Source organism: Vulpes vulpes, chromosome X (assembly GCF_048418805.1).
Source record: "Vulpes vulpes isolate BD-2025 chromosome X, VulVul3, whole genome shotgun sequence".
In the NCBI taxonomy this organism is placed as follows: domain Eukaryota; kingdom Metazoa; phylum Chordata; class Mammalia; order Carnivora; family Canidae; genus Vulpes; species Vulpes vulpes.
Genome location: NC_132796.1, coordinates 103,754,434 through 103,898,612, shown reverse-complemented (window position 1 = coordinate 103,898,612; position 144,179 = coordinate 103,754,434). Strand labels below are relative to the sequence as shown.

The 144,179-nt window shown below is 44.1% G+C and overlaps 2 protein-coding genes and 1 pseudogene across 64 annotated transcripts; 1 reads left to right on the top strand and 2 right to left on the bottom strand.

Annotated features, from left to right (window-relative positions):
* Window positions 1-24,252: 24,252 nt before the first annotated feature.
* On the bottom strand, window positions 24,253-24,545 carry LOC112911345 (large ribosomal subunit protein eL37 pseudogene; annotated as a pseudogene).
* Window positions 24,546-31,373: 6,828 nt separating this feature from the next.
* On the top strand, window positions 31,374-62,990 carry MAP7D3 (MAP7 domain containing 3). Of its 50 annotated transcripts, none has more exons than XM_072744295.1 (19): window positions 31,374-31,521; window positions 35,528-35,626; window positions 35,722-35,805; window positions 37,944-38,107; window positions 42,296-42,410; window positions 42,827-42,850; window positions 46,088-46,183; window positions 47,673-47,798; window positions 50,315-51,153; window positions 51,689-51,816; window positions 52,083-52,288; window positions 52,878-53,007; window positions 55,057-55,192; window positions 56,197-56,301; window positions 57,143-57,196; window positions 58,460-58,562; window positions 59,648-59,846; window positions 60,747-60,792; window positions 61,587-62,990. In XM_072744295.1, exons 1-19 carry the CDS (start codon window positions 31,467-31,469, stop codon window positions 61,734-61,736), a joined length of 2,859 nt encoding a protein of 952 aa, XP_072600396.1. In that variant the 5' UTR covers window positions 31,374-31,466; the 3' UTR covers window positions 61,737-62,990. The 50 variants fall into 50 exon arrangements, with proteins under 50 accessions (XP_072600396.1, XP_025843625.2, XP_072600418.1 ...); XM_025987840.2 differs by having other exon boundaries at window positions 31,377-31,521; window positions 42,746-42,850; XM_072744298.1 differs by having other exon boundaries at window positions 31,392-31,521; window positions 46,088-46,180; window positions 52,086-52,288.
* A 4,017-nt stretch (window positions 62,991-67,007) lies between these two features.
* Window positions 67,008-130,565, bottom strand: FHL1 (four and a half LIM domains 1). 14 transcript variants are annotated; one of them, XM_072743949.1, is made up of 8 exons: window positions 130,403-130,552; window positions 106,849-106,919; window positions 71,685-71,866; window positions 71,135-71,309; window positions 70,350-70,519; window positions 69,711-69,897; window positions 68,916-69,115; window positions 67,008-68,559 (listed from the first exon to the last, which is right to left on the bottom strand). In XM_072743949.1, the coding sequence occupies exons 3-8, from the start codon at window positions 71,838-71,840 to the stop codon at window positions 68,476-68,478; spliced, it is 972 nt and encodes a 323-aa protein (XP_072600050.1). In that variant the 5' UTR covers window positions 71,841-71,866; window positions 106,849-106,919; window positions 130,403-130,552; the 3' UTR covers window positions 67,008-68,475. The 14 variants fall into 14 exon arrangements, with proteins under 14 accessions (XP_072600050.1, XP_072600051.1, XP_072600052.1 ...); XM_072743950.1 differs by lacking the exon at window positions 130,403-130,552 and adding an exon at window positions 130,274-130,375; XM_072743951.1 differs by lacking the exon at window positions 130,403-130,552 and adding an exon at window positions 129,815-129,866.
* Window positions 130,566-144,179: the final 13,614 nt, after the last annotated feature.

Genomic DNA, 144,179 nt, shown 5'->3' with positions numbered 1-144,179 from the left:
CCTTAATAACAGTGCTAGTAAATTAGTTTCCCTGTCACTGGAGAGATAAGTTAGAATGCCCCAGATCGGAAAAAAAATGAAATCAACATTTTATTTTGGCACATTAGGGCCTGTTATGTGTTGAATTGTGCCCCCAAAATTCATATGTTGAAGTCCTAACCCCCAGGACCTCAGAATGTGATCTTATTTGGAGATAGGGTCTTGGCAGATATAATTAGCTAGGTTAAAATGAGGTCATCAGGGTGGGCCCTAATCCAATATGACTAGTGTCTTTACAAAAAGGAGAGACTTGGACACAGAAACAGGCACACATGAGATGCCTGGGTGGCTCAGTGGTTGAGTGTCTGCCTTCCGATCAGGGCATGATCTTGGAGTCCTGGGATCAAGTCCCATATCGGGCTCCCTGGGGAGCCTGCTTTTCCCTCTGCTTATGTCTCTGTCTCTGTGTCTTTCATGAAAGAAAGAAAGAAAGAAAGAAAGAAAGAAAGAAAGAAAGAAAGACACAGAAAGGGAAATTGATGTGAGAAAACATAGGGAAAGGCAGCCATTTCTAAGTCAGGGAGAGAGGCCTGAAACAGACCCTTCCCTCAGGAAAAACCAACCTGGGGTACCTGGCCAGCCCAGTCAGTAGAGCACATAACTCTTGATCTCAAGGTTGTGAGTTCAAGCCCCATGTCGGGCATACAGCTTACTAAAATTAATCAATCAATCAATAAAAAAGAAGAAGAAACGAACCCTTCCTTCATCTTGATTTCAGGCTTCTTGCTTGCAGAGCTGTAAGACAAGCAATTTCTGTTATGTAAGCCACCCAGTAAGTGGTATTTTAGTACAGCAGCCCTAGAACACTAATACAGGGCTATTCTCTCTGACAGGACAAGCTTTAACCCACCCTGAAAACGAACAATAACCAGACATATTTATAGCCTATTGAGGAGACATTTGTATAAACTCTATTTGGAGGTGTTCAAAGGGCCCTCCAGGCTTTGGTCTCCATCCATGACCCACTTTATAGTTTACCCAGGATGGTGTTGTTAGCTGATAGACCACGTTTTGGAAACATTTTGACAATAACTCTAAAATTACTCCCACCAACAGTAATGTAATATCATGGCCAATTTATCTCCGCTGTTGTGGATAATATCATGAAGAATTCTTGCTAAAATCCATTTTAAAGGATTTGGCACTACCAAGTAGCCTCACTGACAGTGCCAAATACTCTCTTCATGCAATGAGCCTTCAAGTATTTCCCAGGTATCTTTTTCTCCAAATTAAAGGCTTATTTCTGACAGTTAACAACAGTTAATGACAATCCGTTTCTGACAGTTAACAACAATCTCAGAAGAATCTATTTATTCCTCCAAAGTCCTCTCCTTTCTGAGTGATCACAGGAGCAATCATCTGGGCCAAAGCTACTTGTTTTCTTAGGAGACTCTGGGTCCTTACATTTTGAATTGCGCTCCCCTTTTGTATTATAGCTATTTCCTTAAGTTAACAGCATCTAAAAGTTGTTGACTTGGTCCGTTTTTACAGGTGTTACTGTCCAGGTCAGCAAGCTTCTTTGTTTGAAAGCTTTTTGAAGTCAGATTAACCAAAACCATTCATTGTCAATATAAATATCCCTTATCTCTTGGCCTTTGGTCAGTCTAGGCAAAGACAACCAATTAAGCCATCTGAACTGATTTAGGAGAAGCCAGATGAGGGACTCCATCCCTGGATCCCAGGATCACGCTCTGAGACAGACAGACGCTCAACTGCTGAGCCGCCCAGGCGTCCCTGTCTCTCTCTCTTAAAAAACAAAAACCCAAAACCAGTGCTCACTACTTTTTAGCTTGTTACCTACATCCCATAAGGTGTTGCTTTCTCCTTCGGACACCACTGCCCATTGCTGCAACACTATAAACCCAGCCTCCTTCTTTTGCTTGAGAAAAGATACCCCAAAACGACTTGTCTCTGTTAAAACAACTATCCATACACTGCACAGACCTTCTAGAGTCTCCCTTGAGTAATGCTGATTTAACTGTGCTTGTTAATTGTTCATACATGAACAGCAAAAACCTGAAATGGACAAATAGGATGTGCTATCACAGACTTAAATTTACTCTTAAAATATAAACTTATCACAAAAATTAAATCAGCACTTGATCTCAAGATCCTGAGATCATGGGATCCCTGGGTGGCTCAGCGGTTTGGCGCCTGCCTTTGGCCCAGGGCGCGATCCTGGAGACCCGGGATCGAATCCCACGTCGGGCTCCCGGTGCATGGAGCCTGCTTCTCCCTCTGCCTGTGTCTCTGCCTCTCTCTCTCTCTCTCTCTCTCTCTCTCTCTGTGTGTGTGACTATCATAAATAAATAAAAAAATTTAAAAAAAGAAAACTACTATTAATTCTTTAAAAAAAAAAAAAAGATCCTGAGATCATGACCCGAGCCAAAATCAACAGTCAGTCGCTTAACCAACTGAGCCACCCAGGCACCCCCAAGTGAGCGTTGTTGTTGTTGTTGTTGTTGTTGTTGTTTAGTTCAAGAGGGTTTTTAAAAATATTTTATTTAAATTCAATTTGCCAACATATAGTATAATATCCAGTGCTCATCCCATCAAGTGTCCTCCTTAGTGACCATCACCCAGGGGGTTTTTTATTTTTATTTTTTTAATATTTTATTTATTCATGAGAGACACAGAGACAGACGCAGAGACAGAGGCAGAGGGAGAAGCAGGCTTTCCACAGTGGGGGGTCGATGTGGGACTTGATCCCAAGATCCCGGGATCTTGACCCAAGCCAAAGGCAGATGCTCAACCGCTGAGCCACCCAGGCGCCCCACCCAGAGGATTTTTTAATACAAAAGCATGAAGAACCATTAGGTTTAATTAGACCTTACCTAGCTGAAGTTTTTACATGTTTAGCTACTGCTCTTACAGCTCTGAAACAAGGGCAATGTGGCTGGGATACTGGATGTGACAAAAGACTCAAATAAGCAATAGGCCTCTGACGAGTGTCATGGAGCTGGTAAGGCAGCAGCCCTCGCACCTGTTCATGCTCTTTATGAACAAAAAGAGAAGCAGGATTGTGAATCCAGAATTCTGAACAGTATTGTGGGAAGGTTATTTTATCAGTCTTTGTGCTTATACATGATTATGTTTCTTCTACCTTGAAAAGTATTCAGTCATTGAAATATATTCGTACATAACCTAGTCCTGGTTCACCTATGTCATAGTGCAGGCCAGGTCATTGTGGGTTGGTTAGCACATAATAGTGCTACCTGGGCATGGCCTGGGTATAAATACAGGCTCAGTCCCTGGGATAGCCCAGACACTGGAGAAGAGCTTAGATGAAGACATCAGAAACCCACCTTCGTGGTAGCGAGGCTCATATCCAGAGAGCTACCAACATCCATCCACCCTCCAGGTTAGTGGTCACATCAGAAAAGCAAGGCAAAGGGAGGTGTGGGGGGTGAGGTACATAGAACAAGTAGCACAGTGGTCACCAAGCTAGGGCTTAGAGGGGGGAAGTCTCTGAAAGAGACTATTTCTTTACTATTCATTTATTAATTTATTCTTGGAAGGTAAGTAGCACTAGTATAGGTGGAGATGAAATCACAAACATTTCAGGCCGAGGATAAGCACTGATACCTACACACCCAGAGCACAGATGGTGGGAAGGAGCCTGGGTGGGGGGCTGGAGGGGACTGAGCAAGCCACATGGGGCCCTGAAAGCCTGCTAAGGAGCGGCTTCCAAAGGCTCTGAAGTATGAAAAACTGAGATATGCCTTAGAAAGCACGTTGGATCCATAAGGTAAGTGATGTGCCTCAATGACTGCATGTAAAACCCTAGGTATGAGAACAGGCAGGGGCAAGGGTCTTTCACAAGGGGTATCTGGTTACTGTGATATAAGGAGTCTGTGACACCACAGAATAGCAGCAGGGAGACTAGGTGGGGATACCAACGCAGGAAAGATTTCAGGGACCTCTTAGCTGATAGTGGCCCTATTTATTTGTACTTCTACCCCAAGAGAAGCCATTCAGAAGGAGAGATGAAGTCCCTGACATTACTATTCATGTGTCAGCACAAGGTGCTCTCCTGTGCGGCTGAGGGACTCATGGCAGAAAGGAGCCATTATGTGTCCATTGTGAGGTGCTGATGACCTAACAAATGAAGGACTCCCATAGGTGGAAGCTAGCCAATGGCTGCCTCCTACTTAATCACATACTCTGTATTAGCAACCAGTGTGCTTGACTCTCACCTCAACACCCATATCACAGGGTAGGACTGGCAAGAGGGATAGGGATGGCCCTAGAAAGTAGTGTTCCCCTGATAACATTTCTACCTCACACTCTGAATTCTGCTCTAGGAGAAGCAACTCAGGGTGGCATAAGTCATCCCTGATGTCACTACTAACAGGTCAGCACCAGGTGCTCTCTGAGTGGCTGAGGGACCCACAGAGGAGGAGGGGAGAAGTCATGATGCCTCCATTGTGAGGCGCTGATGACCTAACAAACAAATGAAGGACTCCTATTGGTGGAAGCAGCCAGTGGCTGCCTCCTACTTAAGGCTTCTGTATCAGCAGCAGATAGGTTTGATTCCAATCACAACATCTCACATGATAATCAGGGCTTCAGGAGGAATGGGAGTGGCCTTGGAAGGCAGTAGTCCCCCATGACACATCCCCTTCCACTCACTAGGCTCATTTAGTAAAGTTCTTGGGATGATAGTATTGGATGATAGTCATCTCTGATATCACTATTCACATGTCAGCACAAAGTGCTCTCTGAGTGGCTGAGGGACCCACAGGGGAGGGGGAGAGGAGCCATGACACCTCATTATGAGGCGTTGATGACCTAACAAATGAAGGACTCCCATAGGTGGAAGCTGGCCAGTGGCTGCCTCCTACTTAATCACATACTCTGTATTAGCAACCAGTGTGCTTGACTCCTACCTCAGCACCCATATCACAGGGTAGGACTGGCAAGAGGGATAGGGATGGCCCTAGAAGATAGTGCTCCCCCATTAACATTTCTACCTCACACACTGAATCCTGCTCTAGGAGAAAAAATGAAGGGTAGCATTAGCCACTTGGGAGGGGCAGTGGTGGGAGAACCATGATGCCTCCATTGTGAGGTATTGATGGCCTTGAAAACGAAGGTTTCTCATTGGTGAAAGCTGGCTCAATAGCTGCATCCTACTTAATCAAGACTTCCATATCAGCAGACAATGGGCTCGATTTTAATTGTAGCGCTCCTTAACAATAGGTTATTAGGAGTACTAGGGGTGGCCTTCAAAGGTAGTAGTTCCCCGTGACATAGCCACTTCTATGCACCAGATCTCATGCTAGGAAAAGGACTTGAGAGGGTAGCAGAAGTCATCCTTGATGTGACTATTCACATGTCAATACAAGGTGCTCTCTGATTGGCTAAAGGACTCATGTAGGGAAGAAAGATGCCTGTATTATGAGGTGTTGTCAGCCTCTCAAACTAAGATATCCCATTGGTGGAAGCTGGCCCAATGGCTACCTCCTACTTAATCATGTCCTCAGTACTGATTGATCCCCACTTCAGTACCCATATCACAAGGTAGGGCCATTCGGGTAAATAGGGATGGCCCTAGAAGTTAATGCCTCCCCACCCCATAACACATCCATCTTCACACTAAAACTAGTTATATGGGAATGAGTAGAAGGTATCTTAAGTCATTCCTGACATCACTACTCATATGTCAGCACAAGGTGCTCTCTGAGTGGCTGAGGGGACCCCCTGGTTGGGAGGAGGAGTCATGATGCCTCCATTGTGAGGTGTTGATGGCCCCTCAAACTAAGGTCACCCATAGGTGGAAGCCAGCCCAATGGCTACCCTTCTACTTAATCACTAACACTGTATCAGTAGCCAATGTGCTCATTTACCGCCCAAGCATTCCAAATCATAGGGTCAAGCCATTAGGAGGAATAGGGGTGGCCTTGGAAGGTAGTAGGCCCCATGACATATTCACTTCCACCCACTAGACCTCATCTTAGGAGAAAGTCCTGAGAAGGTAGCATTAGTCATCCCTGATATCACTATTCATATGTCAGCAAGAAGGTACTCTCTGAGTGGTTAAGGGACCCACTGTGGGGTGAAGCTATGATGCCTCCATTGTGAGGTGTTGATGGTCCTACAAATGAGGCTTCCCATTGGTGGATGCTGCCCAATGGTGGCTGCCTCCTGAATCAAATGCTCCTGTATCAGCAGCCAATGTGTTTGTTTACCACCCCAGCACCTCAAATCATAAGATCTGGCCATTTAGACAAGTAGGGGTGACCTTGGAAGGTAGTGCTTCTCCCATAACACCTCCACCTCTACACAGCACAATCCACCCTGGGGAAGGAATTCAGAGGGTTCCAGAAGTCATCCTGACATTACTATTCATATGTTTGACCAAGGTTCTCTCTAATTGGTTGAAGGGGGCGAAGAGCCATGATGCCTCCATTGTGAGATGTTGACTGGCCTCTGAAGCTATGCATTCCCATTGGTGGAAGCTGGGCCAATAGCTATCCTCCTTCGTAATAATGTTCTCTCTCTACCAACCACAGTTTGTGTTAGATCTAAAGGTGAAAAGGTCTCTCCCCCATTACCACTCTCCTGAGTATACAAAAAGCATAAGTGGGTTTTAATGAAGGGATTATTATGTCTTGAGGCATTAAGTGATAAATGTCATTGAGAGTTTGTGGAATAGGAAAGACAGTATCACACAAAATGGGAAAGTAATTTTTAAACCTTTCTGCATAATTATATGTAAATGTATATAATATATGATCTATATAATTTATATATTATATAAACATATAATGTAAAAACATTGCCAGTCAGGAAAGGTATGGGCCTTTTCCTGACCCCATTTAAATTTGTTGAAAGGGATTTTAATTTCCTTTTGGGATATATATATGAACTGGGTCGTGGTTGCTATGGAGACCTCAAAGCTCATCCTAACTTCTCCGTGGTTATGTCTGAAATTATGTCTTTGGGGAGATTCAAATTATGAGAATGAGGACTGTGGGTGTCTGCCTCTCAAGATGCCACTTGTTATCAGCTCCCCTCATCTACTAAACTAGAAAGACTCCTAGATTCCCAATCTTAATAGATGATTACATTTCATAGTAGATCTTTTATCCTGTCAACCATCCTGAATAACATACCAAATTAATTTAGGGGCATAAATGGATGTGCTTTTTAGGAGAGTTTGGCTCTATTTTCAGCTGTGAATTATGCATTAGTAAGAATTATTTGGACAGCATTCATCATCATTTCCTAAGTTAATGAAATTCCATTACACTTCAGTACATTTTCATTTCACCCAGTGGTAAATTAATTCTCTCTCCCTCTTTTTGTCTCTGTCTCTTGCTCCTCTTTTGCATCATTTACAGTAGTTACAGAGTGGGAACATGGAGAGGCTTCCTAAGTAGAATAAGTTAAATAAAGGCCAGGAAAGACAGATGTTACTGACTCCCTCCATAATGATGATGTGCTCTATAACTCAATGCCAAGATGAGCAAGCCTGCTTGTTTTCACAGCTGTCACTGCTGTTCCACTGCTGGAGAATTCAGAGCAGGGTCTGGGTTCAGGGACACAGCTAGGCTACAACCTAGAAGTCTGACATATAGCTCATCTCCTTAACACACAGCTCCTACATGTGAGCTGCCCACAGCAGTGCATGCCACCCTGTCACATCCCTGAGTAAATTGCTTGACCTGGGGGAGCTCTTTGGGCCAAGGAGAGGACCAATAGTATTGCCAGGTCTAGCTTTGCCCCATGCAGGAGAAGCAAGCCTGGAGCTCTCCTAGGTGCTGGACATTTCCCTTTAATTGCTATTGGTCTCATTCTTTCTGGTCCCACCAGCTTCCAGCCTAGTCGTGGCTCAGGCCAAATCCTCTTCTTACAGGTCCCCTGCCCAGTCGGCAATAAATCTGTTCCATCTGGCTCTCTAGCAACTGATCAAACTGTACCCTGGAAGCTACTTTGACCCCCCACTCACTGAAGGCTCTGCATGTTTCTACACTCTTCTTCTGGCTAATGGTGCAGTGGTTAAAAGGGAGTTCTGGCTCCGAACTCAGAAAGACCAGGGTTAGAGTGCCTTGGACCTCCATGGGAATACTGCCAAACTCTGTATCAACATGAGTCTTAGTTTCCACAGCACAAAATGGAGATACCTCTCTTACAGACTCATTATGAGTAAGATATGAGATAATGTATGGGAAAGTATGGAGCATGGGGCTTGGAACTTGGTAAATGGTAGTTATTATGATTATTACTAGCTCATTCTAATAATGCTCAATGACTGCTTTCTGATTTCCTGCACCTTTTCCCTTGTATTTGCTGTTGTGCACAGCCTCCTGCCCATCCCCCATGAGGCTTCGAAGGGTAACAGTAGGAGCTAAAGCAGGCCCAGCCCCACTCATACCAACAACCCCCAGCTTCCCAGTCTAGGCCAGCTTCCTTCCCCATTCTTCCCCTCTCATAAGTATACCCAGCCATCTTTGTTTACATCAACTATTTGGAGGTTGGCATTCTGCCTACAGAAGGTGAGGGAATGGTAGGGCCTCTCCTAACTGTTCCATTCAGCCCAGCACTGAGCCCCATCAGGCACTGTGCTAGGCAAAGAAATATTTATTGAGTGCCTTTGATCAGCAAAGTTCAACATGGTCCCCGATTTCACAGGACAGTCTACTAGGGGAGGAAGATATTAATAAAATAGACATGTTAATGATTTAACAACTCAAAACTAAGATAGGTGCTTTGTAGAAGGAATTTTACTATAAATTTAAAACAGCTCATGAAGCTTCAGGTCAGCTTTAGGGCTTCTCATTTGAACGGGGCCCTATAAGTGTTGGGAGATGCCAGGAGTCAGAGTGTTCTAGATAATAGATATGAAAGTCACCCCCAAGATGCTGCAGGACTTGGGGCAAAAAGGCAAGTCATTTCCAGAGTGTTTGGTGATTTAATTACGCAAGTAATTGGCTCCATTAGGCAGATGTATGTTTTGTCTAAAAAAAGGAATGGAACCTTTGAATCATTTATAGAGGGAAAGGGCTCCAAATTCCTAAATATTAAAACCATACAAAAACAAGTCTGTTTCCATGGGTGAAAAAATCCTCAATCAATCAATTCTGTCAGAACAATTAGAAATGATCACAGTCAGATGGATTGTTTTCTGGTCAATGGTATTTGGCCAAACTAACCGGAATGAAATCAACCAGCTGGCAACCCTATTGATTGCACAATCATTGGTCATTTTCTAGTCTAAAAAAATGACCTCCACATGAGCAATTCAGGCACGTAATGACAACACACTCTTGCTTCTCTACAGTAGTCATCACTTTAGACTGACTCTTCAGCTTGATTTAGTTGCCCTGTGTAACACAATGTATATTTATTCAGATTATTTGGCCTTCCTTATTTCAACTAACTGCAGACAGGTCCCCTCCAGAGGTAAAAGGCAGAGAGCATAAGTGTATTTACCTACATTAACCAAATTGGCAGGTAGTCCAGCAAACAGAACCATGGCAACATCTGTCTAGAAAGCTGCCCGGAGCTCTCAAGCCAGGAGGGTGATTTGAGTCCGGTGGAGATAAGAGCATAACCTTGACTGTAATTCATCGTTGTCAGGGAAATGGCAGAACTGAGGAGGTGCCCTAGTCTTGCTGAAAGCAGAAGCCATTAATGCAGGGAAGTAATTAGTATTGATTGAGAAAGGTACAGTAAATCCTGGGGCCACGTGCATCCCCTTATCAGGAAATGGTTTCCAAGGGTCACCAATCCTAGGAAGCTTAGGTTGCTGGGACTCATTTGCAACACAGTAAATCTGTAGGTAAACCTGAGGGCTAAAAGGCTGCAGGAGGCAGTCAGAGGTAGAACTGAATTCAACCAGACACCCAGAAGCTCTGCAAAGGGAGCAGAGCACCCTCCCTCCTTTTGTCCCTCCCTCCCACCCACCCCCAATTCTACAAACTTCTCCCTATTAAAAGCAATCTATAGAAGTGATCAGTTTCTTTTTAATTTATTCTTATTTTTAAAAAATATTTAATTTATCTATTCATGAGAGACACACAGAGGGAGGCAGAGGGAGAAAGAAGCAGGCTCCCTGTGAGGAGCCCAATGCTGGACTTGATCCCAGGACCCTGGAATCAGGCCCTGAGCCAAAGGCAGACTCAACAACTGAGCCACCTAGGCATCCCAATTTCTCTTTTTAAGATTTTATTGGGCAGCCCCGGTGGCTCAGCGGTTTGGCGCCGCCTGCAACCTGTGGTGTGATCCTGGGGACCCGGGATCGAGTCCCACATCGGGCTCCCTGCATGGAGCCTGCTTCTCCCTCTGCCTGTGTCTCTGCCTCTTTCTCTCTCTGTCTATGAATAAATAAATAAAATCTTTTAAAAAAATAAAAAGATTTTATTTACTTAACAGAGAGAGAGAGCACCAGAGAACATAAGAAGGGAACAGCAGAGGCAGAGGGAGAAGCAGGCTCCCCGCTGAGTAGAGAGCTCCATGCTGGGCTCCATCCCAGGATCCTGGGATCATGACCCAAGAGGAAGGCAGATGTTCAACCCACTGAGACACCCAGACACCACCCCAAGAAGTGATCAATTCCTGGGGCTCCTGGGTAGCTCAGTCAGTTGAGTGTTTGCCTTCTGGGGTCATGATCTCAAGGTCCTGGGATCAGCCCCATATCAGGCTCCCTGCTGAGCAGGGTTCTCCCTCTCCCTCTGCCTCCTCCCCGCTGCTCATGATCTGTCTCTGTCTCTCTCTCAAATGAACAAATAAAATATTTTTAAAAAACTAAAAAGAGGGATCCCTGGGTGGCGCAGCGGTTTGGCGCCTGCCTTTGGCCCAGGGCGCGATCCTGGAGACCCGGGATCGAATCCCACGTCGGGCTCCCGGTGCATGGAGCCTGCTTCTTCCTCTGCCTGTGTCTCTGCCTCTCTCTCTCTGTGACTATCATAAATAAATAAAAATAAATCTAAAAAAAAAAAAAAAACTAAAAAGAAGTGACCAATTTCTTAAAATTGAAAGGAGACCTGTATTGTCTCAATGGTGGAAATTAGGTTTCCAGAGGAGTGCTTGACTGGCTCAGTTGGTAGAGCATGCAACTCTTGATCACAGGGTGGTGAATTCAAGCCCCACGTTGGGCATAGAGCTTACTTAAAAAAATAAAATAAAATAAAATAAAATAAAATAAAGTAAATTTTTAAAAATCTTAAAAAAAAGCTTTCCAGGGGCATCCGGCTGGCTCAGTCAGTGGAGCACGCAAGTCTTGATCTCAGGGTTGTGGCCCCTTGTTGGATGTAGATTACTTAAAAATAAAATCTTTTAAAAAATTAGTTTTCCAGAAGTATGCAATTCTAATAGAGAGAATGTCAAATAAACTTCCCGTCTTTGGGCCGAGACCAGGAACTTAAGTGTTTCTCCAGAGTTCTTCATTTTACTCTGGAATGATCCAGTCACTACATAACACGTGGCCACTACTCTTTTTAGCTACTGCCCCAGTCAGGACCTGCTTATAATACTTTATTTTAGCCCTCAACAGGAAAAGGTCCATTCTAGACAGGAGACGAAATTAGTACACGTTTTCATCTTGTTCTCCTTGAAGATTTCTCCTCTCACGAGCAATATTCCAGGGGTCCAAATAATCTGCATCCTTGTGAGCATTTTGATAGTATCAGTTTTGTTTTTGCTTTGTTTCTATTTTAGTCAACCTGATCCGGTATGCAGTGGTATCTCACTGTGGCTTTAATTTGCATTTCCTTCATGACTAATGAGGTCGAGCATCTTTTCATATGCATGTTTGCCAGCATTATGCTTGGCACATAATAATTGCTCCCTGCCAAGATTTCAGGTGGTTTCTACCCTCTTCCTTCCAAATGCACGATTTTAACAGAGGCCACTAAGAGACCAGATTTTAGCTCCCCACTGGGGGTTTTAAGTAGCTGTCACAAGGCGGTAGGAGGAAGGCTTGGGGGGAGCTAGAGAGATAAAGGGGTGTCTTCTCACACACCACGTAAGTAAGCACAGCCTCCTGGTAGTAAGAATTGTCCTAATTCTAAAAATTCTTTTCCATACTAAAAATTCTTTTCAATTCTAGCTTCTCTGCATTAAACACACACACACACACACACACACACACACACACACACACACACATGCAGTCTTCTCTTTTTAATTAAACAGTTGTTTCCGTGAATTGTACCCTACAGGTAGACGGCTGGATTGGAAGGTGGCTGTAAACAGCCACTGAAGAGCTGCCCATGCTGTGGCTGGCTGCATTATTACAGCTATGATTCATATAAAATAAGATGAGAACATTTACTCTCTTTACAGCTTCCCCTTTACACTCAGAAAGTTCCTCATTTCTTTTGCTGTTTAACAAGAAGAAAGCCACTTGATTCTTGAAGCCTGGAACCTGATTACATTTTGACTCAATATTTATTGAGCATCTAAAACATGCTAAAACTAGGCTAGAAAACCGGGGGGGGGGTGATTTAATGAAATGTGAGATAATCTCAACCCCAGGAAAACAATTTGTGGTCAATATACCTTGGGCTTATTTCAGGAAACCGCTGAAAATTCTGCTTATAGTCCAGACTTGGTGCATGGGGCCTAGGCATGAGACGCATGGCCTCTTTAAAAAAAAAAAAAAAAAAAAAAAAAAGGTCTTTTTTGATGACCCTCCCAACGCAAAGTTTCCTTTAGTCTCCGACTCACTTCCTCTTTTTAACAGCATTCTCAGCTTGTGTTCAACTGTTTCCTGTTCACATTTTCCAAATGCCCTTATTATTCCCCGCCTTAAAAAAAACTATACAGAGACAGCGTAAAATGTTCTATAAGCCTTAGCACGTATTCTTAGCTTAAGGAACCAAAAAGAGTCAAAAGTGTGGGGAGGGGTGGGGCGAGGGTAAAATTACTATTGTGCCTATTCTGTTCAAATTACAGAGATGTATATGTATTAGAGAGATGGATGATAGGTAGATGTTATTGTTTAAGGAAGCTCTTCGCCTAATTGATAATTTAATGGGAGGAGGACGGGATTGTATCTTCCAACAAACACTGGAAGGAAGTCCATCCTTTTCAGCGAATAATTCTGCGCATGCTTGTTTATTACCAAAGATAATTTTATGTGAGCGAGGAAGGTTTGAATCACTTAACTACACGGTCAATTCTTAATTATCCACGTTAAGAGAGAGAAGCAATTGCTCTGATAAACTGAAACAACAGATAATCAAAAATTCTTTCCCTTAGTCACCTGTCCTCCTACAGTCTGTCTCCCCCTTCACCCGCACCCAGCAAACATTTGTTGTAAATTAGGGAAAATGTTTTCCCGAGGTAATCTCTCCCCCTACAGGCAACTAGCCAGCAAACCAGTGGATCAGTTCCCCAAGGAGAGGCTGGATCACCAGAATGTCCCTGCCCTGGTCTCCGGTGGGGTTTGCAGGGGGTTGGGATGGGCTGGTGAGGACAGACTCCTTTCTACGAGTTGGAAATGTGCGTGTCCACTAGCCAGAGTGCACACGCGCACCTCCTGCTGCCACTCCCTAGAGCTGGCAGGGAGGAGGGTGGTACAGGGTAGTAATCAGGGGCTGAGGAAGTCAGGGGGAGCTGTGGGGCTCTGGGTACACTGCTCTCTGAGCCTCAGCTTACTCAGTTGTATAATCATTGTTACCTCATTGGACTGCTGTCAGATGGAAATGAGACAATGCAAAGCCCCTGACTCAGTGGATGCCCTTGCTGATGTCAGGCATTTTAGCCTTAATGTTTAAGATTGTTGATTGTACAAGGAAGTAGTACAAGAGTAAGTGGATCCCCTCAACTAGATGCAAGTGATTTATTGTCATCTTTCTAAAAACTTTTGATTGTTTAAAATACATTCTAGCAGATGCAGGTTACCCTGTAATAGCCAATGCTTTCATTCTCACTTCTAAGAACTCTTTTCCGCAGGCATAGGGGAAAGCTACACCTGGTGCCTTGGGAGCCCTGGGGTGGGAATGTCTCTCAGGAAATGGAGATTCCAGGCTGGGAGCCTCAGGGAGTCCCAGGGAGCACTTCCTTTAACATCGAACATCCTGTGGGGCTTAAAGCTGCTATAAGGGAGGGTTCCTGGGGTTTCTGGTCTGACCATCCTCTCTTCCCCACCGGAAATACTCAGGCTTTCTTTAAATATGTAAATATCATTGATTACATCTCCAAACCTTGCTCCAGGCCTGGGAGCTATTCTTTTGGGAAAGTGATTTTGCAAATAATTTAATCTCATCCCTTCTGGGCGGATTTTATCAGACCACCTTTCGGAATTCTGGGAATATGCTATTGTCACCACTGCCTACCTTAACTACCTCTGTGACCTCAGTCGAAACCCTTGTCCTCTGTACTATGACATAGGTTGCCATAGAAATTCTCAGAGGATGGGTCCTACCTGCTCAGACTTAGGGTTCTAGGATTATAGTGGGAGTGTGGGTGTGGGAAAGGACATAGGATAGGTACACTTGAAGGAGGCCAGAGATGGGTCATGAGTACTTAATAATATGGCCCAGAGAAGCTCCTCTCCTACCTAATTTTATTTGTTTTTAAAGCTAATTTTTTTTTGAGAGAGAGAGAGAGAGAAGGAGCAGAGGGAGAAGGAGGAGAAAATCTTAAGCAGGCTCCAAGCCTGTGAATGGGGCTCGATCTCAGGACCCCAAGATCATGACCTAAGCCCAAATCAAGACTCAGTGGCTTAACGGACTGAGCCACCCAGGAGCCCCTCTCCTAACCTCATTTTATTTTATTTTATTAAAGATTTTATTTATTTATTCATGATAGACATAGGGGGAGAAAGAGGCAGAGACACAGCAAAGGGAGAAGCAGGCTCCATGCAGGGAGCCTGATGTGAGACTCGATCCGGGGACTCCAGGATCGCGCCCTGGGCCAAAGGCAGGCGCTCAACCGCTGAGCCACCCAGGGATCCCCCTAACCTCATTTTATTTAAAAAAAAATTCTTTTTGGGGATCCCTGGGTGGCGCAGCGGTTTGGCGCCTGCCTTTGGCCCAGGGCGCGATCCTGGAGACCCGGGATCGAATCCCACATCGGGCTCCCGGTGCATGGAGCCTGCTTCTCCCTCTGCCTGTGTCTCTGCCTCTCTCTCTCTCTCTGTGACTATCATAAATAAATAAAGATTAAAAAAAATGTTTAAAAAAAATTCTTTTTAAAGATCAGGACGCTTGGGTGGCTCAGCGGTTGAGCGTCTGCCTTTGGCTCAGGACGTGATCTCGGGATCCAGGACCGAGTCCCACATCGGGCTCCTTGCATGGAGCCTGCTTCTCCCTCTGCCTAGGTCTCTGCCTCTATTTATTCATGAGAGACACAGAAAGAGAGCGAGAGCAAGAGAGAGGCTTCCCCCTGGGAGCCTGACGAAGGGACTCTATGCTGGATCTCGTGAGCCAAAGGCAGATGCTCAACCGCTGAGCTACCCAGTAATCCTCCCAACCTCATTTTATTTTATTTTTTTAAAGATGTTATTTGTTTATTCATGAGACACACACACACACAGAGGAATAGACAGAGGCAAAGGGAGAAGCAGGCTCCATGCAGGGAGCCTGAGGTGGGACTCCATCCGGCATCTCCAGGATCACACCCTGGGCTGAAGGAGGCTCTAAACCGCTGAGCCACCTGGGCTGCCCTAACCTCAAAGATATTGGCTTCCAGAAACATAGTAAGGTTTAACATATCTGTGAAATCCCATAAAGTAGCCAGTCAGTTGAATGATTTCTGCCAGTTTTTCCCTAGGCCAATACAGGACCAGACCTGGCCCAGAGGCCATGCTCCTTTTCTTCACTAGGTGGCAGCAACACTTAGCTTTGCCAAATAGGAAAAGGGTCTATTGTCACTTGCATGAAGATCTCTATCATTTAATGTTTGATTTGGGAACATCGCCATACTTTCTGTTTCTATTTCTATTTTTATTTTGGCACAGGTTTCGGAGGGAGGAAAGCCATAAAAGAACCAAAGCAATAACTGGACAGGACCCTTTAACTTGTAGAGGTAGAAAGGGCTCTGGCCAAGGTCATACCTGTAAGGTGAAGTGGCAGAGTGAGAACTAGAACTCCAGCCTCTTAACTCCATTCCAATCTCTTCCAGTTTCTTTCTTTGGGGAAATAAATATGCCCCGTGGTTTCATTTAGCAATGGTGAACCCTGAGGCAGATTAGTTAACCTCTGAGCCTGGAGTTCCTCATCTGTAATAAGGCCTTTAAGAATAGTATCGACTTCCTAGGATTGTACAAGAATTAGACACCAGGGGCGCCTGGCCAGCTCAGTCAGTGAAGCATGTGACTCTTGATCTCGGGGTCTTGAGTTGAAGCCACGTGTTAGGTGTAGTGATGACTTAAGGAAATTAAAAAAAAAAAAAAGAATTCGAGACCATGCATGTAAGGGACAGAGGCACATCACACTCTTGGAGACATGTCACAGGCAGATGTATCATACCCAGGTATCCCTGAAGACATTCTGTTCCCAAATTTCCCCCATGACAGAGTCTGCTACACAGGACAGTGCATACATTGCTGACAAAAGCAGTAAAGCCATCCTCAGGAAATTAGGAATGGGAGAGGATGTTCAAGGCCTCTTCCAAAGTCTCCTGACAGTCTCTGATTCAGTATGAAGATGAACTGTGTCTAACTCTCGATTTCTCCTCTTAGGAAAAGAAGTGGGACTGTGACTTCTTCCATTCTCACCCCCTAACTTTGTCATTTGCCCACTACAATAAGACCAGCTTGCTCGGAAGATGAGTCTCTGAGTACCACCTCCTGTTTAGCTCATCCTTTTGAAACATGCAAAACACCATAAGGAACAAGAACTTCAATTCAGGTGAGTTTCATCTTGCAATGTACAGGTCCCTCACGGAGAAGCACTGCCTTTGCAGATAGCATAGTGTAAATATGATCGGGGATCCACTCCACAGAAACTGCTCTCAGGATAGAAACCACCACCAAGTCTCTCCAGAAAGCCTAGGGCGGGGCTAGGTGATCCTGTTAGAGTCCTATAGAGTCACCTCAGCTAAAATCAATCCAAGTGATAATGCCTGACATTGATAAAGTACCTACCCAACTTTATACAATGTTTTGTCTCCTCTTTACAAAGCACTTGGGGATTTTGGTCTCATTTGCTCCTTGAAACAACATTGAAGTCAGTGTGGCAGATGAGTCACCAGATCATAAACGAGAGAGAGAGAGAGAGAGAGAGAGAGAGAGAGAGAGAGCTTGAGAGGCAGGACAAGGTCAAGCACAAAGGCCTTTGAGTCAAGCAGATCTTGAGTTCATATCACAACTCTGGCAGTTCCTAGCTGTGTGACTCTGGGCAAGTTAAATATCTTTCTAAGCTCCCGTTTCCTCATCCATAGAATGGGGATGTTAACAGTGTTCACTCCAAGGGTAGTTTTGAGTATTTAAAGAAATGCTGCATGGAGGGCAAAGGGCCTTGACACTCGAAAATGTAACTTACTGGGCAGCCCGGGTGGCTCAGTGGTTTAGTGCCGCCTTCAGCCCAGGGAGTGATCCTGGAGACCGGAGACCGGAGATCGGAGATCGAGTCCCACTTCAGGCTCCCTGCATGGAGCCTGCTTCTCCCTCTGCCTGTGTCTCTGCCTCTCTCTCTCTCTCTCTCTGTGACTATCATAAATAAATAAAAATTTAAGAAAACTTAAAAAAATCTTTAAAAAAAAAAAAGAAAATGTAACATTAAATCAGTGACAATTTGTAAGTGACAGAAGTCAGAATAGGCATCCCAAGCCCAGTGGGCCAAATGTTCAAATTTAAGCCCACAGATACATAGATCCACAGTTGGATTTTTTCTTTCTGAAATGGCAGACTTTTCTTTAAAACCCAAATCCTCTTTTTGTTTGTGATGCAAATTCACAAGTGAATCCCCAGCATTTGATTGGGTGAAGCTCTTGGGATAGCCGTGCTCCCTGTGAGGCTTTTGTTAGATTTTAATATAAAAAACTGTTCATCCTGTTCTGTATTAGCATGGTCACTTTTGCTCCAAGACACTGAGCAGGCGGAGGAAGTCAGAAAAAGGCCAAGAGAGCACTATCACTGCCAAGGGTACAGGGGTGGGGTGAGCGGGGTGGGGGTGGGGGGCGGGAAAGGAAATTTCCGGCAAGAATCCCCAAGTTCCTTTTCTATGCCTAGACAGAACAGTTAAACCACTTTTTTTTTTTTTTGCAATAATATATCTTCCCATCGCTGGTGGCACACAAACACAGTCAACTGGTGGTATTTCTCTAAAGAGCAATCTGGTTTGAGAGCTTTTTCTAGGTCTCATTCCATTTTTGAGAACATATTCTAAGGAAACAACCCCAAAAGGGGCACGGGGGTGGGAGGGCGGGAAGCTATGTAAGATTGCTCTAAGCCCCACTATTTATAAGGATGAAAACCTGAAAACAACCCAAATGTTCAATAATGGTAAAGTGTCTAAAAAAAGTAGAGTCTACCGACCAGATGGAATGTTTTTTAGGCATTAAAATGGTAAGTATGCAGGCTGTGTTAAATGAAAAAAGATCACAATGTGGTATAGACATAAACATTACAACTATGTAAACCTAAAATATATGTGGATGTGAATATAAAAGAAAGAAAATGTGTGACGGCTAGAACATATTCATTCAGTTTTGTGTAGCTATGGTGCACTCCACTTTACAGACATCATCTCATTTAATCTTCACGGCAACTAATCATCTTACTAATTTCCACACACAACAAGGCCCCCCTGCCAGGATTGGATTGTGTATAACAGAATTTTGAAGATGGGACATTTAAACACATGACTCTGCCATTTACTAGCCCTGTGACCTTGGACAAGTCACACCCTCTAAATTGTTTCCTTTGTAAAATAAAGAGGAAGCTGACTAAGCTCTCAAAATGGGGAGTGCCTTTGAGCTATCAAATAAGTCATCATTTGAGTTTTTTTGTCTCTGGTGCTTCTGAGAATCCCAGCTCAGAAAAGCTCATCCCCAGGTGTGTTCCTTAACTTGTTTCAAAAATGCCACCGGAAAAAAAATATAACTGCCTTTCCTACTTTACAACAACATACGATTCCAAATATCATATTCCTGCCATTAATATTTCCATGAATTTTGGAGACCTGACTGAAAGGGCTTCCTTTATCCCACGCCTGGAGAATTGGCAGAGATGGCAGGGAGTGGGGAATGTGCTCAGAAAGAATTTGGAGTTGTGCACAGATAGTGTAAGTGAACAATGTTGAAATTCTGTGCTTGTGACAACCCCAAGGTCAAAGGGAAACTTGAACCTTCTTTGGTTTCATTTTGCGTTAAAACAATCTTGTCGTGGAGGAGACACTATGTCCCCCATGTACAAGCTGTCTTTCCAGGATGGATTGAGGGCTGTGTGACCTGGGTTAACCCTAAGAGACCCAAGGTTCTTCAAGGCACATGTCCTTCCCTCTTTGTCTTTCTCCTAAAAGAACTGTTCTCTTCTTGCAAGATCTACTAAGGGCGTGTCCATTGGTAAGAAATGAGGGGAGTGCCAGTATCCTAGGGGTGCAATCTATGTGTTTGGGCTCTATCTGTTCTGTCCTTGTGCCTTCTCCCACGAGGAGATGTGCCTGTGGGTGGGTGGACAGGGTTTCTGACTGCAAGTCACCTCAAGGGAATAGACCGTACCCTGTCCCCTACAGCAGAAGAAAGCAGAGAAGAAAGGAGGGTGAGGAGCAGTGATGCAAAGGGTAGTGACACTGTGAAGCTTTAGTGTTCTGGTTTATTGTAAGATTTCAATGAATCAATGATTCAATGAATCATACCCATGTTTGTTTCCCCCAAACAAACCTCTCTGTTAGAGAGTTATACACAATCATTATTCTTTGCGTGAAAACTCCATCTCTGCTCTCTGACTGCAAACCCATCTTCAGGCATTTGAGCTCCAAAAATGCTTCTTCTCTTGGTCTCCTGTCTTTATTATCCTATCACATTGTGACACATGTCCATCCAGCCCTCAGTCCAGAGCAGCAGACAGGGGCCAACTCATTGGGCCCAAATGAAAACTCGGTAGGGAAAGGTGTGGGAGGTGAATAGGCAGGATTAGAAAGTGTAGAATTGTCTTTTCCTTTTTTTTTTTTTTAGATTTTATTTATTCATGAGAGACACAGAGAGACAGAGAGGCAGAGATACAGGCAGAGGGAGAAGCAGGCCCCATGCAGGAAGCCCGATGCAGGACTCCAGGATCATGCCCTGGACTGAAGGCAGGCACTAAACCATTGAGCCACCCAGGGATCCTGAATTGTCTTTTCCAATCTGAGCTGTGTGCTGTATTTATCATTATCAATAGTATTAGACATTTGAGGGGGTAATTCCACTGGCCTTGTAGCCTAATTGTCAAGAATAAGTGAGACAATGTGAAAAACGCACATAACTCAGTGCCTGGCATGTGATACGTGCCTCCAAGATGTTAGCTGTTATTACTACTAATTATTTTATATTGAGCCCATACTGAGAACTGTACCTGATCCACTTTATCAACAGAATACTTGTAGGCAACTGTTCTTATCCTCATTTTACAGATGCAGAAACTTAGAGTCAGGTTAAATAGTCTTTTGGTGGCCGAACCAGGGACCCAGGCCACCGCACTGTAATGGGTAAAGGGCATGTTTGGGTAGTTGACAGGTTAGCCCATCTGTCACTCGCCTTAGCCAGTCACTAAATTTCGAAAGCTTATATAATGACAGCATTTCTCCCAGAACCAATTTTCTTCAAATGTCATTTCCTCCTTCTATAAACAGACTGAACACATTCCTGACTCACATTTGAACAAATTCATTTCACATTTTAAATTTTCTTTCCCCTGCAGTCAGCCCTATAGCAATTCCACAGGCCCAGGGCCAAATTCCAGCTCGTAGTGGGGGATGTATGAATACCATAGGCTAGGAAAATAGCATGAGACCAAGTGACAGTGGTCCCCAAAGTGCCATCTTACCCAGCTATTCCCCAGCAGGCCGTGGATTAAGATATAAATGAAACATATGGAGATGGGAAAAAGCATATGTCAAGCCTGCTGTGGCTCATGTTCCTGTCAAGCACACGTACTGGGTCATTTTTAATCATGAAAACACCACCAAGCAGGCTTCCCAAATATTTCTACAGAACTAAAATTGAAATCAGTGCTTTATATCTCACACCTTCCTTCTGAAGTCAGGCTCAGCTACAGTATCCCAGTGTACACACATCCAGAAGGAACCAGAATTTGGCATACACCCTCCTCCTCCCATAAAAAGAACTAGTTACCTGGGTATGTTTCAGGCATAATAAATATCATCAACGACAACACAAACCCTCCACAGAACAGTGTGTCAAGTTCTGAGGGTCACATATGTAAGAGTTTACCATCCGATAAATGGCAACCATTTATACAGCCCAGTTCTAAGAGTTACTTCTCAGGCTATGCTGATGTTTGCCCATCTCCCGTTCCCACGCCCACTGCAGATTCAAATAGCAATTCGATTTTGCTACTCTTTTTGCCCTTGGCAGAGACTGCCAGGCACTGTTTTTAGCAGCCCTCTCTCACACTCTGCCTCCTCCTACCTCTGGAAAGCTCCAGAACTCTGGAATCAGATTAGCCTGAATCTGAATTGTGCCTCTGTGAGGTGTAGGGGAAGAGTAAAGAGGTGCTCATGAGCCAAGGTGTGTGGTTTTGCTGTGGCAGAAAAGAGTTCCCAGGAGGAAGTAATGAGGATTGAGTCCAGAGCAGCAGACAGGGGCTAACTCATTGGACCCTTCACAAAAATCACGCTTGTTCAACATCCTTTACATGCGCCTCTGCCAACACTGCTGTATCTCAATGTGTTTCCCTCCCGTGTCCTTTTCCCGTTTCATTGGGAGGATATGGAGCAAATTCCAGCTGGATTACATAATGGTTCCCAGCACTGGATCAGCAATTCTCACTTTTTTTCCTTCCAAAAGATTATCTGGACAGCCTTTTACGTGTGTGCAGGGGAAAAGAGCAGTAGCTAGGATTCCAGCTATGGGAGCTAGAGTTGAAGTGAAGGTCTAAACTTTGTGGCCTTGCTGGTCATCCCTAGCTCTCATGTTTCGTGGCTGTCTCGACAATAGTATCTAGAAACTACAGAAAAGCAAAGGCAAGGGTATGTGTCTTTCATGAAAGCAGAGAACTGTGGTCTATTTAGCTTCTGGCCTCAAGGATAACCTGCACATTTTCTCTTCACCCCATCCACCCTCCAAAAACACTCCTCAGAGGCCTGGAGAGGCTGACTATTGAGTGAATCTGACCCTGAGAAGTTTTGCTCTGTGTTTCTGAGTCCTTCACCCCAGCAGCACACATGGATGAGAACCCATTGGTGAAACTTTCCTGGGATCTTGGCTGCCCAAGTGTGCATTCCGCTAGACCGATGTGGCCTAAGGAGTGTGCACACAAGGTTCCCTTGTACTCTGGGGCCCTTTTTTCTCCCCCTAAAAGTACACATTCTCTAAATAGATCTGCGAGCTGGCCCTGAAGGAACAATGGGGTTTACAGTGCAGGCTTTCCACTATAACTGTATTGGCCTGTTGACAGTTGAATTTGGCAAAGAGAATTTTTTTAAGATTTTTTTTAATGTTTAAGTAATTTCTATACCGAATGCGGGGCTCAAACCCATGAAGAGTTTGTATGCTCTACCGACTGAGCCAGCCAGCACACACACCCCCACCCCCCGCCAAGGGAAATTCTCAAGAAGAGCCAGAATAAAGATGGCATTTTTTTTAGAGAGGTAGAGAGAGAGAGAGGGCAGAGGCAGAGGGGGAGGGAGAAGGAGAGGGAGAGAGAATCTTAAGCAGGATCCACGTGCAGTGCAGAGCCCAACAGGAGGCTTGATCTCACAACCCTGAGTCTCAAAGTCTTAAAGACCTAAGAGATTTTAGAACAGTATTGTAGTCCTAAATACAGCTTGATGATTAATGAAGTGCAGTATATAAATATGGGTGAGATTCCTTCCATCTGCATAGCTTTCAAATGTCTAGATCAAACCCAAAGCAACAAGCCATTCCCTCTGCTGCAAAGGTATGAGTTTAGCACACAATGAATTAGGGGCTGAGTATAGTGGGTAAAGGGACAAGATCCACCCTAAATCTAACCAAAGTTCCCTGGGAAACGTCTCTCTCTGTCTGTCTGTCTCTCTTCAGGAGAGGAGTGTTGTGTTTTTTTTTTTGTTGTTGTTGTTGTTTTTTTTGCATTTCACTTCCTGTGTGTGATCTGGATGTGTCTCCCCTTGGTCTTCCAACTAGCTCCTTTTAAAATGTAGGTGCATATGTGTGTACACTGTGCTGTGTAGTGGAGGGAAAGAGAAGGGAAACTGAGTATGTTGTGTGTTGTATCAGACTGTGGCACAGGAAACTGTGGTACAAAATGCCCTCTGGCATCCCTGCCATATCTCCTAGTGTGTGATGCCTCTCCCTCCACTGTGATGCCATTCCCTGTGTGATGCTTCCAGGCGTTGCCATGACAATACCTTGGCTTTCAGTGCACCGTAGGGCAAAGCTATCTGCCTGCCCTTATTAAAAAAAAATATTAAGTATCACAAACTAGGAGATACTAGGTCTGTATTGGAATTTTTCATACTTATCATCATCAAAGCGAAAGAACATTAAGTACTCAGGTGTACTTGACATCACACTAAACGTTATTTGGTATATTTCCCTAGAGGTACATGTTACACAACTAATAACACTTATAGTATCAGAAATTCTGGGAATGTGGCCCAGCAATCTGCGTTTTAACAAACTATCCTGACTCTTCTTTTCTTCTAATTTTCTCCCATCTGGATTTCACCATTTTTTAGCTCTATTAGAAATTCCAAAGTGTCTGTAAAGGGCATTCCTTGATATTTTATGCTTTTTGGCATCATCTGAAGCTTCCTTTATATTACAGGCCTGTATTTAGAATGAGAAGGCCCAGCCCATGTTTGCTCTACTTTATTTGAAGTTAAGGGAGGAGAAAAGGACATTTTATTGCCCTTTAATACTTTCTTTTTAAAAATTTTTTAAAACCAGAACGTTTATTTATTTTTTTTAAAGATTTTATTTATTTATTCATAGAGACACAGAGAGAGAGGGGGGCAGAGGCACAGGCAGAGGGAGAAGCAGGCTAGATGCAGGGAGCCGGACATGGGACTCGATCCATGGTCCCCAGGATCACACCCCGGGCTGCAGGCGGCGCTAAACCGCTGCACCACCGGGGCTGCCCCAGAACGTTTATTTTGACTAATTGTTGAAATCCTTAAGATGAACTGGATGCTGCAACAGCTGCCCTCTTGGTCTTAGGTGTCGTTCCTTCACAGAATCCATGCCTGAATCTGCAGTATACAATTTTGGTGCCTCATTCGACCAGTCCCAGTGGTATTTCATCTTTCAGCCTTGGCACTCCAGTTATACTTTCTCTTCCACTTGGCAGGGTAGCCACACTTGCCGCAGGTGGACTTTTGAAGGTGGTAGGCCTTAGAGCCACAGTGGCAGCACTATGTGTGAGTCTTATTGCGATGCATTCTGAAGGATGACATCCCCTTCGTCATCTTGTTTCCGTAGCAGATCCCCCCCAAAAGCGCCCTTTAATACTTTTTAATTTTTTTAATTATTTTTTCCTTTAATACTTTTTTTAAAAGATTTTATTTATTTATTGGAGACAGAGAGAGGCAGAGACACAGGCAGAGGGAGAGGCAGGCTCCATGCAGGGAGCCCGACTCAGGACTCACGCCCCGGGCTGAAGGCGGCGCCGAACCGCTGAGCCACCAGGGCTGCCCGCCCTTTAATACTTTTAAGTCTAGACTTTTTCAAGCCACCAGTGGCCATCCAAAATATTTTCATTTCTTCCTCCTTCAGTACTGTAGAGGCTTTTAGTACTCTCTCTCATTCATTCAACAAACATTCATTGCAAGATAGACTACAATAGATTGGCCACATTTCCTTTTACACATGCATTTTGAATCCAGTCCTGAGTACTCAGCATATGTTGACTCTGCTGAGCCTTTCTAGAAGAAAGCTGCTTAAGAGGAGTCCTATTGGGATCCCTGGGTGGTGCAGCGGTTTGGCGCCTGCCTTTGGCCCAGGGCGCGATCCTGGAGACCTGGGATCGAATCCCACGTCGGGCTCCCTGCATGGAGCCTGCTTCTCCCTCTGCCTGTGTCTCTGCCTCTCTCTCTCTCTCTCTGCCTATCATAAATTTAAAAAAAAAGAGGAGTCCTATTGATCTCCACTGCAAGACCTATATTAGACACCCATTTCCAATGGTTTCTTTTTTTTTTCTTTTTAAAATATTTTATTTATTCATGAGAGACACTCAGAGAGAGAGAGAGAGGCAGAGACATAGGCAGAGGGAGAAGCAGGCTCCCTACAAGGACTCGTAGGACTCAATTCCAGGACCCCGGGATCAGGCCCTGTGCCAAAGGCAGATGCTCAACCGCTGGGCAATGCAGGTGTCCCTCCAATGATTTCTTATTTAAGAGTCTGAGTAAAAAAAATTTTTTTAAATATTTTATTTATTTATTCATGAGAGACACAGAGAGAGAGAGAGATAGAGGCAGAGACACAGGCAGAGGGAGAAGCAGGCTTCGTGCAGGGAGCCTGACATGGGACTTGATCCTGGGTCTCCAGGATCACACCCTGGGCTGAAGACGGCCCTAAACCGTTGAGCCACCAGGGCTGCCCTGAGTCAAAATTTTTTAACAATTTATTTATTTTAGAGAGAAAGCACGTGTCAGGGAGGGACAGAGGGAGAGAGAGAGAGAAACTTAAGCAGGCTCTGTGCTAGAGCCCAATAGCCGACACAGGTGGGGCTTGATCTCATAACCCAGAGATCACAACCTGGGCTGAAACCAAGAGTCAGCCATTTAAGTGACTGTGTCCCCCAGGTGCCCTGGGAAAATTCTATTAAAGGCTTATGACAGCTACAGACACCTGGGTTGGGATATGTAGTTGTAGGAAGACTGCCAACTATAGAAAGTGCAACTTTGAAAAGGCTCAGTAGCCTGAGTATGAGGACTGGATCAATGAAAAACTGGAAGACAGACTAGGAATTAAGAGTGAACTAGAGATCATCATCTTCTAAACTGTGAGACACAGAGGAAGGATTACTAGATCTACATGGACTTGAGTGCTGGCTCCACCACATGCTAGTTGTGCTAACCATGGGCAGATTAGTGAACCCTCACTCTTCTTCATCTTATTTTTTTAAGACCTTATCATTCATTCATGAGAGACAGAGAGAGAGGCAGAGACATAGGCAGAGGGAAAAGCAGGTTCCACACAGGGAGCCCGACGCGGGACTTGATCCTGGGTCTCTAGGATCACGCCCTGGGCTGAAGGTGGTGCCAAACCGCTGAGCCACCCAGGCTGCCCTCTTCTTCATCTTAAAATGAGGATGAGAATAGAGGCTATCTCATAAAATTATGGTGAGAATTATGTGAAGTGATCCATGCAAAGCATTTAGCACAGTACCTGCCATTGGGTAGACACTGGACAAATGACAGCTCTCACTATCCACCCTAAGTATCCAAGACTCACCTACTATTCTGAGTAGAGGGCCACCACTGCCACCACAGCTTTCCCCTCTGAGGTTTGTCTGAATTTCCAGTTTGGAGGGGAAGTACCCTCCAAACCAGAGTGGTGGCCTCTTCTTCCTTTCCTCAGAAGCTCACTGCCCCCACCCTGGTGAAATCAGGCCATGACAATCAGCCCCCCAGACCACCCCAGGAAGGGCCAGGGACTCCCTCAAAAGGAGAAGGTACAAAGAGCAAGGTCATCCTGGTTCTCTAGGCAAAGAGAAAGGGGGAAGAGGGGTGGGGGTGGGGGGTCTGTGAAGGGTCAGAGCACAGGTGGGGGAGGGTGCTGCTGGGGTGGGAATTCTAGAGCTTGGAAAGCTTTGAGAAATGACCACTCTGAGGTAAGCCTGTTACTAAGGGGGGGGGGAGTGAAGATTTGGGAAAAGAAAGGAAAATGTGAGTAGATTTGGCAAGAGAGGAGTCCAGAATGAAACCTCACTACCCCCCACCCCCAACTGCATCACAGCCAAGCTGCAACAACAGATAGGGAGGTAAGAGTCAGAAATGAGAGGTGGAGGAACTAGATCCCTGTCTCCTCTGTGTGCCTGATAGGTCAATCTGACAGGTAATTCGTGGATGGAGAGGAAGAGCCATCTCATGGCTGTGAAGCTTAAAATGCACAGTTCAGTGCTGTGATGGTGACAGTTTCAAGGCAAATTTGTTAGACTTGGTAAGTCCACCGAGTGTTTATTACATGTGAATTCAACTTTTAAAAGCTTCATCATAAAAAAAAAAATAAAAAAAAAATAAATAAAAGCTTCATCATTTTGTAGGAAAAAATAGGACAGATCCTACACCTATTGTGACTGTGGTTTCTGAATGTTCTTCCTGCTTGTGTCAGGTTTAAGGGGGGAAAATAACCAAGTGAGGAAAAAAGTGAGCAGCATTGCAGTTCTTTTTTTCCTCACTGGGGAACATAGACTTTCCAAACACAGGAGAAGAGGAGCCGCCTGCCTTCTTTCCCAGCTGAGTCTGGGTTGGCTCCAGAAGAATAGACTATCTAGTTCCAATATTTTTCTGAGAAATATACAGTTTTGTGGGGCTCCTTAGAGAGCTGCTCTAGCCCCAAGGAAACCCCTAAGGGAGGCCCTGACCTCTAATAGTCACCAAGGAATCAATGGAGGCGGGGCTCCTTCCCTGTCTCTCTCCATCCTGCCAGACACAGAGTGGGTGGTCTGGAAGTTACAGTGACTCCACCTATGGAATGAATGAGAAAGAAGGGTTATCTGAAGATTAAAAGAGACTTATGCCATGTGTGGACCTTGCCTGGATTTTTATTCAAACATAGAAAAGGAGACAATTGGGAAAGTTGACCACTGATGAGATAGCTGATCATTTTATTTGCCTTGCACTGTGTTTTCCAAAGTTTTTAATGTTGCCATCATTTTTACAATAAGAAATTTTACATTAAAATCGAGATTTTCAGGGGCACCTGGGTGGCTCAGTCAGTTATGCGCTCTCTCACTCAAATAATAAATGAATCTAAAAAAATTAAAATAATATAAAATCCAGATTTCCAGCTTATTTTGAAAAATGGGAAGATGTGGCCCCCCACAGGCTGGGATGAAGGTGTGATTGCTCTCTTTTGGTCCTCAAGTTCAGAAATAAGTGCCAATTCTTCATGAAGGCTTCTTTGAACACCCTAACCAGAAGTGATTTTTCATCCCTCTGAGCTCTTGGAACACATTTGATTACTCACCCAGCTCCCAGAAAACACTGCCTATTAGTTTTTTTTCTGTAGACCTCTTACTTCCCCTCCTCCCTGCTCCTCCCCACCACACCTGGGTGGGATTGAGGCATTTAAAGGCTCTAAATGCTGAAAAGATCAAGGAGGGTGCTTCCCCATATGTATTTTCAAATCAAATTTTATTTTATTCAAAGTGATGGTATTTACAAGTCAGCTGAGACCATACTTTCTAAATTGAAAAAAATAATTCTCCAACTTCTTATTGTGAAAAATTTCAAACCCACAGAAGAGCTGAAAGAATGGTAAAACAAACATCTATATAACCATCTAGAGCCATGATTTTTAACATTTTGTGATATTTGCTCTGGTTTTTCCTCTGAACTGCTTGATAGTAAATTTCAGACACTAAAATGCTTTGCCCCTAAACTTTTCAGCATTTATTTCTTTAAGACAAAGGACATTTTCCACAGTATCATTCTCACGCCCAAGAAGTTTGACCTTGATACAGTATTATCTAATACATGGTTCATATTCTAATTTTCCCAGTTGCTCCAACAATGAATGCTCTTTAAAGCTATTTTTAAAGATCTAAAAAAAAAAACAAAAAAATAAAGATCTAGTATCTTTTTTAAATATATTTTTTAAAGATTTTATTTATTCACGAGAGATGCACAGAGAGAGAGGCAGAGAGACACAGGCAGAGGGAGAAGCAGGTTCCCTGCAGGGAGACCGATGTAGGACTTGATCCCCAGGTCTCCAGGATCACCACCTGAGCAGAAGGCAGATGCTCAACCACTGAGCCACTCAGGTACCCTAAAGATCTAGTTTCTAATCAAGGACTGTGCTTCACATTAGTCTCTTTAGCCTCCTCTGATCCAGAACACTTCTCTAATGTTTATTTTTATTTTTTTAAATTTTTAAAAAAGATTTTATTTATTTATTCATGAAAGACACACAGAGAGAAAGGCAGAGATGTAGGCAGAGGGAGAAGCAGGCTCCAGGGAGGGAGCCTGATGTGGGACTCGATCCTGAGACCACGGATCACACCCTGAGCCAGGGGCAGGTTCTCAACCGCTGAGCCACCCAGGTGTCCCTATTTTTTTATTTTTAGGATATTTATTATTTATTTATTCATTAGAGACAGAGAGAGAGAGAGAGAGAGAGAGAGAGAGAGAGATAGGTAGAGACACAGGCAGAGGGAGAATCAGGCTCCATGCAGGGAGCCCGAGGTGGGACTCAATCCTGAGATCCTGAAATCCTGATCCCGGGTCTCCAGGACCACGCCCTGGGCTGAAGGCGGCGCTAAACCGCTGAGCCACCCGGACTGCCCTGATGTTTACTTTTAATCTTTCATGATGTTAACATTTTGAAACATCTAGGCCAATTGTTGCATAGAGTGTGCCACAATCTGGATTTGTCTGAATTTTCCACGTTAGTAGATGGGTTCAACATCTCACAGTGGATTCAATATTTTGAACATTTTTGCAGGAGATATAAAAGTGATATTGCATTTTCCTACATTGTCCATTTGTGACGTTCCAGGTAAATTCATCAAAGCTGAATTTATGTGTATGTGCTTTGCTGGTGCCTAAATCACACATGTGTCATATTAACAATCGTGGCTACCATCTTGTGCATCATGCACAACATTGGTCTCTGTGTATATGCAGGCTTTGGGTACTTTATAATGCCGAACCTTTCCCAACCCACTCCTACCCCACCCCCACCCCCAGTATTTTTTCCCCCTCCATCCCCAGTATTAATCTATGACTTTACCAACACTTATTGTCCATTTTTAAAAATTGACTAAATCTGTATGTGTAACATGATATCTTGTGGGTTTTGTTTGCGTTTTCTTGACTGCTAAAGAGTTTGAGGATTTCTTCATATGTTTATTGATCATTTGTGATTTTTCTTCTGTGGGAGACCTGTTTATGCCTTTGGTTCATTTCTTGGAGATTGTCTTTTCCTTATGTATTTTTAGATCTTTATGCATTCTGGATGCTAATCATTTGTGAACTGTATCTACATAAATCTCCACTTTCATGAAACAATATCGCTTAAGGCTAAGCACCGGAGACTACTGGTCAGACATTTTGGGTTCAAATTCCAGTTCTGATAGTAACTATGTGACTGTGAATAATTTAACTTCTCTCTGCTTTAGTTTCCTTATCTGTGAGATGGGAGTGATAACGGTACCTACTTTGTCGGGTAGCAGGGGAATTAAATGAATGAATATAGATAGGTAATGCGAACAGTGCCTGGCCCATAGTAAGAGTCAATAAATGTTTGCTCTTACTAGATTCTTCCATTTTACAGCTCCCATGTAATTTTGAAATGCGGTGGGTTCATCAAAGTACACGTCCCACAAGTGGCCTCCTGTCCCATACCTATGGCCTCATCATAAACTGCTTTGCTACAACCATGTGCTACACCACACTAATAACAGGGGTGCCTCGAGCTTGTATAGGCAAGCACCCAGGAAGTGATTTCTGCCCCTCAAAGACGCATCAGGTGAATTGTTTTCCCTCGTGAATGGGAAAAAAACATTTTGCAATCTTGAAGGACCTCTCCTCCAAAACCTAAGAGATTAATGCCAGCAAGCCCTCCTTCGTTGTAAAGACCCACAAACACCCTAGAGATAATTCATGCAATTTTGAGACCTAATTGTGTCATGATTTATTTTGCAGCAATTTTTAAAGAAAGGGTGTGCTCTTAGATTGGGCCCCTAGCATGTCACAAGAGCCTCTCACCCCCTCAACCTGTCTCTGGGCCTCTTCCCTGTAATTTGGACCTGTCTGTAGTGTTGGAAAGAGTAGTAAACTCCCGATACAAGCGCACCCAGCAGGCGCTCAGTATAATGCTTGGTAAAGCAAGCAAGGAAGGAATCTTAACTGCATTGCTAGGTAGATTGGGATGAAAGGGAGAAAGGAGTGTTGGATGGCTCCCGCACGCGATGCGGGAAAGCACGGAATGCGGGGGAGGGTTCCTTTAGCCCCAGGAGGTCCCTGCCCTGCAGGTCCCGACGTGGTGCCTAGGGAGCAGCGCTGCAGAGTTTGCGGGACCGGGAGGGAGCGGCTTCTCTTCGGGCCCCGCCCCCCCCCCCCCCCCCCCCCGGCGCCGCCACCAAGGCTGGCGAGACGGTCACGCCGGAGCCTGCGCACTGGGTCCCCAGCGCCTCCAGAGGTTCTCCACTCGGCGGCTGGAAGATGGCGGAGCGCGCCGGCGGCAGCACATCCCTCAGGGGGCTGCGCGAACGGATGGGTGAGCGGCCCGGAGGCTCCCGGGGGAGCCCGGGCCCGTGCGGGAGGCGGGCTTCTCGCGGCCCCGGGGACTGTTGGGGCGGTGCAGAGGGTGCCAGAAAACTTTACTCCGGGGTGGCCTCGCGCCGTCCGGTCCACCCCTCACGCGACACGGAGTTCCCCTAAACGGGACAGGGAGCCGTTGTGGGACAGGCGGGGGGGCCGGCCGGCCAGCATCACCGACGGCAGAAGTCCCGCGGCCAACGGCCCAACGGCCCAACGGTCGCCGCTAGCGGCCGGGACCTCGGGGGCGGGGCGCGAGGGAACTAACGGGCGCGGGGGGTGGAGGGGCCTGGGACCCGGGACCCCGCAGATGGTCCTGAGCTCCGCCGGCGGTTAGGGGGCCGGTGGACGCCCGCGCGGCCACCGAAAGGACGCGCCCCGGTCCGGGATGTGCGGGCGCCCGCCCAGACCCCGCGCGCTGGGGCAGCCCTTCCAGGCGCAGAGCCGGGAGTTTTCCCTGTGCGCGCGGCGCTAGCGGTCACACCCTCTCCCACAGTCGCACTCGTTCCCTCTCCCGAGGACTTAATATCCCGCACCTTCCCAGTCGAGGTCCGGTGAGGACGGAGCCTCGGGGGCATGTTGCTTTGAAAGTTGGGAAGAAACTTGCTTCTCAGCTCCTCCTGATTTGCCTGCTGTGGCACATGACTTCGCCAAGATGTCACCTTCCGTGGGACAACTTGCAGACCCTAGGCTGCAATGAACGGAAAGCAGCACTTCAAAGTGCTTTTTTCCTAAACTGGTCCCACCGCCAAAATGCCGCCCCCCCCCCCATCGTTAATTTTATAGAATTTGGCAGCGCCTTGCTTGGCCCAGGAAACTGCTCCGCTAGCTTAGTGAAAAGGTATTTCTCGCTTGGTGTGAGGTTACGTGCTGTTCTCAAACTAGCTCCCTGTTAAGAACTTGAATAAAACGATTTTAATTGATTATATTGAAATCCTTAGAAATTTGCAGTTGTGAAGTTGACTGCGTTTGGGAGGCTTTCTGTTACTTCAGAATACTGCAACTCCCCAGTGTATCAGAAGCAAGTACACCTTGATCTTTACTTGGGAAGAGAACCCCTTCTGTTTCTAGCTTATTTTCCTTCACCTAGAAAGAATTTACAGTAAATTCTGATTGTTTTACTGCTTGTTGACACCTAAGGCTCCCTGCCACTGGTTTATTTCAGTCATTGAAATTAACCAGCATTCTGGACAATACCCCCCCCCCAAAAAAAGCATTTTTGGGTATTGAATGTTGTGAAGTGTTTTATAATCTTGTATGAGACAGTTGCTTGAATTCACAATATTTCGAACCAAAACCTTAGTCATGCAAAAAGGGCTTAACCTAGAACCCTGACTTCCTTGCTGCCCATTTCATATTAGGAATTGAAAACATCACATGTTATATGTTAGACTTTTCACACAGTACCAGCTTAACTAGATTTGCCCTCATGGTCCCAGCGTTTTCCTGAAGTGGGACAAGGAGTCATTGAAATGTTTTGCCAATTTGTGGCAAATTAAATGCCACTGTGACAGTTGCTTCTTTTTATTCTATTAATCTGGTCCATTTCATTTCCTGCTGGGAGCCTGGCTCCAAGAGTTAAAACATTGTCCTGAATAAATAACTTCTTTGGGTACATGAATTATGTACATTCATTGAATTGTTTTCTGTGCCTAGGACTGTGCTAAGGTTGTAGCACACTGAAGAAATACACTTCTTTTAACAAAACATGTGTTTTATATTTTAATTGTTTTAAAATAATATGCAAATATTTCAACCAGATGAGCATAAGAAACTTTGCCACTGGCTTATCACCTTTCTTGTTTTCCAAATTCACAAGTGATTTCTAAGTTGACGATAAATTACTTAGAATCCTTTCAACAAACACAGAAAAAGCTACTAAGATTGAGTCAGATCATAGAATTTTAGAGCTGGAGAAACCTTAAGTTTCTCAAGTCTGGCACCCAGAGTCCCAGGTATAAAATCCTGGGCAGCTTCTACAACTTGAATGTGTATTCCAATAGCTTAATATTTTTCCAAGTAGACATCTCTGAATGATAGGAAACTGTAATTTAAGACATGCTATCTTTGAGGAGTTTTTTTGTTTTAAGTTTATTTTTTGATGATCTCTGTATACACGGTGGGGCTCAAACACACCACCTGGACATTAAGAGTCCTGTGACTCTTTCCTTTTTTGAGATGGTGGTCCCTATGGAAGCAATTATGATGTCACTTTCAAGGTTACTCTGTTAAATGACTCCCAGATATCTTTCCTCAGTAGCAAGGAACATCTCAAAGTCAATGGATGACAAGGACAATGACAGTCACTCTGTTCCTTTGATTATTTTAATTGCCCATCTTCAGCTGTGTTATTATTTCCTGATATATAGAAAACAATTGTATGTGGTATCCCAGGGGCATATTTCCTGTGCTTTCACAAGGGTAGAGAATTTTCACTGTTAATCTCCAGATCCTTCCTGAAGATGCCCAGCATTGTGGGGCATTTTAGATACAACCATACATGGAATTCAAGGGCTCAGGAATATATGGTAATTGGTGTATGTATCATCCTGGCATTTGTTTTTCTTACTCTCCCTCTAATTGTGCTCCCCTAATCTTATATTTTATTTTACCCTTATTGAAGTTTATTTACCACTTTTGGACCTGTTTTACAAGGCATGTGTAAATTTATCTTTGTTTGCCTGATATTTTTCTACCTGGAATAATACTATGTCAATGGAAATTCCTTGGGTGCTTCTCCACCTTCACTGCATTAGAATAGAGCTTTTAGCAACTGGAAATGCCTGGGCCTCCACCCCAGAGACTGGGGGCGGGGAAAGGCAGGCAACTTAGGGTAACCCTAGTGTGCAGCCAGGATAGAAAAGCCCACGTCTACGTAATTTATAAATGTACTTAAAATTTTTTTAAAGACTTTATTTATTGAGAGAGAGTGTGAGCAGGAGAGAGCATGAGTGGGGGTGGGGGGAAGGGAGAGGGAGAAGCAGACTCCTTGCTGAGCAGGGAGCCCACCATGGCACTGGATCCCAGGCCCCTGAGATCATGACCTGATCTGAAGGCAGACGCTTAGCCAACTGAGCCACTCAGGCGTCCCATAAATGTACTTTTTTAAAAAAAAGATTTTATTTATTTATACATGAGAGACACAGAGAGAGGGGCAGAGACCTAGGTAGAGGGAGAAGCAGGCTCCCTGTGGGAAGCCTGATACAGGACTTGATCCAAGGACCCCAGGATCACGCCCTGGGCTGAAGGCAGATGCTTAACTGCTGAGCCATCCAGGCATCCCTAAATGTACTTTTTAATATCGGGGCTAATCTCTGAGGATCTCACTGTTGACCTGTCAATACTTCTGCTTCCAAATTCAGATCCATAAACACCAAGTCTTTTCTAAATTCTCAGTTTATGGCGAAACAGTTTTTCCAGTTCTATGCCAGCTCAGTTTTTCTAGTACTTGGTGTAATGTCTTGTCCGAGGCATTTTTTAAAAGGATTTTATGTATTCATGAGAGACATAGGGAGAGAGGCAGAGACATAGGCAGAGGAAGAGGCAGGCTCCTCGAGTGCAGTGCCATGTGGGACTCGATCCTGGGACCCCAGGATCATACCCCAAGCCAAAGGCAGAAGCTCAACCACTGAGCCACCCAGGCGTCCCTGTCCGAGGCATTTTTGAAAGCTATTAATCATTAGGTCCTACTCATCCACAAGCTCGTGCTATCGCTCCCACTAACAACTCTGTCCACAGATAGGTTGGCACATCCACAGTAAACAGCTTTAATTCCTTCTTAAAGTGTTGAACCTCATAAGTACTCAGTATGTCTTTTTATTGTTGACCCGGATTATGTCATGATTTTTGCCTTACAGATGCAAGATACTATCCTTTATCTTCAAGGAAAATTGCTTGTGCTTTACTTCCTCTGTGTTACCTGTTTGTAGTATCTGATCCCTTCCCTTTACTTCCTTGTATTCTAGTTGCTGCAGCTCATGCCCTTGCTGAAGAAAGACGGAATCAGAGTGGTCTCTGCTCTCTTCCATCACAGTCCTCAAATATAAGATCAACATTTAGACCAGGTGTAATTTCTAGAACACTTTTTGACTGATGTCAAAGTGCCACATCATGAAAATCTGATCTATTAATGTCTTATTATATTCTTTTTTGTTTTTAGTCATCGATGGATCCGTACTTAAAAATGATGTGAAGCAGAGATTGGCGAAGGAGCGCAGAGAAGAAAAGAAGAGACAACAAGAAGGTATATTTTAGACTTTAAATAAATCAGGATGAATGAATTTTCTGTCAAGGTTATGTATTTCCAAAGTGGTTTTACTTACTTTTCCTGATCTGTTTATATCATAGATTACATTTTTTTCTAGGAAGCATTATATTGGATTCATTAACTTTTAAAAAAGATTTTATTTATTTATTTATTTATTTATTTATTTATTTATTTATTTATTCATGAGAGAGAGAGAGAGAGTGAGAGAGGCAGAGGCACAGGCAGAGGGAGAAGAAGGCTCCAGGCAGGGAGCCTGACATGGAACTGGATCCCCGGTCCCCAGGATCACATCCTGAGCCCCGGCGCTAAACCTCTGAGCCACCGGGGCTGCCCCTGGATTCAGTAATTATACTAAGGCAGATAAAGAAGGCTTGTGAAAAATATTTGATTAAAATGTTTAATTTTTGAAGTAGTAGTTTCTGTTAGTTCTAATTTTCTGAAAACTGAGGTATGAAAACTTCAACATTTGTAGAAACAAGCAGAATGAGGGTTTCAATAAAAATGACTCTTAAAAGGAAAATGAAGTTGCTAATAATCATAACAGGCTTCTCCAGTGTAAGTTAGGATCTAAAAGAATAATCTTTTTACACCTCAAGAGAAGGATTTTTTCAACTACTGCATTTTTCTTTGGTCTTTGAAATTCCCTGACAAAACTTGTGCTCAGCCTTATTCAAATGGAGATCATTGGTCTTTGTTTCAGTGAGGAGCTGTTTCTTCTTGGAACTCTTCAGGAGAGTATTTTAGAACTGCATAGATGTTCTCCAGGCTTTAGTGAGGGGAAATTTGAAATAGGAAAACATCATGCTGTACTATAATGTGGTGTAAAACTGGCATGTTTAATGTGGTCTGTATAGATGAGACCTTAGAAAGAAGAAGGAAGAAAAGCATTCTGGCCATGTGTTTTCTATTTTTTTTTAAGATTTTATTTATTAGTTCATGAGAGAGAGACAGAGAGAGAGAGAGAGAGAGAGAGAGACAGAGAGAGAGAGACACATAGGCAGAGGGAGAAGCAGGCTCCATGCAGGGAGCCCGATGTGGGACTTGATACTGGGACTCCAGGATCAAGCCCTGAGCCAAAGGCAGACACTCAACCACTGAGCCACTCAGGCATCCCTGGGCATGTGTTTTCTTTTACATTTTTATTTTAATGTATGTAGTGTGTTAATCTGATGGGGTTTTACTTCAGCTCAAATCAGTGGAAATAGCACATGAAAGAAAATATTTTATTTATTTATTTATTTGACACAGAGAGAAAGCCCAAGCAGGGGGAGTGACAAGCAGAGCTGAGGGTGAAGCAGGCTCCCCATTGAGCAGAGAGCCCAACTCTGGGCTCTATCTCAGGACCCTGGGATCATGACCAGAGCCAAAGGCAGATGCTTAACCTACTGAGCCACCCAGGCACCCTGAAAATATATATTTTTTTTAATGATAGTAAAGGTTTTCTTTCTTTCTTTATTTATTCATGATAGACACACACACACACAATCAGAGAGAGAGGCAGAGACACAGGCAGAGGGAGAAGCAGGCTCCATGCCGGGAGCCTGATGCGGGACTCGATCCCAGGACTCCAGGATCGTGCCCTGGACCAAAGGCAGGCGCCAAACCGCTGAGCCACCCAGGGATCCCCAAAATATTTGTTTTTAATATGTAATTTTAGTTTGGACAGGATTATGAGGGTCATCTAGGCCATCTCCATTATCTGGGGTTAAATGAACACCCAGTGCAAATGATTCTTTAGTGACTTAGTGGCCATTCTCGTTCACTTATATAATTTTTTATAGGTTGGGACGCCTGGGTGGCTCAGCGGTTGAGCATCAGCCTTTTCAGCTCAGGGCATGATCCCGGGGTCCTGGAATCGAGTCTCATATCGGGCTCCTTGCATGGAGCCTGCTTCTCCCTCTGCCTATGTGTCTCTTTCTCTCTGTCTCTCTCTCTCTCTTTCTCTGTCTCTGTCTCATGAACTAATAAATAAAATCTTAAAAAAATACTTTTTTATAGGTTGTGTTATTTTTAAGAAAGAGGAGATATATTAACTTTCTCCTTTGTGAGTACTGTGGAAAACTTAAATATTTTCTTGGCTCTTATACCTTGAAAATGTATTTGAAATATTTCAGCCAACAAAGAAACCCAGATCCTTGAAAAGGAAAGAAAGTCCAGGATCCAATATGAGAGGCAAATGGAGGAGAAACAACGAAAGCTGAAAGAACAAAAAGAAAAGGATGAGCAACGGAGAATATCAGCTGAAGAAAAAAGGAAGCAAAAACTACAGGAGGAAAGGGTACGGTACATGTTTCATAGCCTGTTAATCAGATGCCACGCTGTGTTGCCTGGCACTGGAATACTTCTTAGTCCTTCACCACCTTTCCTGCCCACCCCCCCGTCCCCGCTGCCGCCGCCACCAAAGGACCCAGTCCCAGTTCTCTCTCCTTCCCTTCAGTGGTAGAGCCTCTTTGGCCCTGTCCTCTCGGATCTCTGAGTTTTGAACTGCTAGCTGAGATAAAAAGGAGCCTTGCAGGCCCAGGAAGAGAGCCCTTCTGCCGTCTGGGATGTGGCCCACAGGTGCCTGCAGCCCAGGGTTTGCTCTGAGCTCTATCCCAGTGGCCTTAGTGTTCACAAAGCCACCAATAGGCCCCCATCTTACTTCTCACAGCAGCTCCTCTGACTGCTTGAGTGCATGCTGGTCAGATGACAGCACTTGCTCTCCCTTCTGGCTTCCTCTGCCTTTCTCCTGTGTGTGCTCTTCCTCCCTGCTGTGCTGTGGCCCTGTCTCTCTCTTTACCTTCCTGGACTCTTTTGCTGTCTGATGCTGTCGGTATGAGTCACTGCCTTCTGTCCTCCTTCAATCAATTAATTGGTCTTTCGAGTGTCCATACTTGGGCATTTGGCTACCTGTCCTGTTCTGTCTGACTCCAACACCAGATTTTACTCCTGTAGGTCATTCTACTACTTCACATTGAGGATCCTTGACTCCTTGTGAATCTGCCATGCTCTCTGGGACACCATCCTCTTTCTTTTTTTTTTTTTTTTTAAGATTTTATCCATCTATTCATGAGAGACAGAGAGAGAGAGAGAGAGAGAGGCAGAGACATAGGCAGAGGGAGAAGCAGGCATCATACAGAGAGCCTGACGTGGGACTCGATCTAGGGTCTCCAGGATCACTCCCTGGGCTGCAGGCGCCGCTAAACTGCTGCGCCACTGGGGCTGCCCCACCATCCTCTTTCTTGCTGACATTTTTTTCTTTTTCTTTATTTCACTGATTCTCAAGTGTCCCTAACTCAGTCTTTGTCTCAGGTTCTCCATCTGACTGTGACCTTTTTCTGCCAGAAGTGCCTCACTTTTCATTCCTCATTGTCTTAGCTTTTCTCTCCGTCTTTGGGCTTTCTGCCTATTCTCTCCGTATGTGTGTTTTTATTTCTCCTGCTTTTCTACTGTTGCTCTTATTTTTTTAATGTATTTTTTATTTTTAAAGATTTTATTTGGCACAGAGAGAGCACAAGTAGGCAGAACAGCAGGGAGAGGGAGAAGCAGACTCTTCACTGATCTGGGAGCCCAACGCAGGACTTGATCTCAAGACCCTGAGATCATAACCTGAGTTGAGGCAGACCTTTAACCAACCAAGCCACCCAGGCACCTCTATTGCTCTTATTTTTTTTTTAAGATTCACTTATTATTTATTTGAGAGAGAAAGCACACGCAAGACAGTGAGTAGCACGAGTTGGGGGAAGGGCAGAGGGAGAGAATCTCCAAGCAGGCTCCCTGCCAAGTGCAGAGCCCACGACAGGGCTCAATCTCAGGATCCATGAGATTGGGACCTGAGCCAAAACCAAGAATCAGATACTTAACTTACTGAGCCACCCAGGCACCCTTAAATATTCTTATTGGTTCCATTTGTCCTCATGAGGCTTCTCTGGTGCTCTCTCTTCCTCCTTGTGCACACGATTGCTCTCACATGCCTCACCCTCAGCCCCTGCCCTGTGTGTGTATCTTCCTTATTCTAGGACTGTTTGCCTGCCATTTCTTCCCCACCCATGGTCCACTACATTTTTCCCCCTCTCTCTCTGCCTTTTTCTGTGGTTGTTTATGCTGTTTTTTTCATATTCCAGTATTTGATGAACTCCCATCCAGGATTTCTATCACCATCTTCCTTTGTGAAAGCTCCTTAATTGACTTCTGTGGTGAAGAGAATGAAGGCCAGACATAGAGTGATCTGAACTAAGAGACTGAAAGAAAGTAATGCAGAACACTGCAGAGTGGGGGAGGGTCCCTGGAGAGGAGAGACTCCCAAGGACTGAGAGAAAAAGACCATCTTAAAGAAAGGAGAACCTCAGAGAGAACCCAGAGAAAGCATAACAAAATGGCACTGCCGAGAGGCAGGGAGCCAGGGGTGCAGTGGGAGAAAAGAAGCAGGAGGACAAAGAGAAAAGGGGCAAAAGAGAACCAACCTCACAAAACTAGTGTGATGGGGTAGGGGTGAACCCTGACAGACTAGGAAGGGTCCATGGGACACTGTGAGCACCCTGCACATAGATAAACAGAATAATTCATTAGAGTAGGAGGTGGTACTGAAGAGGGCTGAGTGTAGACAGGAGACCTGTAGGAGCCACAGGTGCAAGGGGAGCCTGAGAGGACAGACGGCCAGTGCATTTGGAAGCAGGGGGATAGAATGCTTAGGAATCACAAATGTTTCAGCAACACAAGATGAATCACTGTTTTCAGTCTTGATTATACTTTCTGGGTTTTTAGTAATTTGAGCACCTTATTCAAATATTGCCATTAGATACATTTTAAGAATTGCAGTTGCTTTTCTCCTGAGAGGATATGGAGGACTCTCCATTTTCCTTGTATGTTTATCTTTTCTCTCAGAGAAATGGTGGGGGCATTGTAAGGATGATGTTGCTATGAAACGGTTGTTGTCAGGGAAGAGTAGAAAGCTTCCTGGCCCTGCAGTTGATTTGCTTACCTGAGTATAGTCCATGGTCTGTTACATCACAAGGACTTGAAATATCAGAAAGGAAAACTATGCCAGCCCCTCATTTCTGGCAGTGGGATTGTTTTGCCACAGTGTGGTATTTACAATTGAATAGCTATTATCCTGAGCCCTTGCGATTAAAGTTGAGGTCCAGGGGGATTAAAGTTGAGGTCCAGGGGTGTTTGGCTGGCTCAGTCAGAAGAGCATGCACTCTTGATCTTTTGAGTTGGAACCCCACATTGGGCAGAAATGACTTAAAAAAAGAAAACTTAAAGTTGAGGTCAAGACAAACACATCAATTATCTTTTTTTTTAACTTTATTACTAGAATTAAAGATGTTATAAATGAGTATTATAGATGATTCTGGCATAGATTTCACTTATATGTAAGTTGATTTTTTTTTGCCTCATTCTACAAAGAATTTAAGGTGTATTTAATTTTATTTTTTAAAGATTTTATTTACTTATTGGGGGGGCGGGGCAGAGAGAGAGAGAAAGAGAATCCCACACAGACTCTATGTGGAGTGCAGAGACCAGTGTTGGGTTCAGTCCCATGATCCTGAGATCATGACCTGAGCCAAAATCAAGAGTTGGACGCTTAACTGGCTGCACCATCCAGGCACCACTTAAGGTGTATTAAAAAAACAAAACAAAACAAAAAAAACCCACCACGGGCAGCCTGGGTGGCTCAGCGGTTTAGCGCTGCCTTCAGCCCAGGTCGTGATCCTAGAGACCCGGGATCGAGTCCCACATCAGGCTCCCTGAATGGAGCCTGCTTCTCCCTCTGCCTGTGTCTCTGCCTCTCTCTCTCTGTCTCTCTCTCTCTCTCTGTCTCTCATGAATGAATAAATAAAAATTTAAAAAAAATAAAAATAAAAAACCGAACCACAGGGGCTCCTAGGTGGCTTGGTCCATTAAGCATCTGCCTTTAGGTCAGGTCATGATCTCAGGGTCCTAGGATCGAGCCCCACTTTGGGCTCACTGCTCAGTGGGGAGTCTGCTTCTCCCTCTCAAATGAATAAATAAAAAAAAATTTAAACCCCACATATCGCATCCAGGAAATAAAATAAATGATTGAGGGGATAAATCACAGGGGAAAATTGATGACGGAAAATGCTAAAATATAAGTATGCTTAGCATACATTTTTAAAAAAAAGCACTACTTGGTTTTTGTTTAGTTGCTAGAAATGAGCAACAAATTTGGTTCTAAATTTCCTAATGATATAAGCAAAGAGGGAAGCACAGTCCATTCCTCATTTCATATTCATAAGATTAAAGCCTGTTATTGAAGAGAAGCATTGACATTGATTGATACCAGAGACATGGTCTTCAATTATTTGTTTGTTTGGTCTTCAGTTATTTTTAACTATTACCTGATGCCTCCCCAACATTTTGCATGATACAAAAATTTGATAATGGGGTGGTTTTCTAACCCACAGATTTAAATTATACTGACAAAATTAATATGTAAAAATTTGTTGGCATTTATTTTAAATAGGAGAGGTTCAAAGCTGTTCTCTATCGAACACTGGAACGGAGCAGCCGTGTCGATTGTCATCAAAAAAGATGGTCTTGGGAGGGCTCTACAGCCGTGAACCCTGAGACTAAAACTGGTAATTAATACAATTGTTAAACTTTAGGTTCATTTATGTTCATATTTTGTAATCTCTGTAAAAATGATTAATAATTAAGCTTTATACAGCTTTATCTAATGAATATTTCAAAAATAAATTAAGTCTGCCCGTTTACTGTGGAGGGTACCATAAATTTTCCTGTAGATGAATATAATTCTACCGTTTCATAAAACTTAAATTGATATAATTTGTGAGGAATGACAGGGAACATTGAGCATCTAATTAATGCGTGTACTCTGTCAAACTGCATCATGAACTCTTTATTTCAGTTAATGATGCTTTAGGAATACAGTAAATTCTGTATCTTTTCTCAGTTAATAAAGATTCCGTATCAACTGAAAAACTTGAGCAGAGGGCTTCTGGTTTACACAAACAAATGTCTTTGTCATCTGCAGGTCTTCAGAACTCTATCGCCAAGAGTAAGTAGTTATTTCATATATTCTACTGAATTTTAAACCAATGACATAAATTCTTTTTATATCTTTTCATAGTACTACTTACCCTTTAGATGGTGGAACATTTAGATTTATTTCAGAAGAGAACCACCTTGTTTTACAGCAGAGATGGTCATTACTATTTTGTATTTTCATCAGTATTAATCCTTTATTCATGATTTGCATATGAATCAGATGGATTTGCTGAGTTCAGGTGGCCCAAACTGAAACATACTTTAACCAAAAGACATTGCCGTTAAGTGGCTCAGTAATTTGTTACAAAAATAATTCATATTTCTACCTAACTGGTAAGTGAAATCCTTTCTCTAGAGAGTAGCTAGATTGGTCATTCGGATTTTATTAAGTTTCATGAATATCACCTCATTTAAGGAAAATGTTAGCATATATACAGCAGTGGACAGGTTGATCTGCTTCACATATGTCCTATTTGTTACTTATGACAACCTTGTAAAGGTGACAGGCAAATGTAATTACCTACCTGGCTTTATAGTTAAGACCCCAAGAAATTCAGTGCTTTTCACTCTATCATGCTTATTTATGGCTTATATTTTGGTCATTTGATAAGCAGGTCATGATGTTGAAATTGTACTTTTCTGTAATAAGCCTATGTTTTCCTTCAAAGAAAGTGGTCCCGTGTTCAATGAGCAAAGCATTGCTAACCTCCACTTTAGAACTCTTCATAGTGCTAATGTGGTGTTCTTTATTTATTTATTTATGATAGTCAGAGAGAGAGAGAGAGGGAGAGGCAGAGACACAGGCAGAGGGAGAAGCAGGCTCCATGCACCGGGAGCCCGACGTGGGACTCGATCCCGGGTCTCCACCAGGATCGCGCCCTGGGCCAAAGGCAGGCACTAAACCACTGCGCCACCCAGGGATCCCAATGTGGTGTTCTTTAAAAAGCAAATGACTACTATGACTACTTTATTTAAAAAAAAAATTTAAATTTATTTATTAATGAGGGACAGAGAGAGAGAGAGAGAGAGAGAGAGGAGAGAGAAAGGCAGGCTCCATGCAGGGAGCCCGACATGGGACTCGATCCCGGGTCTCCAGGGTCATACCCTGGGCTGAAGGCAGACGCTTAACCACTGAGCCACCGGGGCTGCCCTGCTATGACTACTTTAAATACGTCTTGCTTCTGGTGTTTGCCCTTTTAATTAGTGTTCCTTTTTAAAAAATCCTTCACCTACCTGTCAGTGATCATTTCTGACTTGTTGCACATGGTGCTTCTTTTTCACTGATGATTGAAATGGATTAGGCAACCATATCCATCAATCCAAAAAAATAAATAAATAAATCCTTTCCGGAGGCAAAAATGGATGTGATTTTGGCGAGAAGACATGGCAAACATATTCCACATCATTCCCACTTTTGTGCCTTATAAATTGAAAAAAGAAGGGCATAATTATGGTTTGAATTTAAAGATCTTTTTGTATTAGTAGGTACCTTGACCTATTTTTGAGCAATGCTATAAAATTGCAGTGCAGCAGAAGTTCTGGATCTCATTTAAAGTATAATTAATTGTAGCAGTAGTTAACTTAGTGGGAAAGATTTTCATTTTTATCTAAATATTACAGTTTTAAAATGTTGAAAGGGATTTTTGTTTTGTTCATACTTACATTAGTTGTACTTTTAGGAAGGACTCTGAGTTTCCATTGATGAGCTTGAGAGACTTTTTGTCAGTCTTGGGTTATCACTTTTTTTCTTTTAATGGTCTAACAAAAGTTGATCCACTTACCACCCTAACCCTTGATAGGCTTTCCCAGAACATTTATGTGTAGCCTGGGTTTTTTTGTAGATTAATGTGGGAAGGTTTTCTCTAGTGATTTACTTATATAATAAAATTAATTTATTCACTGATACAATCTTTTAGAAAAATTAAATAGCATTCATTACAATGTTATATTTATATACTTTGCTTTTATATATATAATTTTTCATTTTGATATATCTTAATTGTTTCACAAGCATTCACTCTGTTTCACTGTCTAATTGCTTTGAGGAGTTAGCAAATATTGCTTCTGCAGACATGTATGACATTTTTAGTATAATGAGAAAATACTAGTATGCTTTCCTTAATAAGCCTCTTGCTGTATTATTGAGACTTGTAAAGAGGAGGAACAGGTAATGAATTTCAGGATAATAATTGCACTGAAAGAGCAATTCCAAGTAACTTTTTAAATGATTTTTTTTACTAGTTTTTAATACAAGAAAGTATGTGTAGAAGATACTTTGTGAAATAACGTACTTAAAGGTATAGTATATTGCACACTCTGAAACACTGAATGTTTTAATTAATGATGTCAGGGAAAATAAAATCTGTATTGGCAGTGGCTTACCTTTGTAAAATCTCTTCAAATTGAAATGAAACCTGTTTGATCCAGAGAGATGAACATTTCATGCTTAAATGAAGTACATAATCTAATATCCTGTAATATTTTAAGTAGCTCTGTTTTAAAGCTTGGCTGATTCAAATTGCCTATTTTTCTTCTGCTCATTGCTGACTCATAATAACTGTTCACAATATCCTGTCATTTCTTGCAGTATGAAAATAAAGGATATGTGATTTAATCACATGATTGAATTGATTATACCTCTGCATCATGCTGTTCAATTACATTATCAATTCAGGCATTTTCAGATGATGCTATGTTGTCAATATGTACAGGTCCCCAATTTAATTTATAGGTTCCCAAAAGAGAAGTTATTCTTTAAACAGACACTCCTCAGTATCCTGAGCCAGAGAGTATTTCAAGTGAAATGGGAAAGTGTCTACACAAACCATATTTTTCATTAGGTTGCTAAAATTGTGACATCTGTGCCAAATGTTAATGATCATTTTTGTTTAAAAAAGTAACCATTATAACTAAAGTATACATTAGTTTAGTAATAGATGTCATGGATTGTGTCCAAAATTAAAGGTTATATATTCCCAGTTTGGGAATATTGATTTGTCAGGTAGTATTTGACATTTTCCTCCTAAGTTTTAACTTTTTTTTTTTCTTAATTTATTTTCCAAATAACTTAGAATAAACTAGTTTTAAGTTTGGGGATGTAGAATCTCTACGTGAGATTTGAAATTTAAATTTTTATAAGCAAGAGTAGAGAAGGTAAAAAATATTTGAAAAGAGAAGTGACTGACTCCTGAAATAATATATTTAAATAATTTCTAAAAAATGATATTCTTTTGCTGTCGATCTCCAGAAAAAACAGAAAAGAAGAGAAGCTCGTCTTTGACTAGAAGATCTGGCAAACTGCAGGCACCTGCGGAAACTGACCACGTAGAAGAAAAACCAGGTGGTTAGTTCTTTCTAAGTGCCAATCTTAAGTGGTAGTTTAAGAGATCTCTTGGAGCACCTGAGGGTTGGCGGGGCTCAGTTGGTTGAACTTCTGACTTCTGATTTTGGCTCAGGTCATGATCTCAGGGTCGGGAGATCGAGCCCTGCATAGGACTCAGCAAGGAGTCTGCTTGAGTTTCTCTTTCCCTGCACTGCCTCCCCTCCCCTGCACCATGCTGCATTCTCTGTCTCTTTCTCTCAAAAAACAAATCTGTATTAACATTTGGTCACTTGAGAAGTTGTTCCTAAAATTGGGAGCCAGAATATCCCTTCTTTAAAAATGTACTTTGATGCCATACTTATTTGACTGAAGCTAAGAGTGTGTCTTCAAATGAAATACGTAATTCTGCTGTCATCTGAGCAAGACATTTATAATGAAGCTGAGGGACTAGATCACAGAGTGTTGGTGTAGAGATTTTGTGCTGGAGGACTTAATTCTCTTCAAAGATTTCATCAGTTAGTGTTTAGAAGTTCTAAGTTATTGGTCATAATTTGAACTTCAGAGCTTTGCTATGTTGCTTCAGGGATTACCCACATCTAACCTTTGTGCATGTATTCACTGCTGATTATTATACACAGAATTTGATACTTACTACTGAGTAGTACTTCTTTATTTAAAGTAGTTTCTTTCTGGGGCACCTGAGTGGTGTTCTATTGGTTAAGCGCCTGCCTCCAGCTCAAGTAATGATCCCAAGGTGATCCATTGGGCTCCCTGCTCCTTAGGGAGTCTGCTTTTCCTTCTCCCTCTCCCCTTGCTTGTGCTGTCTCTTGCTATCTCACTCTCTCAAATAAGTAAATAAAATCTTAAAAAAATAGTTTCTAACAGCTTCCCCCTCACCCCAACTCATGTTTGTCTCAGTCAAACATGATTGTTGCTTTTTGTTTTATACCAAACCATTCACTTACAGAATACTCTCCAGTTCTTTGATTCAGGCTGAATCCTATTATTAACAAATGCCATTGTCATAGAGATCTTTATGAATATAAAAATGTTTGGAGCAAGTTATTTACAAGATGCACTTTTTTAACAAAAGAAATCAGTCAAGTTCCTTGGAGCTTTTGGTAATGAACTTGACCAGTATGACTGTCAGTGGCATATATCTGTAGAAATCCACGTCAAAGTTGCTTTGTCACATACAACTTCTTTCTCCATATGTGAGTTCCTCCATAGAGACTATACATTGGATAGTGTTCTGTTAAATATGTTATCTAGATTTCTTTATTGGAGTTATTGTGTATGCTGGGGCCTTTGACCCTTAATTCGGGTGATCTCTTCCATAGCAAGGCAATCTGATCCCGTGGCAGTGTTCACTCCCATTATATATATGTTCTCATTGCTTCTACTTTCAGGCTGGGAAAGTTCTCATTTGCAGCAGTTCACATTGCTCTTTCTTGCTTCACATTTATTTGTGAGACCTCAACTTGAATCCTTTTTGTTTGTTCTTATTTAGCTCGTCCCCCGTATACCAGTCTTCGGGAGAGTAATTTAATCACTCGCCTCCTCGTTCCTACAAAAGCATCAATAGCCAGGAGCAAAAGTGCTGCTTCTTTATCAGTCCCTGGGAAAGATACTCCAGGTAACAGGCATAGGGAAGAAAGCCTGAAAGTGTTAGTATTTGCACTTAAAAAGCAGGTTAGGGTGCCTGGGTGGCTCCATCGGTTGAGCATCTGCTCTCTGCCTTCGGCTCCGGTCATAATCCTCCAGGAATCCTGGGATCGGGCCCGTGTCAGGCTCTGCACTCAGGGAGCCTGCTTCTCTCTTCCTTTGCCCCTCTCCACTCATGCTTCTCACTGTCAAATAAGTAAATACATAAAATCTTTAAAAATATAAAAATAAATAAAAATTTAAAAAATAGATTATATCATTTAATTTGTTGCAGTAAGGCATAAAAATAATTTGCATCAGTATTCCAAATGACTGATTTTACCCATCCTTTTATGTTGTATATTTATTTTATGCCTTCTGTTGTGCTAGATTAGTTATTTGGGTAATAGTTAATTTTGTTAAATTTTTATTTTTATTTATTTATTTATTTATTTATTTTGTTAAATTTTTAAATGATTTTTTTAAAGGATTGTATTTATTTATTGAGAGAGAAAGCATGAGCAGGGGGAGGGGCAGAGGGAGAAGCAGACTCCCTACTGAACAGGGAGCCTGACATAGGGCTTGATGCCAGGACCCTGGAATGACTATGACGTAGACCCATGACTGTGACCTAAGCTGAAGGCAGACACTTAACCAGTTGAGCCACCCAGGGGCCCCTTAAATGATTTTTTAAAAAGATTTTTTAAAGTAATCTCTATACCCAACATATGGGGCTCAAACTTCTGACCGAGAGATCAAGAGTTGCATGCTCTACTGACTGAGCCAACCAGGCATCCCTAACTTTTTAAAAGTTATTTATTTATTCATTCATTATGAATGAATGAGAGGAAGAGAGAGCATGCAAGTTGGGGATTGGGAGAGAGGGATAAGCAGACTTCTCTCTGATCTCGAAGAGCCTGGTACTACGCAGCTCAATCTCATGACTCTGAGATCATGACTTGGGCTGAAATCAAGAGTTGGAGGCTCAACCAACTGAGCCACCCAGGTACCCTGCCTCTAAATTTTTAAAGATCTATGGGTTTCTTGGCCTGTGCTTCTGTACTGTAAAAAGTACTGGATGTTAAAAGTATCAGAAAATTTTTATAATATCAAAGGAGAAAGTTTCCTACTCCACCCTCCTTTTTTCCCTAAAATATGGAAGAATAACATTGAGCTGCTCTTCAACTTTTTATTGTTAGTAAAATAAAACCAATATTCAGGCTTATGTGGATTTTCTCACTTACAGGTCACACAGAGTATTAGACAAACCTGTGGGTAGTAAGAAGTCCTCAGTAGTGGAGTGTGCCTCAAATGCACAATTCTCTTCATTCTTCTTTTTTCCTCTACTTTTTTCTTTCCAAAATTTATCCCACCATCTTTATTTTTTCTTCTGTTAATGTTCATATGATTATTAAAAGAAATTTGTGCTATCAGAGCCTTTTTGGCAGTGCAGCCTTCTTTTAGTTTATATTCCTGACTTTGCTTTTCCCCCATTATATATGTATGTCAGATTATTTTATGCCAGTCTCTCCCCAGTCTACTGTGAGATATTTTTTGTATTAACTTTCATTCCTGTTTAATAATCTATTACTTCCATCAAAAATATAACATTTTATCTTAAATTTCTATAGCTATACTTAATATATTTTTTATAGTTCAAACTGTCAGTGTTAAATAATGTGACTGTTTAGGTACATACAGATGTGTAAATAAAATACTTTTTCCACCAAAAATGGGGGAACTAAAAAATATTCAAATTGTTTATTCATGAGTAGTCAGTCTTTGGTAATTTGTTTTGATTATTTGATGAGATCATGTAAAAATTTACTACCCAGATTTAAAGAGGAGATGACAAATTTACCAAGTCTTATGAAAGCTACCACCAAATACTTTTTTAAAAATAATTTTTTGACCTGCTTTTGTTTAAACTCAATATATACCATTTTCTGGGGCACCTGGGTGGCTCAGTTGGATAAGCATCTGACTTCGACTCAGGTCATGATCTCGGGGTCCAGGGAACAAGTCCTGCATTGGGGTCCCCACTCAGCAGGGAGTCTCCTTGTCCCTTTCCCTCTGCCCCACCCCTTGCGTGACTTGTAATGGTAACAATCTCTGGCCCTGGTGAAGTTGTTTTAGATTACTTTTAAAAAGTGTTGGATATCTTGTAATGTTTTATGAAAATCATTCAGAACTATAGTATGATTAAAAGAGAAATGGCTTATTATAAATATCAACTTTGGAAAAGCATCCTCTCTTCATCTGTAGTGGACTATTGCTTTCACAACACCTCTTTGATGGTGGCGCTTCTGAAGTACCAACTTTGCGATGTTTTTGTCCTGTATCTGTGATCCATTTCACTAAACACTTCAGTGTTGTGTGTAATCCCTGCAGTTTACTAATGAACGTAGTCTCTTTTCTCTTCCTGTTCTTATACTGTCATGTGGTGCGATACTGTCTTGTCAGGTTTCTAAGTGTGTGCAGTTTCATTCTGTTCTCATTCACCCACAGGCACCCGCAGTACTTTAGTCCAGAATATAAACGTGCCATTGTGTAGCCAGAGCAGTGACGAATTGAAGAGTAACGTAGTACTTCACAAGTCATCAGTAGTAGTGCCTTCCGAGGTAGTGCCTCCCCAGGAAAAAGAAGAAGCACTCTGTGAGGTGAGTGCAGAATCATCACCCAAGCCAAAAGTGGAAGCTGCCCCCAAGGCAAAGGCAGAAGTTGCCCCCCAGGCAAAGGCAGAAGTGGCCCCCAATGTGAATGTGGAAGGGGCTGCCACAGTGCGTGTGGAAGCAGCCCCTGAGGTGAATGTGAAAGCAGCTCCCGCTCCCAAGGTGAATATAGAAGCAACCTCCAAGGTGAACATGGAAGGGTCCCCTAAAGGGAGCATGGAAACATCATGTGAAGCAGAAGTGGAAGCACTCCCTGAGAGCATGGAAACATCACCTGAAGTGAGTGTGGACATGTCCCCCGAGGTGAGCGTGGACCCATCCCCCACGGTGAGCGTAGATCCGTCCCCTTCGGTGAGCGTGAACGTGTCCCCTGAGGTGAGCGTGGACCCGTCCCCCGAGGTGAGCGTGGATTCATCTCCCGAGGTGAGCATGGATGCATCCCCTGATGTAAGCATGGAAGCATCATCTGAGGCAAGTGTGGAGGCATCACCCAAGACTAGTGTGGGAGTGTCCCCCGAGGCCAGTGTGGAAGCGTCACCTGAGGCCAGTGTGGAAGCGTCACCTGAGGCTAGTGTGAAAGTACTCCCCAGAGAGAGTGCGGAAGCATCCCCCAAGGCATCCCCTGAGGTGAGCCCAGAAACATCTTCGAAGGTGAAAGTGAGAGACTCTGCAAAGGTTTGTTAGATGCCTTTTATTGAAAAATTTTCTGTTAAAATCTGCATGTTTACTTGTGTAAGTTATGATAGGTCAGGTTTCACAGCATAAGCAACGTGTTCATATTTATAGCATTCTGTAATAAAATTAGTAAAATAGGATAACTTCAACAATTTAAAATTCTGATATTCATTGTACCAGTTTCCCCTCGAAGATAGATTAATTTTTTAGTAGAAGGGAATAACTTTTACATGAACTGTTTCTAAAATGTGAAGAAAAGCTTTTTGAGAAATAATGCAAAACTTTTAATCAGGATTTAGAAATAGAATTTGAAGTGAAAGATTTTTTAAGATAATTATTTCTGTGATCTTGAATTTTGTAATCTGAATTGGTAGCCTAGAAGAACATATCTGTGTACCTAATTCTTATGCTTAAAAGGAAAATTGGGAGTTTAAGGAGCTATAATTGTATTATATTCAGGGTATTTTTGTCTTAAAAAAGTCAGCTGCAGTAAAGTAAATGCTAATTCTTAATCTGATCAAATTACTCTGTTCAGAAATCAGAAATGGACAAACACGCCTCAAATCCTACTGCCAAAAAGCGCTCATCATCACACATACCATGTTATAAATGGCCATCTTCTCCTGCAAGTGCATGGCGTCCACCTTCTCCTATCAGTGCAAAGTAAGTAGCTTATTTGCAGCTGTTCCTGATAAGTATTTTACCATGATAAATTCCACGAGTGTTTCATAAATGAAATAACATCAAACATAAATATAGAAAATGCATCATAACATAAAAAAGCCTTTAAAGATGGAATAACATATCATAAAATATTATCATAATATCAAGACAATATATTTTATGAAATGGCACATTATAAACTAATTAGCACATATATATTACAAAATCCTATCAGATTTCCCCCATTAATGGTTACTTTTTCCCAGCAGGCAATTGCAAAAGAATCGCCCCCCATCACCTTCACCCGTCATGTCAAAACTGTCACATTCTTCTCTTTCTTATAAAATAATTCCTGTTCAGCGTAGCCTATTTGCGCAAAATGCATTAGGTACTCTTGGTAAGAAAAGAGAAGGAATGCCTAAACCTTCTAACAGCTCTGAGGCTGTGAGCCACAAGCAGATGGTCTATGAAGGTAAGTTCTTTCACTAAGTTTATTTAGGCAACCCAGAAAATCTTAAGGTACTTTGGGAATAGTTGCCTTTATTTTATTCCCCAATTCTGAGAACTTTAGGGAGTGAGCCTTCTTTTGATAAAGAATTAAACCAATCATTGGCACACTATTTACTTTTTCTTGCCAGAGCTTCTTACCCTTACCCCCTTGTTTTGGAACATCCATTTTTGGAACTGATGTTAAAAGTAACTGGTTGGGGGATGCCTGGGTGTTTGTCTTCCTCTATATTTAGTGTGTCTTAATCTTTTTTCCCATAAGGAAAAATATCACATCTCTCAAAATGGCTAAACCAAGTAGGAGTACATTATTTTATTTTGGAGCAAGTAGTTGTTAAAAAGAGACAAACTGTTTCTTCTGTTACTGGGAGTGGGGTTCGGGGTTTGAACCAAATCTGTAATCACTTACTTATAGATTGCTTGTTATTTATAAATTTTAGACCATGTGCATATTGTTGGGGTTTTTAATATCATTGGTTGTCTTGTACCTCTTTATTGGACTTAAGGGTGTTAAGTTCCCTAAGCTAACTGTTTTACATGTTAATTTCAACTAGAGTCTGGTAATAAAAGCACACCAGGGACTATGAATGCTGAGGAGGCAACAAAAATTTTGGCAGAAAAACGACGCCTTGCTCGTGAACAAAGAGAGAAGGAAGAAAGGCAACAAAAGGAAATGGAGCAAAGGTTGGCACCAACCCACTCTTTCTATACTCTATCTTGGCTAGGGCCCAGATTTTGAAAGTCAAAAATGTACCTTCAGGTTAGATGTATTTCCAATACTCAAAGAGTAACTGACTTTTCCTTTAGTGTGAATCAGAAATGACTCATTGCCTTCGAAACAAATGTGGCAAGCATCTCCAGCAGAGAGGACACTGGTCTTTAGATAGCTGGTATAGCTGTCTTTGGTATCCATGCATCATGTGTTGTTAAGTTGTGCCATTAAGATTCATAAGGAGACCCCCTCCCCATAAGGTTCCCATATCTCAGCAGGAACACTTGAGTGATCATGGCAGACCATTTCTGTTGGCATTCACTAGGGTTAGCCCCTTTCTTCATTTTGTAACTTTGGAATTTGTAAACCTGGAAAGCGTACTTCCTCCTGTTTTGCTTGGGGTGCTTCCAGTGACCTTTGTGACATGTCATTCTCATCAGTCCTTGCTGGAAGGCTTGCCTGTGGGCAGCAAACCTCATGTACACTCATGTTCATTCTAATTCCATCTCAAGGTTTCTTGAAGCTAACCTGATTTAGGGCTCTGGAATATAAACCTCTGTCCACTGCCTGCACAGAATAACTACAGTCCTGAGTTTGTTTTTAAGTAGTAAGTGTTTGAAATGTAATCATATGCTTTTAGTACACTTTATATGGGTTTGGAAGAGAGGAGAAAGGGGATGTTGTGAATAGCAAAAATAACATGTTAACTTAAACATCAATGATTCATGTAAACAGCTAATTTAATATTTTATTTTCTTAAAGATTTTATCTACTTGAGAGAGAGAGACCACATCCCAGGATCATGCCCTGAGCCGAAGGCAGACTTAACACTTAACCAATGGAGCCACCCAGACACCCCTAACTTAACATTTTAAAAGCCCTGCATACTGGTTGACATGGCTTTCCTCTGGGCACCACCAGGCCTTCTTTTAAATGATTATGTGTGAGATTGGGTGTGAATGTATGTAAAAATAAGGCCTTTTGGAGGGTCCCATGTATTTAATACAGTTAAGGAGTGCTATTCTTTTCTGTTTCCTTTTAAGATACAGAGTAGCCCACTAACTGATAGAAATCTTTTTTACTCCCAAGAGCTAGTTTTCCCCACTTAAAAAGGGTAAAATTGGGGTACCTAGGTGGCTCGGTTGAGCATCTGACTCCTGGTTTCGGCTCGGGTCATGATCTCGGGTTTATGGGATTAGGCCCTGCATCAAGCCCTGCGTTGAGCCCTGCTTGAGGCTCTGCGCTCAGCAGGAATTTTGCTTCTTTCCCTTTCCCTCTGCCTCCAACTTGCACACATGTGCACACTCAGAATTTCTAAAATAAATAAAAGTGTGAAATTATGTAAATTCTGTGCAATAACATAGAAAATGCAGTGAATCTGTGTAAGTATAAGTTGTGTTCTATACAGAAGCAGTTTCACTATTTAAAAAACATGTACAAGGGTGCTTGGGTGGCACAGTCTTGCTTTCGGCTCAGGTCAGATCTCGGGTCCTGGGATTGAGCCTCGTGTTTTGCTTGGGATTTCCTCTTTCCTTCTGTCCCTCCCCCACCCAGCATATTCTCTCCCCCCCCCCCGCTCCTTCCCTCTCTCTCTCTCAAATAAGTACATATTTTAAATTTTTTATTTATTTTTTAAAAAAGATTCATTCATTCATTCATTTGAGATGCAGAGAGAGGCAGAGACAGGCAGAGGGAGGAGCAGGTTCCATGTAGAGAGACCAATGTGGGACTCAATCCCAGGACTCTGGGATCATGCCCTGAGCCAAAGGCAGACGCTCAACTGCTGAGCCACCCAGGTATCCCGTAAGTAAATCTTTTTTTTAAAAAAATGTATGTACAGTGAGTATGTGGCTGGCTCAATCAGAGGAGCATGCAACTCTTGATCTTGGGGTCAGGAGTTCGAGCCCCATGTTGGATGTAGAGATGACTTAAAAAAATGCATGTACTATATATATATAGCAAGCTGTATATGGTAGAGACTGAGACAAATACTAAGTTGTTTAAATGTGTTGTGTCATTAGCAAATTGAAGGACATGGCAGAGAAAGCAATTGAAGGCCAACAAGAGGAGTTCTTAAAACTGGAAGATGGGCAACAGCAGAAGGAAATAAAGAAAAAAGAATATCCAGATCCAGAAGACCGGAAAGTGCTGCTACAGGTTTGTTGGCTCTCTATCAGGGGCTGAGAAGCAGATTCTAAAATTCATTGGAAACCCAAGGCAAAAATCTGTCTCTCCAAGAAAGATGGTGAACAGATATGTAGCCTTCTCTGGCTGTGTTTTTCCATTATAGTCTAGCTGCTACCCAAAGCTACTACAAGTCATTCCCATCCACCCTTGGCAAAATCATAGAATATTTTCCAAGTGAAACAGAAAGAGAAAGCTGAGAATTATAGATTAGTAGTTTTTTATTTTGTCTACATAAACCAACATTGCAGCTTGGTTTCAGGAAATCCCATTGCTCACACAGATTAAATAAATGTCCTATGTGAGTTTTCCCAATCTTGCATTCTGTGGCAACGCTCACAGCTGCACTCCTTAAACTCCAACATAGACGATAAAAATTATGAATGCCTCGAAAAGTTTAAAGTCCTCCAGTTCCCCAGTAAGAATGTCTTATCCATGCAAATTCAAATCACCTGGTAAATAAATCTATAAACTGAGCTCAGACTACACTCAGTTTGAATTATTAACACTGCCTAGCCTACTTAATATTCGTTCCAGTTTTAGTATATCACTTAATCACTTATATGTTGTGTGAGTGGTTGTGTACGTTTGCATTCCTCAGGAAGCTACCTTTAAGGAACCTCCCCGTGCTTTTGAAAGGTGTAAGACTTTTGGCTCCTGTTGCTGTGTTGATGGATAGCTAAATAATCACTTACTTTGAAACTGTAGTGGCCTGATAACCAGTATAATGATAACCCTGAGGTCCTGGAGGGGACTGACGTTGCTTCTAAATCCTCAAGATGATAGCCTAGTTTTTGTGCATTTTTAGTTAATGCTTTGAAAACTGGTAATTCATGAATGTGGTGTGTATAGGTGCTGTCATTCAGGTTACATTCTTTTATGCTGGATAACATTTAACTATTTAACTTTTTCAACTATTGTTTTCAGTTATCACTCATATATTGAGAATAAATGGTATCTTTATGCAAATTTTCTAGAAAGGGGACGCCAAGATAAAAGCTCAGGAGGAGGCTGACAAACGCAAGAAGGAGCAGGAGAGAATTATGTTACAGAATTTGCAAGAGCGATTAGAAAGGAAGAAGGTACTCTTTCATTCTATTTTGGGGGTTTGGTTCTTTTCGAAAATAACATTGGGCACATGATATCAAAACATGTTCTTGAAAATCACAAGTAAGTGGCATGCTAGCCTCTGGTAGTTTTCCCACTGCAACTCTCTTCTTTATCTAAGGATCTCCCCCCTACTATGGAAGGGTCTCCCCTTATTGACCTTATCTATCATGGACCACTGGTGACCACTATAGTGACACCTCAATATCACAAACCTCTGAGAAAAAAGCTCCTTTGAAAGAATCCCTCCAGTCACAGGGAGGGGTTGGCAGAAGTTAGTTTCTTCCAAACTGGGCTGGAAACTGCTTAGTGGGAGGGAGTGGCAGGTTCAGGCTTCTCTCGAAGTCCGTGGTGTGGGCTGTTCATCAGATGGGACCTCACTTTGTGCAACTCATTGGGCTCCTCTGGCATCAGAGGAGGCCCCCATCCAGGCTACAAGGCCTCTCTTACACCAGGGAAGGAGATGTGCATAGGGGAGAAAAATTATTTCCCTCCCATGTGTGTACTCTTCCCAGCAACAGACTTCTGTCAGTGTCACATCATTGGGGTGCATTCTTTTCATTAATATTTGCTTCAGTCATGGTCTGTTCAGACTAAAACATTAGCTACTACCACTCAAGATGTTGTCCAGATGACTGATACTGGGGTTGGGAGGATGCGTGGCTGCTCACCCAAGGTCTCAAGGTGGTTAAATCTGTGGCTTGGGAGCAGTACTGATGCTGTCTGCTTGTGGAAAACAAGTAATCAACTTCTTCAGGATTGTGGGTTTGTTTTTAATCCGTTTTTGTGTTTGAATTTTTATTTTTCTTGAAATAGAGAATTGAGGAAATAATGAAGCGGACGAGGAAGACAGATTCAAATACATCAAAGGTACTCTGTGTGTCCCTGCCGGCAGTACATAAGAATTTCTGTAGCTTCACCTTCTTGATGAAGGTTACATCAAGATGAAGGTTACATCAAGATGAAGGTTACATCTTGATGATGTAACTTAAGCATCATTCTCCCTTGTCCCTGATTATGAAAAAAATGGAGCACGTTCTCTCATCTTTAATTAGCTATCCTGTTTTTTCTTGTGTGAGATGCTTGTTCGAGTCTGTGCCCAAAGCCTTTGGGTTGATACTTCTCTTTTCGCACTGACTTGTGGTTCTTCACTGTTCTGGATGATATTACTTTTCTTGCTCGTTTGTGCTGCATAGATCTTCTCCCAGTTCATAGCCTATCCTAACTTGGTCTGCTGCTGGATAGAAGTTCTTAATATGCACACTACTGAACTGTTTAGTAGTTTTTGATGATTAACGAACTTGAGTGCCTTTTCATCTGCTTTTTGGCCATTTGAGATCTACTTTTGTGAAGTGCCTTGTCAAGTTCTTTTGTCCATGTTTCTGTTTGGTGGTTGGCCTCCTTAGTGATGTGTAGGAGTTTTTTTTTACCTGCTCTGCTTGAGCCCTACAGATATGTAGGTATTGCTATAGTTTGCCTCTCTCATAAGGCCTTTTGTTGAACAGAAGTTCATTTTCATGAACTTCAAATTGAGCATTTTTTTTCTCCTTTATGGTAGCTGCTTTTGGGGTCTATTTCACAAGTATTTTCTACCCCAGCATCCTGTCTTTTGATGTGTCACGTGCCTCTAGAAGGCCTTTTCCCTCCAGATTCTGGACTCTTAACCCTTTGTGTTACCAAACTGGTATTTTGGCTCTTTCCAGTTCTCATGTGTGGTCATTAATATCATGAAAATTTAAAATAGAACTGTCATTTCTGGAAAGTGTGGAGAGACAAAGATCATTTAGCCCACTGGCCTGAGAAGTGGCCTCCCCTCGAGACAGCTGTGAATTTTTTTTAGCTGTTCATCAATTGGCCCTACTATGGCTTAGTTTGGACTCTCAGCAACAAAGGCCACATGCCAACCCAAAACCATTGCCATCTGCTCACTCAGATAAGTTTTTCATTCTTGAGTATCTCCCTAACTGAAAGACAACGAGAGCCACCTGTTAGAGGTTAGATTTTTTTTTAACCTTTAATTAAAGTGATGAAAAATAGCCATCAATCAGTCCAGCATGAACCTATTTTCTTTGAAATGACCAAGTCAGGCTGATGGAATATTAGATGCAATCATGACTCCTTTTATCATCCTAGGCTGCAGAAACATTTGTTGACAACACATACGAGGAGGACGAGGCAGATGATGAGGATGAGTCGGAAAGTGACGATGGTTCTTTTGATGACCCGCATCCATCAGGTTTGCTTGCCTTTTGAGTTCTATTAGTCACCATATAGGATCTGGACTGTCTGAGTTCATCTAGGGGCTCCTTTGCTTCTGAGCTGTGTGGCTTTGGGCAACTTACTGAACCTCTCTGTACTCAGTTTTCCTACCTGAAAAAGGGGAAGCTAATGTGGTCCTCTTAAGGTAGCACGAGATTGCCATGGGCTGATTCATGTCATGCTAAGAATAGTACCTGACGCATAAACAACTCTCAGTAAAGCCCACTACAGTGGCAAATATTATTCTTGTACAGGTTGTGACGTTAGGCTGTAGGTAGTAGCTCTTACCAGAATGTGAGGCTTACTAGCATTTCCTAGCTCCTAGCCTTATGCGGCTTTCATGAATGAATACACACAGGTAGAATACCACTTCCCACCTCACTGGGAGAAACACAACACCTCTTGTGATATGAGAGCCCTCTGAAATGGAAGGCTGAGTCCCTCATGAGAAGGAACCACTTTCTGGCAGCAGTACCAGGCACTGAGAAAACACTGTTGTCCATTCTTTATCCCACAAACGGATATGAACACGCAAGTCAGGCTCTCTGTAGGGATAGCAGAGATACAGAAAGGAGGAAACATAGCCTCAAGGGAGGCCTTGGGGAAACTGAGGAGCAAACAGTGATATTGCCACAAGCTGGTTGGCCCAAATGCAGTGAGAACAGAGCGGTAGGAGCAGGGCTAGGTGCAGGGTCTGCTTCAGGCACTGAGGAAAGGTGAAGGTAGGAGATAGCACTGGGATTGAGGCTAAAAGAAGAGGTGGGATTGGACAGGTGGGTAGTCAGGAGGAGGGGTAAGAAGCTTGCTGCCTGTTGCCCGCTGCCCTCTGGCCTACCACTTTTGCCAAAGAGGTCAGGTTCCTTAGAGATGGCCCCTTTGTGCTTTGAGACCAGAGCAGGCATGTGCACCGGGCAGCACCTTGCACCCCACAATCCCACTGCATGGCCCTCCCTGCCTTGAGGCGGCTGGCTGTGCCCTGGCCTACCACAATCACAGCCTTCACATTCTGTTGTCTCCGTTGTCAAAACTCCAGTTTTAATCTTCTTCCTTTTGTTTTCCAAGCCTTTATAAATGGCATGGATTCATCCACAAAACTCAAAACACATTTTAAAAACATGAAGAAGAACACTCCCAAGCTGGTGTTTTTAGATGCCACTTCTGGCCAAGTCCATAGAGAGACAAAAACATTTTTTAATGACGACATGAAAACCTTCAGACAAAAAAGTGCGAAAGACCCTTTGGCTCAGGCGAAGGGTACCAGGTGAGTTGCTCAGCGAGCTTATCAGAATAAACTTGGTGGGAGTCATACACAAGATTATTGACTGAGCTCTTAGTTTGGACCAAGCACTGGGTCAAGTACTTCCAGAAGTAAACCAATCCCCACAGCAGCCTTGCTAGGTAAGGGCTATCAACTTCACTTTTACAGACGAGGAAACTGAGGCACGGAGAGATTAAGGGCCTTATTTGCCCAACATCCCATTGTGAAAGGGCAGAGCCCACATTCAAACCAGGTACATCTGGCTCTAAGCTGTGCTTTTGTGCACAGTGGTTAGCATCTGCTCATAAAATCCGGAAAGGGGGGGACATTGAGTGACTGCTGCATACCAGGTGTTTTATGTTGCCTATTTATTTTAATTCTAATTGCAACTCTGACTTCAATACAGATGTCATTTTATATATAGTGAAACTGAGAGTCAGAAGTTAGGTTTGAAGAGTGAGTAGATTCTTAGGAAGGCTCCCTGGGAATTGCCTAAAAAGACACAAACCTACAAGGCCCACTGGAACACAATGGACTAAGAAGCACAGTGATGGGCTGAGCTGAGCACCGGAGCTAGGAAAGCCACATTCGTCCTCAGATGACTGTTCTGGTGGCATCCCATGTCAGCATGAAGTGGGGAACAGGGCTTCTGGAACCCTGCGTGCTTAGCTGCTCCCAGCCCTGCTTAGTGTTCGCTGAACCCCGGGACTTTGTAGGACACAATTTGGAAACTAGTGTGTTCTGTGATCTCCAGGGTCCCTTCCAGCCTTTCCATACTAGGATTCTGAAGGATAAGTTACTTCCAAGATCTCTCTTAGAAGTTAATTAAAGGATAAAGCTTTATTTGGGACAAAACTTTGGTCTGTGGATAGTCCGGATTCTAACACAAGCCTTTCTTTCCAGATCGTCCACCAAAAGAATGACCAGCCGTGCAGCAAAAACCAGAAAGGCAAGTGAAAACTGTAACACCGTGGGACCTTCCAAGAGTTTATATCCAGAGGCACAGGAGTGGATCTGTGACAAGATTATTGACATCAGAAATGAGGCAGAGCCCCTTATGTCCAGTATCCCTCCTGATAGTCGAAAATACCATCTGAAAGGTTCCATGACATTCCACCAGAGTCCCCAGTTGCCTTTAGACGACAAGAAAAACAAATCTGTTCCTGCTCCACCGGGTAAGGCCTCCTCCTATTTTCACCTTGCTTGAAAGGCAGTTGGCCACGAACCCTCCTGCTTCTGGCTCTTGCAGGGCCTTCTTGGCATCCTGTAACTTTGAGGCAAGTAGGGAGATGGTGGTGGGTCTAAAGGCTACCTTCATATCAAAGAGTCTTCCATTTAAGTTGGTTTTGAGAACAAATGACTTGATTCTAGTTTGACGCCCTGCATTTCCTACCAGATACACAAAGTCGGTTCTTGTCAGCCCCTCTGATCCATCAGCTGCTTTACGGCAGGCAGATAATTGTTTAGGGCACAGGATTCGTGATCCTTTTGGATTTAGTCTCTCCATCTGACTTTCCGAAGCCAAAAGGCCTTTGCTTTTCTTTCCTTTAGGAAGCTTTCTTCAAAATTGAGAGACAGCTTGGGCCTGTTTGATGGCTGGGGTTCTGGGTGCACCAGTGTGTCAGCTGCATTGGGTTGGGGAGGGGTTTTCAAAGGTCCCGGACCTACCACGAAGAGAGGCTGGTGCCCGGTGGCAGTGAGACCAGCATCTTCACTGTTCTTTTTCTTTTTCCCTCTGGTCAGATATGTAAACTTCGCACAGCCCAGAAAAGAATTCATCGTCTGCTGTGGATCTCCACTTCTCCCATCTCCCCTAGTCTTTCTGCCACTAATTTGAACCTGGCCAAGAAAATGATCATCAAAAAAAGGGAAAACATCAGACAGACACCTTAACATGTATCTCAGAAGATGTACTTACCATCTTGACTCTTGCCCACAGCAAGGATTCTGAGTAAAAAGTCATTTTTGTTTTCCTGTAAATACTTCCACTGTCTCGTTCTTGTTTTCCAGCCAGGGTGTGTGAGTACACATCAAGGGTGCCTTTATGAAGTGGTAACTCTTGAGCTTGTAAACCAAGGAGTAATTTCCTCTCTTAAAATAATGCTTATTCTGTTTAACAGCTATGTCACTCTAGCAATTCAAAGCTGACATTCAATCTCATAGAGGACACATGGGGTGTGCGAGGGACTCAGGATTGCTCACAAGAGCTTTGCTGGATTGTCTCTAATAAGCAAAGGAGAGGCTGCAAAATACCGTTAAGTTACATGTTAACCATTAGGTATGCATGTGTTCAACTGTGCCATCACCTGAGCGCACAAGCCCTGACACCCCCACATGCTAGGAGTGTTAGAATGTGTGATCTTGGGACAGTTGTAGCACCCTTCGTGCTCATCACCATCACCTTTTAAAGTGCACTTTGGGGTTTGTTTTCAAACATGCATAGTGTTTTGATTGTACCTAAAGCAGTACCTGGCTGTTGTCTGGCGGGGCACGTGCCATTTCCCCAGTTCACAGTGTGCCGTCTATTTATCCTTGTGCTTGCCAGCCCTGCCCTGCAGTGCACACTCGGCCTTGGCATGTGGAGCCGATTTGCTTGCCTTTCTCTAGCTGCTGGCTGCAAGTGAACACAGGAATAGTGCCATTCTTTGGGCCCCACGATAGAGAGGTGCGCACACTTGGATGCACATGTACACACGTGCACACGCATTTGCATACACACGTTTGTACGCACATACACACACACGGGATAGGTTTCCTGACGTCCGTCAAATTCTGCTTAATACACGCCCTTGACTAAAACTTGAATGCACAGCAGTTGTCCTACTGCTAATAGTTTTCTGGTGAATCATAAAGGAGTTTGAAGCAAGTCCATGTTCCTTTCTAGCCACCAGCCTTGGATTAGCAAAAGAAAGGCCTTCTTTCTGATTCCTTAGCTCTTTGCCATTCAAAGTACTGTACCATTGTTATAGATTAGAGCTTGGTGCCTTAGATTCGAAAACTATTTTTATACAGGAGCTCTTTCATATAGAAGGCAGAGACAATCATCGTAACAAATGAATTTCTGGTATTTGCGCCAATGTCACATGTTGGAACACTGTTAAACCTGCATTTATATGTGTGCTCTGTGAAATAAACTTTGCAGATAAAGCAAGTTTTCTTTTTCATTATAATAACAAAAAACAAGAAACAGATTGCTGGTGGTATAAAGGAGACCCTAATGGTTAACCAACCTTTGAACAATAGGCAAGTGACAGGTTCAATAGAAGGTAAGCAAATCCTCTGATGCCCCCCTTCAGCTACTTGGTGATGTGGGACATTAAGGTGTGAATTTTCAAATCCTGTGCCCGGTTTAGTGTATCTTACTCTTGCCACTGGTGGCTCTCGACTTTTCCTTGAGGCCAGTGGTTATAAGGTGTCTTTTCTGTTTACTGTGGTGAAATTCACCTAACATATTCCAGTTTGTTGGCATTCGGTCCATTCAGTGTTGTGCAACCACTACCTGTATCTGGCTCCAGAACCTTTTCATCACCCTCAAAACACCTGTACCTTTTTTTTTTTAACACCTGTACCTTTATGCAGTCATTCCCCAAACCTCTCCGCAGCTCTTTGAGGGGCCTCCCTTGTGCCTACCACAAACACTTGGCTTTCTCGAGCCTGAGTGTGCACACCACACAGGCTGTGATTGTGCTGTTACATGCACACTATCTTTGTGACCTCACCATTCTTGTGCCTGGCTAAAACAGATGTTCTGATCTGCCTGTAAATACATAGTCTCCAACCTTGAGGCCTGTTCTGCTAGGTTTTGTTTTGGGTCAGGCGAGGTCCCTGTTGATTCTGTCTTTGGGGTCTGGTGCTTCTGAGAATAGTGACAGCCGTCCCCACTTGGCATTCCATATCATTGGTCTGGCTGTTGCAGCTGTTGACCTGGGATGTTCTGTGGTGTGCACACAACCTACAGCACACTCACAACTCCCCTGCCCATAGCTCCGAGGTGGTGGATGCTGGCAGAGCCTCCTCGTCTCCGGAGCCAGTGCCCTTGAACCTGTTAAGGGTATGTGAGGCATGGATTGCCTTCAGTTTTCCTTCCTGTCTGGGTAGTCCCTTGGTGTCCCTGACCCTAAGGGACAGTTCTCTAGCTTCTGCTGGTGGGTTCTGCATAGGAGCACATTTCCTACACCTGTGTCCTCTTGTGCAGGCACAGAGCCTGTGAACAGCTCCAAACCTTGGCAACCACAGCAGTGCGGTGTGGGATACCATAAAGGATGCCAGACAGGGACTTAACAGTCCCAAGCCTTAGCTGAGGTGGCTGTGAGCTTGCTGTGAGCTTGCTGTGAGCTTGCTGTGTGACTTCATGTGCGTTTTTAAAAAAATGTTTTATTTATTCATGAGAGATACAGGCAGAGGGAGAAGCAGGCTCCAGGCAGGAAGCCCCATGTGGGACTCAATCCGGGGACTGAGCCAAAGGCAGATGCCCAACTGCTGAGCCACCTAGGCATTCCTCGTGTGCGTTTTTGTGTGACTTTGTGCTACAATTGGAGCCCCTTTTAGTCCTGAGGAATCATTCCTTGTGGTGAGAGCCAGAGGATCAGGAAATAAGACAGAGCAGCAGGAGCTGGTACCAAGAAGCCAAAGTCCGGAGGTAGGCTAACTGTCACATTTTGTCAGGGGTCAATTCCCTGTGGCCTGTTGGATGCCCCCGGGCCGTGCCGATGCGGTTTGTTGAAGCAGGCAGGGAGAGGCTACCTTGCTGTTGGTCTCCCTTCCCACCAATACAGTTCCAGGGTTTCTGGAGGGATGTGTGCAAGGGTTCCCCAAGTCTCATAATAAGTGTAGTTACATTTACACGTGCCATATGCCAGGGACTTTATTAGGCATTGTTTTATTTATTTTTTTTAAATAACCTTTTTATTTTTTTATTTTTAATTTTTAATTTATTTATTTATGATAGTCACAGAGAGAGAGAGAGAGAGAGAGAGAGAGGCAGAGACACAGGCAGAGGAAGAAGCAGGCTCCATGCACCGGGAGCCTGACGTGGGATTCGATCCCGGGTCTCCAGGATCGCGCCCTGGGCCAAAGGCAGGCGCTAAACCGCTGCGCCACCCAGGGATCCCTAGGCATTGTTTTAAACCCTGTGAGGGTGGGTATTTGTTTTTACCTAGGAGAACACAGATTTGTGGAGATTGGCAGTTGTTCAACATCATACAATTAGGAAGAAGCAGAGCTGATGCTCAAATTCAAGTCTGATTGTCAAGCCAACACCCCATCCTGCTTTGTGAGTGGTGTCTCGCAGCTTCCATACTAGGTTAACAGACCATCTTGGTGCTGGAAGTACAGATGAATCGATGGTGTTTTTACTGGGTGTCAGTAGTCCTGCTAAGCACTCATGTAATCTGCATGTGATTCTGGGAGGTAGGAATTCTCATTTTATAGGCAAAGAAACAAGCTCAGGTCAGGTAAACTTCCCTGTGGTCTCAGTGGCATAGCGAGTGGCAGAGCTGGGATTTGAACCCTGGCAGTCACTCCAGAATGCACACTGTTAACTACCAGTATGTTTTGGATAGTCCCATCCCCAATTACAAGGGAGAATGGGGTTATCTGATGAAAAGTTGCTAACTAGGAATCTCCCCTACTTCCTCACTTCAAACTACTAAGCAGAGACCTGATGGGTTCCTCATTGTGATGCATCAGACACTGGCTCTACCCCGCAGAGGCCCACTGTTTCTATGGCAATGTCTGGTCCTAAGGGACAGGCTGGAGGTCAGTCACTCCTTAGTGGTGTGACCTCTGGCAGACCTCTCAACCTCTCTGAACTTGGGTTTTCTAACCTGGAAAACTGGGGCGATAGTGCAAGCCGTAGAGCCGGACCTGTTTTCCTGTGAGGTACGGAGGAGGCAGCGGCCTGGCCTGTGTGGCGCTGGCAGGGGCAGCAGCAGTGCAGCCTTTTCGAGGCAGACCTTGCCCTGGTGTGCCCTGGAGTTCTGCCGGCCAAGTAGGATAAGGCAGGCCCAAGTGTCACACAGGATTAAGGAGAGGCATGGCATGTAGGGCAGATGAGGGATGTTAGGGAGGGAAGGAGCTGGGAGCCAAGCACCAGCTCAGTGGGAATGAGTCGGGCACCCCCGCCAGAAGGAGCTGCTTGGGGACACCCAAAGGCCCAGCGTCTGCTGGGGTGGAGACCAAGTGGAGGTGTGTCGTGGTCTCACCCTGAGGAAGCATCCTGAATGTAGTCCCCTCTCGGTCCCAGGCTGGTCTCCTCTGGGCTCTGGCCCTTGCTGCCGCAATGTCTGAAACCTGGTGGCTCCCTTGGGAAGCAGAGCAGTGCCATCCCAATTCCCTACCCACCCCTGCAACCTTGGGCCCGAGATGGATCAGACAGACCCTTTTTGTGGTTTTAACCGCTAATCTCTCTAGGAAACAGACAAGGGGAGGTCACCTGTTCATAAAAATGCCCATGGTTTGGGCACACCTGGGTGGCTCAGTGATTGGGTGTCTGTCTTCGGCTCAGATCATGATCCCAGGGTCCTGGGATGGAGTCCCACATGGGGCTCCCTGCTCAGTGGGGAGTCTTCTCCCTCTGCCTCTCGCCTCCCCTGCTTATGCTAATAAATAAAGACCTTAAAAAATGCCCATGGTTTTTTGCTGACGGGCTTTGATTCCCTGCTAACGTGCTCAGGTCAGTGTTAGCACTAACGGGGTCCTGCTCTTTGTTTTTATTACTGTGGTCCTGATGCTCATAGGACTGTCGCCCTCTCCTCCAGGCTCAGAAGCATGGAGGGAGCAGCGCCTGACAGCAGAGGTCCCACATACCCGCACTCCACAGGGCACCAGGAAAGCGAGGCCAACAAAAAGGGGACTGTGATGCTCTGACACCCTTTAGCTGCTACTCGGTTCCCACCCCTGCTCTCTGGCCAAAGAAAACCAGTGCCCTTAAGTGATGCAAATGCCTGTGAAATGCTTATTTGGAGTCAGTGGGTTTTTGTTGTTTGTAACTAGATCCAAGTGCCATTGCAGATTTTATCTTGCTTAGAATTCCTCTGTGCCATCTGCACCATGGCACCAGAGGGAGTCCACGCTCGAAGGAAGGAAAAACAGTCACTGCGGTTCTGGCATCAGTAGGGTCCCCTTATCGCAACCCCACGGGCAGAAGTAAAGAGACCAGGCCAGTTATTTATATGCTGCTTTATTTCTGTAAGGATACACTGAAACGTTAGAGGATAATAGCTAATGACAAAACATAGAAAGGAGGCATTGGCTTCGCTAACCACTCCTACGAGAATGTTAATATGCACTGTCATTACATGTTTACTTTTGATACTGTCTCATTATACTATGTCCTATAACAATGTCGATGGGAGTACAGCCAGTAGGTGAGCCTGCATCTCAGGTGAGCACTATTTGGAAGTCTGGTTCTGCCTGTGACGGTGGTGGCCGCTCCCCCAGAGATCGAGAGGCTCTGAGGGATGTTCCTAAGAATCACAAGAGAAGGGACTCGGCTGGCCTCCAGCACATGGACCAAGAGCAGGCAACTACTATATTACAAGGTATTCCACTCGCCACTGCTTGGAAATGTCCTATCTGTGTCAAGGACCATCCTGGCGCCTGCTCAGCTACCCCTCTAGAGTGTTACGGGCTACTTCTGTAGGATGAATTTCAAAACGGCAGGAACGTTTGAAGGGGGCGAAAATATTGACATGCAAGTCTCCAAACCCATAAACTATGTTACTATTCATTAAAATGAAAGATTCAAAAAAAAAAAAAAAACCCACCACCACCACCACCAACAACAACAAAAAAAAAGCAAAAGGGCAGCTGGGTTAGTTTTGTTAAGCTTCCAGAAATATTCGCTGTGGCGATGTTCCTGTGAAACAGGCTCGTTTTCTTGGGTCTGCCTACACTTTGCAAATCACCTGCATGTTCCATGCTTGAAAGTAGGAACGTTCAGAAAACACGCCACACGGGGGAAATTGAAGGTTAGTACGGGGGTGGGGGGAAGGTCAGTTTAGAATTACAGCTAAGTTCAAATGTTGACTTTCTGGAAATTCGTATTAGTCGTTTGAAAGCACAAAAGAACAGAAGGAGATTTTGATGAGGAAGTTCAACCATGCATTTCGGTAAGTTCGATTTCTGCTCACGGAACAGGTGAGCAGCCGAGTTGGAGCAGCCGCTGCAACTCTTGTGTGTCCTGAGGACACGGTGGGTCCCAGCTGAGCCACGAGACGCATCTCAGTGGGGGCTTCGTGTGTTACGCTTCTTGCTTACGTCACTAAGCAACTAAATTGGTTATTAGCACTTTTCTGCCCTATTGTAAAACATGCAGAAGAGTCAATCTATCTAAGTGTTTGTTTTCTCACTGCAGCTATGGAGAGAAGTGAACTTCGCTGCTAAATCCTAGTAATGATCACTGTGTGCCCTTATGTGAGTAATACTGTAAAATGGGAGCAAAGCCAGAAGAACTTCAGAGGTGAGAGGCCGCTCTGGCCCTAGGGGTGGTGCAGGGCAGAGGGCGAGGACACAGAGAACAAGACTCAATTCCATTTTACAGGACAGGAGCCCCTGTCACTTTACAGCTTTTTGGCACAGTCGGGGCAATACACTTGCTCCTCATGGAAAACAAAGCGCTTGTTGGCCAGATTCATGGAGCATTTTTTGCAGTGGAAGCAGTAGTCGTGCCAGGATTGTCCTTCATAGGCCACCACACTGGAGCCTTTACCAAACCCTGGGGAGACAACAAAAGCAAACAGAGGAGCAAGCTGAGTGGCGCCGCGGGAGAGGCAGGCCGCCGCCTCGCCCGTTCACGGAGCCGACCACAGCACAGGGGCAGCATTTGCCCAGCCCCTGGCCGCCCTCCACCACGCGCTGGCCCCCGCGCCGCCGCCACCCTGCCACGGCTTCTCCAGGACCTGAGAAGATGCCAGAGCTTGGCCACGGACCCACATTCCCATGCCACTGCTATCGCCCTGTGACGCGCACCGACCTCCCAGCATAACCAGTGTCTTTGATTTAGGTCAGGGCCATGGCATCAAAGTGGCCACCAGGAGGCAAACTTGGGCTGTTCGCGGGGTATGCACTTACCGGGCCTCGAGGAGCTGCTAAGCTTCGATTTTTTCTATAAAGAACCACCACCCACGAGGGACAAGTCCTCTCTCCACCCGGATGCCTGCCCCGGAGGTTGGCGCTGGGAAACAGGGTGAGAGGCAAGCGTTTCCCGTGGCACACTGGGGGCTTCCTAGCTTTAGAGACTGGGTGGCTCACTCTTGACACAGTCCTTTTCCCTGAGGATGGCAAAAGTCTTCTCAAATGTACATTTCAAGGCTCCCCGGGGAAAGGGCCCAGGGCACGTGGATCGCGGCCGCGAGATGAGGAATGAAGTGATCAGCTCTGCTTCTGATCGCAAAAAATGCTGCCCGCAGCTACCTCTGAGCTAGCCTGCCACTAGGGGCCTTCTAATCCCAGCTTGCCGCTCGCCAGCCCTCCTCCCCTCCTCCTCCTCCCCCGCCCCCCCCAGTCCTCTCCCTTCCCCCGCCGGACCCCTTGCTCCCCCGCCCTCCCCGCTGTTCCCCTCCGCGCACGCCACGCGCAGTGCCTGCCTGCCCGCCCGTGGCCGTGGCCGTGGGTCTCAGGCTCGTGAAACTCCGGCAGCGTCGTTAGTTAGTCAGCAGTAGTCAGGAGGTGTTCTGTATTGCAAAGGCTAAGCTGGCCTGGGGGAGGATCCAGACTATTGGGAGGGGGCCTTCGGGACCGCAATGGCAGGGGGAGAGGACATTCTCTGGGGCCTTTGTGGATGACACCGACGACTTAGGAAAATGAGAGATGGTTACCATGCGCAAGACCTAGCCTGGCAGACTTAGCAAGGACTCTTTAGCCTACCAGTGATGGGGTTCTTGCATCCAGCACACTTCTTGGCCACAAAGTTCTTGTAGCAATCCACGCAGTAATACTGGTCCTCCACAGCGGTGAAACGCTGCCCAGCCAGCTTCTTAGAGCAGGTAACACACACAAAGCACTCGGCATGCCAGGGCTGATCCTGGTAAGTGATTCCTCCAGATGTGATGGCCTAGACCAGGGAGTGTAGCACCGGATTCAGATTCAACAACCATTTTGTTGAATGCCTACTACGTGCCAGGCACTGTGCTGGGCGCTTTGGTATACAGTATCTCATTTAATCGCCACAACGGCCATGGGAGGCAGGTGCAATGATTATCCCCGAGTTACAGACGAAGACACTGAGGCTCAGAGAAGGCGAGCCCCTGCGGGAGGGTGCACAGCAACCAGGTGAAGGAGGCAGGCCTCCAGGGCCAGGGCTGAGCGTGCCCCTGGACAGCCAGACTTGGCCCGGGCACTGCCTGCTCCTACCCCACTCTCCTCATCTGCAACCCAAGAATAAGAATTCCTACATCGCAGGGCTGTCGTGAGGATGGAATGGGATAGTGTGTGTGCAAGTGCTCTGCCAAACTGTCAAACGCTTCTAGAAACAACGGTCAATGCACGACTCCCTTGGCAACATACCTTGTTGCACTTCACGCAGTGCTTGGCAAATTTGGTCTCATGGCAAGTCACGCAGTAGAAGTCCTCCCCTTTAGGGAAGAAGCTTCCAGTCCCGATGACTTGCTTGCAGTTGCTGCAGGTGAAGCAATCTTTGTGCCACACGGTCTTCTTGTACTCCACGTTTTGATCTCCTGCGGAGGGGGGAAGCCGTCCGATAGCCCCACTGGCAGTCCCCTGCAGGGGACTGCATCCACTCACCCCCGCCCAGGCCCCTCCAGAGGGGAGGGAATGCAGGCCCTGCAGTCATTGGCCTCACGCTTCCCATGTGGGGGCCCCTCTCCACCATCCTAGCTGGGGTTGTGCTGACCCAGATTGTGCCAGGGTAGGGGACCCCAGAGGTAGTATTTCAGGACCAGATGCCTGAAGCCCTGCCCCGCCCCCATGGCCCTGACCTGGAGACTCACTGGGAGTGGGTGGGTGAGGGGACTGCCTGGCCCAGAATTCCACCCTCAGGAGGACGCATGCTTTGATCACTCACTCTACCCAAATGAGAAAGCGCTACATACTTTTCACTTCTTTCTCTTGCCACAGACTGCTCTGTCCAGCGTTCTTTAGTTGCCGAGTGTGTGCGTGTGTGCGAGCATATATGTGTACGCAGATATACGTGTATATATATGCGTGCATATATACGCTAAAACCTGAGCACGGCTCGCAGCAGCATGACCCTACCACCGCGAGCCCCCAGCATCATCTCCGCCCTGGGGGGCCTCCTCCCTGGCTGCCCCGGGGGGGAGAGGGGGCACTACCTGCCACGATTGGCTTGAAGCACCCCTTGCACTTGGGTGAGTCCTCCCGGGTGGTGCACTTGTTGCACAGGATCTTGTTGTCCTTGGCCACAAAGGTCTCGTTGGCCAAGGGGTGAAGGCACTTGGCGCAGCGGAAGCACGTGTCATGCCAGTAGCGGTTCTTATAGTGCACCTCCTGGAGACCAAGCACAAGGGGATGGGTTGCTGTGAGTGGCGCTGGGGGCATGGGGTGGGAGGCAGTGGCCCTCCCATCCAGACTGAGGTTTCTGGGGGCGGACTACACCTGCGGTGAGCGTTTCTGTGAGTCACACAAGGAGACGCCAAGGCGAGGAAGGAACATGAGCAAGAAAGGCCCATCCTGTGCAAGTCCTGCATCGGATACCTGGGGAGCCTCACACTGGTGGGGAGGTGCTGGGCATTGGCCCAGGAAGCCAGGGCTTCTGTTCCCTTACTGCCACAACCCTGTCCCCCCTGCCTTGCGTGGGTATTCCCCCCCCCCGTACGCCCATCCCCCTGCTCCCACTCCCCACCCCGGGGCCAGCGGCCCTACCTTGGAGTCTGCCCCAATGGGCTTCCGGCACTCTACGCAGGTATTGGCGCAGAACTTGTCAAAGCATTTCAGGCAGCAGTGGTGGCCGTCCTTCTGCACATACTTCTTCCCCTGGAGGGAGTCCCTGCAGTAGTGGCAGTCGAACTTTTCAGTCATGGTGCCCACCTTGTAGCTGGAGGGACCTGTGGGGGGCAAGCAGGCAGAGCCAATGAGCCCTGGGACGCTAGGAGTGTGCTGCCACTGAGGCCCTGGGGGTCGGTGGCATAGTGCCACCAGGGCCCAGAGGCCGGGTACCAGCTGCTGCCCAGCCTGGCTGGCCTCAGGCGCCACGACCGACCATAGGCACTTCACTAGGACCCTGGGAAGAAACAGCCCCCCCAACCCCTGCCTTCAGGGGGGTGCCAGGGTCTGGTGGGGGGTACAAGCAGGTCAGGGCTTGCGTTGATCTCACAGGGCTTCTGGCAAGGTAGGGTGGCTTCGAGCAGTGAGGTGAATGGGTGCAGGCAAGAGAAGGGGGGTTTCACGCAAAGGGGCACACAGGTTGGGCTCAGTGCCAGCGACAGCTCCTGATGGCTAACTGCTTGGCAGCCTGAGGAGGAGGAGGAGGAGGCATGCCCGGAGCCGCTGCTGGGCTCCCCATCCGCCTTCTAGGCAGTGATTGGGCCCTCCCTGCCAGGCTCTGGCTCTTCCTCCCAAGCTCCACTCCCTCCTTCTGCAGAAGTCAGCGCCTCTGACCCGGCTCCCTGCTGCCCATGTGAGCTATCCTTATGGATCTGTGCAAAATGCCTGCATCTAATCCTTCAAATCTGGCAGAACACTTTTAAATCCCGAACAGATCCCAGAGAGTTCCATCCAACATAGTTCCCGGACTGAGGCCTGAGCCATCACCCCGGAGAGAACTTTTTTTTTTAAAGATTTTATTTATTCATGAGAGACAGAGAGAGAGAGAGAGAGAGAGAGAGAGAGAGAGAGGCGCAGAGACATGGGCAGAGAGAGAAGCAGGCTCCATTCAGGGAGCCTGATGTGGGACTCATCCCGGGATCACGCCCTGGGCCAAAGGCAGACACTCAACCGCTGAGCCACCCAGGTGTCCTGCCAGAGAGGACTACTAACAATGGCATTCTCCGTTGGTACTGGCAAGGTCTACAACTATGCCCACTGGTCACAGCGATGTGCTGTTCCGTGACATGCCAAAATCAAGTTGCCCCGCTGTTCGAGCAAGCAAGGATCCATAGTCAATGACTTATTACTACTTAGGACATTTGCGGTTTGGGTTGGGGGTGGGAGGAAAAAGGCTTTTAAAACGTGTTAAGCTGATCATTCCAAGAACCCCTTCCACTGCCTTCACAGGAAATAACTCCCCTTGTCCCCAAGGCCCCCCAAGCCCAGGCCCCAGACTGCATGTCTGCAATCGCTAGCACTAAGGCACTCTGTTCATCCTGCCACCAAAAAGGTACCAAACGTGAGTTTCTATTAGCTTCCAACTTTTTTAAACATACGCTCATTTTCCATGTTCCCCCTGAAAGAGAAACATACGTGGGTAAATAGATAGCTATTGTTTAATTTGCACAGGAAACACAAGAATGGAGAGAATTTTCTCCAACTGCTCACAAACACGGCTATTGTGCTAACAAACATCCCAGGGTAATCTAGAGACAGAACGAGAGTAGCTGCCCAGTACTCACCGCGGCTCTTCCACTAGCTGAGCAGCCCCAGACTCCCACTTTGGGTCCCATTCCCAGTTTTTTTTATACAAACACATGTCCAAGTTGTTTGGATCCTGTTGCCACAGGCAACCAAATAGCAGAGAGTGAGCTAAGGAAACCACACCCTGCGTCTCCGAGCCCGCCTCGGCCGAGGCTGGTGAACCCTCACTCAGAACTGGGAGCATTTCGGAAGCCAGCCTCCAGACAAAGTGCATCGCACCACAGATGGGCAGAATGTTCTGGGCCAGCTGCAGCCCTGCCTGCCTAGGCAGGCCCTCTGACAGACCCCCTCATCTCCAAGGAGTGGACAACTGAAGTGAGTGGGTGCCATTTTCAGTTGCCCAAGACAGTTGTGTCACAGTTTGGAGGTGCCTTGAGACCAGAGAATGGTTCTTAGTGGCACTTTCTCCCCAAAAAGAAAATCGGGATGTTCCCTTACGTAACTGGGTTAGAGAGGAGAAGGAGAGACAGACTGAAACTGAGGTCTAGCTCCTTGAACTGCACAGTTTGCATAAGGCAGCTTTAAAAGTGCCACCAGCATCGGCGCAGACAGACAAAGAGCGCCCGCCACAGTGACAGCACGCTGCAAATCACTCCCCTCATTCATTCTTGCTGTTCGTTCACACGTCACATAAAATTCTTGTCTTATTAGCTTTTCCATCCCCAAATTGTGCCCCCAACAAAAATTTACTTTCTTGTGAGGAGCAGAATAGAGAAACCAAATCAATCTCCAGCAACGGTAAATGCCAGGAAATTCAATTATTAGTGGCTCCTAAAGGCCATTTGGCAGGAAATCAGAATTTGTAAGATTAGACAGCCTGGCTTCCTGCGTGGCCAGGAATCATGGGTGCCTGAGGCCTTCAGAGCCTATCTTCCCGGACCAGGGTGGAACATCCCCCTCCTCCCTCACCAAAGTGTCTGTTTAGAACAGAACTTGGAGCCACAGTCCTTTTCCTATTGCTTTTTTTTTTGATGTCTTTCGAAGGAAAAATGGCTTCCAAATATTTCTGTGCGCAAGTACCATATGGAGTTTCACCTCAGGCTCTTTCCAAGTCTTGGCTTTGTTGTAAAAACACAGGCATTGGGGGGTGCCTGGCTGGCTTGGTGGTTGAGCGGGTCTGCCTTTGGCTCAGGCTGTGATCTCGGGGTCCAGGGGTCGAGTCCCACATCGGGCTCCCTGCATGGAGCCCGCTTCCCCCTCTGCCTATGTCTCTGCCTCTCTATGCATCTCATGAATAAATAAATAAGATAATAAAAAACAAAACCAAAAAACATAGGTGTTGGTGTCACACAGACAGCCACCACCAGAAAGCACAGTGAGGTCTGTGTAGGTATTTGGAGCTCTGGGGAGCAGGCAGAGAGATCTCACCTGCCAAGCCTTTCTCACTTTAAAGCCACATACTTTCAAAGTGTCACTTTACCAATGCCAAGGTGGGCACTGGTTACTTTTAGAGTTCTAGAACCCGACACGCTCAGGGTGCCTATGCACCCAGCCGATGAAAGAACCCAGGGCTCACCAGCAGATCATGCAAGTCCCAGGGTGTGTTTGAAAGTGGAGTCCCATCAATGCAGCTGCTCCCCATGCTGTGGTCTGTTCTAGCATAGGGTCTTGAGCCAAGCCAAGGGAAACTAAGCAGGTCACCCCGAGTTAATGGTACCACTGTTGGAGCGTGCCACTTACTTAGGGTTTTCAAGTCCTAGCTTTTAGGCATTATAAGTTTTTCTTTCTGTAGTATGAAGACCTCAGGGTCATCTTCCATTCCTCCACACTGTACACTGAAACCCTGAGAGTCTGCACCCAGATGGACAGATTTCAAAGGGCGTATCATGTCCTCCTAAGGCTGATTGCCACAGCTGACTCAAGCCTTTTTGCACGTGTGTGGAAACACTTAGTTGTCAAGATAAAATAGGCCCTTCTAGGAATGCTAGCTTTATTGCCTAATAAGTAAATGGGCTGGAAACACTTAAAGCATGTTAACAACGCTGAGGTCAAATTCGTGAACTTTAGTACGTGTGTGTGTGTGTGTGTGTGCGCGCGCGCAATAATTCCACTGAAGTCGAACTCTGGGCAACCTGAAATGAGCTTACCTCATGTTTTTTCTAAACTTAGGACTATTTCGTCCCAAACTATATGAAACCTTCACGGCCGTATGCTTGAGCAGGAAGCCAGAGTGGTAGCCACTCCTGCTGATGAGATAGTTCCCATGTCAGAATTCTGCACCAAGTATGAAGGCATGTGAGGGCAAGATCATTCTGTTACTCTTCACCTTCAGAGCAGTTATGCTACTCAGGACAGTGCTGAGAGGCATGGAGGCTCCTAAAAAGATAGCCTGGGCTCTGATTCGTGGGCTCCAGCACCATGAGCCACGGTGAAAATCTGACTTCACAGGAAGAGAAAAGTCTGGCACCTCTCTTTGTTTCCCCTTTGTTAGAAATAAGAGAATCAAGAAAAATGAAGATCACATTTTACCCCTTCTTTGGGGGCTCTCCTTAATCTTACCGAATTACATAAGGCATTTATCGTTTAGGGGATACTTTTTCTTTTTCTTACCCCTTACCCATTTCTAAGGACACAAAATGCAAAGCCTTCTAACCTTCCACAACTTCCAGATCTGGTTCCCCTGACCCGCTGCTGTTATCTGGGAAAGGGCGCCCCATCCATCATCGCACAAAGCACTGGATACAAAGGTACTTCCTTTCCTGTCGGTCTCTGCCCTCAGGTGGCAGCTCTTTGACTAATCTTAGCCTCCGAGTCTCGAGTCTCGTAGACAGAAATGAGGCTTCTCTAGCACAGAAGAAGTTTGCAAATACACCAGGAGTCCTGGGGACCTGAGCCGGGGCCTCTGTCTCCACTAGCACACAGTATGTGCCTGTTGATTGGCAGATGGAAGAGATAGGTCACTGCCACGAAGCTCCTAAAACCTCTTTCATTAAAAGCATTTTATGACAAATACTTGTTTTTAAAAACCAGGGCACAGCTCCTGCCACCCTAACACGCTGATGTCCGACCCTTGGTCCTTTACAGATGGAGCAGGCTCAAATGCAGATGGAAATGTGACTGGTTGATCATATTTTAGATATTTATTCCAAGATGGTTGTCTGATTCTCTTGCTGTGCCTGCTTCAAAAGACACATCATTCTTCACTTAATAAACAAGTTTCCTCTTTCAGAAAATTCCTGAATGACATCCAACATGCTAAAGGGGGGTGCTCTACATCAACTTTAGTATCTCAAAAAAAGTCTTGGCTTTTGATGCCAGCCTGTCGGAGAAACGTGATATTGCAACATTTCTTTTTGAACTGTAAATCTTTCATTAGAGAAGATTCAATTTGTATTCAATAACCCTGCTTGTGTTTTTTTTTTTTAAGGATCGACTTACCTTTTTAAAAGAATTTTATGTATTTATTCATGAGAGACACACACAGAGAGGCAGAGACACAGGCCGAGGGAGAAGCAGGCTCCATGCAGGGAGCCCCATGTGGGACTCGATCCCAGGTCTCCAGGATCACGCCCTGAGCCAAAGGCAGATGCTCAACCACTGAGCCACTCAGACGTCCTCTGCTTGTGTTTTTATATGGATTTTCTCCAGTATTTCTTGCTAATGTCCATTTCCACCCCCTCATGCCCGAGTGGCTCAAAATAGGAAGATTTAAGGAATCAGTGAATCTTAGGGCAAAGAATCATTCTTCGATGTGCTTCCCCTGAGTGGTAGAACGTACAGTATAAACAATGAACATCAACCCAGATGGAAAAAGAAATCCAGGTTATTTCTGGTCTGTTAATTGCTAAGTCCAACATACCAGTTCGTTAGTCACTCCATGAATAAATATTGGCTTCCAAAGAAAGGGCAGATTGCTTTCCTGAGAACATTCAACAAATGGGGCGAAGCCTTAGCCGATGAATAGGACGCTTGTATGGCAGACTTGCTAAGGCACCTGGAGGTGTCGTCAGACATTTGAGAATAAATACCTAACTTGCTGCAATGAGACGGAGCTCATGAGTCATGGCTGAAAAGTAGTCTTTCACAGAATCTCATAGAAAATCAGAGAGTGTTTTTTTCCCTTAAAAACAGAACATGTATGAAGTGATTCAATGCGATTTGCAACTTTGCCTGTACACTCCATTTAAAAAAGCTCATAGATCTCTTTTGGGTCAGTGGTGTACAGGTTTAGATTATGTCTGGTGATGAGAGGGTTGGATAGAAGTAATTGAACAAAAACTGATGTGCCACTGAACTTCCACCAGGCCAGATCCCATCCCAGGACTATTCTGTCAGTATACAAAGCTCTTCTTAACATTGCACACAGTAGGTGAGCACCCTCCATCTTTTGCATGGGAAAACAAGTGCTTCCAACCTGGCAGCAACAGACCACATGTTCTTTAGTTTTTCTAGTTGTGGCCAAGTAGTTGGCGGTTGTTTGGTGGTCATTAGAAGTATAAAACACTCAAGGTTTACCCTTGACCAAGTCTCCTGATTGGTCAGTTATTTTAAGAACCCAACCCAGTTTGATGACTCGCTCACCCCACCATTCAATTTTCTGTCCCTGCACCCCAAAAAGACTGCTGGGTGTGTGAGATCCACTGGGCAGTGGCTGGCAAAGGGAATTCATGGCTACATAACATGACAAATGGTCTTACTTCCCTCCCCATCCACACCCCCAGCCTCCCATCCACACCCCCACCTGGGCCCTCAACTTGCAAGACTAAGGTTAAAGGAACCCAATCTACATAATCATCTTGCAGACTGAAAGTGTTCAATAACAAAAGTATAAAATCTTGTCCTTGGAATGTCCTCTGGGTATAGGGATGGTCACTAAAAATGGATCCTGATCCAATGATCTGAACCTCTAATTTGTCCATACAAAACTCATTTCAGGGCAACATGCATTTTTTTTTTTTTTTTGTGAGGCCTCCTCTCCCGTCTACTTTCACAGAGCTATAAACTTCTAATGCAATATAAAAAGCTAGCCCCTCATTTTAAGAATCATCGAAGAGCTGTCAATAACCTAATTTGGTCACAGTTCTTGTTTCCAGATTTATAGAAGCAAGAATCATGTCCGGATTTGGTGCAAAGTAAAGCCAGAGGTTGGGTATATTGTAAATAGGTGACTTTTTAAATGTATTTCCCTATTCTGTCATTTAATCAAAATAAAATGGGGAGTTACTCTACCAGTTCACATGCTTGGTCAAGGTCCATTGGAACAACTGGTGCAGGTGAATAGTTTGCCTGCACCCAGAGAATGTGTATGTTGGCTGATTACCACAATCTCAGGTATGCAGTACCATGTTTGTAAAATGGTTCCTGGGGGGGTTTGGGAAAAACAGAGACAGCTCTTCAACATTTGGGAACAAGACAGACATTGCATATTAATTCATTAAAGCAGGGAATGCCATTGCAGTGCATTTGTTTTAAAACACCTGAGGATGGGGCACCTGGGTGGCTGGTTTAGCATCTGCCTTCGGCTCAGGACATGATCCCAGAATGCTGGGATCGAGTCCCACATCGGGTTCCTCACAGGGAGCCTGCTTCTCCCTCTGCCTGTCTCTGCCTCTCTCTCTCTCTCTCTCTCTCTCTCTCTCTCTCTCTCTCATGAATAAATATAACCTTAAAAAAATAAAATAAAACACCTGAGAGAAATTTCCAAAAGTACTTTCATTATTTAAATTTTGATGGGCAAAACGCCTGTGTGGCTCAGTGGTTGAACATCTGTCTTCAGCTCAGGTCATGATCTTGGGGGTCCTGGGACAGAACTCCACATTGGGCTCTTTGCTCAGCAAGGAATCAATTTTTCCCTCTCCTGTGCTCTCCGCCCCCCTCAAGTAAATAAATAAAATCTTTTAAAAATATATTTTGATGAGCTGTTAAAAAATTTGAGAACTATTTTTCTCAAAGACTGCCACCCCAAATTACTTTGTCTGAAAGCTGGGAGACAGGCCAAAAGTGCCTGTTTCTGAGAGAGGGGACCGTTATTTAGGCAGAGGGCAAAAGAGCCACGATGACATTCTTGGCTCTGGAGGAGAGACAGGCAGCAGGGTGACTTCAGAGAGCCAGGCCTTCTGGGGAAGGTGGTCTGTTGTTCAGCCCTTCAGCCCCTGTCCTGGGGGTGTCTGGCCACAGCCCAAGGGCTTCCTTCATGCCAGCTTACAAAACAAAGAGACGACTCTCATGGAAATGATGGTCTAATTTGCCCCCTTTTTGGATATGAACAATTCCTAGCCGATGTGCCACATTGAGAGGATCATAGTTGCTTCTCTTTGGATGGACTTAACCTATCAGTCAGGGGAGGGAAGACGTGGTGAGACATTATGGACTTTCTCCCTCAGGCTCCATATTTAGTTGACGTTTCCTAACATACCTTAAATTCAATTTAAAGCAGTCAAGGTGAACGTCCATATCCTATAAATAACAAAGAACTGCTAACACATCCCCCTGCCCCAATAAAAATCTTCCCTCACACAATCTCTTGTCATTTCACAGGATGCCCTGAAAAATGTGAACTATAGTAGTAAGTTTAGATTTTTACAAAACAAGCCACCCAAACGGCCTCTTGTCTTTGCCACAGCAGCAGAAGGCAGGATGCAACACAGACGAGCTAGGAGTGACTTACTATTTCGACGAGCCCGAAATCATTTCGTCAAAAAGTTATCTTTGAGTTGGCTGGCGGATTCACTGCCCCAACAAAATCGTGCTCGATGCAAGATAAAGAACGTGAAGCTTTACCTGAGTGTCTATGGGAAGCCATGGCTCACAGACCAAGTTCAGGAGCAGCACCTAGATCCGTCTTCCTTTGACCCCAGCTGATACGGCTGTGGCTCATTTGTGAACATACATTTAAGGGGAAGTGGCTAACACAAAAATAACCAGGAGCAGATGGCCCACCCCTCCCCAGAGATCACAACCTTAATCCCACTAGAAAATTCTTAACCATTTTAGGTGATCCAAGGGAGAAGAATAGGACCCAGTAAAAATACCAAACACTACATATAAATACCTGTGGGGCTACTCACCATCCAAATTAGCTCCAGAGCCAGAGAGGCCACATAGAAAGTCATCCCTGTACCGGAATAAAATTTGGACTCGGCTCTGGCATAGCTTAACGCTGAGCCATCCTTATTAATCCACTTTATATGCCGAAATGGCTTGCACCGGGCCCTATGAAGACGTTTTTGTGCTGCTAATGATAGAAGTCACTGTAAGGGACAGACTAGTGTCACCCAGTATAAGGAAAAGGCATTAGACCTGAGGAATACAGAGATATAGGGCTTCATCTACATCCTCCTTGCTATGGACCAGACCCGAACAGGACCCTGAAAGAGCGATTCTAGCCATACATCCTCTTAGTGTCAGATGACATACCCACTATTTACACAGGGAACATACTTTGCCCCACAAGTGAAATCTCCTGCTTTTTGGAGTTGGGCACAACAAAAGTCAAAATATGGATGAAAATGAAGAGGGCAACATAATATGTTGTAACAGCTGGAGGAGGGCCTGTAAGTCCCTCCATGACCCTGCGCCCGCTCCTTCTCTGGCTGCATCCTCATGCCCTTCACTCCAGCCTCACGCCGACCTCTTCGCTGGCTTCTACATCCTGTAGACATGCCCCACCTCGGGCCCCAGCACGTGTTCCCCCAGCACAGCGCCTCTTGCGGGTGCTCCTCTACTTCTTTCTGAGTTTTGCTCCCTGGACCACCCTACTGAAAACTGCAACCATGCTCCCTGTCCCCACTCTGTACTCGCTCCCCCAATTTATTTCCCACCATAACTATCTATTGAAAAATGACTGAAAAGAGGCAAAAAAGTATTCATTGGGTCCCTATAAAACCAAAACAGAGTCCCACCTGGAACCCAGAGAGTGTCTTTGGCCACTGAATGTCAAGGAAGGCATCCGAGCTTCACTCAGGGGCAGGCCCCAGGATCAATACCTTATAGACACTGCCTTGTCTTGTGTATGTCACCGGTTTCAGCCCAGTTCTGCACCTCCCCTAGCAGGCTGGGGGCCGGGCCAGAAATGCTTCATGGATACATGGATGAATGACTTTTATAGTTCTTATGCTCTTCAACTGTCTAATGAAAAAGTTATTCTTGGGGCACCTGGGTGGTGCAGTCGGTTAAGCATCTGACTTGGTTTTGGCTCAGGTCTTGATCTCATGGTTGTGAGATCGAACCCTGTGGCAGGCTCCCTGCAAAGCAAGGAGTCGTCTTCTCTCTTTCCCTCTGCCTCTGCCCCTTCCCCTCACTCGCCCTCTCTCTCAATAGATAAATACATCTTAACAAAAGAGAGTGTACACAACAAGGCGGGAAGGGGTGGGGGAGACGGAGAGACAGTCTCGAGTAGCCTCCCGGCTGAGCACAGAGCCTGATGAGGGGTAGATCTCATGACTCTGAGATCACGACCTGAGCCAAAACTAAAAGTTGAACGCTTAACAGACTATGCCACCCAGGCGCCCCTGAAAAAGTCATTCTAGAAGATGGCTGAGGGGTGCCTGGGTGGCTCAGTCGGTGAAGCATCTAACTTTGGCTCAGGTCATGATCCTGGGGTCCTGGGATTGAGCCCCAGATCGGGCTCCCTGCTCAGTGGGGAGCCTGTTTGTGTGCAGGCTCTCTGTCAAATAAATAAAATCTTTAAAAATAAATAAGAGAATTTTGAAAATTTTAAAAACAACTTAAAAAGTAAAAGATGACTGAAATTGTAACCTTTGGTTAGCCGGAAATGACAGAGCAACAAAAGCTGGGATGTCACAGGCAAATTTGTCCCATGTTGCGTCCAGGCCTCAGTCTGGGAAAAGGCGGGTGACACTGTGCCTTCCAACCTGCCGCAGCCCCTTTCTCAGCGGCCCGACTAAATGCTACAGAGGGGCTGGCCAGTTGGGATGCCACAGCACCCCTGAAATAAAGCTCCGTGTCTTGCACGGCAGAAATGTGGGGACTGTATGAGATGATTCACCTTGACCAACAGGAAACCAGATTTTAGCGAGGTGCCTTCTGAGGTGGAGCTTTCCCGAGATAAGTCAGTTCTGGCTTCAAGCCCTGCATCAGGGGGTGTATTTTTTCAGCAAGTGCAGGGGCCCTGTTAGTGTTCCGAGCAGTCCCTACAGAATATAGACAGATGGACAGCTGGACAGCCTCAGCAAGTTAGCAAACACACAAAAATTTTGTCAAAACACAGGAGAAAACGCATAACCCAGAGAGCTGCTTTGCGGCCCCGAATTAGTCAGTGGCCGAGGACAAGGTGCTGTGAGTGGGAGCCTGGTCATTCCACCTGTTCCCCACTCCTGCCTCACTGCCCTCCCCACCCCGCACATCACTCCCCCATCCTGCCACACCCCACCTTCCTTCTCCAACCTCAGGAATTATGAACCCTGCCTGCTCGGTGTGTGTGTGTGTGGGGGGTTCCCCAGCACCTGTGGCCTCGAGTTAGAACTGCAACTCTCACAAAACCAAGAGAAAGGCCCTCTGGTAAGGTGACAGACAATTCCTCCTAAGGAGGGCTGGTCACTGCCCTGCTGGGGGATCAGCAGTTCTAGACCCTGGCAGTTATTTAGCTCCAGGCTCCAGAATAGCCGCTGCTTTCGCTAGCATGCAGGCCAGCTTCATTACACATGAACAGCATGATGTTTAATAATCTCCTTAATAACCACTGTAGTGTTTACAAAGCACCTTCCTTCATTTACTGTTGGTGGGGCTGGCTGCCGCGTGATGCACAAACCTCTCTGCTGTCTGAAGGCCTTTCCAGGCCTTTATTCTCTCACACTTCATTGTGCGTCAGGATGATTTCTCAGTGGGTGTGAGGCATCAAAAGCCCCGAGCTTCCGCTCGGATGTGGTACTCTGAGAACCACTCACTTCGGAGCTCATCTCTCTGGATGCTCTTGCCTTCCAACGACTCTGCAGTTAAGTTGTGACCTACTTTGAGGCTCCACCCGCAGATAATCCCATCCCCTCCCTTCATTTACTTTATAACGTAAACACTGAACAGATGTCCTACTATGTGACACAAGATATTATTCTGGTCACCGAGAGTACGATGTGGTCCTTTCTTCCAAGCTCATGGACATCAATGCACGAACGAGCATCGGCAGGAGGCAGGGGAGGGCAGCTACCCCCGTAGATGTGAGGGGCATTGGGTCTTATAACAGGCACACATCTGCGTGTGGGCTCAGATAAGACTTGATGGATGTCAAGACATGTGACCTGGTCCCTGAAAGAATGGAAATGAGGGTCGTTGCAAGGGAAGGTGCAGCAAGAGCGAAGGCAGGGTACAGCCTCATGGGGACAGGGGCGCGGTGTCGGGAAGTGGTGGCACAGAAGCCTGGTGGGCAGGAGGTAGCAGGCCCTCAGAGGTCAGGGTCTGGAGCCATCGGGGCAACCAGGGGGAACCTGGGAGGCAGAGCTGGTGGAAGATGTCACTGGCTCACCCCCTTTAATGGGATGATCCAAGCCACCTGGTGAGAGATGTGGGCCTGACTGTGTGGTTCCGGAGAGAGTCACGTTTGTGGGCATTCCTGCACAGGCCCAACCCTGTACTCTTGACCTCACGAACGCCCAATACCCCAGGGTGGAGGGAGGGGATCGGACTTCCAAAGTTCAAAGTGGTATGACTTACAAGTCCAGCATGGCCAATTTGGGACCTGGGTGGCCCACACTGGCAGGAGGTTCCTCAGAATCTCATCTTGTAACCGGCTTGTGGGCATCCTCCTCCCTTACCTATTTTAGCGAGGTAAAGCTATAGTTTTCCTTTTACCAAAGAAATTTCAAAATGGTTGAAAACTTCTTCAGACAATCAGGGCCACTCGTCACAGCCAGAGGCAAGAGCCTGGCAACCAAGTGGAATGGACTCTGTGTCTACACCAGTGCTTTCATCCTCACCACTTCTCTCATCCCCCTCGTTCTCCCTTTGCCCATCACTAATTAACACACTCTAAAGGGTTTTTCTTCCATATAATTCTGTCCGGTCACTAGGCCCTTGGCCAGCAATTTCACTGAGTGACTCCAACGGTGAGATTCAGGCACCTAGTCATGCACTATGATATGATGTGATTCCATGTTGAGCTCTCTGGAGTATCTCTTGTCCTGTGTGCTCTTGCCAGAAAAGGCCCAGTATGGCTTAAGCCATCTCATGTTCCTGTCAATCTTTAGGGTGGGAAGAGTACTTTTTCTGACAAGTCAAATTTTGCAAAGTCACTGTGCTGAAGTGTCACAATTCAGGGCATATGCATCAAGGAGTAAAATGAAGGAGCCACCCCCCAAAACCACATGGGGGGTGACTTCATCCCGCAATATCCAAATGAAAGCAAACTCTCAGAACTGTGCCTCCCCAAAGGCTCTCTGAATTGCAGGGCCAAGGAAAAGGAGGCCTGGGAAAGGGGAAGGACTGCCACCAATGAGGTAAGCTATGGGCAGTGGAAGACCCTGTACTGAGCCAAGAACCTTGAAAAGGCTCATCACACAAGAGAAGACCTGTCCACCTCATGATTAACCAGGGCTTACATAGTTTCCTTGTGATACTCACTTGGAAATGAAGAATTTATTCACTTTTAATTTTTTAAGATTTTATTTATTTGAGAGAGAGAGAGAGAGAGAGAGAGAGAGTGAGAGAACATAAGCAGGGAGGAGGGACAGAGGAAGAAGCAGACTCCCTGATGAGTGGGGATCCTGACATGTGGCTGTATCCCAGGACTCTGGGATCATGCCCTGAGCCGAAGGCAGATGCCCAACCGACTGAGCCACCCAGGCACCCCCGAGATGAAGAATTTAAACACGTGCTATGGCCTGCGCCATTTGATTTTTGCAAAGGTCATTCTATGATTAGGGAGTTTTAAATGTCTCCTGCCCCCAGCATCTGCCACCTCCTAGACTCTCACCAAGATGTAGGAACGGTCCCAACTACAACCTATAGATATTTTTATGGGCCTCTAACCAGAAAGCACCATCAGGACAACGCTATACAAATGATTTTCAAAGTAAGACACTATGATGACCTCAGATTAAAAAAAAATGAAGCAGCACTTAAAAGAGAAAATAAAGAGAAAAACATAGAAGCAAAGGAACAGAAATCAGAGAGTTTTAGAAGGAAATATGTAATGTGAATGTAGAATCTCAGATCAGATGAAAATAAATGTTTCATGAAACTGAGAAGCTAGTAGGGATAAATCTTTGTCATATTTTAGGTGTTAAAATTCTCTTCCAGTCTATTTCTACCACCCACTTGTGATATATCTGTTTTATTTCCATGTTGCCATGTGCCGTGACTCAAAACACCCTTTCAATCATGCTAAGTCCTGGCATTCACCAAGCCCACCTGTTATGGACATTTCAAGCCTCTGATAGATGCTCAAGGGCTAAACATTCTCTGACCCTAGTCTATAATTTACCCAGCTGATTAATATCTGTAACAGGAAAGGACAGGACCTTGAATAAGCTGCTAACTGGGATCGACTACCTTGACCAGAGGCGTCATGACAGTACCTCATGAACCCTGCCTCCTTATGTGACAGTTCACCTACTAACATGTAATCTGTTTTCATTTACCAAAAGACTGCAATTACCACACTACCTTATTATGCATTGGTGTGGCCCTGGAATTCAGGGCAAAGGTCAGACACCTTCTGAGTGGCTCTGGGAGGTTTGGTCATGGGGCACAGAGTGGCAGTGGGAGCACAGGAGGAAAGAGATAACACGGGGTTCCAGGGGGTCACTCGGGAAGTCTACATTTCGGTAGTTAACAGGGTTGACAGAGAGGGCACCTCAGGTTTCTGGAGGGGTGAAAGGACATGAAAGGTGAAAGCCTCGCTTGGCCCCCACCTGTCGAGTTTCCCGAGGGCCATGATCCTTCTGCCTGAGTGGTGTCGCAATCCGGATTTGAAGCATACGTTACAGGCAGACTCGGGAGGGTGGTGGGCCCCAGTGATCCATGTCTGAGAGAGCAAACATGAATGGCTTTCAGTGGAAAGAGCTATTCTGTTTGGAAGGCCAGGCCTTATGCCTTGAAAACATCACAGCAGGACCAGAGTAAAGGCCAGTGTGATCTTGCCGGTGCCCTGGTGTGACCTTACCGCCCCAAAGGGCAGCTTATTTTCTCTGTCAGTCTGTCCATGGTGAGGACAGAGGCTACAGGCAGGGTCTGTGCGAGATGCCACCTTCACAAAATGCCATAAAGACTGTTGGAAACCACCTTACAAACCACCTGGCCCAGCCAACCCCCTTTGACAGACGGCAAAACTAAAGCCTTGAGATGGGACATGACCTGCCTCACTGCCTTATCAGTAGCTCCACATCTAGAACCCAAGCACCCAGAACCGTGACGCCTCGCCCCTTGCACATCAGGCTGCTTCCAGCAAGGGTTCCTTACTCATGACACTGTAAAACTTGGGACCACAGTTTATGGCCCCTTGACTTCAGAGAGTCATCGGCAGAGGCTGGGTGTCTGGGTGATGGACCTCAAGACTCAGGGACAGATGTGTGATTTGCAGGTGAAACACCCTACAGATCCTCTCATGCTGCAGCAAGAGTCTGGGCACAGACCAGACACTTTGGCTGAGGCGACTGGGAAGGAGCCTCTGATGACGGGCCAGGAGAGGGAAGGTCCAGGTCAATGGAGGGGCCAAGGGTCCACCTACAACAGCTGACGCTCAAGGAGCACAAGTGACCGCTTCCAAAGCTCTTGAAGGCAAGTGATGCGCTCCCATGCCAGGCAGCGGCTATGTGAACAGAATGACAGGAACACAGAGTTCGGCAAGCAGAACACGAGAAGGACTCTGCAGCTAGAATGGCAGAAGCCACCGAAGGTCACACACTTGGAAAGATCACATCCCCCTTGCCCCAAATCCCAACCTTTCTTGTTCCTTTTCAAGCAGTGTGATCATCAAGGCGAACAAACATGTGAATATGTACCAAGTAGATAAGGCCAGCCAGTCTCAGGTGTGGAGGAGGAAACCGGGAGCCAGGGCGAGGACTCCACCGCATTTGATGGAATGCAGATCAAATGGGTGTAGACAGGCCTATAACGATTTCTGAGGGCTTCTGCGCAAGATATTCAAATCTTAATTTTTGTGTGAGACTGCCTGAACAACTAACATCGTTCAAAGATAGACGGCATGGGATTGGCCCTGAGTTTAAGACAGGTGTATCTATTTTCTCAAGTTTCAAGGGAACAGTGTAATGGTTAAGGGGCACAGACTCCTGAGCCAGAACATCTATAATGAAATCCTGTCTGGACCACATACTGGTTGTGCACCAGAAAATTCTCCTTAACTTCTCTGTGATTCAGTTTGCTCCTCTGCAGAATGGGGATAAACAGGGGCACCTATGTTAACAGGGTTGTTGTAAGCACGATATGTTGCTATTTATCCAATTATACTCTACAGGTGAGCATTCCTAGGCAGCAGATTCCTGCAAAAGAAAAATTTCTTTCTCAGTTTACCAGTTCACAGAGGACGTGGAAAAGAGGTAGAGCCCAACTATAAGAGTTACGGGCAGGAGTTGTCTCCACTAGGACAATTCTACATATCCTAGGGATTCAGAGGACTCAGCCTCTAGCAGCATGACAGCCCAGAAGACAGAGCTGCATGTCCTGCATGGACGCAGACAGTTTAGGAACAGATGATGGACTCCTAGGGGGAACAAGTTTGCTCTCTTGATCCTCTAGTGAAAATAAAAGACCTCCTAGGGTCTAGGTCACCTGCTCAGTCTTGGAACAGGGATGGATTTTCCCTATATCCCTCCAACCAAGTGAGGGCCCAGTGAACCCAATGGATGATTAGACCTTCCAACACAACAAATAAAGGCTGGCTTTGATGGGACTATTTAATGAGGCAGGCCACCAAGGATTGCATCTCTGATTTTTAGTTGGCCTGTGGAGATCAACAACAAGAAGAGGCTATACCTAAACCATCAGAAACAGTAGCTCTGGCCATAACATAGGTTAGTTCTGTATATATTATGTGAGTTGATTCTGAATGAATGCCAAGGGCATGGATCTCAAAGACCTATCTTTGGGGTGCCTGGGTGGCTTAGTTGGTTAAGCACTTAACTCTGGGTTTTGGGTGAAGTTGTGATCTCAGGGTCATAGGATTGAGCCCTGCATCAGGCTCCACACTCAGCAGGGAGTCTTTGGATTGTCTCCTTCCCACTCCGCTCTCTCTCTCAAATAAATAAATAAAATATTTTAAAAGCCTTATCTTACTAGGCCACTCAGAGGAAGGGCTCAGCAGCTGACCCAAGGAAAGATGGTGTGTGGGGAGACTTGGCTTGAGTGAGCACAGGAGAAAAAGGGCAGACTGGTCCAAATGATTCTCTGAGGCTCCTTTCAAAGCTGTCACAAAATCTCAATCCCACATACCGAAAGTCCTTAATATCCATCAGGGCTTCCCTCATCTGGGTTTCCAACATTCCCCGATGAAATGAGATCACCAGCGAGTGTCAGTGAAAGTAGCTAAAGAGCAGGAAGTCCTCTGGTGTCATCAGTGACACTATGTGAAATATTTAACAATGCAACTATTTCTTAGGGGGGACATGTTAAGGAAGTCATTTATTGTTTTATTTTTTTAAGATGTTATTTATTCATGAGAGACACACAGAGAGAGAGGCACAGACAAGGCAGAGGGAGAAGCAGGCTCCATGCAGGGAGCCCGACGTGGGACTCGATTCCGGGCCTCTAGGATCACACCCTGGGCTGAAGGCGGTGCTAAACCACTGAGCCACCTGGGCTGCCCTCGTCCATTGTTTTATATGTTCACATGGCTTCTTGAAGTTTCCATGTTCATGACTCTGCCAAGTTGCTTTCCATTTTATGCATTAAGATACGATTTATACACCATAAAACTGACTCTTGCAGAGTATACATTTTGGTGGTTTGTGGCATCTTCATAAAGTTGTGCAACCATCACCCTCATCTGATTCCAGAACATGTTAATCACCAAGAAAGACACCCTGAGGCCATCAGCAGTCACTCCCTACCCCTCCTTTCCTCCAGGCCCCTGGCATCCACTCTGCTACTTTCTGCTTATTCTAGATACTTCATACAAATGGGACCATATAATGTGTGTGACCTTTTGTGCCTGCCTTCTTTTCGATAAGCCTGCTCTTTTAAAGTTCCAGCCATGTTGTAACAGGTATAGTCATTCATTGTATTTTACTGCCGGATCGTATTCCATTGTGTGGATACACCACACCCTGTTTATTCACCCATTCATTGGCCCACAAGGAGCGGTTTCTATTTTTTTGCTATTATGAATAATGCTGCCGCTGAACATCCTTTTTTCTGTATGGATTTATTTTATTTTTTAAATATTATAATGCTTTTCTGAAAGGTACAAAAGAGTATATAGTGAAAAGTCTTCCTCTCCTGCCCATCCCCAGGCCCCTACTTCCCTCCCTCCATTAGTAAACAATGGTACCAGTGTCTTCTTATAGTTCCAGAGACACTGGGCCCAGGAAAAGAGGTAACTGTGTATGTTTTTCTTTGTCCCTTTTAAAAAACATAATGGTGATGTACCATACACACCCTTCTATACCTTGCCTTTTGGATTTAATACATTTTTGAGAATTTTGCGTGGTAGTTCATAAAGAGCTTCCTACTCTTATATAACGTACACTGGGCTCAAGTGTGTAGATACCCCCAATTCTCAGTCAGTCCCTCATTGGCAGACACTCTGTTTCCAGGCTGTTATTACAAACAATGAACCAACTAATAAAACTCGTAAATTACTTCCATCAGATTGCCGTCCTCTCATACCCAGCAGAGGTCGGATGCATGGAAGACTTGTGATTTTACAAGGGACTAGAGGGAGCAAGAGGGAGAAAGGAAAACCATGAAAGGATCTCAAGTGGATTGGGTGGCACCCATCAAAGCTTACTGAAATGGCAGATTATTTTGGTCCGGGCAGAGAAGATGCTGTCTGGAAATCCCAAGCCAACTATGCTAAGGTTACCCTGAGTTAGTAAGCCACCCAGACAGGAAGTGGCTTGTGATTCCAAGTCTACTGCTCTTTGCACCAAACCATGATGCCTCGCCAGTGAATTACAAAACAAGAAACTGAGTCAAGCACTTATCCGGACAACATACATATATGCTCACACAGCGCCGCGCTATGCTAGTTGAGTGGCTACTGAGGGTGTGCGTCCCAGCACAGAGGAAGTGTTTAGTGTCCATTGAATCTTTAGGCTGAAAAGCCATAAAGTACACATGGCATTTGGTTTTCAAATGTTCATGTTCTCCTCTTTATCTCTTTTTAAAAAGGAAAAGTGGTTGCTCAGCTGGGGGTTATAATGGAGTGACCTGAGCCAGGCACAAACCCTTGGCAGATGATTAGACTGGGAACATGTCACTGGTGCATACCACTCCCACCGTGCCCAGCTCTGAGTCACAGGTCTGACCTTCACACTGCATGCTGGGAAAACAAAACACCATCCTCGTTTGTTACAGAAATCTGTCAGAGATTTTTCAACTGTCTGCAGCAGGGTTTTAAATGAACCCTCTGAGTACTTCTTTGAAGGAGGAGAGCAGCTCAATGTCTGGAGTCTCAAAAAAAGTCAGTCTTTTTAAAAAAAAAAAAAATTCAGTCTTTTCTGAAACCGGTGCTTGTTTTTCCAAAGTCACATAACTCACACAGGCCAAGTGATGCGTATTCTACTTGTCACTGACTTACCAACCTAAGACCGCACCTCCCCGCTGCTATGGCCAAATGGGAAAAAGAAATGTCACACTACCACACTCCAATCTCACACCACACACTTCCAAAGTGAACTTTTTGGGATTTCAGGAAAAAGGGCTGATATTTATAAATCAGCATAATATATGCAAATAGATGTAAGAAGTACACCTGCCAGCTATTTTTGTTAGATGTTAAAACAGGGATCCTCAGTCACACCACTGTGGCAACTCAGTGTGGCAAACCAGGAACATTAAAAAAATTATAAAACCAAACTGATTTTCATTTGCTTCAAACTATCTACTCAATGGCACAAAGCAATGCTGAGGCCCATATAAATGATCATAAATGATCGTATTGGTAAGGAAATGGGTGGAGAAGAGATTAATTCAGGAACTCAGCCAGTGCAAAGCCAATTACAAGTTAACTTTGTAAAAACAGGAACAACAGTATAAAAGTGAAATTAATTTTAAGCTTCCACTTAATGAAAAGACGAGGGAATGTTTTGTTGACTTTACTGTTTTGTAACTCAAGGGACGAACAACAGACGTGGAATCAGAAATCCCAGAGAGAATCCTTGGCATCTTCTTTCCTCATCGGTACGATGGGGACATTAATCCTAACCCATTAATCCTGTCTGGCTATTCCGATTGGATTGTGGTAGGAACCAAACTAAATTATCTGTGCCCTGGTACTGTATGAACCAAAAAGTAACATCGAAATGACAGATTTGTCAAAAAGAAAAGAAAAATACGGACTTATATCAGGCTTTGGACCCAAGCAGGTAGCGTCTCCTCCTTTTTCAAGTGGATCTAAGTTCTCATAAGACTCACACCTTACGAGTGTCACAAAAAAACATACACCCATTGACCACGCATCATAAAATCTAGGAGCAGATCATCGAGGAAAGACTGACGGCCTCTGTGACAGGGATTCTCTTGCTTGTTAGCCCATGCTTCCCAGGATAGAGAATTTAGAAACTAGTCATATGGGTATTTCACTTTTTACTTAGGGTCTAACTCTTTAATCCTCTTGTATTTTGTTACGATTTCATTCTCTGCAAAGACACAGGGAGCTGGGAACAAATGTATGATAGGCAAGCTCCACATAATCTTGGCCCTTTGCTTTGATCTACAAATGAAAGGCATACCCCTCTGCACATGTGTAGAGGGACAATTTTGGTTGCTTTAAGTCAGTGACATGGTTTACCCTCCCATCTCCACAAAGAGAGTAATTTGGAAAACACTCAACAAAAGAAAAAATTACCCCAAGGTTAGTTTGAAGACTTCTATCCTGGAAAAAGTAAAGGAAACAAGGAGAACTTTTTATTTCTGTTGTGGAATGGGATGGAGGTTTAGAAACAACTTGAAGAAGTGAGTTAATCTCTTTGTGCCACAGCCAAGACAGGGTTTATTTCCTACTGTTATGATGGTAACTTAGAACACACAGGACAACAATATCAAATATCAATTCCCTCCAGAGCTGTAACTTTCTAAATGTAGTAAGCAGTAATTTGTCAAGATCATCATTCAACATACAAATAATTTCTACATGGTCATTTGAACCTCAATGCCACATTCTGTATCACATCCTCAAATGCCATCAGCTATAAACCAGGTACTGTTTTCGTGAAAGAAGGCTACAGGTGTTATACAGGGATAAACCGAGACATTAAAAAGATTAAGTGTCTTGCCTTAAGTGAGAGGGGCGAGGTCAAACCAAGAATAGAAACTCAAGTCCTATCACCTGTCCTAATCATAAATCCAGACAACTGTCCACCTTCCTGCTAGCAATAATTACATAGTCTAATCAATTTCGATGTGTTTTTTAAAAAGATTTTGAGAGAGAGGGAGAAAAAAAAAAAAAACCCAAGCAACAGGGAGGGGCAGAGGGAGAGGAAGAAGCAGACTCCCTGCTGAGCAGGGAGCCCAATGTGGGGCTTGATCCCAGGACTCTGAGATCATGACCTGAGCCGAAGGCAGACGCTTAACTGACTGAGCCACCCAGGCACCCTCAATTTCGATGTGTTTTAAACATATATTTTGCAGGAAGAAAAATGTATCTTCTCAATGGATCTGTGGAAATATTTAATTAAGATGGTACTACACACGTGAGCCACAGAACATAAGGTACTTGTACACAGAGCAACCCTTTTCAAAAATTAAACCTGACTCATGATAGTAGCTAAATGTTAATGAAGTGTTCAAAGGCTAGGGCTGTAACAAAAACTAGATAGGGTTGTAACCTGTTCTGTTACACCACAGACAGTTCATCAGCTACATGATGGGTGTTTATGCCACCAGCAGCAAATAGGCCAGTCACATTCTGAAGTCAAATAGCAAAGTCAGTGGTAGAGAAGAATCTGAACCTCTGTGACTTAATGGTCTCTTCTGAGACCAAAGTACACATGTTGTTCTATGGTGCCAATGAGTTGTCATGGGTTTCGAAGGGTCGTGTGCCCTACCCATAACCCTTCGAGGAGCTTGGTCAAGTTCTCACAACTCCCTATGCATCATTTGGTCCTATTTGTGGTCTACTGACACATTTTCAATGCATTTAACCACCCAGTTCTCCGCCCACACCTCACACCTACTCCCTGCCCCAAAGATCTTCTATCCTAAGTTTTCTTTGTTCTTCTACACTAACTTTTCTTGGAAGGTCAGAGATGAGGAACACAGCAGTTGGAACTGAAGTGGAAGCTACAGGATTAGCCCCTGTGGGGAGTGGGAAAAGCTGCTTGGAAATGCTTTTAAGGATCTGCCAGCTAACGCAAGAGTGCAAGTGAAGACTTCCAGAAGGAAATATACCCAGCCAACCCCCTGGACCAAGGGAGAGTGTTTGGACATGATTCTAGGGATTGAGAATAAAGGGAATGACAACCCAGCTTTGCAAGAATGTAGAGTGCTTTCTGTACAAATAGGGGCAAAAGCCATTCAGTCAAATCTTTCATCTCCATCCTGGTCTTACTGCTCCAATTGTAACAAGAATGTTTTTTTTTTTTTTTAATAATTTGCACTTAACACCTTGACACCAGGGCTTGGGATCAGATCCAGCATAGACCAATTTGGTCTTTGGTTAACTGCCTCTCTCTGCTTTCCAAATAAAATATATTTTGTTGGAGGGACCAACACTTGCTGTTTATAACATTTTTAAAGATGATCCTGCCTCTCTATAAGAAGTGGAAGTTATCTGGCTCCTGTCTCAACAATGAAAACAAAATTTACAGGGATAACCCCCCCTCCTCTTTATTAGGGGTCAGTGATGTCTGAGTCACGAGAAAGTTCAGATTTAAAAATACACCAGTATTCTTTTCCAACACCATGCCAGAATTCCAGAAAATCTGTTACTTTTAAAATAAGTCTTCTAAAATTTTCCCCAGTAAAACTGAGCATTTATTTTACATCTTTCATAGGACTCTATGCCAATTTAATGCACATTTGTGTAGCGTTCAAAAAGCCAGACTCCAAGTGTGTAAATTATATAAAGCTACCTAACTGGTGAAATCTACTGCATTGACTTTGAAATGCATCCAGAAAGAATATGAATTTACGGGTAGACAGAGGGATGGGTAGATATGGTGATCAAACAAACACAGTAAAATGTCAATGGTAGATTCTAGATGATGGGTACGTAGGTGTGCATCACAAAAATCACTTCAACTTTGGAAATCTTCATCAAAAGATGTTAGGGGAGAATAAAATATAGAGAAGCAAACATTTTAAAACACAACTGCAACCACACACAGGCAGGTGCTGGCTTCCAAAAGGTACTTTAGACTACAAGCACAGAATGTGCTACAATCCAGAATGAGTGGACTAAAGTTACTACCGTAGCCTCCATCTGAAGGAAATCTGCCAAAGTTATTGTAAAGCTTTTCGGGCATAATTCAAGAAGCCCTGAACATCTCCTAACGAATGGAAATATTCCACATGTACATCTCCAGACTTGGGTTTAAGCTAGAAGGTTCCCCAATCCACTTGCACGGCCCCAACTAAGGGATGACACAGGAGCCAGCCTTCAGTCACTTAACTACCTTTCCCCTTTTATGGCCATTGCAAGTTGAAAGCATATACTCATCTGTTTCCAGATTCCTAAAGGTACTGGAAAAAAAAATCTAAATATAACAGATGGCTAAGCACTCATGGTAATTGGAAACCAAACTGTAACTTCAGCTTTCTCGGGCCAATGCCTTAACACCATGGCTTTAGTGGAATGGTCTTGCTGAAGACCTTTTGTCTTTATTCCCGTAACAGAAATATTACCTTGGCTTTGATGGATGACAGATAGGTGTTATCCAAAATTTTATTTTAGGTTGACATGAATAACCTTTACTTATTTTTAAGTCAATCATTATGTGTTCTCCAATATATTAAAATCTACTATAAGGCACCACTGAATATGTCTGTTGCTTTTTTTTTTTAATAGTTCAATACACCTTGAAAAGTATAATTCCAACATTGGTGAAACCTCTCAACGTCTTTATGAATTCTAGGGTTCCATGGAATATAATATGAAAACCACTGGAATAGACAAACACCCATCGGGCACTTGGCTGACTCAATCGCCAAAGCATACGACTCTTGACCTCAAGGTTGTGAGTGAGCTCCACACTGGGCATAGAGACTACTTAAAAATAAAATCTTGGAAAAACATAGAACGGAAAGACATTGTACTTGTATCATTAGGGTTTATGAAATCCATGGCCTCCTGAGTCATATACATGGCCACTGAGCCTTCCTTAGACTGTGCAAGTGGTAGCGCACTGCTCACTTCCTGGTAATGAACCTCTTTCTCCTTCCCTTGTCAGACCTAGCTCTAACCTTTTGCCCCACTCTCCTCAGCCCCAATTCTCCAGTTTTCCCTCATATAAAGGAGACCCACAACTCTATGTCCTCGGCTAGCATTCCACATCTCATATACAAATAATGTGACTGTGTAATGTGGGGGAGAGGGGGCAGTGATATGTACATGTTTGTATGCTCACTATAGTTAGAAAACAACAGAGACACCTAAGTCTGAAAAGGGAGCTTATTTCACATTCAGCTTACCATCTCTTCTTAGCCTTCACCAACACAAATGCCAGAACCTTAAAATTCTGAAAGCAGGGCAGCCTGGGTGGCTCAGTGGTTTAAGCGACGCCTTCAGCCCAGGGCCTGATCCTGGAGACCCAGGATCGAGTCCCACATCAGGCTCCCTGCATGGAGCCTGCTTCTCCCTCTGCCTGGGTCTTTGCCTCTCTCTCTATCTCTCATGAATAAATAAATAAATCTTTAAAAAAAATCTGAAAGCAGCTCTAAGAAGGTCAAAACTGAAACCACATAATGGCGTGCACACTGAAGTGTTCAGGGGTGAAGTATATGGATGCTGGTGGTTTACTCTGAAATGCATCCAAAAATGAAGATAGCCTAATGCATGGAAGAATATGTCAAACAGCACACACAGTGAAATGTTAAATTGTAGAATCTGGGTAGTGGGCATAAAAACATCTCCTTCAACTTTGGCTTCCACTTTTCTGCCTATTTGAAGCACACTGCATACCAAAATGTCGGAAACAATGGTGCCATGCTATAATGAGGTAGGAGGGACTGTTCTATTTGAGAATCTGCTCCAGTGACATCAGGAATACTGGTATCAGAGGAACAGGAAGTCAAAAACAACGATCCTGGGGCAATCCCCAGTGATAACATGGTCATGCTCTCTACCGTTTCTAATTCGTGAAGAGCCTTCATTCAAGTAACTGTTTCTCTAGTGACTGCTTGCAAAGCCTTTAAGCACTGAATCACAGACGACACAGAGGACATCAGAGAAAACATCAGTATTGCCACTGCAAAGGAGCTTCCAGTCTCCTGGGGAAAGCAGAGGACAGCTGTGCCCCCTCACTCCCAGGGGGATCCGTTCCAAGGATCCCCTGTGGATGCCTGAAGCCGCTGACAATACCAATCACGATGCAGTGTTCTTTCCTGGATGGACACACCTTTGATAAAGTTTCATTTGTAAATTAGGCAAAGTAAGAGATGAACAAGAACTAATAGTAAACTACTAATAAAATAGACCGATTATAACAATATACTGTCATAAAGGTTACGTGAATGTGGTCCGTGGTGCACTCTTCCTCTGTGTGCTGCTGATGTGAGGTCAAATGCCTCTGCGTTGAGATGAAGCAAGGCGAAGGGCAGAGACAACACCATGATGGGGCATCAGGCTACTTCTGGCCTTCTGATGCTATGTCAGGAGGAGGACCACCTGCTTCTAGGCCATGGCTGATTGTAGGTAACAGAAACCCCAGAAAGCGAAACCACAGGTAATGGGGAGCTACCGTACTAGATGGCAGCCCCAGTCAAATCCTTGACCCTCTTTGTGCCTTCAATCGTCCCAGTAACAAAAAGGGAAAACACCCAGGAGGGGATCAAGGGAGTTGGACAAGGTCCCACGTAAAGTCAAATGCCTCTATGGGCACATAAAGAAAGGGCTAAAATGATGAAACACACTGTACTGTCTCTGGGTTCAAACCTGTCATGTGACCCCAATGCCAAGAGTGGAACTCACCATCTTCAATTCATGAGCATTTGAACCACCTCAGTGAGGAGAAGACACTATCAATTATGAATCCCCTACCACATGTCCACTGACAACTGTGTACACAAACCCATCACCAGAATCCACAGAAAAAGCTCCACCGGTTCCGGAAAAGAAACACTGGGTATATCTTAAGTAAATTACTATTTCAGAGCCCTGAAGAATGTATAAAAGTGATCCTACCATATACACATATCAAATGGTTTAAGAGATGGCCACGGACTTCCTAAGGAGCACTGCTTTACTCCTTAGGGGAAGAAGTGTTACAGAACGAACTCTTCACCTGCTACCTGGATATCCCTCACCAAGATATGCTATATGAACCATGAAGCTCACCTGGCTCACCAGGTAGGAGAGTGAGGCAGCTATTCTAAATACATTTTTGGAGTTCATCCTTTTTAGCTAAATTGATTTGATGCCTAGCACTGTTTAAACAAAAGTGGAAATATTAACAATGAAAGAAATAATAAAATAAATTATGACTAGTATTAGCATGGTTCTCCATGCTGGGCTTTCATCATGTAAGGTTGATAGGATAAGAATGATGGTGACAGCGATAATGAGGAGGATAAAAGTGCTACTCTTTCTCAACAGCATTATCAAGGGTTTCAGCCTTCAGGGTTTGAGGTCTGCAAAGCTTTAACCTCAGCTGTGCTTATTGTACTAACCATGATAAAATGTACATAATTGAGCTGTGACCTTAATTTAAGAAGTTCCAAACCTAGGATTTAGTGACTATCCAATTTTCATCTCCCAAGTATGGATCTCTTTACAGGCGAGCATCTGTTGTTGGCTTCTCAAGTCTTTGTCCTATTAATAGATGAGTTGATGATGGAGAAAGTCTTAAAACAACTTCCACTTCCATGGCGTTTTAGAACGTTAAAAAATCTTAATAAAAACACAAGTGTTCACAAGTTGCTATGTGGCTTGAACTGAATTTGATGACAGATCTGAACCCTAATATTTCGTTGAGGAATAAGGATGCAACACACGTCTGATGCTTCCCACCTCAGCCTACATGCAATGCTTGTTAGTCACTGATGGGCTGCTTTGCTTTGGTCTTAAAGAGAATTCACTTACATGAGTTTGTTCCTAGAGAAGATGAAGACTTGCAAACAGGTGAATTCTCCATGAGAAGCCTGTGTAAGGCAGTATACACAAGCCTTAGATAAAGTTAAGCACTCTGACAGGATTACAGATAAATCATTAGGCTTCCTAAAACTAGAGTGTCCTTCTAAATCTCAAAGCATCCTATGGGAAAGGATCAAAAGTTTTAATGGGTCCCCTTAACCAACTTTAGTCCAAGATTATTTGACACCAGCTACCTTGGTGGTCAGACACCCCATGCCTTCATTTCACATCAACTGGATACAAATGGAATGCTAGACTTGAATTTCAGTGTCCAAATCTGGCTTCTTTCATGGGAATCCTTGTCAAACCTAACCTTTCTTATGGACTTCTGTTAAATATGCGTAAACTCTGAAATATGGTTTAAACATGCATACACGTACTTTTTAAAACAAAAAATGTGTCACATCCCACCCATATTTCTTCCCATTGGTTTACTATTCTTACACATGGTTCTCTTATAAAACGTTCTTACAGACCACTCATTCCCATTAACTACATAATACTTTATTTCAATGAAAAGAAAATGATTTCCCGGGGCCATCAGTAATGTTGTGTGTATGTGCGGGTTTCTCCAGAAGACTTCTCAGCTTTCTTTACGAGTGCTAGATGAACTCCGATTAAGACGGCCAAGGAATTCAAGGCTCTGGAGGATTCCACTTTTCAAGAGTCCCGAGAGGACCCTTCCTCTAAGTGAGGCAGTTTCTCTCCTCCAGCAAAAATGAATTCCTTCTATGTCGGAGGCTGGGAAAGCTAGGCCATGTACAAGAGGTCAAAATTAAGTCCATTAAATCCCAGTGCCGGACTTAGTCACCATAGAGACAGGGGAGATAAATAAACCAGTAACCTTAACAAATGGGTTGCACCTTTGCCAGACATATCTCTGACTTACCATTATTTTTACTTAAGTATCTCTCCATCCAAACATAACTAACAAGGAAGACTACAAAACCAAACAGAACTGGGCCTGAAAGAAACAGGAATGCTCATACAGGCAAAGGGCAGGCAGAGAGTCAAGAGCTAACCACCTCCCCCCCCCCGCCCCCAGTAATGTGCTCTCTGTTCCCCTTGAACGATGATTGCAACATGAAGCTCCAGAGGCAATGACATATGGGGAAAATATGTGGCGCTCAGGCCAGAGGAAACCATGTCAGAAAAGAAAAACAGACATGAAGTAACTGACCTAATTAAAGGCGAAAAGTATACTTACAGCAGGGAAACAAGTATATCTGACACAGGAAAAAGAGCTGGAGGGGAGGAGATGCTGTACAAAGGCTCAGGGCAAGAGAAGAGATTTTGGTTACCTGGTTAAATGCCACCAGAAGATGAAATTGGCATTGCCCTTGCATTATGGCTCCACAAGGCACTACCTGAGTGTGCATAGTGCCTTCAGACAGAGAGGTTCATCCCTGGCCACTACTACATGTTAAGGAAAACCTTGGAGACAAAGATTTACACTTTGTCATGTGGGACGCCACAATGCCTTTCTATCAACCACAGAACACAGAAGAAAAATGGGGAAAGAGAAGAAAAAAGGGAGCTCAGGATAATAGAACCAAGGAGCAAGTAGGAACTAGAACCAAGGAATAAGTAGGAATTCTATCATCTGGTCTAAGCTCCAGGCTGGAGTCCTTGTCACGTCTCATCGTCTCATAGTCATTTACTCAACACCAACCACTGGTGACATGAAGGTGAGGCGGTAAAAGCTGAAGGTCTCAATCCCTGAGTGAGCCACAGACTTCTGGTACAACGTACAATCCACAGGACCATAATATAGTTTAAAACCTCCAAGGAAGTGTTACATCTAGCTCTTGTCCACATGCACACGGCACTTGACAAGGCTGTCATCATAGCACATAAACAATTTTGCATTGTGCATCTTTTGGCAAGGCCATATTATACAATTCTTTCATCTGGTCTGCAAGCATCAAGATGATAATTGTGAGAAGATTCATGGAATTCCACCATATAGATATATCATAATTACATAACCAAGAATCTTTCTAGAGTACACAAAGCACTTTTCTTATGTTGGACACACTTAAATTCTTTCTAACCTATTGTCCATGCAAATTCCACCATGATAAATACCTGTAACATATAGCTTTTGTTTTCTTCTCTTAGAACACTTTGTTTCTTAGAAAACATTTCCCAAAATAGGATTACTGGGTCAAGTGGTACCAATCTTTGTGACTTTGGCCATAAATTGCCAAATACTGTTCCAAAAGGCTCATTTCCAACTTACAGTGCTACCAGCAGTGAAGAAGGATTTCTCCATTTCAAGGTAACCAGCCATATTAGTACTAGGCTTCCTTTCCTGTCAACTTAATTAGATGAAAAATATACCTACCTTCTTTATGTCTGAATATGCTTTATCTTTGCATACCAATGGGGCTGAACATTTTTCCATGCGTTTATTCATTCACTTTGTGATATAACGTGCACATCTTTTACCCTTCTACCTACTGGAGAATACATTCAGCCAACAGCTAGGCGGCATCTACCATACTCCAGGCAAGCACCAGGCTTTACAACCTATATGAGCTCTGTGCATAATATGGAAATTAATTATCTTATCAAATGCATCACAAACTTTTCCTGGTATGTTTTCATTATTTTTGCCCCAACGCTACTGAGGTTTAATTAACAAAAATTGTACACACTGAAGGTAAGCAACATAATGATTTGACATGCATATACACTGTGAGCTGAACAGTGGCGGACTTCTCCCTGAACTGAGCACCTCGTCACTGCAGTGCCCACCTCAGGCTGCAGGGGGCGGGACAATCCACAGCAGCCACCACCTTGGGGGGCGGGCAGGGCCAAGTCCCTCCTGCCTGAGTCACCAGTTGGGGCACCATGCTGACCAGCCACAGAGGAAACCGGGGCGTCCAGGCTGGCTCAGACTGTCATGCTGCGGAAGCACCTCTGAGGGCCACAGCTTAGCCCCAGAGCTCCCCTCATACCACAGACATTCAAAGACACTAGATGGAGGTGGGGGGTGGGGGGTATTGGGAGAGAAACAGGCAGGATGCTGGCCACACTCTACTAGCAACTACCAAATTTCCCTTGACCCCTTGACATTCCTTCCTTAATAAGGCCACTTCTGTTTTTTGAGGCTCCTCATAAATTGAAAATAGTGGAAAATTGGTAGAGAGAAGGTATGGTGGGGCGCCTGGGTGGCTCAGCGGTTGAGTGTGTGCATTGGGATCAGATCATGATCCCAGGGTCCTGGCATTGAGTCCCACATCGGGTTCCTGCAGGGAGCCTGCTTCTCCTTCTACCTATGTATCTGCCTCTCTCTCTGTGTCTCTCATGAATAAATAAAATCTTTAAAAAAAAAGGAGTTTGTGTGTCTCTATGAATAAGTAAAAATAATCTTAAAAAAAACATGTGTAGCTGTTTTACTCTACTTCATTTAAAGCAAGTTTTATTTTTTATTTTTTTAACATTTTATTTATTTATTCATGAGAGACAGAGAGGACAGAGAGAGGCAGAGACATAGACAGAGGGAGAAGCAGGCTCCATGCAGGGAGCCCAACACGGGACTCGATCCCAGGTCTCCAGGATCATACACTGGACCGAAGGCGGCGCCAAACCGCTGAACCACCTGGGCTGTCCTAAAGCAAGTTTTAAAATTAAAATTAAATTTATCTTTTCAATGGCTATGTTGCATTAAAAATAATTGGCTTTTGCAATGCCTGGGTTGCTCAGTCAGTTGAGCATCCAGCTCGATTTCAGCTAGGGTGGTGATCGCAGCACTGGAAGATCAAGCCCCACATCAAGCCCTGTGTCAGGCTCCACACTCAGCAGGGAGTCTACTTGGGATTCTGTCCCTCTCTTCTGCCCCTCCTCATCTCTAATAAACAAACAAACAAACAAACAAACAAACCGACTTTCTAAACTTACCCTACTGGTAGACATGAACTAGATAGAAGTGAACTCAGGTTTACCTATTGACCACAAATAGCCTGCCTAAGATCTGCTTCTCTTTCTTGGGCCAAAGAAAAAGATATGTAGAAACATCAGTGCATGCCTGCTTTTTCTTAGAACTGCTTTAGGTTTGAGTCCCCTTGCTACTCAAAGGGACGTGGGTCCTCAGACTGGCAGTGATATAATTCAGCCCTTATTGCGATTGTGCAATCTCAGGCCCAACACCAGACCTCCTGTGTTAGAAGCCACACATGAAAGTTTGAGAAAAGCTGGGGTAAAGACCACAGGAATCCTCCTAACTCTGTTGATGCTCCTTCTCTTAATCAGAAACCATCAGAAGGTAGCTCTTTCCTCAAATGTTTAGCCTCAACCCTTTTTCTGGAAACGATCTCTACACCCAACATGGGGCTCAGACTCATCCAAGATCAAGAGTCCCATGCTCTACTGATTGAACCAGCCAGGCGCTCCAAACTTCAACCCTCTTAATGCACATACTTAAGTTAAAATGAGTATCACCCAACATCATATACCTGAAAATGAAAAGCTAGTACTTTGAGAGAAAGGATAGCTCTAAGACTGTAGCCTCAATTTCTATATACCTGAGGGTGAAAACTCACATGCCTTTAAGAGGCAAGCAGGTCTTAAAAATGAGCAAAACATTCAGATAACGGCCACCAACCCCTGTCCTTAGAGAGTGGTGGGGTTTATGACAAAATTCAGAGTTCGTGCTCTGTCTGAAGACACAGCAGCTACTTGGCTCTTCAGCTGAGTGTTGCCCAACAGGAATGCAGGCTCAATGTTGCCAGATCTTCTGATATTTCAAGAGAAGCTGCAAGTCTGGGTTTTTAAAACATGTGAAATCTCTCAATTTTTAAATGCTGGCAATTCACTTAAAATTTTAAAAGAACACCTCTGTGTGCCAGATTCAGCCCACCAGTTTGAGACCTTGGCTCTAGACTGATGATTTCCAAATTCTTTAAGCTTGTGTAACCCATCTGTGCTGATTTTCATGCTTACTTGCTAGTGTACCAAGAAGAGAGGTCACATCAATATAAATGGTACAAACCAAATCACTATGACTACTATATTTTAAATTTTTGTTTTGTGAATATTACAAACTGCCAAATCAATAATGAGAGTGACCATATGTCAGTGATACAAATATTTCCTAGATGTGAAATACATGTTTAATTCATTAACAACATTGTCACTACTACAGAAACAAACACATAGAATACCCAGCAGATGGGTGTGTTAAGAATTATGTTGGGTTTGGGGCACCTGGCTGGCTCAGTCAGAGGAGTGTGTGACTCTTGATCTCTAGGTTGTGAGTTCAAGCCCCATGCTGGGTGTAGAGATGACTTGAATACATGAGTGAATGAATAAATAAATAAATACTTTTAAAAAAAGAATTATGTTGGGTTTAAGTTTTTGTTCCAAGTTAATTACATAATTAAAAGGTGGCCAAGTGAAATAATTTCAAGTTCTTGAATGATAAAGTTTACCTGTGATAAATGCTGTAATATACCTAAGTTAGGATTCATTATCATTTAGGAAATAAAATATCCTCCTGTGAAAGCCACTAAGTCCATTTTCCTAAACTGTTCAACTGTTCCAAGCAAACTTAAAAAGAAATAGAGTACGAAATACATAATTTACATTTGCTTTCATTTTGTAGGCATGTGGGTTCCAGGCTCAGCTGTATCCCCGGGACTACGCTCACATACTTCATTATTTGCACATGCCTAGCCAGAGGTTGGCATAAATCACAGGCTCAAAGAGCAGACTGGCGACAGGTCTGAACTGTGCCCCTGAACCCATCTGAGCCTACTCAACGCTGGGTAATCTAATTAAAAAAGGAAAATCAATTTTTGGCTTCTCCATCTGCAAATAGGAAAAACAACTAGGGATGTCCTTCCTACACTTAAAGAGTATCAGACCAAAATGTATTATTCTTTTTCTTTGGCCCACGCCTACATTTCTGGCCTAATACATAGTAGGGCTGGAGAAATGAAGGACGGTCACAAGATACAGCTGCATCGTGACTGCGGCATGGCTTCATGTCAAGCCTACAGACTCCCACCACAGGGAAACCGCATTCAACACATTCCATTGAGTCACCTGAGAAACTCACTGCTCTCAAAGGAAACCTACGGGTGCTAAGTTGAGGTTAAATTAAAGATGTCACTGGGGTGGTTTAATATCACAAAACCACTTGAAGTATGTACTCAAACACCTCCAATGCAAATGGATCATTCTGAGAATACACATCGCTTCTACAGAAGCTTCCTATTGATGAAGTGTGTAAGAGTTGTAGACTGCCCACCAAGTTGATGGGATAGGCCCCTCTGTGGACCTCCTTAAACAATCTAGTCTCTGTTGGTGTGGGAAAATACAGGCAAGGACTGTGAAGGGGCTACAGGGCTGTTATCTCTGCTCTTTAGACAGAGCACCCTGCTTCCAGCTGCCCTCGGGTTCCTCAGAGGATGGTGAGGGTCACGGCTCTGCTCTGGTGTTCTCTACTGGGGGGAAGGCCTAAGATTTTATTTGAAGACAGGTTCCTTTTTTTTAAAACTTTTTTTTTTTTACAGATTTTATTTATTTATTCATGAGACACACACACACACACACACACACACAGGGAGAGAGAGACAGGCAGAGAGAGAAGCGGGCTCCTCGCAGGGCGCCCGATGTAGGACTCGATCCCAGATTCTGGGATCATGCCCTGCGCTGAAGGCAGACGCTCAACCGCTAAGCCATCCAGGCGTCCCTTTTTTAAACTTTTTTAAAGTTTTTTTTTTTTTAAAGATTTTATTTATTTATTCATGAGAGACACAGAGAGAGGCAGAGACACAGGCAGAAGGAGAAGCAGGCTCCCTATGGGGAGCCCAATGTGGGACTTGATCCTGGGACCCAGGGATCACGACCTGAGCCAAAGGCAGACACTCAACCACTGAGCCACCCAGGTGCCCCTGAAGACAGGTTTCTATCATTCAAAAAAAAAAAAAAAAGTTTGAAAACCACCATTTTAGGTAAAGGCTATAGGTGACAGGCACAGCAGGGCTGAGACCCTCAGGTGGCAGAGTCTAAGCCCTCAGAAGGCAGAGTGAAGCACTCCCGGCTGAGACACTGCTGAAGCTTTTGTCTTTGGGTCAGTTGGAAGCTCCAGGCCCTGGGAAGAGCTTCCAGCTTCTATGTAATTGAGAAAACTGACAAAATTCAGATTAAACACTCCGAAAAATCCATCCTACTTTTTTTTTTATCCTTTAAGGTATGAATTCATATATTTCAAAACATGTGAAGCATTCTGCATCAAGAAGGTGTGAGAGGTACAACTACAGCCAGCTAGTGAGCCTTGACCCTCATGGAAATCAAGGGTCCACATCAAATGTGAGATGAGCAGGGAGAGGAGTGGAGTGGAGAGGAGGGGAGGGCAGAAAGTCCAGGAACCCTGATGCTAGGCCTGGCTGGGCCTGGATGAACCATCTTTTGAGATTCACAACGTTGAATGTTCCGCCTCTCTGGGAGAGTGCCGAGGAATCCTAAATCATCACAGTCCTGCGCAAGCCCTGTGGCTAAATGAAGAAGACCCGGGACACCCATCAGACATTTGCTAAGTGAAGGGGTTGCTCAATCTGGCTGTTCACATGGAAGCCCTCTCTGGCGCTCCTATCCCAGATCTACCCCAGATCTCACGGGGGCAGTGCACACCTTGGCTCTTTGCACTCTGGGGCACAAAGATCCTGGATGGCTGACTGGGGACGGCTGACTGGGTCAGCCTGACCCTCTCACGTGGTTGCCTGGGCAGCGATCTCCTTCCTCAATGCCACTTCGGCTCCATGGAGCTTCTCTGCTCCCTACTGTCCACGCTGGGGCATGAGCACTTCTTTATCCTCAGGCAGACCTTCGAACAGTTCTGCTGTGCTTGGCACATTCACTTTTCGTGCCCCCCAAATTAAAAGCAAATGAGAATTTCCCCCCCTCGAAAAGACATTCCTCAGTGAGCTAATATTTAGGATAAGCAGGGATACTGGTTGGGTCAGTTAAAATGAATCCTCTTCAATCTACTATACAAATATAATTTTTTAAAAAATACAGCATCGACCCCAACATTGTCAATCGGAAGGCTGAAGATCAGTGTTCAAATTTGTGGCAATCAGTAAAGCTTACCTCACACTGGATGTGTGGAGGCTGGGATGTAGTCAGCAAGGGCTCGACACAGTGGACAAGTTCCAATGTGCCTAAGTTAGGAAAAAATGAGAAGCAAGACACAAAGTTACCATTTCAGAAGAAAAGTTAAGAAATTCTAAAAACAAAACAAAACAACCCCCCTCAAAAAACCGAGCAAAAAACAAAACAAAATCAACCCAAGTCTAATTCCTTTGAAATGGCTCACAGTAACACATCCTACTTTGTATTTACAACCCTTAAACTGCCAAGATGTTCCGCATATTTCCCCAATGTCTGTTTATCATATAACATTCGCACCAGCGGTGGATCTGGCCCCCTCATCATCAGGCTGTATTAGCTCAAACACTCAGCATTGTTAGCACAGTGAGCTCATGGCCTATTTCAGTTTTAAATTAACATTTGGCAATCATCCGGGTAATCAAAACAAATGATTCAGTCGTTTAGAATAGATTTATTAGTTGAGCCTTTTCCCCCCCTCTTTTAACATCTTTAGAATATTTTGCCACAGGAGGGCTCAGATCCAGGCAGAATGTAGAGCACAAGTCACCAGAGGAATATTTAGAGGTGTTGCCATGGAGACGAGGTGCCATGTGACCACTTAAGTTAACTCCAATCAACAACCACATTAGGATGAGGGCTGGCAGCAGGCTTGTGCCCTGCCCAGCGCGGAGGGCCCCCCCACCACATCACTAGGAAACAGGTGTGCCCAGTGCTTTTCCCATCACCCAAGCAAAGGCAGTCCTCTGACATGCTGCCCTGGCTGTACCCTTGAGGCCTCCCGAGAGGCAACTCAATGCCTTATCCCTGCCCCCAATTCAGAAGGGTGGGCTAAGGCTAAGGAGAAAGGAGGTGTGTGAAATCCTGAAACTCAGACCAAGAGCCCTTGTACATCAACTGTGACATGTACATGAGCAAATGAGATGTGAGGAAACAATGGCTCCCTGAGAGGAGGGCCCCCATCTGGTCTGTTCACTCCTCTAGCTCCATGCCTGGAACAGTGCCTGGTCAGCACCCAGGTGGCTCTCAAGAACTATCTATGGAGTGATGTCTGAGTGGCACAGTTGGCTAAGCCTCCAACTCTCGGTTTGGGCTTGGGTCGGGATCTCAGGGTCATGAGATCAAGATTTGGGGCGGGGGTCTGACACAGGGCTCTCTCTCCCTCTCTTTCTGCTTCTCCCCCTGAATTCTCTAAAACAAACAAACAAATAAATAAATAAGGTTTTTCTTTTTTTAAAAGAAGTATCTATGAAACAAGGCATGGCAAACATAAACCATGGATTATAACCAGGCTCATGAATGTCCACCTCCCGCCCCCAACCAATCATTTCTGGGCTGATTACCAAACAGGAAGGGGTGAGAGATTTTGGAAAGAGCGTGCTGGAAAATAAGTAGCTAGTCCAGTTAGTTCAATAGGCTGATGGGTTCATCTGTGTAGAGATCTTAATGATAACTGTCATGTTGAAGACAACGTTTCGGAACTCAAGCTGGACAAGTATGCTGACTACGGGACAGGTTCCTGTCTGCCAGATCAAAAGCCCAGAGCTAGCTTTCAAGAAAGCACATGTCTGAAAGTGATGAACTTCCAAAAGACACTTTCTAGTCCTCTTCCCACCTCTATTTACCTGGAGCCAGTATTTTCACATTCTGTCCTATGAATATATATGACTTATTTCGTGTTGTATCTCACTTGTCCTGCAGAACCTGAAGTGTCTTTGTCTCCGTGGCAGGGACAGAAACCCACCTTTCTTTCCTGATGGTACTCAGCAGGGCATGTACACATACACACAAAAGGCATCGCCCAGTCTCCTTTCCCACCACCCATAACCAAGTCTCACGGAGCTCACTGTTTCTAGAAGGTGCCACACCCTCTCATACAACCGTAGTGAGAACACAGCATGGCACAGCTGTTCACACGAGGGGTCCAGAGTCAGACTGCCTGGGCTTCAACACCTGCCCTGCCTCATATCAGCTGTAAAACCTCTCTGAGCCTCAAAATGGTGAGCAAGAGGGCAGCGCGTGTAAAAGCACTCACCAGGGCCTCACACGCATGAGGTACTCACTGAACAGGAGACAGACCATTATCACTGCTAGCAGGGCAGGTGCAGTTAAAATGTTATCAAACTTGGAGAACGATTTTGTGCACTGTCACAAATGCTTGGGCACCCCAGTTCCGTGTCAACCCAACTTAAACTTCCAACCCGAACCCATCCCCCACACACTAGCCTTAATAGACTATTTCATTTTACTCACCCTTCTGGGATTGATCTTTCCGGGAGGTGGGATTTAATGCATCCTGGGCTCTAAGAAAATAGGTTCTGCGCTTGAGGAACTGGAAGAGCCTCCTCCCTCACACCCGACCCTGCTAGTACCTTCCTGCCTTCTTGGTCTGCTCCCCACCTCTACAAGTTCAGGCTTTGGGAGGCTGGGGGCAGGGGCTAAAGACTTGTCTTCTAGTAACCACAGCGAGACCTTGGCTCTCCTTTTCACAGGGAATCCTTGCATGTCATGTTCCCACATGGCCTCCAGAGGGCAGAAGAGAGAAAGGCCCAAAGGCTGGGCAGGTAGCCCTCTAAGCCTTGGGGGCCACCTCAGCTCCCCAACCCCTCCCTACCCCGAGTCTGCAGTGCCACGGTTCACGCTTTCACCATCAAGAACTAGAACGCCATGCCTCCAGACATAATAATACAAACCGTGTTGACGATTGTGCACAAGTCAAGGAATAAACACCGAACAGCAGCCAAACACCCTGGATAAAATGTGATGACAGCAAAGTAAAATCCAAACACTTTAGGGTTAGTCATGCTTTAAAATAAATCATGTTAATCTCATCCCACCCTGACAGCATTAATAAGTGAAATTAGACAAACCATTTATATGGTTCCAGAAGAAGCTAGTAGCTATGTTCTAGTGACATTTAACATACATGATCATTTTCTCGCAGGTTTAATGATAGTATCACAGTCAAAGATAGTTGTGACCCTGTCACTAGTGACAGCCAAGCCTAAATGATACCCAAATCACCAATCCACTGGGTGAATTATGCAAAAAAATAAAATCCAGAGCCAGCAGCTATTTGAATGGTGGCTGTTGAATCAATCAAAACGGATGAGCTCCACGGATTCATTGTCTCTCCTAAATTCTCTGAAATGTGATTGTCATGGTAACCATTCCTTATAATCATGCTCTTCAGACTATCTATCCTCTCTTACCTAAGAAACCATAGAGCAGTGAACCCCAAACAAGGTACACTTAGCATGGCAATGGGCAGCTCAGACATCTCATTTTTCCTACTTTTATTCAAGTGCTCACAATATTTTGGTAGTCAGAAACACTGGCATCTGCACATTCAAAACACATTTTAAATGTTACCATAAATGCAATAAATACAAATGACCTATGGGCTCATTTCCTTTAGCAGAAGAACTGATAAACTGGCTCTCATTCAGCAAAATAATTTATTGGTAAAAAAAAAAAATCAACACAGAAGAAAGGTGCCTCGTTTGTAGTAATTTCAACATAACCAACACCTGTAACATCATCAAGTCTTTAACAATATATTAATTTAATAAAGACCGAAGGAAGTTACATGACTGAAATACAAAAAAATCTAATTTTGTGTCCTTATATTACGATTTAGTATAAAGTACATCACAAAACATACTCTGGAAGATCATTTATTTATTCCACATGTTTCTTTTTTAAATTTTATTTATTTATTCATGAGAGACACAGAGAGAGAGAGAGGAAGAGAGAGAGAGAGACAGAGGGAGAAGCAGGCTCCTTGCAGGCAGCCTGACGTGGGACTCGATCCCGGGTCTCCAGGATCAGGCCCCGGGCTGAAGGTGGCGCTAAACTGCTGAGCCACCCAGGCTGCCCACCACACAAGTTTCTAATCTTCATTTTATATGATACAATCATAATATTCTTCACAATTTTTTTGAAAAAATCTGATTCTGAAGATCATTCCATATTGGCATATACAGAGCTCCCTTATTTTTAAATGGCTGCTTGATAGTCCATTTTATGGGAGTACTATTGTAACTTTATTTTTAAAAATTTTTAAATTTTTTTAACTAGGTCTGGCTTTTTATGGGGGGGGGGGAGACAGAGAGAGAGAATGCATGAGTGAGTGGGGGGGGGGGCAGAGGGAGAGAATCCCAAGCAGGCACCATGCTATGGGGCTCGATCTCACAACACCGAGATCATGACCTGAGCCCAAATCAAGAGTCAGACACTTGGTCAACTGAGACACCCAGGTGCCCTACTTTATTTCGATTTTTATTATTTTTATTTTTTGAGTATGGTTGACACACAATGTTACATTAGCTTCAGGCATACAACATAGTGATTCAACAAGTCTATATGTTAGGCTGGGCTCACCATTATTCTCCACAATTTGGAAACAGAAAGCTTTGATCCTTATTCACTTCCAGAAAAGAAAGGCTATATTTTTAAAAGATATCTACTAGATATAGTACACATTTAAAGTTGTGATCACTCTAGATTTTTCCTAGATTTTTATAGTTCCTTCAGAAAACTAAACAGTGTACAGCTTTACCAAAGGTAGAACGAAAAGCCATTTTTAAACCTTGCATGTAATATATGTAACACTTTAAAATATTGAATTCGCTTTTATAGGTTCCCAAACTAAGAAAATGTGCCTTTCCTTCCAGATACTGTATAACCTATAAACTAACAAAAGATGGAAAGGTGTGCAGAGCTCCCACCATGCCCCAAATAAACACGAAGAAGCTCTTTCCATGGGCCATTGCTGGATGCAAATTTAAAGAAGTTTTTGGTCATAAAGGAGGGGATATTAAATAAAAAAATATTGTCTTATTTTTTAAAAAGATTTTAAAATTTTATTTGAGAGAGAGAGACAGAATACAAGCTGGAAAGAGAGGCACAGGCAGAGGGAGAAGCAGACTCCTCACCAAGCAGGGAGCCCAACACGGGGCTCAATCCCAGGACCTCGGGATCATGACCTGAGCCAAAGGCAGATGCGATGCTTAATCGACTCAGCCACCCAGGTGCCCCTTATTTTTTGACTGGGATAACAAAACATTAAGAAAACTTCTACAACAAAACCAAAAATAAACAAGGGGACTACATCATACTAAAATCCTTGAGTGCAGCAAAGGAGACCATCAACGAAATGAAAAGGCAGCCTACTGAATGGGAGAAAATATGTTCAAATCATATATCTGATGAGATCCAATACAGAAAGTACACTTATGGCTCCAGGGCCAAAACCAAACAATCCAGTAAAAAGACGGGCAGAGGATCTCAAGAGACATTTTTCCAAAGAAGACATCCAAATCCTGGCCAACAGGTACACGGAAAGATGTTCAACACCATTCATCATCAGGGAAATGTGACTCCAAACCACAGTGAGCTTTCACCCACAGCAGGCAGAATGGCCATTAGGAACAAAGCATGCAAAAACAAGTGCTGGTGGGGGTGCGGAGAAAAGGGGGCCCTTGTGCGTTATGTATAGGAATGTAAACTGGTACAGCCACTGTGGGATATGTTTGAGGTGCCTCAATACATTAAAAATTGAGGTGGAGGTACCTCAATACATCTAATCCAGCTATTCCATTTCTGGGTATTTATCCAAAGAAAACGAAAACACTACCTTGAAAAGATATCTGCGCCCCCACATTTATTGCAGCATTATCCACAACAGCCAAGACATGGAAACAACATAGGTATCCATCGATGGATGAACAGATAAAGACGATGTGCTGTGGGTGCATCATAGAATATTATTACACAGCCAATAAAAAGAATAGAATCCTGCCACTTGCAATGACAGAACACTAAGTCAGAGAAAGACAGTACCAAACGATCCCACATATAATGTGTGGAATCTTAAAAAAAAAAAAAAAAAAAGGTTCGGGCACCTGGGGGGTGGCTCAGCTGGCTCAGGTCATGATCTCAGAGTCCTTGGATCCAGCCCCGCATCAGGATCCCTGCTTAGTGGGGAGCCTGCTTCTCCCTCTCCCTCTGCTGCTCCCTGTGCTTGCGATCTCTTTCTCTCTCAAATAAATTAATAAAAATCTTTAAAAAAAAGAATACTAAAGAATAAACAAGCCATCAATAACAGAGTAGGGGGACTCTAAACCTATCAGGCATCAGGAAGAAATGGGAACAATGCAAAACAAAACAAGTCAAATGGTGAAATCCAGCAAGAAAAATGGAGTGGCAAATATTTGCTAAAGTCAAAAGGTAAAACCAAATTCTTGTCCTTTGCCCTAATGTTCAATGGTATTTTTGTTTTGTTTTAAAAATATGAAGATTGATGTCCTTTCAGTGACTAGTACAACAGCACCCAAATAAAACAAATGATAAAATAAAAACTCACTTAATTGACTGATAGGCTCGAGTTAGTCACTGCCAAGTTTACAACTTTCCCACAACTCCAAGCATTCTTTCGTTAAGAAACAGGATTGTTTCCTCTGCCATGATGACTGTGGGTAGCTTTCTGGGTAACTACAGTTCTGTATTCTTACATAACTCACTGGGGAATACCAGCTCCCTAAATCAAAGCAATGACGGACTAAGGATGAGCCTAGATCCACAGAATGGGACAATTCTGATAGAAGCAACTAGAGAGTGCTGGCTGTCTCAGAAGTTTGAGAGGAAGTACTGAGCTAAAGGCTTACTAATACCACCCTCACTCCTACAAACCATTACCCAATCATGTCTATTTGTCCTGCAAAAGAGTCTCCAGACCTTTTCCTTATAAGCTCATTTCTGCAACCCCAATTTGGCCCATTTTCACTTCACATCTACACTACTTCATCAGACATGCCCCCTTCTTCATAGAGCTGCCAGAATTATTTTTCAAATGTACCACCTTGAATGCATCACTCCCTTTACCCTACACCTTCCTCCAATTTAATCTAAAGGCCAAATTTCTAGCCTGAAATTCAAGGCCTTCCCATCAGACCCACTTTTCACCTTCCCCCATTCTCAACTCTGGCTTTGGCAGACTCCTAGCCTCTGACATTTGTCTCCACTGGAGAAGAACAGGTCCTTTGACTCATGCCATCCTCCTCTTAAACCAGAGATTCTAATTCTGGCTGCACCTGCACAGCCACTAGTGACGTCTGGGTGCCCCCCCCCAACTGAGTTCTCTCTGATGACTCTAATATGTGCAACCAAATTTGAATACCCACTACCCCAAATTTCCATAGCCCATAACTGTGCAATAAGTTTAGGGTGCAACCAAGAGTCTTGGGGAGGGGTGGTGAGAGCTGTTAAAACACAAAGTGTTGGGCCCCAACCCCTGTGTTTCTGATGCACTAGGTCTGGGGTGGGCCCATGAATCTGTATTTCTAACAAGCTCCCAAGTGATGCTGATGCTGCCAGTCCAAAAACCCCACCTGGAGGAATAGTGGTCAGTAGTTAAAATTAGTATGATGATATAGTACAGATATGTAGTGTCTACATATCGCATGCACACTACATTTGGCAAAGGAGAATGTACCACCTTCTGGAATCTCTTCCATGAATGGCACACTTGGGCTAGGAGTCAACACTCCTGACTCCGTCCTCCTCCCTCCCTCACTAGGTTCAATGCTCTCCACCACAGCCTTCCTGTGTCTCCAACAGCTTTTCCGATTAGAAGTTCCGTGCTTGAGAGATCACTTCTGTTATTAATAACTCCCAACAGCAACTAGCAGGCTTAGCAAAGTGCCCTGCACATAGAGTAAGCCCTCAGCAAGCATCTGCTGATCTCATTTCATGAAGTTCTCTGGCTCCTACTTTCTTTCTTTCTTTCTTTCTTTCTTTCTTTCTTTCTTTCTTTCTTATTTATTTATTCATTCATGAGAGAGACACAGAGAAAGGCAGAGACACAGGCAGAGGGAGAAGCAGGCTCTGTGCAGGGAGTTCAATGAGGGACTTGATCCCATGATCCCAGAATCATGACCTGAGCCGAAGGTAGATGCTCAACCACTGAGCCACCCAGGCGCCCTGGCTCCTACTTTCTAAGCTGGGTTTGGCCGTCCGGGCACGGTTCCCTCACATGTGGGCAACCGGGCAGCCCTGCTCCAAGCAGCAGGCCACAGAGTCACTCCTTCCCGGCAGCATGCCCTCTGCTGGAACCCACTACAAGCACAAGCGTGAATGCGCCAAAGAAAATTACAGGGGCTGTGAAAAGTGGAAGGAATGGTCACTTCATAAGGGAACCCAATTCAACTTTCAAAGTGGAGGTAAAAAAAAAATGTTTATACGGTACCCCTGGGCTCCACTGCCCATCTCACAACCCAGGGCGGCAGTGAAGACCCAGCAGTCAGGGAAGTCTCAAGTCCATTGCTCTGCTAGTGTGAACACCTGCGCCAACAGTCCCCCAAGGTTTTTGTGCTGAGGTCCTCCTTTTTCCATAACAGAAAATCCACAAGTAACTGAATGACAGGGAGAGAGGAGTTGGGGGGAAAGAGAAGATGAGGGGCCAAAGGGCCTTCCAGCTCTTTCCCCACAGCTCAAGTGGGAGGAACAAGGCTATCGGAGGCCTCGGGACTCACCAAGCCTGTCTCTACCTATGACGCAAATACACTGCAACGTGGTTGGATGGTTTTTTTTACCATGTCTACGATGGACAGGAATTTCTGTACGGTCAGGTCAGCAGCAGAACATGCTATCAATGGTGATGGTGACCACAAGGCATGCGTGGGCTGTGCATTCATTTGGTCCACTACTGGCAGAGACTAACCTGTGATCGTGCACTGGAATCCCCAAGGCTTGCCATGGACTGGACTCAGGGGAGAGCTTATTTCTGTGCCCTCCCCTACCTTGTCTAAAATCTGCCACTCGGGGATCCCTGGGTGGCGCAGCGGTTTGGCGCCTGCCTTTGGCGCGATCCTGGAGACCCGGGATCGAATCCCACATCAGGCTCCCGGTGCATGAAGCCTGCTTCTTCCTCCGCCTGTGTCTCTGCCTCTCTCTCTCTCTCTCTTTGTGACTATCATAAATAAAAAAATAAATAAATAAATAAAATAAAATAAAATAAAATAAAATAAAATAAAATAAAATAAAATCTGCCACTCCTCACAGAGGCAGGAGCACAGGTATGGTCAATCAGTGAAACCATGTAGTGACATCAAGAAAACATATATATAAGTTTATCTAATAACAGGTGTAATGATGAGTATATGTAACAGATCCATACATAAAAATTACTTTATTATTTATTTTTTTATTGGAGTTCAATTTGCCAACATATAGCATAACACCCAGTGCTCATCCTGCCAAGTGCTCCCCCACTCAGTGCCCATCACCCAGTCACCCCAACCCCCCACCCACCTCCCTTTCCACTAATCCTTGTTGGTTTCCCAGAGTTAGGGGTCTCTCATGTTTTGTCTGCCTTTCTGATATTTCCCACTCATTTTCCCTCCTTTCCCTTTATTCCCTTTCATTAATTAATTAATTAATTTTTTATTGGAGTTCAATTTGCCAACATATAGCATAACATCCAGTGCTCATCCCATCAAGTGCCCCCCTCAGTGCCTGTCACCCAGTCACCCCCACCCCCCACCCACCTCCCTTTCTACCACCCCTTGTTCATTTCCCAGAGTTAGGAGTCTCTCATGTTCTGTTTCCCTTTCTGATATTTCCCACTCATTTTTTTCTCCTTTCCCCTTTATTCCTTTTCAATATTTTTTATATTCCCCAAATGAATGAGACCATATAATGTTTGTCCTTCTCCGATTGACTTATTTCACTCAGCATAATACCCTCCAGTTCCATCCACGTTGAATCAAATGGTGGGTATTTGTCGTTTCTAATGGCTGAGCAATATTCCATTGTATACATAGACCACATCTTCTTTATCCATTCATCTTTCCATGGACACCGAGGCTCCCTCCACAGTTTGGCTATTGTGGACATTGTTGCTATAAACATTGGGGTGCAGGTGTTCTGGCGTTTCACTGCATCTGTATCTTTGGGGTAAATTCCCAGCAGTGCAATTGCTGGGTCATAGGGCAGATCTATTTTTAAGTCTTTGAGGAACCTCCACACAGTTTTCCAGAGTGGCTGCACCAGTTCACATTCCCACCAACAATGCAAGAGGGTTCCCCTTTCTCCACATCCTCTCCAACATTTGTTGTTTCCTGTCTTGTGAATTTTCACCATTCTCATTGGTCTGAGGTGGTATCTCATTGTGGTTTTGATTTGTATTTCCCTGATGACAAGTGATGCGGAGCATTCTCTCATGGGCTTGTTGGCCATGTCTATGTCTTGCTCTGTGAAATTTCTGCTCATGTTTTTTTGCCCATTTCATGATTGCATTGTTTGTTTCTTTGGTGTTGAGTTTAATAAGTTCTTTATAGATCTTGGAAACTAGCCCTTTATCTGATACATCATTTGCAAATATCTTCTCCCATTCGGTAGGTTGTCATTGAGTTTTGTTGACTGTTTCTTTTGCTGTGCAGAAGCTTGTTATATTGATGAAGTCCCAATAATTCATTTTTGCTTTTGTTTCTCTTACCTTCATGGATGTATCTTGCAAGACATTGCTGTGGCCAAGTTCAAAAAGGGTGTTGCCTTTGTTCTCCTCTAGGATTTTTATGGACTCTTGTCTCACATTTAGATCTTTCATCCATTTTGAGTTTATCTTTGTGTATGGTATAAGAGAGTGGTCTAGTTTCCTTCTTCTGCATGTGGATGTCCAATTTTCCCAGCACCACTTATTGAAGAGACTGTCTTTCTTCCAGTGGATAGTCTTTCCTGCTTTGTCGAATATTAGTTGACCATAATGTTGAGGGTCCACTTCTGGATTCTCTATTCTGTTCCATGGATCTATGTGTCTGTTTTTGTGCCAGTACCACACTGTTTTGATGACCACAGGTTTGTAATACAACCTGAAATCTGGCATTGTGATTCCCCCAGCTATGGTTTTCTTAAAAAAATTACTTCTGATATATAAAATAAATAGGCTTTAAATAGGTGAGCTCTATAACCAACCGTCTCCTTTATTCATATTTTTTTTTATTCATATTTTTTTCAAGTAACTCTGGAGCTCTGGAGCTTTTCACTCTGAGTCTAACCATAGACCCAATGGGACACATTCTATGAGCAACCATATCCCAAATGGGATACATTCTATTGATAATAGATGTGGTTGGTAACCACATCCCTAAGGTATCCATTCCTTGGGTGGTCACCTTCATTTGTGTTCTAATCCTTGATGTCTTATCAGTTGTTTCTCTTCTAATCTACCTCAGTCTCAATGCCCCTTTCATAACCCGTCCCCTGACCTCTGCTTACTACCACCTGCCATAACATGTTCTGTGGGTTTTTGTTTTTCAGTAAACTCTATCCCCAACACAGGGCTCTAACTCATGACCCTGAGAGCAAGAGTCACATGCTCCACCAACTGAGCCGGCTTAGGTGCCCTTAGAATGTTCTGTTTTTATAGCCAACTCAAGAATGCAACACATACTTGCAGTTGCTCATAATAAGCACCGGGTTTCAATATACAGAAACCAATTATAAGACTTTAAAAACCATAACCTTTTCACCCGGGTTTCCTAGAGAGCTGGCCAAAATGAATAACTGCATGGAGGTTCTGGTGTTAGGTCCATGTTATTACAAGCCATGTGATAGCCTTTGGCCCAAAGCAATCAAACTCTGACCTGGATATTGGCTCAGAGTTGGCATGAGTTCACCAATTGTCACTGTTGCTAGTGACACCATAAATACAATGGTCAAAGAAGGGATCATTGGGTTGTAGGGCAGGGAATTTAAGTCTGGGGCCCCACTCCACTGCAAAGATGGCATGATGTCCCAATGGTGGCAAATAAAGCAAGCCCCAGCCCAATAACCAGCCAGTGGTTAGTAGAACCTTCCACTTTTTGGGGGCGGGGGCAGGATACTAATTACATCATTCCAGGAGAAGCACTTCCTTTATGTTACTAGAGCTGAAAAACAAACACTGTACCTCTACCTGCAAGTTAACAGTAAAAAGTGGCTGATATATTCTTCTTTTATATATTCTTTATATTTCTGAATTCTAAAGGATTTTTAAATAGATTTTTGGGGCAGTTTTAGGTTTGCAGAGAAATTGAGCAGAAAGTAGCAGTTTCCATATACCTCCTTAACACCTCCCTCCCAACTTCCTCTGTTAACATTTTGTATTACCATAGTAAGTTTGTTAAAACTGATAAGCCAATATTCACTACTGTTCCTGAAAGTCCATAGTTTCCATTAGTGTGGTGCATTTGACAAGATGTTGACAAATGTTGAACATCTTCAACCCTTCACAGTACATGCTGAGAAGTCAGTGAGTACCTACCTACCTTAGCTCAAGACGACTGTAATTGCTTTAGCTTTGTAAAAGGAAGTTTCCTAGGATCATAATACCAATCATTCATTTCTTTTTAATGATTTCATGGTTTCAGAGCCCATCTCTACCATAGCTCATAAACACATCCAAGTCTGGTTATCCGAAAACCCACTGTTCACGACTCTCTAACCTCCAGCCTGGCCCCAAACTTGAAAGGCGGCTGAAGAAATTATTGTACCACAAAGAGAAAAGTAAGAAAAACAGCCTCTGAAATGGTATCTGACATGTTGGAATTAATCAGTCTGTTGACAAGTCAGTCTGGAGATGTTTATAAAAACAGCTTTGTTATGAGCAGTGTAAGAGCAGTAGCATCAGGAGATGGGAAAGATGTGGAAGAAGAAAATGGGGAAAGAAGATGGGGCAGGGCAGACACAGTGGCAGTCGTGAGTGGCAGATGGACACTACGTGGACAGAGCGATAGCAATGAAGCAGACTGCCAGCTACATGGAAGAACAGTGACGTGGACTCTTTTCGAGGGGGTAAATGATGAAGGGACACAGTGCATCTCAGTACTCTGGTCCTTATATTGCCTAATTATTCTTTCATCTCAATATGTCAATGGGAAAGTAACATTTAGCATATGAAAAGCTTGTTTTGCACATGAGCATGGAAAGATGGTGCGCCATCCACTCACAGAAAGTGCCCTCTGAAACCCCATTTCTCAAGGCATTTCTTCCTGTATATTGATTATGTACATACCCAAGTTAGAGGTGTAAGTATATAGAGATGCAAAATACTCTCGTTTGTTCATTTTTACTTTAAGTGTGAAGCAAAATTCAAACCATTTTTATTTGTCCTGTTTTTGGGGGATGTGACAGCTTACTGTAACTATTTCAGAAGAAACAGAGACCACTTTTCTGTTTTTTATCATAATTGTTTCTTTCTTGGCAGGGATCTAAGTTTACAAAGTGGCTCTCACACAAGAGCAGATCAGTGGTTGCCTGAGGATGGAGGCAGAGGGAAGAATGTGCAGTCAAAGGAGCACAAGGAAAGTTTTGAGGGAGCAATAAAAATATCCTACATCCTGATGGTGGCAGTGGTTCCATGGGCACATAAATCTGCCCAAACTCATCAAACTGTATGCCTTAAGTGGATGCAGTTTATCGTATATAAATGATAATCAATAAAGTTGACTTTAAGTTATCTTGATCATTCCACAATGTACACGTACATCACATCACCACGTGGTTTCCTTTAAACATACAAAATTTGATTATTCCTTAATAAAGTAGGGGAAAAATTCTATACTAAAAAAGGCTCTAGCTGAACAAAGGGAGGGCTCTAACAAAGGCAGACAGCTTGATCTGTCAATGCAAGTATAAACGTTTGCCTCCTATTAGTTTGGCTGCTTGGTTTCTTTGCTCAGAATGGTTAGGTGTGCTTACTATATTGCAAAACTCCTTCCCAGTTCCTTCCTTAAAAGAGGCAGAGCTTCTTTTGTAGCCTAGAAGAGCAGGGCCTAGAATCCGAAAATTTGAACTGACCCTGGCATCTGGAGATGCAGAACTGTTGACAAGGAACTTAGTGTCCCGTTAGCTTCCAGAAGCTATCTCACTAAGGAATTTATCATTGTAGTTACTTGAAACTACAGTTATTTACAGTCTATTTCTTAGAAGTTGTTGAAAAACATTAAATTGTGTTAATTCAAATGTCTTGAGTCCACCACTCTGGCTTAGTGATACAGAAAGTTTGGACTTTATGATTCGTATGTGTGTGCCTGTGGGTACTCTTTGGTCTCTAAGAAACGTAGGGGGGACACCTGTTACTTCCCTTCACCTGGCCACATAAAAGTGCAGATGATTGATTATACCTAGGCAGACACTGGCAATCAGCTTCACAAACACGAATGATGTGTAAAACCAGATCTGGCAGCAATTTACTGAAAAACCAAACCTCGATGTCTTCCTAATAAATCACACCTTTCAAATCTGACAGGAGTCAAGCAGCCTTAGCTACACTCTCAAACTGAAAGTGAACAAGTCTTAATTAATCAAATATAGAAATTTAGTTTTGTACCATCCTCATCAAAATCATCTCAGTAATAAAACTTGTGTATTCCCAGCTATCTTTTTCTTAGTACTGAAAATTCAATTTAAATCCTTGCAGGGGGGATCCCTGGGTGGCGCAGCGGTTTGGCGCCTGCCTTTGGCCCAGGGCGCGATCCTGGAGACCCGGGATCGAATCCCACATCGGGCTCCCGGTGCATGGAGCCTGCTTCTCCCTCTGCCTGTGTCTCTGCCTCTCTCTCTCTCTCTGTGACTATCATAAATAATAAAAATTAAAAAAAAATTTAAATCCTTGCGGGTATCACAAATTCTTGTGATTACAGTGTGTATGGAACGTTTTCTGTCTTGGAACATATACGTAAGACTCAGAGAGTTTTTATGTGGGTAAATAAATTATGAATTCGACAAGCACCAAAGTGCTGACAACAAAGACTTATTCTGATTGTTCTTTTTGCTAGGTTTCGCCGCATTGAGAAACCAGTACACAAGTATCTTTCTGTGCATTTTATATCTACAGCAATTCGAAGATGAAGTGCAAGCAAATCTCAGTGCCTTGAATACAGAGGAAAACCCATTTTCAGAAGAGAAATATGGTATCCTCCAGGAAGCTGGGAAGAGCTGCTTGCTCAGTGACAATGCACACACTCATTAGCAGGCAATAATGAGGAACAGCCACAAAAAAACTACTTAACACACCCCTAGGCAAGGGTACAATTTTCTCATTTGTTCAAATGGTAAGCCCTTGGCAGTGAGTATCCAATCCATATTCATTATCTCACGTAGCTCTAAGCTTTGCTGGGGCCCTGGCTGTGAAGAAGGGAGGATGTCCTGCTTGCTGGTTTGTGTGTATATGCAGCCCTTGGAACCTCTGCGCATCGCAGGTGGAATTCTAGTTGACCAGTGACTCTGCTCTATCAAGTGACACCAGCTCTCCTTACCTGACACTTGCTCTGGGGAGCAGCTTCCCAGCCTGGCCCGTAGCAGGCAGAAAGGACCTGGCCCGCCCGGGGTGGGGCAACTTTAATACTGGCAAGTGGGGTCAGGGGAAGACCCAGCAGTGGATGAATGGGACGAGGTGGCTATACAGAGGGCCCAGCAAAGGGCAAGGGGGCAGTCAGCTGGACAGCAAAGAGAGTAACCCCAAGAGTGAAAGACATGCAGACAAAGGAGACACAGAGAGAGAGAGAGAAAGAGAGAGACTGAGAGCTAGGGAGCTAACAGGAAGAAACGAAGAAGGGCAGGGGAAGAAAGAGAGGAAAGACAGGAAAGCTTGGGGAGGTATTAGCACCGGATTACAAGAGGACTCTGTGTACCTGTTTTAAGGATCCCATACTGCCAGCATTTGCTATAATTTGCTAACTTCCTACTTAAATCTGGAAGCACATGGAATCTTTAAAATGTTTTTCCCATGATTTTAACAGAGACATTCCATTTTATAAAGGAAAAAATACTTGCATGCAACAATTGCTGTGGTCTTCCAAACTACCACGTGGAAAAACTCTTATAAAGTCATTTTTCATTTCTGCAACTATAGGCAGATCTGATGTGCCTTAGTACTTGCTACTTGCCCCATAAGCCAGGGGAAATTAAACTGAGGTCTAGATGCACAGGAGCGGTTCCCGCCACTAACACTCAATTTCAATCAAGCAAACAAGAGGACAAATTCCTGTAATGCTCCCAGTTTTTTTTTTTTTTTTTTTTTTTTGGTAAAGTCTTTGCTGTTGTATTTTTTTCAGTTCTCTCTATGCCCAGTGTGGGGCTTGAACTCACAACCCCGAGATCAAGAGCCGCAGGCTCTACTGACTGAGCCAGCTAGGCACCCTTGCTCCCGACTGTTTTGACCATTTTCTGGAATTAGGAAATACCTGGCCTTTTGGTATCTTTTAGTATAGTCAATATACTTCCACCATAAAAGTCCGTTCTTTTGAGGGACAGGCCAACAAAAAGTTCGTGACTGTGAAGAGTTTTTAAATAAAAACTTATCTATGTACAGAGAACTTAAAACGTCAAACTGGAACTCCAACGTTAACACGTTATATCACCTAGGAGCAGATGCTCGACCTCTTTGAGCCTCAGTTTTCTTGTCCATAAAATGAGGGGGAGTGGGTCCTGCCAGCCCTTTCTGGCATGGGAATTCTATTACTCAATTTGGAGGGGGAGAAATTTTTTTTAATTTATTTTTTATTGGTGTTCAATTTGCCAACATATAGAATAACACCCAGTGCTCATCCCATCAAGTGCCCCCCTCAGTGTCCGTCACCCAGTCACCCCCACTCCCTGCCCACTTCCCTTTCTACCACCCCTTGTTTGTTTCCCAGAGTTAGGAGTCTCTCATGTTCTGTCTCCCTTTCTGATATTTCTCACTTATTTTTTCTCCTTTCCCCTTTATTCTCTTTCACTATTTTTTATATTCTGGAGGGGGAGAAATTTTAAGGAGCTTATGTGATAGTTCTCCAACTCCCTGGCACTCTTTCCATTTCACTCCTTAGGACCATGACTTCTCTCTACAGATGCAATAGTAACTCAGAAAATTTTTCTGTTAAGTTTTTAAAGTAATAGCTTAGGCTACATTTATAAGTTGGAGATCTTGCAGCAGACTCGAACTCACCACTGTATTTAAAAAAGAAATATAAAACACTGTCACTAATTTCTGGGTGGTGGGTTATAACTGACTTTTCTATTCTTCTTGAGGCTATTCTGTATTTCCCTACATTGAAAAAGTACCACTACTGCCATTAAAAAATTGGTTTTTTGGGGATCCCTGGGTGGCGCAGCGGTTTGGCGCCTGCCTTTGGCCCAGGGCGCGATCCTGGAGACCCGGGATCGAATCCCACGTCAGGCTCCCGGTGCATGGAGCCTGCTTCTCCCTCCGCCTGTGTCTCTGCCTCTCTCTCTCTCTCTCTCTGTATGACTATCAAAAATAAATAAATAAATAAATAATTTAAAAAAAATTGGTTTTTTGAAAGGATTAGCGCATTCTTGCAAGTTTTATCAGATCTCTCAAGTCTACTCTAAAATGATGGGGGGGGGGGAATCCCTGGGTGGCGCAGCGGTTTAGCGCCTGCCTTTGGCCCAGGGCGCGATCCTGGAGACCTGGGATCGAATCCCAAGTCGGGCTCCCGGTGCATGGAGCCTGCTTCTCCCTCTGCCTCTCTCTCTCTGTGACTATCATAAAAAAAAATAAAAAAATAAAAATAAATGATGGGTTTTTTTTTTTTTTACAAAATCCATATCACAATGTGTGCCCATATCCAGTGGCTGATCATCCCAGTAGTTGCTGGCTATAGTCCAGTCACGACATTATTATTATGATCAGAATCTATGGCTCTCAGACCTATGTGGAAATCAAAACATACATTTTATCTAAATAACATTTCTTTTTTCCCCCCAGCATCCTGGCCCTTGAGAATCATGGTTAAAATTCCTTTCCAATTTAAAGTAAATGAAATGAAACATGAAGTCCTCCTCCTACCCACGGGGGGGGGGGGGGACTGCTTGCCAGACAGAATATGATTGCTATCGGGCTGTTTTTTATTTTTCCTCTTGTTATGCTTGAAATCACAACACATCAAAAGTTAAAATAAATATTTAGCTGTCAAAACAAAACACACACCCCCATATGGAAAACACAAGTATGAGTTTGATGACGTTAATTATAAAAACAACTTCCACAGCAAAAACAAATATTTAAATTGTTTAAAAAGATGACAAAACCAAACGCCGTCATTACTAAGTCCTATACAATAGTCCTAGGAAAGGTAGAAGGTGAGCTGTAGAAAGAGTATAAACAGGGACACCTGGGTGGCTCAGCTGTTGAGCGGCTGTCTTTGGCTCAGGGCATGATCCCAGTCCCGGGATCAAGTCCCACATCGGGCTCCCTGCGAGGAGCCTGCTTCTCCCTCTGCCTATGTCTTTGCCTCTCTGTGTCTGTCATAAATAAATAAATAAAACCTTAAAAAAAAGAATATAGATACAATTAGGTTACTTCCAGTTTCATGGTTATCAAAACAGCATTTGAAAAATTCAAGTAACGGACACCTGAGTGGCTCAGGGGTTGAGCATCTGCCTTCGGCTCAGGTTGTGATCCTGGAGTCCTGGGATTGAGTCCCACGTCGGGCTCCCCACAGGGAGCCTGCTTCCCCCTCTGCCTATGTCTCTGCCTCTCTCTTTCTGTGTCTCTCATGAATAAATAAATAAAATATTTTTTAAAAGGAAAAAAAGAAAAAGAAAAATTCAAGTAAGATAGCAAATGAAGTTCTCCAAAAGGACAATTATAGGCTTAGTTTGGGTAGATCCTGAGAACAAATTCCCTGAACTTAAATCTCATCAGTGGAGTAAAGCACAGTGATTCACCTCCCTACTCTCTACCTGAATATAATCAAGCATCTGACACACTACCTCTGAAATCTCTTTTTATCCAGGACCAGTTACTACTCACCTTTCCACAGCATGCACAACTCACCCCCTTCACCAATCCCAAGATAGAGAAAGCTGCAAGGCAGTGGCTTAGTCATGGGACTTATGTTCAAATCCCAACTCTGCCACTTAACTTGTGCAATCTTAGACAAGTTACTTTGCTAACCTCATCTGTGAAATGTGCATCATTACATTGCAGAGCTGCTGGAGGATTGTATTACACAGTGGGTATAAATTCAACTAGTGTATTTTCTAGAACTATAGCAGGCCTTCAAGTTATGTCAGTTCCCTTTCTCCCCCTACTCCTGGCCACTTACTTCCAAGTTATGATCAAATTTAACATTCATGGTTTTAATTACTGTCAGGCAAACTCAATGGTTATATAGGACATGTAGTAATTTTAACTTTGTCAAGTGACCTTTTGAATGGCGCATGCCACAAGGGAGATGGGACGACGACGTTGCGCTCAAAAAACCATGAACTTCTGAGAGGTAAGATGATCTTAATTTTGATGTCTGCTTGCAACCCTGACCAGCTGTAAGACCTAAAGCAAGTTGCTTTGCCTCTCTGAGCCTGGTTCCTCATTTATAAAGTGAAAAGAATATAGAATGTATAGAAGTGCCAGGCACAGAGCAAGTCCCATAGATAGCAGCTCTTACTGGTCTTTTAATTATTCAGGTCGATGTACTAGGACCAGTCGCTTTTAAGACTGATCGGGTGAGCTCAGCAAACATTCAATGTCATGTCAAGACAGTTACTGCTTTCTACTCTTCCTGAAATGACGCTTTACTGCATTGAGTGGAGGGAATTCCATCAACCTCAACACTACTGACATTTTGCGTCAGGTAATTCTATGTTGTGGGGGCTGCCCCGGGTGACCTAGACTGTTGAAACAAAATCCTTGGCTTCTACCTGCTAGACAGCATGCCGCATCCCAATTCATCCCAGCCAAAAATGTACCCAGACATTGTTCAATGTCCCGTGGGTGGGGGGGAACTGCCCCAGTTGAAAACCACTGATCTAGCACTATCCACAAACAGGGCAATGCACAAAAATCTCAGAAGGTAACTCAGCAGGAGGGTGAAGGTTTACTAGAGCCACTATTCAGTATCCTTTACTCGTCTGGGTTCCACCATCCATTATCCGTAATCCAAAGCTGACCACAGAAGAATAATTTAGCTTGGCCTCATTTGCTGTCATAAGATGCTTTTAAGTCACAGGCAGGGACACTGGCCTGGCTGCTGTCTCACTACCGCACGATGTGATATAAAATCCTGAACTTCAATATCAGGAAGTCTCTTATGTCCTATGTACTTCACATGAAACCTACTCTTTTTTAAAAAGGCCGTTAACCTTTGTATACATAAACCCTTAAGATGACTTATAAATCATGTTTTGACCCAAAATGAAAAAGTATGTCTTAGTTGGGAAGGTGAAGCACTATTTATACAATGAATATTTCTCTGGCAAGAAATGACTACACTGTGTGCATGGTTGAAGCATGTTTGATGCACATAAAGTGCTATGCTGATGCCCAAAAGACTCTGGACACCTCTTGACTATCCACAACAAATTCACAGTCTGCTTTTTGTTTTAATAACTGTCTCAGAAGGCCGGAACCATTTTTTATCCACTGTGTATCCCTGCACCTAGCACAGAGCCTCCAACACAGCCCGCAACTCAATAAATGTTTGTTGAATAAGTGAATGGTCATATATTCTGCTTAATTAAGTACTCCATTGACAAAAAAAAAGAAAGAAAAAGAAAAAAAGAACCTTTCTTTGCTCTCGTTCAACAGAAGCTGAAAGAAAAGATCTTTTTAAGAGAAAATAATTATAGTCTACTCCCTTTTACCCCAAATCCAAACAACTGGAAAGTTCAATTAACCAAAAAAATTTTGTAGGCAAAAGTTGGGGAAAGCAGCCAAATAGATAAGGCCTAAAGTTCAAGCAAGCACAAACATTTGTTCAACTCCCAATGTTGCTGGCACCAGAGGGGGAGAAGGGGAGGGGTGTGGGGCAGAAGGGAACCAGGAGGTGGAGAGCAGGAAAACAGGGATCAGCCTCTGAAGGTTGGCTTCCATTCTTTCAACAAACTGTTTTTTTTTAAATGTCAAAGCTTTAGCGGTGAGGGTCAATTTCTTATGCAAAGGCTCGATTTGCAAATTATTCTTCAAATGGCTATAAGCAAGATCTTTAAGAATACCTAGAAAGATATTTGATAATATTTTTGTGAATTTCTGAGGTTTCTTCATCTTTTCTTCCCCTCTCCAGTCCTGCAGGGCAAACAACGGGTTCTCAAAAAGCTGAGTAAAGACATCCATTTACTCCTTTTGTCTGGAGAAACTGAAGTCTCCACCACCCATCAATAGGTTTCCTTCTGTAAAAGATTTTACCCTTCTCGGTGGCGTTCTACTCATAAGAGAGAAAACAATCAGACTTAAATTGTATTTTTAAAATGCACTAGTTTTAGACTGTTGCCTGTATATAGAATGTGCTTCACGGTAGTGTTAGAGGTGGTGCATATATAGTGCTTATTTAAACACATTTTTATCAATCTGAGACCAGAATCTCTATTTCCACTTAAAACATTTCCAGTTTTGTATTTCCAGTAAACAAATAATTATTTAACTGGTTCATTCATTTGGTAGATACTAAATTAGCTCCAATGAGCTGGCCATACAAGAGAAATTTTACCAATTTAAATCTTACACAAATTTTTTGAAAGTTTCACTCAAAAATATAGACTTGGTTAAAACACACACACACACACACACACACACAACGCTTTCCTTCTCCAAAAATCCAATGGGGAATGGAAGCATAGAATTTCAAAACCCATATATGGTTACAGATCCTATATAGTAGCCTTCCACTACATACTTATTCCGAGGCAGTTTGCACAAATCATGGGCTATCTGACCAATTTCCTGTTGCATAAAGATTATATTTGCTCTTAAAAATGTTAAATAACCATTTTTAAAGACTGAAGGTAAAGGCTAGATTGGAACCTTATGTAACCAAAATGGCAAAGCACATATAGCCTCACCACATTAAAAGCGTATGTCTTTTTAGTATGTATTCTTTTTAAGAAAATATGAGCACGAGTTTCCAAAGGCAAAGCTACCATCCCAGAAGCCCTTGCTTCTTCAGTGTAAAGAACGGGGAGGGTTCTGTTCCTGGAGAAGATAAGCTAGGGAGGGAAAGGCTTTGCAAAATTCCAAGGGACTCCAAGGGACTATTCTGCAAACGTTCACATTTCCAAGGAATAACATCAAATCTACATTAGAACTGTCTTAATCAAGATAACGAAAAAAATTATTCCTGCTGCTCTATAAGCTTGCCATTGATTTGATAACCCAGGAAGAATTACAGGCAATTACAAAATGATGGCTCCAATTAGGAAAACTGGATCTATTCCAAATTCAAATCAAAGGGGCCTCAGATAATCCCGATGGAATAATTTAAACAAATATAGAGGACTTCCAGCAAAGACATACGTTTATTCTATTTCTACCTCTTCTAGAAGCCAAGCAAAATGCTACCACGACTTATCTCATGCTCTTCAGGAAATTAAAAAAAACAAACCTGGGGTCTCCCTTACAAACCTTGTTCTCTCTTCTTTTCCCAAGGGGTCTCCCTGGCACAGGGTTTTTATTGTAAAGGGCAAACCAAATAAACCTGAGAAACTCGCACGGTCCCCAGTGCAGAAAATAACATAGCACTGAACACGAACCACACAGTCTTTCCTTGCTCATTTGCAAACCTCTACCTAGTCCTAGACGGCTGAGAAGAGGCCACCAGGAATGGAAGAGAACGAGAAACTTCGAAAGCAGAAACCTCCCTCCCAGAACCTAGAATGGACAGCACCTTGTAGGGATCTCGCGCTTTTCGAGACGCAAAGGTCACACCCTGCAGTCTTGAAAATCCACCTTCTAAAGCTCAACCCACGTGACAGAACCTTCCTCTTGCTTCTCTAGCTTCCACGCTGGAGCTGAAATCCCCCACTCTCCCCACCCCCATTCGCCAACCCCAACCCCCGAGTCATCCCCTCAGTAGGAAGAAGCGCAGCGGACCCTCCCCGCCCCCCCATAGTCTCTCTACACCCCACCCTCAACTCCTCCAGCCGCCCCCCAGCATCTCCGTCGAGAAAACCCTAGCGAGCCGCTCACTTCCACAGCCCGTTCGTCCTCACCCCCGTCCTCTGCGTTGTGCCAAGCCCTGAAGGTCCCCCCCTCGCTCCCGCCCCAACCCCGCCACCCCGGGGGAGCACGCCCAGGGCCCCCCCCCCGCCTCGCCTTCCTCCGAGCCCCCCCCCGCCCCGGCATCCAGGCTGAGAACATGCCCCACCTTGTCCCGCCCCCCACGGCCCGCCTGCCTCTGTAGGAAAACCAGGGGTCGCTTCCCCAACCCACCCCGGGCCCCCGCTCCTCATCGTCAGCGGAGAAAGCACCGGGAGCCCCCCTGGCGCGCCCGCTCCCCCGCCCCCACGCCACTCCCTCCCCAGTCGCTCTCCATCCCCACGCCCGCCACTCCGGTGGCGCCGGCCCAGGGCGGCCGAGGCATGCACCCGAGGGGACCCCGCGGCCCCCCACCCCCGCCGGAAGGCCGAGGCCCGAGGCCGCAGGTACCCGCCGCGGCAGGCGAGGCGGCCGAGGCGGCGGCGGCGGGGCAAGAGGGCGGCCGCTCTCCCGTGCAGCGGGCCGGCGGGCAGGAGGCACACACGCACGCACGCACACGCAGAGAGAAAGCGGGCTTACTGCCTGGCGATGCTCGCCCGCGCAGCTGTCTCAGCGTCGGCCGCTGCCTGCACCGAGGCCGAGGCGCGGCGGCGGCGGCGTCGGCTGCGGACTGAGCCCCCTGGGCCGGGCGCTGGATGTAGGGCGCGGGAGGGGCGCGAGGGGAGGGGCGCACGGGGGAGGCGGGGAGGGGGCGGGCGCGCGCGCGGGGGCGGGGCGCGGCGCGCGCCTGCCCGGGCTCTGCCCGCGGGGGTTGCGGGGCGCGGCGCGCGCGCGGGAGTTTGCCCGGTTCGGGGCGGGGGTGCCACGCACCCCGCGCGGCCACGTGTCCCGCTTCGGGAGCGGCTGGGGTGCAGGCGCGGCGCGGGCGCGCGGGGGAAGGTGGCTGCGGGGAGGCGGAGGCGAGCGCTCCCCTCACCCCCGTGAAGGGCGGCTCAGGCCTGGAGCCCGGAGGGAGGGCGAGCAGGGGGCGCTCGGGGCCCTCCTCCCCCCCCCCTCGCGCTGCAGCCCTCGAGGCCCGCGGGGAGTCACGAGTCACTGCAGGCAGCCGGGGCCAGGGCCGGGGAGGTGGGAGCAACAAAGAGTCTAGCGAAGGTGGCCTCACCAAGGGCCTCCGCTAACCCGCGCACTCCCTGCCCAGCGGTCGGGGTCCAGGGTGCGCCCGGTTTGGGCCCCGGACTGCCGAACACCCTGACCGCTGTCGGAGCACCCACCGGCGACCCTTCCGCTTAGTGACTAGCTGGTGGGAGCGAAAGGAGCTCCATCTATAAGCCTGATGCCACCATCCAGAGGGCTTTCCATGACTCAGAAAAGCACTGATGGCAAAGCGGCACGTGGCTACTCATTTCATTCACCCAACATTTGGTTTACTGAGCCCTCACCACGTGCCAAGCACTGTGCCAGATGCTGAGGCTACAGCGCAGAGTCATGCGGAACACCATCCACCCTGCTCTGGGAGCTGGCAATCTAGTGGGGGAGACATGACAGAGAAGTGAGAAAATAATCAAATTTGGGATAAGGCCTGTGCAGGAAAAGAAGAGTTTGCAGATTGTGTGGTTAGGAAAAGACGAGGTGACGTTTAAGGTGAACCGTGACAGGACAGAAGCAACCATAGAAAGATCCAAGGAAAAGCCTTCCTGAAAGAGGGAGCAGGTGTATGAAGGCCAGTAGGAAGATGCAAATCTTGATGCCTTGGGATTAAGAGATGTTGATTGTGATTGGCACTAGCAGAGCCCCGGAGAGAAGCATAATATAAAGCTGGAAAGGACAGATTGGCAAGGACCAGATCTCGTACTGTGTCCTAGGCGATGGGCAGACAGTTTTATTCCAAAAACAATGGGAAGACCTTTAAATGAATGAATGAATGGCTTTATCCCAGGGCATGACATAATTTCATTTATATTTATTTTACATTTCTTTTTCTTTGGAATAATTATAAATTCACATATATTTCTAAGAACTAATACAGACAAATGCTATGTACAGCTTACCCCACTGCAGAACTACAGTACGAGATCACAACCACAACATTGACATTAGTACAATCTACTAATCTTACTAAGATTTCCCTGTTTTTACTCTGACTCGTGGGTGTGTGCTTTAATTCTATACAATTTTATCACAGGTGTAAGCTCATGTATTCACCACCACAATCAAAATACAAAATAGTTCCATCATTACAAGGATACCCACTGCCCTAGTCCTCCCCCCCACCCAGGTCCTTCCCTATGGGCAACCATTACTCTGCCCTCCATTTCTATAATTTTGTTATTTCTTGAATGTTATGTAGATGAATCATACAGTATGTAACCTTCAGGGATTGGCTTTTTCCCCCCTCAGCTTAATTCTCTTGAGCTTCATCCACATTGTTGCGTGTATCCATCACTCTTTCTTTTTTACTGCTGAGTAATATTCTGGATATCATTTATGTATATATATTTTATTTATTTATTTAAATTTATTTTTTATTGGTGTTCAATTTGCCAACATATAGAATAACACCCAGTGCTCATCCTATCAAGTGCCCCCCTCAGTGCCCGTCACCCAGTCACCCCCAACCCCCGTCCACCTCCCCTTCCACCACCCCTAGTTCGTTTCCCAGAGTTAGGAGTCTCTCATGTTCTGTCTCCCTTTCTGATATTTCCCACTCATTTTTTCTCCTTTCCCCTTTATTCCCTTTCACTGTTTTTTATATTCCCCAAATGAATGAGACCATATAATGTTTGTCCTTCTCCGATTGACTTATTTCACTCAGCATAATACCCTCCAGTTCCATCCACGTCGAAGCAAATGGTGGGTATTTGTCGTTTTTAATGGCTGAGTAATATTCCATTGTGATTTATATTTTTAAAAGATCGCCTTGATTTTGGACTCGATGGAACAGATTTGTAGAGGAAATTGGAATTCAAGTAGAGACAGCATGGTGGGGACAATTGTTTTGAGACCTTTCACCGTAAAGGGGAACAGAAGAAGTCGAGTAAAACAGGAGGGACAAGTTGGGAGGAGAGAAGGTTGTCACATCTCTCTTTTGAATTTGAAGAGGTGAGTGCATGTTTAGGAATAAGCAGGAGGGAGGCACTGCTGATAAGAGAAGTGCTCCCCAAAGTCCCTGCCCAGACAAGATGAAATGAGAGCTGGATACCAGGCAGAGGATGGGCCCTCGACCTGCTCAACTGCAGTCTCCACTGTAAGACCATGGAGGTACGTGCTGACGGGGGGCTGGGTAGGAGCAGCTGCCTGTACCTATAGTTCAAGCAAATCCTGTCTAACGACTTCTGTTTTCTCCCACGGTGCACGAACTGGGTGCTGGCCTCCCTTAGGAGAGACCATAAGCCCTTGCAAAGTTCCCTTCTGTCTTCCTGTCACCAGTGGCTTGGGCCTTCAGTTTTCCCATTCTAAGCCCTCTGAAGCACTAAAGTTTGGTCTTTCTAGATGGCAGAAGAGGCTCTAGCTTCACACTTGCTAGGAAAAGAAGAAGCTGATCTGCCCCACTCTGATCCCCAGAAGGCTCTGAATAATCAGGAAGTTCCCAGAATGGAATACCGGCTGGGCATCCAGCCCAAAAGTAGCCAAGAGGCACCGAAAGATGGAGGGCTCTGAATGGAGGGCCCTCTCCCGAGAACCTCCTGGCCAGCCTTTGGCACTCAATTGGTGTTATTTATGGTTCATTTTTCACCAGATCTCTTTGTTCATCCCTTCCCTTTCTCCATCTTTCCTTCTTTCCTTCCCCTTACTTCCTGCCCCCCAACCTTCTTTCCCACCTCTCCCCGTGTCCTTCCCCCCTTCCTTCCTTCCACAGATACTCATGATGTGCTCCTGGTAGGCACAAGGCACAGATCTCCCACATTGCCCTGGCTGGGTCCTGTCTGCCTCTTAACACTTCATCTCCTTGGATTTGAACTCAGCTTTCGTGGGTCATGGAAACACATTGTTCCACTTAAAATATGTAGGAGACTGTTGCAGAATAAGCAAAATGAATAAAAGGAGAAAGGTTGCCCAAACTGAACTTGTGTGCTACATTCTGGTAATGTTTTGCAGCATTAAGAAGCAAAAATAAATTACACAGACTAAAATCAGATGGTATGATCTCAGATCTGATCTTTTAAATTTTTGTTTTAGTAAAGAAACAGGCCAGACGAGAAGGGTCTTAGATTTCAACAGAATTTAAAACACCTTTGGAAGGAAATATGAAGCATTTATAAGCATACAAAATAATCAAGTCCTTTGCCTTCTCTTCAGAAAGTGCCACTATAACTAATGATTCTAAGTCCTCAAGTGGGTATTACTATACCAGTGTATTATTCTACCAGACAGTTTATTATTCATAAAAGACAGAGAGAGAGAGGGGCAGGGACACAGGCAGAAGGAGAAGCAGGTTCCCCCCTAGGAGCCAGGTGTGGGACTTGATCATGAGCAGACATGCTCAACTGCTGCGCCACCAACAGGTCCCTCTACCAGACAGTTTATATGCGTCCTTTTATTTGGTCCTCATTTTATTTGCTCTTCACATTAGATACTCATCCCCACTCTATACAGATGAGAAGACTGACGCTCAAAGAGGTTCAGCAACTTTGGGGTGAGGACTTCAAACCAAGCAGCATGGCTCCAGACCCCAGAGTCCAAAGCAGTATACTATATTTCCAAAACCATGAAGCAGGAGAGAGTTCATTGCTTTTACTATGGTCATCCAAAGTGGCTGATTCTTTCTGGTCAGTGATTCTTTTTTCCAAAGTAATGCCGAGTCCTGCATCTCAATGACTTTTCCCTATCAATGAAATCCATGAGATTGAAGTGTCTTGGTCCACCAGGGCCTCAAGCCTACAGATGATCGCTCCATTTCATGATCATCACACATGGTAGCCATGATGGAACCTGGCTCACCTTCCAGTGAGCACATCTGCCTCTCTGGTCAGCCTTACCTCCTACTTCTTCCCCCTCAGACTCAGTGGGCCAGCAGCCTGGGGTCTAGGAGGAGCTTGAAATACATCCCGGGCCCTCCTCTCTAGAAAATTTTGTTCCTGCAGTTCCTTTGCTGACACCGTTTCAGCAACTTCTAGACATCTCCCCCTACCTGCCCACACCCTGGCCTGTTTCTCACATTCCTTGTCTTCACTGATGGTGTGCCACCCACCCAGGTATCCCCACACTGGACTATTTTAAAGCAAATGCAGCGCATCATATTCCATCCAGAGATAATTGTCTCTGCCTCTCTCTCTCTCTCTCTCTCTCTCTCTCTCGTCTCTAATAAATGGATTAAAAAATATTTAAAAAATAAAATTTTTATTTTTTTTAAGATTTTATTTATTTATTCATAAGAGACACAGACAGATAGGCAGAGGGAGAAGCAGGCTCCATGCAGGGAGCCCGACGTGGGACTTGATCCCGGGTCTCCAGGATCCTGCCCTGGGCTGAAGGCAGCGCTAAATCACTAAGCCACCGGGGCTGCCCTGAAGATTTTATTTTAAGTATTCTCTGCACCCAAAGTGAGGCTGGAACTTACAACCCTGAGATCAAGAGTTGCATTCTCCGCTGACTGAGCCAGCCAGTCATCCCCAACTTTCTTCTTTTTTTTTTTTAAAACAGAAGTGCAATGTCATTATCACACCCCAGAGCAATTAACTAAAATTCCTTAATATCAGCAAATACCCAGTCAAGATTCAGAACTCCCCAAATGTCTCCCAAATGTTTTTTACAGTTTATTTATTCCAACCAGGACATTTTTAAAGCCTCATTTATTATATTTGGTTGATGTCTCTAGTCAATGCCTCTTAGATGAATGGATGCATGGACAAATAAATGAATGAATGAATGCTCCCTACTTTCTCTCACTAACACATCTTCACTTGGTCCAAATTCTACCCTTTTTACAAAGACCCATCTAGCTGATGCCAGAATCTGCTCGAGCTCCCCTCTGATACCCCAGCTAAACACAATCTCTCCCTTGTCTCATAACATTTTTCAAAATAGCTATTACTCTTATTACATTTAGTCTTATATTAAAGATTTTGTGAAGACAGCTTATTTCTCCTGTAATGTTTTTAGCTCCATGAAGTCAGTAATATACCTTCATCATCATTGTTGTGTATCTACTGGCACCAAGCACAGTGCCTTGCCCCTATTAAACAACCAAATAAATTATTTCTAAACTGAATGAAGTTTAATTGAGACCAATATTCACAGAATCCTTTGTCTCCCTCAGGTACAGTGAAAGGACCAAACGCTTTGGAATCTTGCAGACATGCATTCGAGCTTGGCCACCTGATGGTTGTGTGGTCCAGGGCAAATTACATACTCAGGTGTCTTCAAAGTATTTTGCTGGTGACTATACCAAGAAGGAAAAAAAAACTTAAAACAAAACAAAAAACAAAAACTGCTTTTGCTCTCACGCTCCCTAACATATCTAAAATTTTTCATCCTTGTAGTTACAAAGGAGGTTATTTTTAGTATATAGTAAATATCGATATTCTAAAATAAAATGGTTACATCACTTTTCTGAGTCTGTCCAATTGAATCTGAATACAATGTCCATTTCATACACACCATTAGCTATTTTAAAAATACATGATTAAGATCTTTAACAGTTGGAAATTGTACATCATTCCCCTTTTCCCCTTTCCACTTCTCACACAAAATGTTGTCCTAATGTAATATATTTTATGCTTATAAGTCTATTTTTGATCACTCTGTACTTCTCTGTGACAAAAATATGAACATAAATTAAAATCTCCACCACTACCATCACTCCACCCCTTACTCCTGCCTCTGGCAACCACCAATCAGTTCTCTGTATATATGGGTTTGGGGTGTTTTTTGTTTGTTTAGATTTGGCATATAAGAGAGATCATACAGTGTCTTTCTCTTATTTCACTTAGCATAATGCCCATGGGGTCCATGTATGTTGTCTCAAATGGCAAGATTTCATCCTTTTTTTTATGACCGAGTAATATTTCATTTTATTCCATATATTCCGTTTGATACCAGAATTTCTTTATCCATTCCTCTGTTGATGGACACTTAGGTTGTTTCCAAACATTGACTATTGTAAATAATGTCACAATGAACATAAGGGTGCAGATATCTTTTCAAGTTAGTGTTTTCAGTTTAACTCCCAGAAGCGGAATTACTGAATCATATGGTAGTTCTATTTTTAATTTTTTTATTTATTCATTTGAGAGGGAGACTCCCCACTGAGTAGAGAGCCTGACTTGGGGCTCAGAGTAATGACCTCAGATCATGACCCAGGACAAAGGCAGACTTTTAACCTACTGAGCCACCCAGGCGCCCCTATTTTTAATTTTTTTTGAGGAATCTCCATACTATTTTTATAATGGCTGCACAAATTTTCATTCCACCAATATAGCCAGGACAGTTCAAATTAACTTTTAAAATTTCTTATCATCATAAAGCTCTATGTGTTAGAAAAAAAAAGTTTTCTGGGTAGAGTTAGCCTTAGTACACAATTGACAAAAGAACAAATATTTTATAAAGTCTGAAAAATAATCTAAATATACAATGCAAAGAATGTTTTAAAAATGTATCCCTAGAGATAGATGAGATGTTTTTCTTTTTTTTTTTTTTTTTTTTTTTTTGAGATGTTTTTCAATTAGTTTGTGCGTCTGTGGATAAATATGACCTGTTACTAGAATGAGACAGAATTCAGTATTGATTTTATTTTGATCCATTTTTTTCACTCTTTAAAAACAGAAATGCTAAGAAGTTTTGTTCACAGAAATAGGTAGAATGTAATGAAATGTTTTTCTCATGGCATAGTCACACAATTATTTGTATTTCTTCTGAGTTATGTACCAAAAATTCCATTGCAATCTATCATCAAAAATTAATTTTAATGATTTATTAGCTGACAATTCCATTAGCACCTTCAGCAGTTTTGTTGAAAGCAAAGAATTAGAAACCACCTGTGTTGCAAAAGGGCTTGTTAGGTGGTGATTAGGGTCATTCATTCTTCCACACCAACACCCTGATTTTGGCTGTACCCTTTGGTTGGTACTGGGAGGTTTCTGCCCCCCAACCACCCACCCCATAGGCTATGCACCAAAGTCAGATTAGCAACAGGGGTGGGCGGGCAGGATTGTCTTTCTTTTGTAAAATGGGAGAAAGGCTTTGAGCCAGAAGAGGTGAGAAAGAGAATCCACCTGGCAGAGACTCCATGTTCTCAGGAGATCAATTTTAGTCCAGAAATTGATTTCTTTACAACGGAATGTGCCCAGGGACTCCTGGGCAATTCTTCACGTATACCCATTGATATTCGTGACCTAGTTTAACTTAATTTACCTCATCCCAGTTTCCACAGCTGCAATTTGGGGCTGGTGTTACCTGACTCACAGGATTAATGTGAGGATGGAATTAAATTACACATTGCGTGTAAAGCAACTAGCACAAGGTCAGACGTGGTGTAGATAGATACTCAGCAAATATTAGTTTCCTCCCCCACCTTTCCACCTCGACATGCCCGTTTTTACACAAGCACCCTTGATAATCCTTTTTTTTTTTTTACAGTCTAAAAAGCGTGTTTTAAAAATGTCATGTGGCCAAGATGACACATGAAATCAATAAAAGTGGGCTGAAAATCCAATTCAGGACATTACCCTGTGCATTATTTTTAACTTTCAGACATTTTTATTTATTTATTTATTTTAGTTTTTTTAAAGATTTTATTTATTCATGAGCAACACACACACACACACACACACACACACACACACACACACAGAGGCAGAGACACAGGCAGAGGGAGAAGCAGGCTCCATGCAGGGAGCCAGACGTGGGACGTGGGAAAAAAACAAAGAATAAGAACATTCATGCTTCCATTACTCAGAATTAACAGCAGATAACAGTTTATATTTACTCTAAGTCTCTCTTTTGAGAAACAAAGGAATTAAATATTATAGATAAATATTTAATATTGGCCATTGACGTCAGTCCTAGCCCCTTCTCTCTCCTGCGTCAACCAGTATTATGAGTTACTTTTGTTTTATGATTTTACGTTTAATGTACATTAGTGGTACCATTAGTATATATCTTACTGCCACTTGTATTTGTTTTTCTATTTGACTCAATATCATGGCTTTATATAGTCCTCTCCTTCCCGCCACCATAATGTTTAGAAGTCATACATACTATTTATATCACTTAGTCCCATGTAAGGGGTCTCTCTGTCCTTCTCCCAATGTCTCCCACGCCCACCCCCAACTTGGATGTTTTTGTAGTTTGTGACTTTAGTTCCAGTTTTTTGTTCTGTTTTTGTACCACATGTTGATTTGATACATTTACATATTGCAACATGATTGCCATGGGAGCCTGGCTAACACCTGTTTGTTTTTAAATTGAGATGTACTTCACTTACCATAAAATTCATCCTTGAGTGTTTAACTCATTTTCAGCATATTTACGGAGCTGTGCAACCATCACCACTGTCTAATTTCAGGACATTTATCATCCAAAAAGAAACCCCACTGGTGGTCAGTCTCTCCATTTCCCGCCTCCTTCCCAGCTCCAGCAACCACTAACCTACTTCCTTTCCCCATGCATTTGCCTATTCCGGATGTTTCATAGAAATGAGATTATACAATATTTTCAAGGTTCATCCTTTATATTGCAGAACAACAGGCCATCCCACGGATATCTTGTTTGTCCATTCCATTTTGTTTATCCATTCATCAGTTGAAGGGCATTTGAGTCGTTTCTACTTTTTGGCCATTATGCATAATGCTGCTATAAATATTCGTATAAAAGCTGTTGTATGGACATGTCTCAGCTCTCTTGGATATGTGGAAATTAATAACGGAAACCTTCTTTAGAACGGAGTCATTTGTCATTGTCAGGTGTAGGCCCAACAGAAAGAGAGGAACCTTGCATAAGGGTACTACGTTACTACCTTAGCAGGAGAAAAGGAGGCTTCCTCCTCACCCCGGAAACAGCCCAGCCAATGAGAAGTCACAATACTAGGAATTCCAAGTTTCCTCCAATGGACTTTTTGTTTACAACAGCCCTCCCTTTTGTTTACAACAGCCCCCTCTCTTCTATAAAAGAGCCTCCTTCTACTTTGTTCTCTGGGCTTGCCTATGGTTTCCTCATAACTTGCTCCTCTGGGATTGCAACTCTGTGCTATTCCTGAAGAAACCCATGTTTGCTGGTAAAATAACTGGCAGTTTTATTTTTAAGGTTAACAAATACATATCTAGGAGGGGAGTTGCTGGGTCAAATGGTAACTATATCTTTAAGCTTTGGGGAATCTGCCAAACTGTTTTCCAAAGTAGCTGCCCTAAAATTTTACACTCCTGACAGAAATGTATAAGGGTTCGAATTTCTCATCAACACGTGTGTGTCTTTTTTAGTAGAGCCATGCCGATGTGTGCGAAGTGGTATTTAATTGTAGATTTTGCATTTTCCCCCTGGTGACTAATGATGTTTGTCAATTTCTGCAAAAAAACAAGCTGGGATTTTGATAGGGATTGCACTGAGCTTGTAGATCAATTTGGAGAATATTGTCATCTTCACAAATTAAGTCTTCTAATGCATGAACGTAGGATGTCTTTCAATTTCTTTAGGCCTTCTTTAAACAATGTTTTATAGTTTTCAGAGTATAGGTTTTATGCTTTTTTTTGTTAAATTTATTCCTGAGTGTTTTTTTGATGCTGTTATAAATGGAATTGTTTTCTTAATTTCACCAGTAGATTGTTCACTGTTAGTATGTAGAATTACATTTGATTTTTACATATTGATCATGTACCCCCAGCTTTGTTGGCCTCATTTATTAGTTCTGGTAAGCTTATTTGTGGGTTCTGTAGGATCTTTCATACACAAAAACAACTGCAAGTAGAGTTAGTTTTCTTTCTTTCTTTCTTTCTTTCTTTCTTTCTTTCTTTCTTTCTTTCTTTTCTTTCTTTTCTCTCTTTTCTTTCCAGTCTGGATGCCTTTGATTTCTTTTTCTTGCCTGATGCACTGGCTAGAACCTCCAGAACAATGTTGAGTCAGAGTGGTAAGAATAGACATCCTTGTCCTATATCTAAGCTTAGAGGGAAAGATTCCAGGTTTTCACCATTCAGTGTAATGTTAGCTGTAGATTTGTGTTGAGGACGGTCCTCTCTGTTACTAGTTTGTTGAGTGTTTTTATCATGCAGAGATGTTGAATTTTGTCAAATACTTTTTCTGAGTGTATTAAGGTGATCATGTGTCCTTTATTCTTTTGATACAGATACTCTACATCAGTCCTGCTGATATGTTGTAGTATATTGTTTTTCTGATGTTAAATTATCCTTGCATTCCTGGAATAAATCCCACTCGGTCAGATGTCTAATATTTCTTATATGTTTATATGTTGCTAGATTCAGTTTGCTAGTATTATGTTGAGGATTTTTGCATCTACATTCCTAAGAGCCATTGATTATAGGTTTCTTGCAGTGTCTTTGTTTGGCTTTGGTATCAGTTATCAGGGTACTGGCTTGATTGAGTTAGGGAGAATTTCCTCATCTTCTGTTTTTTGGAAGAGTTTGTGAAGAATTTATATTAATTCTTTAAATGTTTGATGAAATCCACCATTGAAGCCATCTGGTCCTGGACTTTTTTTTGTGTGGAATTTAAAAATTACTAATCTCTTATTATAGCTCTATTCAGATATTCTATTTTTTCTTGAGTCAGTTTCAGTAGTTTGTGTCTTTATAGGAATTCACTTATAATCCTTGTAATTTCTACAAAATCAGTAGTGATGTGCCTTCATTCATTTATGATTTTAGTAATCTGAGTCTTCTCTGTTTTTCCCTTGGATAGTCTCACAAAAGGCTTGTGAATTGTATGGATATTTTCATTTCAAAGAAACAACTTTTTTTTGGTTGTATTGTTTTTCTGATCTTTATCCAATTGGATTCTTCTTTTTTTCAATTGATTTCTTATTATATGTTCCTGTCTCATAATCTATTGAAATTTTATGTGCTAATTTTCATTTTTTGTCTTTTGAAATTATATCTTTTGTCCTTATTTTTGTTTCCCTCAACTTTTTATTTTGAAATATTTCAAACCTCTAGAAAAACTGCAAGAACACTATCGTGAAAACTCATATACCCTTCACCTAGATTCATCTATTGTTATTATTTTTCCACATTTGCTTTACCTGTGTATGGATGTCTATATCTATACCTTCCTATGTATCTATCTATCTGAACTTTTTGATAGTTATAGTTGCAGATGGCATGGCACTTCACCCTTAAATTCCTCAAACATGCATTTCCTAAACTCTAGGGCATATGCTCACATAACCATTGTATAAAGATCACGCTTGGGAAATTTAATATTGATATAATAATATCATTTAATTTGCATCCATAATCAAATTTCCCTAGTTGTCCCAATAATGTCCTTTAGAGCTGTTTGTATTTATTTATTTTGTTAAAGACTTTTTATTTGTATTTATTTATATTTTTTAAAAGATTTTATTTATTAATGAGAGACACACAGAGAGAGGCAGAGACAGAGGCAGAGGGAGAAGTAAGCTCCATGCAGGGAGCCTGATGTGGGACTTGATCCTGGGACTCCAGGATCACAACCTGAGCTTAAGGTCGATGCTTAACTGCTGAGCCACCCGGTTGTCCCTGTTAAAGACTTTTTTAAAAAGTATTTTTGTTTAATTATTTGAGAGAGAGTGAGCAAGAGAGAGAGCAGGGGAGAGGGAGAAGCAGACTCCTCGCTGAGCAGGGAGCCTAATGTAGGGCTCGATCCCAGGACCCTGAGATCGTGACCTGAGCTGAAGGCAGATGCTTAACTGACTGAGCCATCCAAGTGCCCATGTTAAAGACTTTTTTCAAGATTTTATTCTTAAGTAATTGCTACACTCAACGTGGGGCTCGAACTTATAACCCCAAGATCATGAGTTACGTGCTCTACTGAGCAGCGGGGCACCCCTAGAGCTGTTTTTAAATCAGAATCCCATCGAGAATTAATCCTTGCCTGCCGTGTCTCTTTGGTCTGCTGTGATCTAGAATAATTTCACCGCCTTTTTTTTTTTTTTTTTTTGCTTTCATGATATTGACAGTTTGAAGAGTCCAGATCAGTTATCCTTCTTAGAAAGTCCCTCAATTTGGATTTGTCTGACCGTTTACATATTGGAAAGTATGCAACAGATGTGTCCTTAGGGCATTATATCAGAAGGCACTTGATGTCAGATTGTCCAGTTATTGTAATGTGAGGTTTGATCACTTGGCTCAGGTGGTTTTCAGCAGACTTCTCCATTGTAGGGGTACCCTTCCCCCCTTGTAATTAGTAAGGCATCTGTGAAGCTATATTTTGAGACTGTGTGAACACCTTATTTATTCCTCAACCTGCTTTCACTCGACAGTTTTCACATCCACTGATGAATTTCACCCAAGTCAGTTATTACCGTGGTCGTTATAAAATGGTGATTTTTCTATTTCTGTCATCTCTTCCACATTTCTTTTTGTTTTTTTAAAGATTTTATTTATTCATGAGAGACACAGAGAGAAAAGAGAGTGGCAGAGACACAAGCAGAGGGAGAAGCAGGCTCCATGCAGGGAGCCTGACGTGGGACTCCACCCTCAGTCTTCAGGATCAGGCCCTGGGCTGAAGGTGACGCTAAACCGCTGAGCCACCCAGGGTGCCCCATCTTCCACATTTCTTAGCTGGAATTCTCCTATAGATAAGAGCTTTCCCTTCTCCTCCCACTTTTTTTTTTTTGGCTTTTTTTCAGTATCTGTATGAACTCATGGGTTCTTTCTTTATTATTATTCAGTGTGTTACAATCCATTCCTGTCCTTATTCATTTTGATGCTCAAATTATCCCAAATGCATCTAGTGGAGGCCCCTTCCCTCTGGCTCCTATGTCTTCATTACATAGTCTATCGATTTCTGAGCATTTCCTTGCTTTCTGACATAAGAAGATACTCCAGGCTCCGTTCATTCTTTCCTTGCCCTGGACAGAGAATGAGTCAGTTGTCTAAGGAGATCTAGCCCCTTTTAGTGGGGAAGAGCATGGTAGACATGGACATGTACAGATCACCCTTCAGGAAAGGACTCATTGGGACACCTAGGGGGCTCAGTTTATTGAGCATCCAACTCTTGATCTCCGCTCAGGTCTTGATCTCATGGTTGTGAGTTTGAGCCCCACGTTGGGCTCTGCGCTGAGCTTGGAGCTTACTTTTAAAACAAAAGGAAAGGAAAGGACTTGCTGCCCAGGAGGAATTGCTGCCCAACTGTAGGGAGTGTGGTCAGTGGGGTGCCTCCAGCTATCAGCTCCTCCAGGGTTCGCCTCAGATGCAGAACCATTTCACCT

What these genes read in the sequence shown, in the direction of transcription:
- FHL1 (XM_072743948.1), bottom strand. Translation starts at nt 80,133, where the DNA reads ATGGCTTCCCATAGACACTCAG. An exon ending in GGCTTCCCATAGACACTCAG is followed by an intron (nt 71,867 to 80,111) that starts GTAAAGCTTCAC and finishes TGCCCCCCACAG; the next exon opens with GTCCCTCCAGCTACAAGGTG. An exon ending in TAGCAGCTCCTCGAGGCCCG is followed by an intron (nt 68,560 to 68,915) that starts GTAAGTGCATAC and finishes TTGTCTCCCCAG; the next exon opens with GGTTTGGTAAAGGCTCCAGT.
- MAP7D3 (XM_072744273.1), top strand. Translation starts at nt 31,467, where the DNA reads ATGGCGGAGCGCGCCGGCGGCAGCACATCCCTCAGGGGGCTGCGCGAA. An exon ending in AAAAACTACAGGAGGAAAGG is followed by an intron (nt 38,108 to 42,295) that starts GTACGGTACATG and finishes TATTTTAAATAG; the next exon opens with GAGAGGTTCAAAGCTGTTCT. An exon ending in CGTAGAAGAAAAACCAGGTG is followed by an intron (nt 46,184 to 47,672) that starts GTTAGTTCTTTC and finishes GTTCTTATTTAG; the next exon opens with CTCGTCCCCCGTATACCAGT.